The sequence below is a fragment of the Globicephala melas genome, chromosome 2 (genome assembly GCF_963455315.2).
Source record: "Globicephala melas chromosome 2, mGloMel1.2, whole genome shotgun sequence".
In the NCBI taxonomy this organism is placed as follows: Eukaryota; Metazoa; Chordata; class Mammalia; order Artiodactyla; family Delphinidae; genus Globicephala; species Globicephala melas.
This window is the reverse complement of record NC_083315.2, coordinates 117,735,827-117,879,587: the sequence shown is the minus strand read 5'-3', so window position 1 is coordinate 117,879,587 and position 143,761 is coordinate 117,735,827. Positions and strand designations below refer to the sequence as shown.

At 37.2% G+C, this 143,761-nt stretch overlaps 2 protein-coding genes across 4 annotated transcripts; one reads left to right on the top strand and one right to left on the bottom strand.

Annotated features, from left to right (window-relative positions):
- Nucleotides 1-639: 639 nt before the first annotated feature.
- GEMIN2 (gem nuclear organelle associated protein 2) lies at nt 640-16,331 on the bottom strand. Of its 3 annotated transcripts, none has more exons than XM_060294767.2 (10): nt 16,171-16,324; nt 15,673-15,757; nt 14,203-14,292; nt 13,874-13,933; nt 11,120-11,233; nt 9,400-9,444; nt 8,177-8,245; nt 4,999-5,109; nt 3,217-3,275; nt 640-674 (listed from the first exon to the last, which is right to left on the bottom strand). In XM_060294767.2, exons 1-10 carry the CDS (start codon nt 16,296-16,298, stop codon nt 671-673), a joined length of 765 nt encoding a protein of 254 aa, XP_060150750.1. In that variant the 5' UTR covers nt 16,299-16,324; the 3' UTR covers nt 640-670. The 3 variants fall into 3 exon arrangements, with proteins under 3 accessions (XP_060150750.1, XP_060150751.1, XP_060150749.1); XM_060294766.1 differs by having other exon boundaries at nt 652-674; nt 16,162-16,331; XM_060294768.2 differs by lacking the exons at nt 8,177-8,245; nt 9,400-9,444 and having other exon boundaries at nt 649-674; nt 16,162-16,324.
- A 10,235-nt stretch (nt 16,332-26,566) lies between these two features.
- SEC23A (SEC23 homolog A, COPII coat complex component) lies at nt 26,567-91,990 on the top strand. Its single transcript, XM_030854827.2, has 20 exons — nt 26,567-26,730; nt 31,599-31,840; nt 33,482-33,539; nt 33,743-33,829; nt 35,059-35,295; nt 38,850-38,929; nt 39,705-39,849; nt 44,059-44,217; nt 45,318-45,433; nt 49,135-49,258; nt 53,842-53,922; nt 54,941-55,030; nt 56,687-56,793; nt 66,581-66,734; nt 73,259-73,336; nt 75,779-75,940; nt 78,347-78,433; nt 79,592-79,747; nt 81,431-81,496; nt 90,505-91,990. The coding sequence occupies exons 2-20, from the start codon at nt 31,620-31,622 to the stop codon at nt 90,592-90,594; spliced, it is 2,298 nt and encodes a 765-aa protein (XP_030710687.1). The 5' UTR covers nt 26,567-26,730; nt 31,599-31,619; the 3' UTR covers nt 90,595-91,990.
- Nucleotides 91,991-143,761: the final 51,771 nt, after the last annotated feature.

Genomic DNA, 143,761 nt, shown 5'->3' with positions numbered 1-143,761 from the left:
GGTGCAGTGGTTCAGAGTCCGCCTGCCAACACTGAGAGGCCTGCGTACCGCAAAAAAAAAAAATCAAGTAGTCTTAACTTAGAACTGAAATATTAATTTGAACTCATGATTTTATTTTTCTCTTTCTAAAAACTACATAACTTCCTAGCTCTGTTCAGTGAAAAGGTCTAAATGCAATGACCAAACGAATAACAACTAGCTTCCCTAATGTCCAAATTGTGGACTCTAGACACCATTTTCTACTTTAAAACAGGAAACAGCACTCCCAGGAGAAAAGAAAAGACTGATTCCAGATCTGGAGCCAAGTGTCCAAGATACATCTGAGTCATTTTGGCATACTAGAAAGGAAGAAAGCCGTAAAATAAAAAAGACCACTAAGGTTATATAACAAAAAGCATAGGAATTGATCTGAGGGGCTCCCACTGTCCAAAGATGGAAAAATTTGAGCATCAAAAAGAATATTGACTGCAATATCCCTTTACCTGAATGCGATGGTCAACTTTATCACCACTAAAAGTGGGACAACTAGACATTATATGCTTCCTGATGTGACATGATAGCACACATACAGTCTTGTCAAACAAACAAACATACACATTACATATAATCAAGCCTCTAGACCTACCTACCAGTATGGAGGATAGATGAACCATTAAATACCATCATGAAGTTAGCTGTCAAAACGAAAATGTGGGAAATTTTACAAGTCAAAGGACCTGGTTTCTTCAACAAGAAAATGGCAAGAAAAACCCAAGAGGTTGATGGGGATACTTAAGAGACATATTAGACAAATGTAATGAGTGCATCGCACTTGGGTCCTGATTTGAACAATTCGAATGTAAAAAGACATTCCTGGGACAATTAGGGAACATGAAACATGAACTGGACATCAGACGATACTATGGAGTTATTCTGAAATTTATTAGTTATTCAATAAATTTGTGATACAAATACTACAGTCATGTGTTTTAAAAGCCCTTATCAGTTAGATACACTAAAACAGGAGAAATGACATGTCCGAGATTTGTTTAAAATACAATCACAAAACAGTTGAAGCTGGGTTATGGATTTATCTTGGGGGTTTATTCTACAACATTTTTATGGTTTAAACAACTCCATAATAAGAAGCTTTAAAAAATAATTACCATTGGTAAAACAATTAAGGCAGCTAACAGTTACTGGATCCTTTTTGAATGGGATCCCACTCATGTAACGAGGTATTTCTATGAATTAGCAGTTCTTGCCTTAAAGATACCCAAACAAACAAAACCAACAATAAAAAACCCTCTTGGGTTTTCTGTCATAACAATGACAGATACTTACATTGAAGCTGTTACTGCAAAGAGTCGAGGCCTATGTTATCTTTTCCAAGCTTGCTATAACCTTCTATAAGTTTTCCTAAGTGAAGTCTATAGAACTGTCCTAGAACTTTGTCCTAGAACTTTCCTGTCCTAGAACTTTTTTCCATTTTTACCTAACTTTCTGAGGGAAAAAAAAAAAAAATCATGACCCAATACACTTGGACATTTCTTCTCTCATAATTGCATATTATAAAATATCAGTCAGATGATATATTTAAGTTTCTGGTTCCATTAAGTACTAGCTTACTGAACCATCAATTATCAATACTTAATCTTTATGAACTGGTGTCCTCATCTGTAAAGGAAAAAAAACCCTGAGTTGTTTTAAGAATTAGAGATACAGTATATTTGCGCCTAGGGCAACACTGTATCCTCTCATTTAATCCTTACTAAATGAGAGTAAGTATTTACTAAGTATAATAGTAAATTATACCTACCTCAGGTGAGGTAGGTATTAATTTTGTTTGTGATCAGCATAGTTAAGGGCTTAGTTCTGGAGTTTGGATCTTAGCTCTGCCATTTACTAGTTCTGTGATGGTAAGAAAGTAATTTAACCTCCCTCTGTCATGGTTTCCTCATCTGTAAACTGATAATAGTACCTACCTTCTAAGGATTAAATGAGTTCCTATTTTGAAGCACTAAGAAAAATGCCTGGCACAAATTGCCAAGTAAGTGTTATTTATCATCATTAGCATAATTACTGTAGATAAAGAAATTACATGCTGAATGTGTGTACACTCTAAAAAAAGTATCTTGTCTGGGGCAGGGAAAAATGAACACAGGATTACTTACCCTCCCAATATTAAAAATACTATAAAGCTTTGAAAAGTTATTGGCATTGGAATAAAAACACTGACCAATGAAGAAAAATATAAAGTCCAGAAAGAGACCTAAAATAAATATGTGTGTGTATATATACACACACACACACAAGAATTTAGAATATGAAGACATTTTCAAATAAATTCCAGGTGAAATTTTAATGTAAGCAATAAAATCAAATGTATACTAAATAAAAACATGCCCTGACTGAAAATGAACAAAGGACAGTAGCAATTAAAAAAACTGCAATCAAACATATTCTACCCTTACTGATAATCATACAAAAGCAAATAAAAATAATTTGTATCTTTTTATCATCAGAATGGAAATATTTATATCAACTGAAAACGCCCAGTGCTGAATAGGAAACGGGCACTCTCATTGACACCTAGTGGGAACAGAGTGGTATGATCTTTCTGGAAGGCAAACTGGCAATAAATATATCAGTTTTAGAAGTACATGCAAGCCCTTGGGACTTCCCTGGTGGCACAGTGGTTAAAAATCTGCCTGCCAATGCAGGGCACACGGGTTCGAGCTCTGGTCTTGGAGGATCCCACATGCGGTGGAGCAACTAGGCCCATGTGCCACAACTACTGAGCCTGCGCTCTAGAGCCCGCAAGCGACAACAACTGAGCCCGTGTGCCACAACTACTGAAGCCCGTGCGCCTAGAGCCCACGCTCCACAACAAAGAGTAGCCCCCCCTTGCCGCAACTAGAGAAAGCCCTTGTGCAGCAATGACGACCCAACACAGCCAAAAATAAATAAATAAATAAAAATTAAAAAAAAAAAAAAAAGAAGTACATGCAAGCCCTTTAACTTATTTCTAGGAATTTATCCTTTGGAAAATATAGAGCTGTATGTACAAGGATCTTCAATGCAGCATTATTTATAGAAAAAAACTAGAAATAAAGGGAATTGTGATAACACAATACTGTTTCCTTATACCTCAACTTCCTCATTGTAAAATGGAAACAATACTCTCTACCACCATTAATAATGCTATCATAAAGCAAGAAGCCAAGGATTACTTACCTGCTAACCAAGCAGATTAACAAATTCAAAGCAGGAACCCTCTCATCATCTTTGCTGTCCTAAAAAAAAGAAAGAGAAAAAGTTTAAAATGTAGTCTGTTATCCCTTAATATTTTTGAAACAAGTTTCAAGATGGAAAACATGAGCATTTTATTACAGGATAGAAATAATCACAGGGAAATAGAAAATGTCAAAGAAAAAGGAGAAACTATAGAGTTAATGATTCCTTGGGAAACATCTAAGATCATCCTTTAAAGAAAGGTCCTGAATAGGTCCCGAAAAGAAATAAGAGTTGAGGTCTCTAAGGAGGATAACTTGGGAGAGATCTTCTTCCTGGTTCCAAGTAAAGGAGCAAAAAAACCCTGTGTCCTAACTGGGCACGAAGGGAAAAAAATTATATAAAAATACTTCAAAGAAAATATTCCAGATCAGAGTTCTCAATTACCATGGAAGTAGTTCGTGAACTATACATTTTATAAAGTTCACTTTAAATATCTGTTAAAATGACAGACCTAAGACACATGGAAGGTAGTCTTACAGAGTATGAAATTTATTTTTATACATTTCAAGGAATAGTCACAATAACTCACTGAGTAATGTTATAACAGAAATGTCATACATTATTCAAACTTGGGACACACTTCAATGATGTCAGCATATTCAATTCCTTTATGTGCCAAGAACTTAACAATATGAATAAGACATACTTCCTGCTGATAGCACAGAAGAGGAAATATCCATATCAGCTTTAATTAAAGGAAAAATGTGTTAAGTGTCATAAAAAAGATACAAAGCATACTGGAAAAACAGATCACTGAAGAGATTATTTTTAATTGTGAGGATTAGGGAAAGTATCACAGAAAGTGACAGGATATGAGCCAGACTGTGAAAAGTAAATGGTATATAGATGCAGATTAGAAGAGAGTGAAAAGGCACTTCTGGAGAGGGAATAAAGTCTAGGAACACGGCTTATGGAATATTTAATGAGTGACAAGTACATTTTGCTCAGAGTACAGGCTATATAAGTTAGTTTGTGCCATATCATGGATATTTAATGAAAATATTTTGGAGTAGTCAATGAAGAACAAGTATACATTTTGTGGAGGAGTAAAGAGGAATAAAAAAAATCAAAAGTGAACTTAGTCTGGCATCAAATTAGTTTATATTGTAATGCTGCAGGTATGAGTTAGAGGAAGGGTCTGATTGGAGAAATTCAAAACAATTATTATGCCAGACTGTTAGTTGACCACTCTGGCTTCTTGACTCCCCTTATTATTTAGCAAATGAATCTCATTTTTAGCTGGGCACACTGTCACCCAACTAAAGTAAACATTTCCCATAGTTCCTTATGGCCATGTGACTAAATTCTGGCCAATGAGCTATTTTGGCCAGATGTGTTTGTAGAACCTCTGGGAAGGCTCTTTGGAGGGGATGAACTTCTGCTCTTCTTTCCAGCTTCCTATAGTGAAATAAAATGGCTGAAGCTCCAGCAGCCATCCTGGATTATGAGGTGAGCTTGAGGATGGAAGCCACATGTGGCAGAACTCAAAGGCCTGGGTCGCTGCCACCTCAGATCTAACCTGCCTACCTTCAGACTCCCTTTGTCTGAGAAAAGCACTTACATTTTATTTAAGCTACTGTTATTTTGGACTCTTCTATTATGTAACTAAATCTAATCCTGACTAATCAAATATTCCATGTTTTCCTGTTTCATTGAAATCTTTCTTTACCACCACATAAATCGGTGAGTGCTTCTGATTTGAAATATTAAGTTTGAACTTACCACTAAAAGCCTCACTTCAGAGCACCTTCTTGCAAGCTGCCGAATCAGTGAATGAGCCTCCGGTAATAAAGGTTTTTCAAGACAAGCCAATAAAGCATAAAGCCATCTTCCCTATATAGAATTTTAAAAAGTAATAAGTAAGCAAACTGCACCATAAATTTAACTTATAATCACTGAATTGTACCTCAGAAAGGTCATATCAAATTATGTTTCCACCAGCAGTATATATGACTGAGTTTATTCTGAGCAACACATCACTTTAGGGGAAACCTGAAGAATATTAGAACAAAGTTTAAATAGCAATTTGTGTAACACACTAAGTTAGCTCCTCAAGCAACCCTAAATCAGTAAGACTTTTTCTTAAACAAAAAGATTCACATCTGGGGGTGGGTGGGATAAATTGGAAGATTGGGATTGATATATATATATATATATATATATACTATTGATACTATGTATAAAACAGATAATGAGAACCTACTGTATAGCACAGGGAACTCTACTCAATGCTCTGTGGTGACGTAAATGGGAAGGAAATCCAAAAAACTAACACAATATTGTAAAGCAACGATACTCCAATAAAAATTAATAATAAAAAAAAATAACATTAAAAAAAAAATTCACATCCAGGTTTCTTTTATAAAGAGTGAGTGGGACTCTCTTCTACACGAAAAAAGCTGGTATACATTTAAACTTGACTTAAACTTTCTGGGATAAATTTACAATATAAAGCTGGCATTCAGGTATTCAAATGGCCTCTACACTTAGAAGGTGCTTAAATCTCTACTGATTGTCTAAGATGTATCTATACTGAAAGATTCCTTTTCTCAAAGTCAGTGAGCACACTGTGACAATACTAAAAAATAAAAGCAAAACTAAATAGCTGAAAACCTTCTTTAATAACATCACACTTAGTTGGCAAAATAAGGTGGTATTTCTCAAAAAATATTAGACAAGTAATCCCAAGAAATAATTAAAAGGTCCCTTTTTCTTTTTGCTAGTTTATGATAAGCAAACTTCCTGTGACACAAGGTTTTTTTTTAAACATTGGTATTCTCAGTACTAGAGTTCTAATGGTATGGTTACTTAGAGGAATTGAACACTGTTGATTTAAAAGACAGGTTACTCAAAATAAAACTCAAAGGATTAATCAGGTTAAAATTTAGTATATCAGCTATCACTGGTTCAGAAACACTTTAATGGTTCCTTTGGCAAATATAGCCACACTGTTCGGTAATACATTTTCATTAAATCAACAGGAAAAGCCAAAATTATCACCTCTTGAGTGGGTAATCTTTAAAAGCTAAAAAAAAAGTTCCAAAAATCTTACAATAGAGTTAAAAAAATAAAGACTAAAGGAAGAGAAGGAAAATACGTCAGATAAATAATACTGCTAAAAGGTTGCCGCTATCAGACAGGAAGAACTGATATAGAATTTAAAGCTCAATATCTAGATTCCAATGAAAAAGTAGCCTAAGAATATGAACCAAGTTATCTATTGAAGATGTAGCTAATATATAAACCCATGGAAAAAGTTTTCCGTCACTGATAACGAAAGAAACATAAATTATATTTACTTTGAAGTACTACTATATATTTACTAAATTTGAAAAACCAAAACAAATTATAAAGTGATAGCTTGAACCATATGGAATTGTTGAAAATCAAATGTTTTTAACCTACAAAAAGGGCAATATCATAAGGTTCAACTTAAAGTAGGGTTGTAGGGAAGAGAAATTTAAGAATCCATTGCTGATGTCATTATATACGGGTTCAATTCTTCTGTAAAGCAAGCAGGATGTAACAAAAGCTTACAAAACCTTGATCCAATAATTCTATTCTAGAAATATCCTGAGAAATAATAAAAAAGAAAATCAGTACAAATGTTTATAATTTAGTCATGATTGTAAAATATAAGGAAGAATCCAAATGGTCAATAATGAGAATCAAAGTAAACCACGGACATTTAGACAACGGCAATTATGTGAATTACATTATCATATAGAAATATATATGTGAAATGTGAGCTAAAAAACCAGAATATATACATTAGTAACAACTATGTAAAAGACATGTCTGACCACTCAATCGAAACAGTGATTTAAGCATGGATTTTTTTCCCCTTCAAAATTACATGTTATATGGTAGAGATTTAAAAGAATGAAAATATAAAAATAAAAAATGAAAATCCAGTGATAAAGAATATAATCATTACACTTATGGAAGAGACTTATCTAAGCCACCTGGCTGAATAGCAGCCTGGGAAACTTATACACTGTACTGTAATGTTGCTTTATCTGTCTCTCCCAGCAGACTATAAGCTTCTAGAGGGCAAAGATTATATCATCTATTTTGACAGGAAGTTTTGGAGCCTCAGATACACTCTTTTGCAAATATCCTCAATTGTGAAAAATATTTGTTTTTTAAATTATAACTCCAAAGGATAATAAAATTTCTTATTAGAGGATTAAGTGGGTAATCCATTTATATAATGTCTACCAAATTTACCCAATTTTGAAGGTGAAAAGTAAGCTGTGAGTGTAAAGCAATAAAATAGAGGGGTAATACAGCACAGTTGTTGAGAGTATAGCCTGACTGCCAGGGCATGAGTCTCAGTTCTGCCAGTTATAATCGGTGTGACCTCAAGCAAGTTACTGAATTCCCATGTGCTCCAGTTTCCTCATCTGTAAAATGGAAATAACAGCTCATAGGTTATCAAAGGATTCAAGGAGTTATTATATATAAAATCCTTAGAACAATGCCTGGCACATATATTTGCCATTACTGGTATTTCTGATATGCTTTTGTGAACTGGATTTCAAAGCCATTTTAGAAAATGCATTTCAAAGTTCTTTAGGTCAGTGCTATTTGAAATGGGGTCTGCAGACTGGCCAGTCTGTTTGTTACTGATCTGTGACAAGATAAGCAGCTTCTCCCAGGATATAAATCAACTATTTAGTTGACTTTTTTTCCCCAATGCAAGACTATCTCAATGAATGAAGTAGTATGTTGATTTACATTCTAGTGTAATTTCCTTATTTTACTGCAAACAACCATTGCTTGCATTACACATATAGTTGTATATATATGACATATATATAAATAATGTAAAGCCATATCTTATATATAAGTATATAAATTTTGTCTGCATTATGAAAAGAAAAAGATGCAGTACTACCAATTCTGGAGTAAAGTCTCTTTCTCCAAACCAATTACTCAGATATTCCAAGACGCTAGTTACTGTTGCCTAAAAAGGAGGGCGGGGGGAAGAGATGAAAGAACAGCATTAGTAATACAACACTAACAAGTTCAACCTGAGTTTCATTAAGTTCAGTTAGAAAGCAACTCTTATGTTTAAAATGGCCTCATTCTTTAGGCTTCCAGAGAAACCTGTGACTCTATTTAGTAATTTGATTAGATGGCACACTCAGTGAGAAGAGGCTTTGTAGACAAATATTCTTATATACTTTCAATTATCAATACCTTGGTTTAAATCCTAGGATTTAGTTTGTAACTACTAATTTAGTTCGGAACTACTTAAAAAAAAAATTCCACATACTCTTAAAAAAAAACCTTTGCATAAATACCTTCAGCTTATTTTCATTAAAGCAGAGTACAACTCTAAAGACAAAGTTAGCTAGAGAAAGATCAGTTTTAAGCTATATAGATAGAATTATCAAACTGTTGAAAATATTCATGGGCTTATGCAAATATAGATGGACACTTACAAAAATCACTCTCAACAAATTTAGTATAACTACTACAGTACCTTAGTGTAAATGATCAAGTAAGTAAAACTGTCAGCCAGTATATGATTTACAACAGAGTATGACTTATCTTCCAAGGGTACCCAATGCTATGTGAATGCAAAACAATCAAAGTTTTTATTTGCTCTTTAAATGGATAACAGAGTTCCTAGTTCTGAAAGACTGAAGAACCAAAATCCATATTTCTCCCCTTTTGATCCAAGAAATTCAAATTTCATTCTTAATGAAGTGTGTAGGACATCTGCAACTAGAAATAGCAATCTAACCTTAGTATTTATTTCAAATCCCAGAATCTAAGACTTATAACTGAAATGTATACATGTGAATAGTTTAGCACCATGATCAAGAGCATGAGTTCTGAAATTAGATCAACCTGGGATTGAATTCTAGTGTTGCCATTAAAACTTGCTGAAAAACCAACTGCAAGTAACTTAATCTCCAATTTTGTTTCCTCCTCTATTTAAAAAAGGATATTAATAATAATTTCCCATATAGGGTTGTAGTGAGGATTAAATAAGAACTGTTAAAGAGTTTAGGACAGGGTCTTGCATACTGTATATATTCAGTAAATGTATTCAAATACCTTAACAAACATTGCAAACAAAAGAATGCATAAATTCTTATTAGATTTTACCTGATTCATTCTGCTAACAATACTAAGCAAGGGAGGAAAACCAATCTGAAAGAAAAATGAGACTGAAATTTACTAAATGGTATTATGGAGGCAGGGGGTACATTTTTTTCAAACTGGTGAATTTCTCAACACACTGTTTTTTAAAAACAAAAAATAGATAAAAGTAAATTCTTTCATTGTCCATTACAATAAAACATTCCATGAACTATTATGTTGGTAATGCCCAAGAAAATAATGTCTTGATATTTGAATATGTAAATTTTAAAATAATGATTTTAGTAATTAGGATGTTAAAGAATGAAATTGAAAAAATGATACTATGATATTAATATGTTGTACACACTTTTAAAATCTTTAGCTAAAGCTAACATTTTCAGGAATTAAGGGCACTTGAATGAGTTCTTTCAAACCTAATCTGCTTCAGTTAAAAAGTACTTTGGAGTTTAATGTTGGGAGCCTTGATTATGAAAACAGTACTGACCTGTGAGAAACTTAAGAGGACATGCATTAAACTCTTGTGTCCTTAAATGGTTCTTTCATGTGGTATATATTTCACTTGTATGTATTTTGTAATAACAAACTAAAGAAATATATATTAATTCTTTGTAAAATTGAAACATTTTGAAATGTAACATATGTTAAGGATATTATACAAAAGAACATATGTTGTATAAGAAATAGTGTTAAATTAGCTCCCTCAGAGATCTGAATCTGTTTACACTCCCACTACCATGTGTAAGAGGGCTCGTTTTCCCAGCCCTTGTTAACACAGTGTGTCAAACTTTCTTTACCAGTATGTTATCTGAAAAATGCCAGCTCAGTGGAGTTACAAGCAATATTTTTATTATAAGTGAGTTTGGGAATCTTCTCATATAAGAACAATTTGTATTTCCTTCTTGTGAGATGTCTCTTTATATCCATTGCCTTTTTTTTTTTTAACTGGGGTCTTGGTCTTTTTTAGTGATTTTTGGAGGTTTTACATTTGCAGGATAAACTAATTTTAAATGGGAAAAACACAATGTAGCACCACATAGAAAACAATAAATACCTACTCAACAGAACAGAACAACATAGTATAGGGAGTTACCAGTAATGCAGATGTGTGCAGTGGGTTCCATAAGAACATCTGCAAACTTGAGGGCAGGTGAATCCTGAAGGACAAGAAGCAGCTGGCCACATAATTTATGATTAAAATAAAGCCATGTGAAATTTAAATATACCCTCAGCATTTTACCTCCAGAATATGCAATTTACTAAGCATTTTAAAATACCTAATTGTGTCATATGTTTTCCTTTGTTTCCCTGACTACTCATAACTCATTGTTTGACCCACGTCTAATCATTAAAAAAAAAGAATCCTAACTCACAAAATTATTAAACAGCTAAAACATGCATTGTTTTAGAAACTAGGCTGCCAATTTTTAAGTCAAAAATACAATAAACTGAGAGAAAATACTGGCAAATATTTTCTGCAGAGAGCCAGAAAGTAAGTATTTTAGGCTTTGTAGGGTACACACTGTCTCAGTCACATATTATTTATTTATTTTTAACAACCTTTTAAAAACATAAAAACCATTATGTTTTTATGTTTAGCTCATGACTATACAAAAAAAATCTGCAGACTCGATTTGCCCCAGGTTGTAGTTTGCTGAGTCTTTATACTAAATCATGAACCAAAATTATGACCTTTTTCTGTTTGTTTAGCCACATTATCACCTACTTGTACATAATCGATTCCAGGACTTTCACTTGCAGCTGGTCCAACAGCCCCTTCAGCATATAACCTCTCACCCAGACAAAATTTTTTCCAGCCTTCTTCATCTTCAGATTTTGGCTAAAAGAAAAGAAAAAAGAACTTACTTACTCCTATGTATATATTTTTTATACTGAGTAGTGAAAAAAGAAGTGAGGATTCCTCCATATTCCCACCACCTCAACGCAAAGATATAGTGCCTGTTATGGAGTGAACCGTGTGCCCCCAAAATCTGTATGTTGAAGCCCTAACCTCCAGAATGGGATTATTAGGAGACTGGGCCTTTATAGCAGAGATTAAGTTAAAATGAGGTGGTTATGGTGGGTCCGAAGCCAATCTGGCCAGCATCCCTGTAAGAAGACGAAGTCTGGACACAGAGACATCAGGGATGGGCGTGCATACAGAAGACCACGTGAGGGCACAGCAAGGAGACAGCCACCTGCAAGCCAAAGAGAGAGGCCTTGAGAGAGACCCACTGACACCTTGATCTTAGACTTCTAGCCCACAAAGCAGTGAGAAAATAAATTACTGTTTGTTAAGCCACCCAGTCTGTGGTGTTTTGTTATGGCAGCCCTAGCAAACCAATAGAGCACCCAAGTGGTCACACCATAGATGGGACATGTTTAGTTTGGATCATACTTTAATGAACACTGACAAGCAAGAATGTGTTCAAAGGAGGGTGATAAAGATGGAAATTGGTATGGAAAAAAAAATACACTAAGAATGCTTATAAGAATGAAGGATGTTCATCCCATGGAAGGAGACATGATTACATACCCCACATACTGAAAGGGCTGTCCAGTTAAAGAAGGAGTAGATTTATTCTACATTGTCAGATGAAAAAAAGTAGGACCATTCAGTTCAATATGGCTATCTTAACAGAACAATTAAAAATTCTTTTTCCTAAAAAATTTATTTATTTATTTATTTAAGTATAGTTAATTTACAATATTGTGTTAGTGTCAGGTGTACAGCAAAGTGATTCAGTTAACAGAACAATAGGTTTATCTGGGCACATCACCTTGCAAATTATTTTACATATATGTGCAGTTTTTCCCCCACCCCGAGGATAAACCGCTTTCATTAGATTCTCAGAATGAATATGAGACCCCTAAAACATAAAAACCCATTGTCCTGGAACAATTCATCTTTTCCCATTACTCCACTGGTCAGAGACTGTTTCTGCTTCAGGTAGCATTGAAAATCCTAATTATTAAATGTTGTGGGTGCTTAATAAATGATTGGATCAATTGATCAATCAATGTTCATATTTACATAGTTGCTATCAGAGCATGCTTTAAAAATTCATTTTATTATTTACATAATGTTTACATCTGCCATGATGAACATATGTTATTGCTGTGTAATAGTCTACTGTTTTGATGGATGATCTTCATTTATTGAATCAATTATGTTCAGTCATTTCTTTCTTGACAAAATTATTTTGTCATAATGTTACTAATGAGCTTCTTTTTGCATTAGTAAGTATGTACCCAAAAGTCCTTAGACTGAGCAAGAAAAAATATTATCTACCTACCTACTGCCTTCTCTCTCTTCTTACTAGGAGGCCTCACAGCACAGTGAAAGGCTTTAGAGTCAGACAAAGTTCAGTCTGAATCTCAGTTATACCTTTTATGAGTTAAATGATCTTGGGCAAGTGATGTTAGTGTCTACCACACTTTTCCTAGAGCAGAGCTTCCAACTGGTATACAGAAGCATATAGAGAGGTTACACTGAATCTCTTAGCTTTCAGCTGGTAGTTTAGGCTATGGGAGCAGCCTCCTCCATTTATCCCAATGTGTCATCGCGTAAAAGATGTCAGGAAGCACTGCCTAGAAGAAGCTTCTAAAATCTGAAATCTATGAACCACCTGAAACTGTGAGCAAAATTGTATGCATAGGTACATTTTTTCCCTCTGAAAATAAATACCTTTCATTTGATTCTCAGGAAAACTATAAGACTCCCTAAAAGGTTAAAAGGACTGTCCTGGGGCTTCCCTGGTGGTGCAGTGGTTCAGAGTCCACCTGCCGATGCAGGGGACACGGGTTCGTGCCCCGGTCCGGGAAGATCCCACATGCCGCAGAGTGGCTGGGCCCGTGAGCCATGGCCGCTGGGCCTGCGCGTCTGGAGCCTGTGCTCCGCAACGGGAGAGGCCACAACAATGAGAGGCCCGCGTAACACACACACACACACACACACACAAAAGGATTGTCCTGGAACAATGTATCCACCTCTTCCCCAACACCCTTTTTTATCCAGTAGTCCACATATAGGATATTTACTAAAAAGCTTAAAATTATATCTAGGATGATAAAGTAAGAAATACTACTTTCCAGTAAGCATGACCAGCTTTACTAAAATGTCACTCACTGATACTGGCACCATTACCTCATGAGGAAAATCCAATAAGCCTTTATTCAATCTTTTTGTAAATACTGAAAATGCATTCAATTTCCTAAAAAGCAAATGTCTAGAAGAACCTTTAAAAACTTGTAAAGACCAATCCAAAGTCTCTCAAGATGCAGCTTAAAACTGTCATAAAAATAACTTGCATTACTGACTCTATCCTTTTCAGGCTATTAAGATAATGCAACTGTTACTATGATAGATGGGAGAGAATGAAAATAACATGGATTAAACAAGTGAATCTTTAAGAACTGGAAGTAAATATGGACTATATTAGTTATACACTGTACAATCTAAACAGAGAAACTTACATACCATGGTCACATTACTATCCAACTGCTGTGATTTCCAGTGACTTCTATGTCTGTTCACACTCTAAAGGAAGATAAGGTAGACAAATGATCTTCAAAGAATGGATAACTCAAAAGAAAGCAATTGCTGCACAACATTCTAACAATTCTAAAACTTGGAAAATATGTTCAACTGTATTATGTCTAATGATTATAATAATTTGGTAATTTATTCATGAATATTCTTATCTTTATACACTAGAAACCCCAATTTTTCCAACTACAGTCTAAGAACAGAAGTAAGTCCGAGGGAGGGAGGGGTTTAATTTGATTAAATGATTAAAGTACACCTACCTGCCGAACAGTTGAAAACTGTGCCACTTGCTGCTGTTGCCACTGAAGAGTGGGGGAATATCCTTCAGGAGCAGGTTGGCATCCTGAAAGCTAGAGATCAGTTCATAAATGTTAGAATCAATGTTAGTGTTATAACTAGAATCTCATACCTCTGCAAAGTAAAAGCAGAATCAAGATGAAAAGTGAATAATAAAGCAAATAAGACGATACAAGAAAGACAGTATTTTTTGCAGATGTAAAAAAGGAGGCAACTCACTTTACTATTTATGTCTGAGTTTAAAACATTAGGAAAAGACTCATATAGTCACTTTAGTAAAAGCAATCTGGAATGGTTTATAGTTGGAGTTTCTAAGAAATCCACATGACATGAGACTCGAAGATATAATCTAGTCCTACCTTTCTACTGAATATAATAGCAAAACAGTTTGAAACAAAGAGAGATATAAACCAAATAAAGAATTTTGGTATGAGCAGAAAGTACTCAAATAATTTCAGATGCTTGACTTTATAAGGGCTACTTCTACCTTCCAAAACAGCACAGAGGTCACAACTGATCACATACTGCCTTGAAATAAAACTTAATGTGGTCACTTTTTAAAAGCCAGGTATACAAGATATCATCTTCCATCAACTAAAAACTTCTGAAAAGGAATTATATGAAACGTTACAGTGTCTGAATTTAAATCTCCTGATTATAAACATCAGATAAAGGAATTACTTAGAACATAAAAGAAAAAGGAATTATCACAATTTAAAAACTGCTGCTCTCCTACCTTTGGTTAAATAGCACCTCCTAAAACAGACCTTCTGTGGCTACTCTATCTAAAGTAGTTCTCCCAGTTACTTATTGGTCATTATATGTTACTTTTTTTCACAACAATGGTCACAGTATGTAATTAATTTTTTTTTTTTTTTACTGTCTTCCTCAGGAGAATGTAAACTCTACAAGGGTAGGGACATTTTCTGTCTCATCCTCTGTTGTATACCTAGTGCCTGGCACAATATTGTTGTTTAGTAAAATATGTGTTGGATAAATAAATGAATGAAAAGGTTCACAGTGGGCAAGTAGGTAGAAAAGTGTGATATTTGGGTTTCTGTTTTTAAAAAACAAAACCCAGTCCAATCCAAAACATGCAAACTACACTAAAGATCAGCCTGATAATAATTATGAACTGGAAAAAGGTACCTTAAAAATAAAGGATAGCATAAGTAACCTATTGAAAGACTCCTTTAGGATTGGATCATGTTCCTGAAGTATTATGAGCAAATCTCCACGAATGCCAGGGTTACTAAAAGCCTCTGTGGAGGCAGTAAATGCCAGCTGTCCGTTTGGGGGGAAAAGTACAACTTAGTACGGAGTAGTCAAATCTTACCTACATCGTAACTGATACTGTCTGACACTGTAGGAGAGCCTTGGTCTTTTAATTTGTGGGAGGGAAAAAAAATCCTCTGACGGGTAATAAAACTCACAGAAACATTCACACTTTGCTTCCTTTTCAACTTCTTTGGGTCAATTTGAGCTACCACAACATCTGGACAGTGAGCTGCTTCGATCCTACAAATAAGAAATAAGTACAAAAACGTGATTACTATTGCTCATGTATAGTAAAGCAAGCGATCCACTTCTATGGTTCATTATAAAATCAGAAAAAAAGTTCAGAATTGCAATCGAGGTACTAAACAATGTATTTCTGAAATTATGTTGACTGAAAGCAAAATTTCTTATGTGGAAGAAATCTAAGAGCACCTATATTGTCACAAGTAATCAGGTTTAACAAAATTAAGCTCATAGAAACTCGCTCACGCAAAGATGTAATCAAGGAATGTTGTTCCGACAGTGGATGGGGGACGGGAACAGAGGTGGGGCTTTATCACACTTAAGGGTCGAGCGGGGCACTGGGCGCTGTGCCCAAGGGCGGAAGGACAACCAGCCCACCCGCACAGGGTCAAATCACTCACTGGACCCGCCTTAGGTATTCTTGGGGAGTTCTCGGAGGTACGTTGGGATCAAAACTGTCTGTCAAGTCGCAGGGCTCCACTGGCAACAGCCGGGGCATCAACTCTTCCACTGCAGACTCCGCCGGTACCCACGCCATAGTTTTCAATGCGGTCTGTCCCACCCAGCGCATGCGCCAGGTCTGGGTCACAGCGCAGGCGCACATGTTGTCACCTTTGGCGCGGAGTTGAGCAAGAGGCTGGGCTTGGGGGCGTAACTGCGCATGAGCGAACCTGCTGATTGTGGTAAGGTTAAGGCTCCGGTGGAGTAATGAAGACTGCGAGGCTGGTTCCTAGTAAAAGTAGTTCGGAAGTTTTTCTGGGTATTACGCTCTATACTCTTCTAAGACTGAGGGTTATTAACTTTTATGCATCCCTAGTAGTGAGGGAACTTTAAATGTTTTTTAAATTAACGACCAGGTTACTGTGATTATCATTTATTGAGCTCTAAATTCTTAAACCGCTGGTAGATGCATCACATGCATTTCCTCATTTAAGTTTTACAACCTTTTGACGTACGTGGTATTATCCAGGTTTTGTAGGGGAGGAAATCGGCCGAAAGAGGGGTTAAGTACTACAATCGTAACTTTCTCCGAAAAAGGAAAACCAATTCCAACCCAGATTTATCTGACGCCAAATGAATGTAAAATTAATTTCCCAGAGGAATTTCTTGTGCTTGGCTGCGCCAAAGATCACTTTATATTTATCTGAAGTGAATATTACTACTAGAGTAGCCATCACTTTTTCAGAAATATCTCTTTCTTTAGATAATGCAAAGAATAAAGTTAATGCCAACACCTAGAAGTTATCATTATTAATCTTAGGGCCAATCTTGTGAGGGGGTACTTTATTTCCATTTTGCAGGTGAGGAAACAAGGCAGAAATGGATTAAGTTAACTTGTGCTGGGTCACAAATTGCAAGAAACAATCAAAGTACTATATCTGTTTTTCTAAACAAGCTGTGAGTGAATACAATTGACTTGTTTTCTAAGGTTTGTTTGTTTTTCAGGCTTTTTTTCTTCTTTTTCTTAAAGCACTGTCTTTAGCTTGCAAGCAATTATTTCAAAACCAGAATGTAACTTTCTAAATTGGAGACAAACTAAGGACAGTCCTTAGGTTAAGAGCTAAAGAATTAGTGCTTATGAATGGTAACTAAACAATTGGGAGTCTTGGAAAGAAACTGTTTGGCTGCAGTCAAACTAGAAAATTATTTGGTTAAAAATTTTACTGATTTTGGGAGAAACAAACTTATAAGAAATATGGAGAAATGCTCCTGTCATCAAACGTTTTGGTAATGATCAAGAACAAATTAGAAAAAGTAAACAGTGTGTCATTTCTGGACTTTCCTACAAATATATATATATATATACAAATATACACATATATACAAATATATATATATATTTGAAACTAGCTTATTAGCAAGAAATATGGAGAAATACTGTCACCAAACGTTTTGGTAATGATTAAGAACAAATGGAACAAATTAGAAAAAGTAAACTGTGTCATTTCTGGATTTTCCTACAAATACATTTTTTTTTAAACTAGCTTATTAGCAATTTATCCCCACTTTTCTGGAGAAAAGAACCTAGTAGACCAACCACAAGGGAACAATTCTTAATACTGGACTCCATGTATAAGTGCGTGGCAGAACTACACAGGGATGAAGGGAACAAGGGGAGGAATAGCAGAATGGAACAAAGGTTGTCCTGGGAAATATTAAGAAAATTTTTTTTCAAAAGAAAATGTGAGTTATAAAGTACATCAGTGATTCTGAAATGGTGCTAAAAATTTAAATACACAGGAATAAATTCATTCAAGAGAGAGGAAAGTAAAAATTTATAAGGGTTACTTTCTACTCTTTAAAACTAATCTGACTTAAAAGAATTAAGGAATGAACATTGGAACACATTTTAAATATGGTTATAAATTGGAAATTGCACTAAGTATTTTTGAATGTTTCAGTGAGATATGGGACAGTTGAGAAGAAACTATTTGGTTGATGAAGTTATTCTGAAAAAAACTTAATTTTTAGAAAGCTGAACTTCTAAAACTATAATAACCATTTCATTTAGCCTCTTTCTAGGAAGAACTATTCCTAAGATACCAAACTACTTCCGGTGCCCTGTTTTCAAAGATTTCCAGTCACTTCTCAGTTTACAGTGGAAAGACTTTTCTGTTTCAGTGTTTCTCACATTGGTGGTTGGCTGTAGGAGTAGTATGAAGGTTATGAGAACAGAGCTCAATGGCTGTTTATTGACGATGATGGCATCTGCTAAGTCAAAATTACAGAGCTAAATGCAAAATTTGTCCCTGTATTTTATATCCCTTTAAGCAGCTCAGTTATTTTCAAATGTTAGTGTATATAAGAATTATCTGGAAGAAATTATTTAAAATACAGACTCCTGTGTCCTATAACTCTCTTTCTCCAGAGTTTGAGTCTGTTTATTGGTTGTAGGACTCTGAAACTGAGATTTTTAAGAAGAATTCCAAGTGAGAAACATAACTTAGCCCATCCATTTAATCTTTTCCCTCCCTATTCTTTAAGATTTACTACCCTAGAATTTCTCCTACATTACCATACTTTGTCAGTTCTTTTCTCCTTGGCTACAGTTTAAAATTTAACTTGCCTCTTTATGCCATTGAACTTTAATAAATTCAGTCATCCAATTAATGTTTATCAGTTTTCTATTATGTGTCAGGCACTGTGGTAAGCATTGGGCTTTATTAGGTGATCTGGGGACAGTGGAGCTTTGCTGTCAAGAAATGGGGATAATTCTGAGGAGTCCAGCTCCTGGTTAAAAACCTATGTGTGATTTTTTTTTTAGGCCTGACTATACGCCAGTTACAAAGCCTTTACCTGGCAGGCTCCACAGGGAAACCTGCCCTCTCCACACCAGACTTGATGCTCCCATTCAATGCATTGCAGTCTCTGAAGGGAATTGCAGTCAACAACAGCCCTCCCTAGCCAGGCATTCTAATGCACTGCTGCATTCCTAGCTCAGGTGTTTCCACTTGGCGGTCTCCTTCATGGGAAACTTCACCTCTCTGAGTCAGTACTCAGTAGTTTTCCACTCCTAAGGCTGCCCCCATCCCCACCCCCAGTTCCATAAATCTGCAGGAGTCTTTTGTTTGGGACCCCCTCAAGAGTGAGATGACCCTCAACCAGTCATGCCATTCCATGGGGGTAATGGAACTGGGGGAGTCTGTGCTTTCACCAGGTTTAGAGTCTTGCTTATGCAATCACAGTAAGTGATTACGGGCTTCACTTTTGCATTCATTTTGGCTCATTGTTGCTTTGATTGGCTTCTCTGACACCTGGGAGCTGAGTTCTCTCCTCAGCTCATCTGAACACTTGACAAATTCTGTGATTAGGTATTTTAATCACTCTTATCTAGAAAGTAGAAGAAAGAAGGGAAGCTAATGGTGTAATTGGTAAAGAAGCAGCAGTCACTCATATTAGCCAGGTTAGGGAGGTATTCGGTCATTTTGTGGTTTGGACAATCTTCTTGAATTTGTCAGACTTCAGAGACACGATTACAGAGTAGTCTTGTTTTGGTCATGATCCTTCAGGGTTCCTGAGTGTTCTTGTCTGATGTTGGTGTGCTGTGATATGGTTTAGATTCAACAAAAGAATAGTGTGGCCTGGCTGTGAGTGCCCGGGCAGCTCCTAACAACAGCTGGGGCCAACTGATAGAGGCAGGCCAATTTCAGGCTCTCAGAAGATGCTTTTTTCTTTCTTAGGGCTATATGGGGCCAAATGTTTTATATAGATTATCACATTCAATCCTCACAATGTGTTGTTATTCTAAGTGGTAAGTATGATTGTTATCTTTATTTTCAGATGAAGAAACTGGCTCAGAAAATGTTACATACCATGCCCAGGTCATACAAGTAGGAAGTAGATGGAGCTGAGATTCTATCTTGGGTGGTCAGACTTATGAACCATTGCTCTAAAACTTACTATGCTCCACAAGATACAGCTCAGCACAAATGAGAGGCTTTATGACCCACTGGTTGTAGATTAGAGAGAGGCAATTAAGTTAGACGCAAGGGGATCCTGGTCTTGGGTCACACCCTCTGGGCATGAGCAGAGTCAGTCTCTTTATCTCTGTCTGAGAATGCTGTTCTTAGGCTTTGGAGTCCAGATCCAACAAAGCTCACTGATGGCAGAAAATTAAGGTGAAGTCTAGTTTAGTTATGGAACACAAAACCCAAAACTTTACTCCTCTTTTAAAGTAAAAATACAAATCTAGCTTCTTTCTTTTATTTTTATTTATTTTTTTAATAGAAATCCATTTTTAAATTTATTTATTTTATTTATTTATTTTTTTGGCTGTGTTGGGTCTTCGTTGCTGCGCGTGGGCTTCCTCTAGTTGTGTCGAGCGGGTACTACTCTTCATTGCAGTGCGCGGGCACGGGCTCCAGGCACGTGGGCTCAGTCAGTAGTTGTGGCTCATGGGCTCTAGAGCGCAAGCTCAGTAGTTGTGGCACACAGACTTAGTTGCTCCACGGCATGTGGGATCTTCCCAGAGCAGGGCTTGAACCAGTGTCCCCTGCATTGGCAGGCGGATTCTTTTTTTAGGCTCAGCGGCCATGGTTCACGGGCCCAGCCGCTCCGCGGCATGTGGGATCTTCCCGGACCGGGGCACGAACCCGTGTCCCCTGCATTGGCAGGAGGACTCTCAACTACTGCGCCACAAGGGAAGCCCGGCAGGCGGATTCTTAACCACTGCACCACCAGGGAAGTCCCTTCTGCCCATTGTTTGATTGGGTTTTTTTTGTTGTTGTTGTTGTTGAATTTATGTGTAATTTATTAGTCTTATTTACTATTATTATACCTGATATGATTGTAGTCATTGTGTGTGCAGACTACACCACCAGACAGATATCATATATATGGACTTGACACTCTGCCGATGCTGAGTATTACTCTTTGTAGTGAGTAGCCCAAAAATAGTTGGCTAGTGTCTTATAATGTCACTATCTGAACAAATGGAAGAGAATCCATATTAGAAAAAACTGCAAATGCTTTATTTATTCCCTGGTGGTCTAGTGGTTAGGATTTGGCGCTTTCACTGTCATGGCAGGGGGTCAGTCCCTGGGCGGGGACAAAAACAAAAGCAAACAAACAAAAAATACCCAAACCAGACACTGGATTAAACCAAAAAGTAGAGGCAAAAGCTCCATCTGGTGTTGACCATATAAAATTCCAAGGAATTTGCATTATCATACTTCACCTGACTGTGTAATACTAGAACCTCCAGTTTAGAAACATCTGTGGATTGAAAAGTAGGAAGGAAAATACTGGCTGTTACACATTAACTAGTGATTAAGATGATTAATGACTGAAGAAAAAGTCATAGGTTGTTTAGAATACTTGCCCCCAGATAGTCCCTGAAAAAAAGTTCCAAGGTCAAATATCTTTGGGAAATGTACTCAAATGCCACTCTTAAATATTCACAATGAATATTAGCATATTAAAATTATTGACAAGTCAACAGTCCTATTTTACATAATTTAACTGGTATTTGAACACAGGACCTCTCCCTCTCTTTCTCTTTTTAATATTCTCTGGCATTTTCAAGAATACCAGTTTGAAAAAGTAATTATCTTAGGAGTATTTGCTTTAAAAAAAAAGACTTTTTCGGGGGGGAACTTTTGTCAGATTTTATAGTTTTACCATCCAAATACGTAAAAATGATGATGATAAAAACAATGTTTGGGGGCTTCCCTGGTGGCGCAGTGGTTGAGAGTCCGCCTGCCGATGCAGGGGACGTGGGTTTGTGCCCCGGTCCGGGAAGATCTCACATGCTGCAGAGCGGCTGGGCCCGTGAGCCATGGCCGCTGAGCCTGCGCGTCCGGAGCCTGTGCTCCGCAACGGGAGAGGCCACAACAGTGAGGCCCGCGTACCGCAAAAAACAAAACAAAACAAAACAAAAAAATACAAAAAACACACAATGTTTTATAATTGTTTAGGTTTTCATGCTCAATTCAAGAATACTTAGGGAACGATCATTTTGTGCCAGGACCTGCACAAGGTGGTGTAACTGACAGCAAACAATTATAATCAGTTGCATGTTGGCAAATGTTTAACAAGAATCCTTCAGGTTCACAGATTGATCTAAAATGCCTTGGTCCAGGGATGTCTATAATTTAGAAAGCCAGTAAAGGGACTTCCCTGGTGGTCCAACGGTTAAGACTCTGTGCTCCCAATTCAGGGGGCCTGGGTTTGATCCCTGGTCAAGGAACTAGATCCCACATGCTGCAACTAAAGATCCCACACAAGGCAACTAAGATCCTGTGTGCCTCAACTAAGACCAGGCACAGCCAAATAAATAAATAAATCAATATTTAAAAAATGAAAGCCAATAAATACTGTTTTTGGAGTTTCTTCCTTTTTCCAATTCATAGTCTGACTCCTTTCTCAGTAGCTCAATAAATTTTCCATTCTCTAAAATGGCCATACTACCTAAAGCAATCTACAGATTTAATGCAATACCTGTCAAATTACCAGTTACATTTTCCACAGAACTACAACAAATAATTCTAAAATTTATATGGAACCATAAAAGACCAGCAATCCTGGCAAAAGAACAAAGCTGCAGGCATAACCCTCTCAGACTTCAGACAATACTACAAAGCTATAGTAATCAAAACAGTGTGGTATTAGCACAAAAACAGACATGTGGATCAATGGTACAGAATAGAGAGCCCAGAAATAAACCCACACATCTATGGTTAATTGATCTTTGACAAAGGAGGCAAGACTATACAATGGGGAAAAGACAGTCTCTTAAGCAAGTGGTATTGGGAAGGCTGGACAGCAGCATGTAAATCAATGAAGTTAGAACACACCCTCACACCATACACAAAAATAAACTCAAAATGGCTTCAAGACTTAAATATAAGACAAGACACCATTAAAATCCTGGAAGAGAACATAGGCAAAATATTCTCTGACATAAATCTTACCAATTTTTTCTTAGGTCAGACTGACCTAATCAAAAGAATACATATACATATATATGGTATATATTGTATATATTATATATATATATGTGAATCACTTTGCTTGACAACAAACCAGAAACTAACATAACATTGTAAATCACCTATACTTCAGTTAAAAAAAAAAAGAAATTTTCCATTCTCTCTCTATTCTTCCTCAGATGAAACCTCTTAACTTTCAGTATATTTGAAAAACTAGTCTTTACCATTTACCATCTGGGTCCAATGGATCCTTTCTAATTTTTATATCTTTAAGTCATTTCATGAATAATTTATACACATTAGAGTAAAGGGATATTCAATAAAGCTGTTATAAAAAGAGAGTAAAGGGATCATGAAAAACAACTTTATTGGACATTTAAGTAAGTATCTAAACATAGAAAACCCTAGTTTTTATTCCATATTTTCCTGGTTTTGAAGATATATCCAAAATGGGCAATGTCCTCTAAATGCAACTACCTACACATTATCCATGATGCTGAGTCTGGAGCATACTCATCTTGTAAATAGTGACTGCAGATTCCAAATACATCACTACTGCATACTAGCTTATTGTTGCTTCTGATTCTTTTTGCAGTTGCATTATCAAAACACAAGACTTGTAGAATTTTTTGAAACATTTAAAGGCTCATCATTTTGTTGAAGAGAGGACAGCCATCTTCTTTGCTACTTAGCTGCAAAACATTTGTATTTTTAGTTTTATAAATGATCAACTCAAAGAATTTTTAATTTCTAGATTATCTATTTCCTTCTTATCATCTTTGTATACACAACTGCCACTAGCATTTGTGCACTTAAGAATCATATCAAGTAAATGTATCCATATAAACATCATAAAAGGTGAAAGAATACTATCATATGTACTCTTAGCAAAATGAGGTTATCCAGATGTTTGCTGCAAAATCTTGTGGAATGGAGTTATTCCTTTTGAATGAGTAAGTAGATGAGAATACCACGTTTTCTTTTTGTCCTTAGAAATATATTGTTTACTAATTAATTCTTGAGTTTGAAAAATTCAGTTAGGTGGTGGTCATCTAAAGATTCCTAGTTTAAGGTTATTAGGGTCTAGAGTGCTGTTCTCTATCTCTGCATTAATCTTCTGAATTCTGAATTCTCAACTATATTCAATGAGAGCTAAAGCATAGTACAAAGATCTAGAAAGATGATGCAGTACTTTGAGCATTGCAAAAGGAAAACTGAAGGATAATGCAATAGTGATGACTTACTTCACTATTCTATCATCTTAGGTAATTCTATCATTTTCCATTTTCTTATAATTTTAGTATATTTTGAAGCATGATTTGGAACAATTAATGATAATGATGAAATAGTTCCATGGATGATGAAGTAGGAGAATGTTGCAGGACATAGGAAAAATAAGATCAGTAAGATTCCATGATGTATCCTAGATTTACAAGAGTCCAAATGACCCATATGACCACTGCAAATAGAGAAAGTTTTATCCTATTTTTTTAAAAAATAAGTTTTCTCTTTGTTTTTTGGAAGACCTTTAAGAAAGAATAAAAGTCATGAAAAAAATCAATCCTTACAAATAGTACTCCCAAAAGAGGAAATCTCAGAAAACTAAAGTTTGGGTCTACTAGATCCTGATGATATGTACAAAGGTTAAATTCTTAAACTCATTCACCTTTAAGCACATAAAGGCAGATATGAATGAATTTGTTACCCATCATAACATTTATTTCATTGTAATAGGAAACAAAAGCCTTTTGTTCAGCTGAATACATAGGCATTATGACTTCTTAGACTTCATTGAGCTGGATGGCAAAGATCCCTTTCTGGGGACCATAAAATAATGAAATTACCGAAGGTGCTATACTTTGGTGTATTCCTCACTGAATTCCAGGATCCTGGTGGATCCTCTCATCTATGTGTTATTTACCCTACTCATTCCTAGATCTTGTTTCTTTTTGCGAATGTCCTTATTCCACCTTTATATCATTGTCTACAGCTATTTACTTGCTGTACTTTCAGCCAAGAATCCTTGTTAAGGTAGTATCCTGAGCCCACTTTATTTGCAGGCCTATACAGAATTTTGGCTTCTGATTCCCATTTCCTCTTCAGGATTGTATTAAAATTTGATAAGCAAACTAACACTCTTTTACCTTACAAAACAATCTTAGAGGAAGTAAAATATATGTTTGCTGCATATCTTATTTCTTGTGAATATAAGCTTGAAAGAACAAAAAATTGATCTTTTTCTCTATTCCATAAAATGCTTATAGGGCTAAGCTTTGCAGGATTTTAGGTGTTGACCTATCTGGAAATAATTCCGTGAGCAACCCCTCACTGAAGGTTGGGGTTGCCTGAGACCACCAAGCTCGAATGCCTTTCCAACCAGTTTCTGTCTGTCCCATTTTGCTGTTCTTTTCTTGGAAAGAGAAGCAGAAAATACATCAAGATTAATCAGCCAAAGATTGTAGTGTGTGTGTGTGTGTGTGTAGGGGGAGAGGTGGCAGAGGCAGTGTAGGAGGAAAGAGGTAAACCGACTAGGAATACATGAATAGTGTATAAATAGTATATAAATTCTTCCAGACCAGACATTTGGCTGTTTTGCCTACATCATATCACAGCATCGCTACTGTGCCTGGCACAAAGTAGATAGATGTTCAGTAAATGTTTGTTGCACTAAGTGAAAGAACGAACTTCTCACTTTGCTTTTTCAGGGGCGATGCAGCCTGTGTTTCTTGGAATCAACCCGGGCCCTAGAGGAGAGGATTTCCTAGAGCAGGGGTCCCCAAGCCCCCACCCTCACCTGTCTGCGGCCCGTTAGGAACCCGGCTGCACAGCAGGAGGTGAGCAGCGCGGAGTAATGGACGCTTAATCTGCCGCTCCCCATCGCTCACATTACCGCCTGAACCATTCCCCCTCCACCCCTGAAAAATTATCTTCCACAAAACCGGTCCCTGGTGCCAGAAAGTTTGGGGACCACTCTCCTAGAGGACACCTCCATTTCTCTCAGCAAGCTGAGGAGTCTGGCGACAGAAGGTCACATATCATGAGACCCGCGGGGAGTGGGAGCCGCCATGGCTCCGGGGAGAGGGGACCGGAGGGCCATGGCGCACCCCACCCTCGCGCTCCAGTTCCACCAGGTCCCGTTCCCTTCCCCGCCCCTCCTGAGTACCCCTGTTAAGTTTGGCATTGTCACCCCGCCCCTCCAGCTCTGGTCCCCTCCTCTTCCCCTCCCTTTTCCTCTCCCTATCCCCTCCCCCCGCCCCGCCCTGGTCCCGCACCCTCCCCTTCAGTTCCCTGGCCCGGTCGCCCCGCCCCCAGAACCGTCTCCTCCCCCTCACGCCCCTTCACGCCCCGCCCCGCCTCCCCCTTTGACGTGGCAGAAGCGGCACCAGCCATGTTAGTCCCGCAGAGTTCTGCGCCGAGGCAGGGGGCGGGGCGGCGCCGTCCCTGATTGCGGTGCCACGGCTTCTCTGGCTCGGCGGAGAGGGCGGATTTTGTAAGGCCGAGGCTGCGACAGGCGCGGATCTCGTACGTGGTGGCACTGTGGTAAGGATCCATTTCAGGGCTGCCACTTCTCGGCTCCCTTGGGGGTCCGCGGGCGCTCAGTGGGAAGCGGGGGAGGGGCGGCTGTGCGGCGGCGGGTCCGCGGGCAGGGGTCTCAAGGGTGGTGCCTGCTCTGCCGTCTTGGTGCCCCGGGGCAGGCGGGGTGCGCCGGGGCTGCGAGCCGGCCCGGCGGGGCTGCCTGGAACCCTGAACTTGTCACCCTCTCACCCACCACCCTCTGCTTAGTTCTCTCTGGGCCTGGGAACCTGGCCCCCTCACCCACCTGCCTGTATCAGGTGCGAAAGATGGGAGTCGGGTGAAAAACAGCAGTTTGGGCATCTCCCCCAGCACCCCACCCTCCGCTCCCGGCCGATCTGCCTTCCCCACCCCACCACCGCTTCTAGGTACTTTGACTTCTTGGTTCATTCCCTGCCTGAGCTGAAGAGCCCTAGACTTTGAACCGAGGTGACTTCGTCACCCGTAGTTCGGCCTTGGGAGTTAAAGGGGATAAGGAGAAAAGTGCCAGGTATAGCTAACACCTTGGGCCTTGATTACAAATAGACTTCAGTTATCAGATTAGACCAATTGTACCTACTTCATTTAGCCCTAAGTGTTTTCCCGTTCTGGTGGGAAGGGAAAAGTCATAGTTAAATCTGCATGTAATCACTGGATTGAATAAGTTGAATTCGTGTTTTCACGTGAACTTACTCAAGTTACACCACTCAAAGTCGTGGATAACTAGCCAAGTTAACTTGGTTAAAAGTTTTAGATTTAAATATAAATGCGTGTTAAGTCTTCCTTCTCTCCCTTCTCCAGTAGTCTAATGGACATCATTTTGGAATTCCAGTCATTTTTAATAGGCTCAGAATTTTAGATTTAGAAGGGGTCTTGTAGATTTCTAACCCAAACCCCTGATCTTACAGATGAGAAATTGAGGATCAGAGGGGTTAAGCTATTTTTCCAATATGATAAATCTAGTCATGGGAAGTAGTTGAAGACACTTCATTGAAGATTTTAGGACAGAAAAGTGGGAGAGGCACATATAATTGTTAACAAATATATCTGATTGGAAGGAACTCAAATTTTACTTGCAATTTACAATGTTTTGCACTTAGTTATCTATAAATGGGCTAAAATCGGAATATTTAAAAACTTTTAATTATTATTGAATAGGTAAAGCCTTTTAAAATACTGTGGGCACATATCTGATGTTCTAGGTTAAAGTGACTTAATGCTTCTTTCCTTTTAGTTATACCATGAGTAAGTTTAACTAAGGTAACTCCCAATGATTATAAGTTGTGCTGAAAAATGAGACATTTCTTTAGAATGGTCTTTTGTGTTTGTGCCACTTAAAAAAAATATAACACCTAGTATATTAAGTCTGCATCCTAATATAGTGTTTGAATCGTATTTATTTAGTTTTATGCTTTTAGACAAACATAATATCAGGGGAGAGAATGCTTATCAAATAATGCCATTTTATAAAAAGCTGGTTTGTAACAGGACTTTATTTCAGATATGCTATTGTTGACTATGGGACCAAACCTGGCAAAATTTGTACTAGAATGAGTGATTTTAAGATTGAGTAATTTCTCCCTTGGAAAGGTGAGGGAAGTTGGGGGGGTGTTTTGCATGCTTATGTAATTGGACCAGTTAAGAAGAAACAGGTGGGACTTTTTCAAACCACTGCTGGAAAGTGAGAAGGTAAGAAATAAGTGTGATTTAGTGAACAAATATAATCTTAGAGCAGAGAGACTGAGAGGAAAAAGAGTGAGGAAGAGGAGGGGAATTGTACTCAAATATCACTCAGGTGATATTTAGTATGTCTCAATAAAAAGTAAGGATGTGGAGTTACAATCCAGGTTTGTTACCTGTTGTAGAAACTTAAATCTGGCTATTGCCTGTGTGTCTTCATGCTAAGTCTTCATGCTAAGTTTCATAGAGCCTTTCTCTACTAGGCTCCCAGATTTTGAATTAAGCCCCAGAGTCCTAAGGAGGTGATTCTCAAGTCCTCATTATACTCTTTTTTTTTTTTTTAAAGAATGGATGCACTTATAAATTTATTTATTTATTTTTGGCTGTGTTGGGTCTTTGTTGCTGCGCAGGCTTTCTCTAGTTGCGGCGAGCGGGGGCTGCTCTTCGTTGCGGTGCACAGGCTTCTTATTGCAGTGGCTTCTCTTGTTGCAGAGCACGGGCTCTAAGCGCATGGGCTTCAGTAGTTGCAGCACGCGGGCTCAGTAATTGTGGCTCACGGACATGGCCTGTGGGACCTTCCTGGACCAGGGCTTGAACCCGTGTCCCCTGCATTGGCAGGAGGATTCTTAACCACTGTACCACCAGGGAAGTCCCAAGACCTCTTTATACTCTTAAGCATTATAAAGCATATAATACTTAAGAGTATTATAGGATGCAGAAAAAAAAGGAAAACTTGGCTTAATAGAAGACAGGTAGATTTTTATATCTACTGCTTTGCAGTCTATTGTAATATGTTGTTTTGGTTGAATTGTGTGAAGGAAGTCTGGCTTCACATAGGTACGTAGTTGGAAAAAGGAGAGATAATATTAATAGCTTTTTCGTATTAAAAAATATGCATATTCTTTGATACTGTACCCAAACTCGACAGTTTTAATTAAGAAATCAAGGGTTAATTGCAGTGTGGAGTCTGAAACCTTAAAAATGAACTTTCTGTACTTATTGCGTTATAACCCATTGGTCTGTCCTACACTTTGAATGGATCATTTACCCATGCATGATTTTGTAACATCATGAAAAGATCATTTGGGAGCTCTTGCTTCACTGAATAATGTGTATATTCCAAATGTTGGCATGTTTCATTATATAATATATAAAAAATCATATTATTATCACTACTGGTCTCATCAGCAAAATCTTTACATATTAGGAAGTTGTGAAGCTCATGGTATTAGATACAAGTTTTAAAAAATCTTAATGTTTTAATTTAAATTTGAGAAAGCTCAGATTTTATCATTGGCAACAAATACTGTGAATGGTTTTGCAGGTGACAGGCTCACTTCATCCATTTTTAAGGAAATATATGACAAATACCCAAGTACTAGTTATATACTATTCTTGGAGAATTGAGAAAATAGTCACTTAAAACATTTTTTGTGTCTTGTCGTTCAAATGAACAATGCTGATTGGTTGAGTATATTTTAATAGTCTTTTGATGCTTTTTGGTGATGCATTTTAGATGTATCTCAGATTATAGATGCAATTAAGTAATAAACAGAAAACTTCATTTGCTTTATGTTCTGTAGAAATAATGGGAGGGATTGCATACTCCTAGAATTTATATTCACATCTGTAGCATGGAAGCTGTTGCTAAAAACCATTTCTCTCCCAGAGGAGGTTGTTTCTCCTCTTATTGTTGCCTGTGTTAAAACTGAGGTTGGCATCTTCTAACTCCTCTCTGATTATCCCAGACCTTTGTTTTATCATTATCTTTCAACAGCCACTTTTTCTTGAAAGCTCATATTATCTTTCTCAAAGCTGTCTCCTGTATTTAGCTTTAAGATAATCTTTTCTAAACAAATCTAGATATCTTAGGATTTCTCCCTACCCTTTATCAATCTTTGAAAAATACACGATTGCTTTTGAATAGCATAAAATTCCTTAGCTGTCTCTGAAATTCTGATGGGAGGAAATACAGTGTTTAATTTTTATTTTATTATTATTTTAATTGAGATATATTTGGCATATAACATCTCTTTTAGAGAAGGGAAAGGTCTTAGCTGCTTAAGATACTTCAGATTTGTTAAGCTTCGCTTTCTGTAATTTGTATTACTAAAATATATTCGGACATTTTTCTAAAATTAAAATTGTTATTATATCTAATAATACCTTTTCTTCCCTTACTTACATTTTAAAATCAGCTCCTCATCCCATTGTTGTTCTTAGCTACTTCAGCATCCATGTTGCCTCTGTTGGCACCCTACCTTCATAATTCTTCGGTTCTTGATGCCATTCATCTCTCCCACAAGTCTTTTAGCCAGCCACATAGTACTTGAAATTCTATCTTCTCAGACCTTTAAATTTTACAGTTTCCTTCCACCACTAACCACTGTTGCATTTTGAGAGCATGAGATAGATAGAACTGCTTCCCAGGTAGGAGAGCTGGCATCCTAGTCAGGAAGCTAAAGAATAACAAGATGGAGATGTCTCTTGATACTGGGCACTAACCAGAGTGGCATCTCCCTCTTCCAGTGGTAAAGTTAAATGATTATATTGAAATTATATATCTCAAATTAGAGTTTAAAATGCTCTCTTAAGTTGGAATGTTAAAAGTATTCTGAATTAAGTGTCTGCAAGAGAGGTTAAATGATGCATGATAAAAAATTACCTGTCTAAAATAGAAGTACCTAGTTTTAGAAAAATATTTTTGTTTTGCACCCTTAAATATTCTCTTCTAGCAAGTTTAGTGGAAACTTACTACTTTCTGGGTAGAAAAGCATGTGAGTTTTAGAATTTAATGTTTTTGACAATCTATGTATTAGAATAATGTAACTCACAAGGCTGATACGGAAAACTTAGGATCTAGATTTTCCCCCATTTTTGCCTTAAATCAATAGGACATCTATTTTATTATTTATTATTTTTTGCCATAGTTTTTTTTGGGAGTGAATAAAAAACGATAAAATACCTCTCATTGGGCCTAATATGCATTGGGTTCTGTAGAGCCATTCATTATTTTGTTATAATTGTGGTCATTGTTGTTTGCTAATTTTTTTTTGAGATAAATATTTTCATTTGGTTATGATTTCTAATGGATTAATATTGCTGGAAGTGGGAAAAACATACTTATTTTGAATTTTCTTAAGAGGATTTAAAAATATCCGTTAATTTTTTTACAGAAATAAGAATCAAGCTCTACGATGACAACCTATTTGGAATTCATCCAACAAAATGAAGAACGAGATGGAGTCCGATTTAGTTGGAATGTTTGGCCATCAAGTCGACTGGAAGCTACAAGAATGGTCGTTCCAGTAGCAGCCTTATTTACACCACTGAAGGAGAGACCAGATTTGCCACCCATTCAATATGAACCTGTTCTGTGTAGTAGGACCACTTGCCGTGCAGTTTTGAATCCTTTATGGTAATTAAAGTATATGGAAAAAACTAATGTCACTATGATTTTAAAAAAATGTAGTTTCTTTCTTGCTCATTTATATAAGAATATCTTTGTTTTTGATTATAGTTATTTTTTCAAATTAAGGTAGTCAGATCCAAAGAGCTATAAAATCTTAGGATCATTCTAGTTGTAGAGAGTTGATAAGAAACCAAATGCAAAGTTGTCACTGTGTAAACTGTTAGATTCTATCAGTATTCTCTAGATACTGATGCTGGCAATCAACCCATCTTGTGTCATTTGAAAGGTCATAATTGAGGGGTATGGTGTTTGAAAAATGTTATGATTTCTTGTTACATAAGCCAGACTCTCAAGAATTAACTTTTATTCCTCTTTCTGCTCCCTCTCTCTCCACTCAGTCCACTAGCAAATCTGGTCAATTCCATCTCCAGAACAATCAGGATTCTGTCTCTTACTCTTTGCTAGAACATGGTACTTCAAAATATACCATCTTTTTCCTGGATGGTTTCATTATCCTCCTAACTGTCTTCCTGTTTCCGTTCTTGCTTTTCAGCAGTCTCTTCTCCACTCAGAAGCTAGAGTTTTACAAATGGATATCAGATTATTAAAATTGTTCAATAGATACTTATTACACTTGGAATGAAAAATCCATAGCCCTTATCAAGACCTATAAAACCCTATATGATCTATCCTTTGTGTATTTCTGCCTTCATCTTGTATCATCCATTTTCTTTATTTTCATCTGCATTATACCTTACCCTCTCTCTTATCCTTGGATATACCTAACTTACTTCTACCACAGACTTTGTGCAATAGCTATATGTGCTGCCTGGATTGCTTTGCCCCCACATTTTCCTGTGACTGGTTTCTTTTCATTCTGATTACATGTCAGTTGTTTATTTTTTTTGGCTGCGTTTGGGTCTTTGTTGCTGCACGAGGACTTTCTCTAGTTGCGGCGAGAGGGCTTTTCGTTGTGTTGCGTGGGCTTCTCATTATTGTGGCTTCTCTTGTTGTGGCACGCGGGCCCTGGGGCGTGCGGGCTTTAGTAGTTGTGGCTCACGGGCTCTAGAGCACAGGCTCAGTAGCTGTGGCGCACAGGCTTAGTTGCTCCGCAGCATATGGGATCTTCCTGGACCAGGGATCAAACCCGTGACCTCTGCATTGGCAGGCGGGTTCTTAACCACTGCGCCACCAGGGAAGTCCTTCAGTTGTTTATTAATGAAGGCTTTCCTTTAAAGTAGCCCTCCCAAATACATTCTCATGTCCTGCTTTGTTATCTTTAATCTTTATTATCACTATCTAAAAGTATCTTCTGTGTTTATGCGTTTACTTGTTTATTGTCTTTCTCTTCTACAATATAAACTCTGTGATAGCAGGGACCTATGATCTTGTTTACTTCTTTATCAGCACCTAGAATAATGGCATTCAGTAAATATATTTTTATTGAATAAATGCTTTCTAGATCTGAGTTTAGAAGTTACTGAGCCATTTGGAGAAAAAAAAACACCTAAAAATACATGGCTTTTAAAGATTGCTTTGATATCAGTTTGAATGTATTCATTTTCAGAAAGAAATTAATTTTATTGAAATTAGGATTATTGTACAATTTAACTGAACCATGAGCTATTGTATCTTTTCTTAAAACAGTCAAGTGGATTATCGAGCAAAACTCTGGGCTTGCAACTTTTGTTATCAAAGGAATCAGGTAAGAAAACCCCTGTTGCAGATGTTAATGCTATAATACTGCTCTAAATATGCAGAAAGATGCATATTTAAAAATAAAGATGAAATAACTTTATATATGATGAAACTATCTTTTTTAATAATTAAATGATCAGGAAATAATTATTTTCAGTTTAAAATTTCACACAAATAATTTATTAAAAAAATTTTTTTTTCTACCTGCAGTTTCCACCTACTTACGCTGGTATATCTGAACTGAATCAACCTGCTGAACTTTTACCTCAGTTTTCTAGCATTGAATATGTAGTTCTGGTAAGAACATAAGAGTAACTCTTTAAGAAATTTAAAATATCCAGTAATTTATACCAAAATAACTGTTCAATTGAGCTGACTTAAAAGGCATCATTTTTTTTTTTTAAGAAGATTTTGGGGGTAGGAGTTTAGTAATTAATTAATTTATTTTTGCTGTGTTGGGTCTTTATTTCTGTGCGAGGGCTTTCTCTGGTTGTGGCAAGCGGGGGCCACTCTTCATCGCGGTGCATGGGCCTCTCACTATTGCGGCCTCTCTTGTTGCGGAGCACAGGCTCCAGACGCGCAGGCTCAATAGTTGTGGCTCACAGGCCTAGTTGCTCCGCGGCATGTGGTATCCTCCCAGACCAGGGCTCGAACCCGTGTCCCCTGCATTAGCAGGCAGATTCTCAACCACTGCGCCACCAGGGAAGCCCAAAAGGCATCATTCTTGATTCTCACATTGAATTGATTGAGAATTTCAAAGGTAAGAACTGTCAAGGTCAGTTTGAGTAAGGTAATTTCTGTTGTAGTTATTTGAAAGGTGGCCAAGGTATTGGGTGGGGTGGTGTGGTTTGCTATACCAAATAGATCAATAAACAGTAAAGTATCAATTTTGCTTTGTAGTTGGAAGGTCAATTACGAATACTTGGTCAGTATGATGCTCGAGTCTAATGATGAAATTACTCTTGCATTGGCCCTTGTTAGGAAAATCATTTTTCTTCCCTTTCTGAACAGCTTTACATAGTTATTTACATATTTAAGTATTAAGGTAATATTTTTTATGAATGTTGTAGAGAAACCAGAATATGGTTCACTGAGCCAGTCAGTAATTTGTCCACTCTGGCTAGTTTCCAGTTCTCTTATAATCCAATTCAGGGTTAGATAATTATTTTATAAAAATAACCTAATTTTGCTTTTAAGCTTTATAGTTACTATTTTCTTATTTTAAAAGAAATAAGTGCTTATTATAAGAAATGAAACCTCATGCAGTTAAGTCAAATTGAAAGTGAAAATCTCCTTCATGTAATTATAAATAATGTTTTTAAACTGAATTTTTCACTTGATGATGTCTTGGATATTTCTCCATGCATATATAACCTGTTTCATTTCTGAAATGGCTTTATTAGGATTCCATTGTGTAAATGTATTGTAAATTATTTAATTAGTCCTCTATTGATTATCCTGTGTATTGTGCTGAAGTGTTAATACTTTTAAAACATTTTTTTTTTAATCGCAACATTTTTTAAAAGCGTGGTCCTCAGATGCCTTTGATATTCCTCTATGTGGTTGATACTTGCATGGAAGATGAAGACTTACAAGCCCTGAAAGAATCTATGCAGATGTCATTAAGTCTTTTACCACCTACAGCTTTGGTTGGCCTAATTACTTTTGGGAGAATGGTGCAGGTTCATGAACTTGGATGTGAGGGCATTTCAAAAAGCTATGTCTTCAGAGGAACAAAAGATCTGTCTGCCAAACAACTGCAGGTAAACAACAAGAATGGTAGTTTTAGCCTGTTTGTGCACATCACTCTGTATGTCTATAAATGCCTTCTAGATATACGTTTCTAGAAAATATTATGAATGACTAATATAATTGTATTATAACAAAGCCTTTAAATTTAGTGTTGGCCTCAGCGTTCTTTCATTTGCCTTAAATTGTTATCGTAGAGATTGAAGACCCTTCACTTTTGAAGTATCTTTAAAATTTAGAGTGAAACTGAAGCTATTTTACTAGAGATTTGAAAGGTTTATAGAAGAGTCATGCTGAAGACTGAGAGAAGGTAACCACAGAATTTTAGCTTTTGTTTCTTTACATCTCACTTAGGAAAAAAACACTTTTGGCAAGGGTACATATTTTAAGGCTTGAGAGTTAATAGGTGAACCACGAGTATATATATTTTTTCACACACTAGGACATTTTTATCTTTGGGGCAAATTGAAGCTTTGTCTTCCAAGGCAGGGAGTTATGTGTAACATACTAGAATCATCTTGGTGTATTTTTCAAAATCTTTTTCTGTCCAGAGATTTTGATAGATCATAAGAGAGTGAGTGAATATGTGCTTCAACTGGAAGATAGTTGAGAGGGTAGAGATTGTTTATGTAAGTGTTTTGAAAAACTTTCTAAGTGATTCTTTTTTTAAAATTAATTAATTTTTGGCCGCATTGGGTCTTCGTTGCTGCGCACAGACTTTCTCTAGTTGCAGCAAGTGGGGGCTACTCTTTGCTGCGGTGCGTGGGCTTCTCATTCAGTGGCTTCTCTTGCTGCCGAGCACGGGCTCTAGGCTCACGGGCTTCAGTAGTTGTGGCACGTGGGCTCAGTAGTTGTGGCTCGTGGGCTCTAGAGTGCAGGCTCAGTAGTTGTGGCGCACGGGCTTAGTTGTTCTGAGGCATGTGGGATCATCCCGGACCAGGGATCGAACCCATGTTCCCTGCATTGGCAGGCGGATTCTTTTTTTTAAATAAATTTATGTATTTATTTATGGCTGTGTTGAGTCTTCATTGCAGTGCGCAGGCTTCTCATTGCGTTGGCTTCTCTTGTTGTGGAGCATGGGCTCTAGGCCTGCGGGCTCAGCAGTTGTGGCTCGTGACTCTAGAGCACAGGCTCAGTAGTTGTGGCACACGGGTTTAGTTGCTCCATGGCATGTGGGATCTTCCCGGACCAGGGCTCAAACCTGTGTCCCCTGCATTGGCAGGTGGATTCTTAACCACTGTGCCACCAGGGAAGTCCCTCTAAGTGATTCTTATACAACCCCCAGTTGAGAAATTACCCTGATTGATAAGCCTGGTATAAAGTCGACAGATATGAAATCAGACTTTGGAGGCATCCAGGTAGCCCAAAATGAAAAAAAAAAGATTTTGAGGATGACTAATTTGAAGCTTAGCAGACTAGGATAGTGGTGCTGCAGTTAACCGAGACAGAAAATACTGGAGGAATATGCAGGTTTGGAGGGGGAGGATGAATGAACAGTGAATATGGTAGTGAATCATAGTAGTGACTAAGATTTGAGGAAGTGGGGAAAATTAGAGTCTGTGTTCTTTCAAGAGGTTTGTTGTTGAAGGTAGGGAAGGAGATAGTGTGAAAGTTTGAGAGAGAGAGGACCGAGTTAAAGAGGTTTACTTTAGGAGGGACACTTGAATGTGTTTATACACAAAAAGAAAGAGACTAAAGATGGTGAGTGAAAGGAAGATTGAGATGAGGAGAGTGAGGTTTCACAAAACATGACAGGGATTCCTTCAAGAGCATAAGAAGCAGAGTACCTTGAAGGGGAGGATCACTTGTTTACATGAGACAGAGAGTGGGCAAGTTTTAACCTCTATGTACCTTAGTTTTGTTTTTGTTTTTTTTTTACGGTACATGGGCCTCTCACTGTTGTGGCCTCTCCCATTGCGGAGCACAGGCTCCAGACACGCAGGCTCAGCGGCCATGGCTCACGGGCCCAGCCACTCCGTGGCACGTGGGATCTTCCCGGACCGGGGCACGAACCCGTGTCCCCTGCATCGGCAGGCGGACTCAACCACTGTGCCACCAGGGAAGCCCATACCTTAGTTTTTTCATGTGTAAAGGGAGATAATAATAGTATGTATCTTACAGGGCAGTCATGAAAATTAAATGGATTGTGCTTTTAGATGTTTGCTATTACTGTTATTTTTAAACTGTAAATTTATTTAAGGTAGTTTATTTCTAGTTCTGATTGTAGAATGCATTTTACTTAAATTATGTAATATATATGTAATACATAAAACATCTGCCTTTTTGAAACAATGAATGCATGCAAACTAAATTTTTTTCTCCATCAAAATGTTTTTATCTTCCTTCTCTACCCATCTTGTTGAAGAGAGCCTGGTCTTTGTTCCCCAAATAGTTCTGGATTCAAATCTTAAACTCTTCTAGTTGTGTGATCTTGGGCTGATCTCTTTGCTTGTTTTCTCCTCTTCTATGGAAAGGAATAAACAATACCTATTTTACCAGATTATTTTATTTTAATACTAAATGAAATAATGTAAGTGAGAACACTCAGTATAGTGTAAACTCTTTCAGGGCTTCATAGCAAAATCTAGATTAATACCTTGCTTTGCTACTTACTAGTTTTGTAACCTTAGGCAAGTTACTTAGCCCTTCTGAGTGTCAGTTTTCATTTGCAAGGCAGGAATTTAAAAATCTACTTCATTATATTTTGTGAGGAAATAGTATATACAAAGAGTTTAGCACAGAATCTGGCACGTAAGTCCTCAGTAAAAAGTTGCTGATCATTCTAGCAGTGTAGGAAATACTGCAGTATTGGTTCAATATTTTTTTTTTTTTGCAAATCTTTAGACTTTCTGATTTTCTGTTATATACTTTTATTCTATTACTTTATGATTAAGCATTTCTAGATTCAAGAAAATTTTAGTAAAATAACATTATTTTCATGTGTCTAGAGAGGAATTCTGCATACATCTAAAATTCAGAACAAAACTGGCAGTTTGGTTAGGCATTAAGTCAGAAAATTAAGAAGAATAGACGTACAAGGTGTGTGTACCTTATAAACCCCATTAATACAATTCCTTGTATCTCTCCTTTATATTTATTATAGTTGCAATTTTACACTTATTTAGCTAATGATTTAACTCTTGTCTGTTTCACCAGATATAAATTTCCATACGGTCAGGGACTATATATTTTTTTCAACATTAGATACCTGGCACATTGAGATATAGTTGCTGAAAGGAATGAATGAAGATAAGTTAAGAAATATAGACATTCAAGTTACACAGTAACTTATTTTTACTTAATTAGAAATAAAGTATTTCTGAGCTAGTATCCCTCTTTTTTGCTCACATAGCACCTTGTACTTTGCTGTCGTATGATGATCATTTCATTGTATTACTGTTTACCTGACAGTCTCCCCAACTAGAACTTTTGCTTTCTGAGGGAAGAGACTTTGTGTTCTTTATTTTTGTGTTCCTGATGCCTACAGAAGCACCTTGCATATCATAAATATTTGATACATCTTTGTAGGAGTAATTAAATGAATATCACAAAAATAATCTCTTTACAGGAAATGCTGGGACTCTCTAAAGTACCAGTTACTCAAGCAACACGTGGTCCTCAGGTACAGCAGCCACCTCCTTCCAATAGGTAATAAATACGGCAAAGAGAATTTTACAATTCATGTGGCTATTTTAAGCATCCTATATCCTTAACTTGAATGTAGGGATTCAGTGATACTATATTGTTAAACATTTTTAGGAATATAAATATTGCATTAGTATACTTTTTAAAGAGTTGAGGTAGAATCACATCGCTGAAAAGGTTGGTTTTTCATTATTACAGTGTAAGGAGTTTCTTTAGTTTTGATATATTCTTGATTTTCTAAGTTCAGAAAAACTTAATTTTTGTAGTTGAAGGCAGCCAAGCAAAAATAGTGCCCCACAAACTTTTCATTTTGCCTCCTTACCCTTGTAGTAGCTTTTTCCACTAAACTTACTAATCAGAGGTGGTCTTACTAAAACTGAGTTAATGTATCTTCTCATAATTAATTCAGTAACCTTAAAACTTACTAGATTGGTAAAAGGAAGATGCAGTCTCAAAGTAATACTTGGTTTGAGTGTTTTATTTATAGTAGTTGTACTCAGTGTGATTCTTCACCAGTGGGCAGCATCACCTGGGAACTTATTTGAAAGGCAAATTTTTGGTCACCACCCCAGACTTACTGAAGCAAAACTTTGGAACCAGCAATCTATGTTAAAACAAACCCTCCCACCAATTTTGATGTACACAAAAGTTTGCGAACCATTGTTCTAATGTGTATTCAAATTATTTTTCTCTATTTTTAAGAAAGTGGACAATTTGTTTCTTAAACCCTCACCCACAAACATTTATAAATGGATTTTTATTTAATTTTGTTTTGCAGGTTCTTACAGCCAGTACAGAAAATAGACATGAATCTCACAGATCTTCTGGGAGAACTGCAGCGAGACCCGTGGCCTGTACCACAGGGAAAGAGACCTTTGCGTTCCTCTGGGGTGGCACTTTCCATAGCTGTAGGACTACTTGAGGTAGTGACAATAGCTTTGTTTTGGAATGTAAATGTGTATGTGTGTGTATGGAATGATATGTACAAGATAATGTTGGGTGGAAAAATCAGGTCATAGGACAGCGCATATGTGATTTTATTTAAAGTTTGATCTGTGGTATATCCTTTTGTGTATAGAGAGGCTTCTGGAGGGATATTTACCCAATTGTTAACAGTGGTGAGTTAAGGAGAGTTTTACTTTTAAGTAGAATTTGAAAATTTTACACTTGACATATATTAGCTTTGTAATTAGAAGAGTTTTTTAAAAAATGTTTTTTAAAATTTGAAATGTTATTAAATTTATAGAAAAGCTGCAAAGGACTTTTTTTCTGAACTATTTGAGATTAAGTTGCTGAAGTGATGTTACCAACCCCTTGAATACTTTAGTTGTATTTCCTATAAACCAGGATATTCTCCTACATAACCATAATACAACTTTCAAAGTCAGGTTTTGAAATATATGATACGTACACTGATGTATTATACAATACATAACACTGATACACTACTACCATCTAATTCTCAAAACTCATTCAAGTTTCAGTGGTTATCTCAATAATTTCTTTTACTGAAAGGATTTAATTCAGAGGCATGTATGTAGTGGTTATGTCTGTTTAGTCTCCTTTAGTCTGGTATAGATCCTCAGCCTTTCCTTGACTTTCATGACCTTGGCACTTTGGAAGATTCAGGCCAGTATATAGAATGTCTCTCAAATTAGGTTTGTCTTGATGTAGCGTCACAATTAGATTGAGGTATTGCATCATTGGAAGGAATATCACAGAAGTAATGGTCTATTCTTACTGTATCCTCTCAGGTGGCACATGATTTTCATTTGCCCATTATTGATGATTATGACTTTGATCACTCATTAAGGTGTGTCTGCCAGGTTTCTCCACTGTAAAATTACTCTTATTTCCCCTCCTTTTGTAATTAATAAACATTAGATGGTGAGGATCTTTGAAACCATGCAAATATCCTATTCCTCATCAAACTTTCAATTTATTCATTTATTAGTATCACTGTGGATTCGTGGTTTCCTATTTTTTACGGTGAGTTATCTGTTACTATCAGTTTTTATTCTTTTAACTTTCTACTTTGACATAATTCCAAACATATGGAAAAGTTACAAGAATGGTTCAAAGAATTCCTTTAAACCTTTCACCCAGATTCCTCAGATGTTAACATTTTATTACATTTGCTTTATCCTTCTCTCCAGATATTTATATAGTGTGCTCTCTCTATAGATATAGATGTAGCTATATATAGGTATCTATTTATATGTTACACACATATAAATATTAAAAAACCATTTGAAAGTCAGTTACAAATGTGATGTCCCTTTACTTCTAAGTTCTTTAGTGTGCATTTCTTAATTACATAAGAACATTCCTTTGTATAACCACAGTTCATTTAACAATCATGAAATTAACATTGATATAACACTATTTTCTAATCTTTAAACTTTATTCAGATTTCACCAGTTATCCTAATAATACTGTATATTGTATTCACTTGTCATGTCTCTTTGGTGTCCTTTATTCTGGAACAGTTCCACAGTTTTTCTTTGTGTTTCATGAGGATACTTTTTAGGGGTATAGGCTAGTTATTTTGTAGAAGGACTCTCAATTTGGGTTTATCTGATCTTTAATCATGAGTAGATTGAACTTATGCAATTATGCCAGCCTAATTATCTTGCCCTTGTAAATTACTTGATCATTTGCTTGGAGTATTACTAGTATGTCCTGTGGGTTAATTTTCTCTAGTGCCTGGTGATCCTTTTCTATATGTGTATTCAAGTATTTTGTTTCTATAAAGTTTTCTTGTATCACAGTTTTAAGTGTTAGTTTTTTCATTGTTTTGTTTATCTTCTTTAAGAACTCCAATTATACATAAATTGGATCTTTGCTTGTTTTCTGTTTCAACCACTTTATCTCTGATTTTTTATTCTTATTTATTTCGTTTTCATGCTCTTGATTATTTTCTTGCTGTTCTTTAGTGCCCCTTAATAAGTTTTCATTTGAATCTGGCAGTTGTTCTATGCTGGCTGCTAGCTTCCTTCTTTCTTCCTTGTACTTTTCCCCAAACTGCCCTTGCTTGTGTGAAGGCTTGCATGGGAGATAGCTCACTGGGACTTAGTGTTTATTTATTTATTTTTTACTTATAAGTAACTTGAAGTTTGAATGCTTTTTGAGTTCTAGGTATGAAGGTGTGTGGTTTGTATACTTTAATTTGTTCTTGTTCTTTACTGATGTTTCAGCTTTACATGACTGCTGTTACCTCATCAGGATGATACCCAGTATGAAAACAGTATTTTTATTTGTTTATTAATCTAGTTTAAGAATGTTATAGAAGTAATAAGTATACCTAATAAAAACATTCAAATATGCAAGGATGTATAAAAATGAAAAGTAAAAGGCAGTTTTCCTTGCTCTTGCCTAGATTTGTTAATCATGAATTTTTAAAATTATCATCAAAATATATATCATTGACATTCTTTTCTGAAGCTATAATGTAGCTTGAAAATGCACTGTGTATTTTTGTTCAATAACTGCTTATAGAAATTAGAAATAAAAGCATTTCAAATATGATATATAAATATTGTTAATTGTGGAATAGAGTGGTTATACACATAGAGAAGGAGATGTAATTCTTTGTAATTGCAGTTTTGCTGCTTGCTGGGGAATCTTTCATGTATTAAAGTCTTAGGATACTTTTAAATTTTTTTTTTCTAGATTCCCTGTTTCTTTTGGATTGTACTCAGTTCTTTTGTTTATTATAAATTTTCTGAGTTCTTGCATGTCTAAAAATGTTTTTTAATTTTTCCCTCTCACTTCATTTGTACTTTGGGTCCCTGTCTTCAATAGGATCTTTGAGCCATTCCTCGCTAGTATTCTAACAGATAGTTTATTGGATAATTTGATGTAGTCTCATTCTTAGTCCTTTTCAGGAAACTTATTTTTCCCACTGAACATTTTTAGAATGTTCTCTTTAATTTTAGAGTTCTGAAATTTCATTAGGTTGTGTTTAGGTTTGATTATTTTTTCATTAATTATGTTTGGTTGTTGGTAGGTCCTTTCATTAAGACTTCTGTCATTCTTCAGCTTACTTTCTTTTTTTCTTTTTTATTCTATATTCATTAGATTGATGCTGGACTTCTGCATTTCTTCATATCTTTATTTTTTTTCCTCATGTTTTCCTTCTTTTCTCCTATTTCTTAGAGGTTTCTTCAAGTTTATTTTCCATATCTCTAACTTGGTCTTCAGACATGCTTTTTAGCCCATTCCTTGAGGTATTTTTACTTTTGCCATGATTTTAATTCTAGACTCTCTTGAGAGTTGTCATATTTGTTTTGATATTCATTGTAACATGTGTTCTGTATCTTTCAGCCCCCAATTTCTATGCTAAGAACCTTCTCTGGGAAGATTGCCTACTTTTCTCAGAGAGCTCTTCTTAGGAATTGCTAAAATCTGTTGTCATTAGCTGCTGTTTCTGGAGCTGACTGCACTTCTTTGGCCCATTGCTGCTTTTTGTGTTTTTTTGACTCTAAATGTAGAGTTTTTAAGATATTCCCTTGGGAAGATCTGGCTTACTTTTGGTATATATATATGTACATATATATATTTTAAATTATACATAATATATATAGTTAAAATTCTTTTGTCAATCCAGTACAATCTGTTGTTTGGATTCCTCAAAATTTCTAGTCTGCTGATAGTACTCTTTCTTATTTATTTTTTAAACAGTACCATTTATATCATTTCACTGGCATCTTGGGAAGAAGGGGGAGGTAGATTGAAGTACTCAATCCATCAGTTTGAATTAGAAATAAAAGTTGTGCATGTATCTTAAGCATAGAAAACAAAAATAACAACCAAACAGAAAAAGATACCCTCTTTTCTTCTTCTTTTCCTACTCTTCCCTATCTAGTACTAGTTAAGCAGGAGAAACATCCTTGCTTATAGGGATCAGGTTTATAGATTACTTTAAAATTAGGAAGGCATTGCTATTAGAATAGGATTTCAAAAGAAAGATATTCACACAAACATCTTGTTTTTAAATTTTGTTTTAAACATTTGATTATTCTTGGAAAATGTATGCTTTTCTAGAAAGAATATATAAAAATTCACTATCATAAATGTATATCCATATGTTTTCCTTTAAGCTCTTCTCATGAATTACTTTTTCCTGATAGTGTACTTTTCCCAACACTGGTGCTCGTATCATGATGTTCATTGGTGGTCCAGCCACTCAGGGGCCTGGAATGGTGGTTGGAGACGAATTGAAGACACCCATAAGATCATGGCATGACATTGAAAAAGACAATGCCAAATATGTTAAAAAGGGAACTAAGGTAATTTTGGTTTTTAAGTCTTTTTGCCTTATTAGAAAAATTCATTTGATGGAAGAGGAAGAATATAATTACTTTCTGATAAGTCTGATATTGTGATGATCCTGCAACTGCTCCTCAGAATTAGAGAAATAGTCTTTTTCTTCCTTGATAATTTGTTATATTTTTTCTGGTTTTAAATATTTAAAAACTTAATAAGGGGCACCAATAGGTGTCTCTTTAAAAACTACTCCTGAGAGAAAACCTGTGTGTCTTTTTTAATATTCATGTTAAAGAATGTCTTTCCCATCAGGAAGAATTTCTTGAATTTTCCAATTTTTCATTTCCAGGAGGCTGCCCTTTAGATATGTATATTGTTCATAGCTTGAATAGTCCATCATTTTCTCATAAGTTGTTCTCTGTTCATGTAACTTCAATTTTATCTGGGTTTGTGTCAGTACATTTTCACTACTGTTGATTCTTGATACCCTTGTATTGGTTCTGCTTGTTAATGTCCCATCCCTCCCCCCCTTTTTAAAAAAATTGTCTAGAGTTTACAATTTTAGTTTAGTTGTCCTGTATTATCTCATATTTCTTTTTGGTAGTCATTATTATATTTTTAGGGTGTAATTAATAACAGATAATTTTTGTCACTATTAATGGATGCTTTTTTTCCTGTCACCTAATTTCCCTTTTGAATTTGGAGTATTTCTTAGAGCTTCAAAAGAAGTTTTATATTTGTTTATCTTAATACTTTTGCTATTGTCTATTTTTCATGTTACTTGAGTATAGATTTATCCAGGAAAAAGAGTTCTGTGTTGTTCTTCCATCATGTATGTATGAAGAGCAACATGCCTTTCTTCAAGGTTAGCTTGAAATTTAGGAGTTCATTTAGAATGAATGGCATTTAAAGAAAAGAATGTGAGAGTGTCAGACTTATTAGAAGTTATCGTATCATTTTATGAGACGTTATAGAAAATTAAATTAGAACAAATCACACTTAAATTATTATGGATTATTCTTTTAGTATTTCTTAGATCATTTTGATTTATTAATGGCAAAAGATTTATAGGATGATTAAGTTTGTACATTACTTTGATTTGATCTTAAAAAATCTGTTGTAGCATTTTGAAGCATTGGCTAATCGCGCTGCTACGACTGGTCATGTTATTGATATCTATGCATGTGCATTAGATCAGACAGGTCTCCTGGAGATGAAATGCTGTCCTAACCTTACTGGGTATGTATATACGTTTTTACAAGTATTGCAGTTATAAACTAATAATGACACTTTACAAATATAAACCAATAATGGAAAAAAAAATAGTCATGATCCTGCCACTCCAGGGCAACAGCTATTAACAGTTTTTGATACTCCTTTCAGTAAAGCTTACTTTAAATTTTTTCTAAAATACAGTTAAAAAGGCACAAGTTCTGTTTGAAAAGATCATCTTCATACCCTTCAGTCATTGTTTTATATTATTATTTTGGTAGCTTTTTTGAGATATAATTCACATACTATAAAATTTACTCATTTAAAGCATGTAATTTAATGGTTTTTTTTTTTCTTTTAGTATATTCTACCCATCACCATGATTTTATTTTAGGACATTTACATTATCCCAGCAAGAAACTCTGTACCTATTAGCAGTCACTTCCCAATTCTCCTTCCTCCCCCTCCCCCTTTCAGCCTAGACAACCACTAAACTACTTTCTGTCCCTATAGATTTGCCTGTTCTTGATATTAGGGGGACACCATTTTATCCTTCACCATTAAGTATAATGTTAGCTGTGGATTTTTGTAGATGCCTTTATCAGGTTGAGTATGTTCCTATTCCTAGTTTGTTGGATTTTTCTTTGAGTGAGATGGGAAGTCATTAGAGAGTTTTCAGGAGAGGAGTGATATGATCTGACTTAATGCTTTAAAAGGATCATTTGACTTTAGTTGTCTTTAGTACGTAGAGGGACACAGGAATATCAAGTGGTGGCATCACAGCTGGTGAGAAGTGGTTGGATTTGGGGTATATTTAGAAGACAGAGAATTTGCTAGGAGGTTGGATCTGGGGTTTGAGAAAACCAAATAAGTCTAGAAGGATTGAGTTGTCCTTTATTGAAATGGGTAAGACTGGGAGGAAGAACATTTGGGGAGAAGATTAGGAGTTCAGTTTTGAACATGTTTGGTTTGAGATGCCAGTAGACATCCATGGGGAGAGGTTGAGTAGGCAGTTGGATATTAGAACCTACAAATGCAGAAGATAGGTCTGAATTTGTATCTAGAGATATAAATGCAGGAGTTGTCAGAATATTGCTGTGGTTTTTATTTTTTGGCTGCATTGGGTTGCTGTGCACAGGCTTTCTCTAGTTGCGGCAAGCAGGGGCTACTCTTCATTGCGGTGCGCGGGCTTCTCATTGCAGTGGCTTCTCTTGTTGCAAAGCATGGGCCCTAGAGTACATGGGCTTCAGTAGTTGTGGCACACGGGCTTAGTTGCTCCGCGGCATGTGGGATCTTCCCAGACCAGGGATTGAACGCGTGTCCCCTGCATTGGCAGGCGGATTCTTAAGCACTGCGCCTCCAGGGAAGTCCCTATTTTTGGTTTTTTAAAGCAATAAAAGTGGATGAGATTGTAAGATTGTGTAATTTAACACTACGAAGGTCATTGGTGACCTTCCTAAGAGCACTGAAAGTTGACTTAGAGTGAATAAGAAAAGGAACAGGAGGAGGGGATCGGAAGCAGCTGACATAGACCAGAGCTTCTCAGACTTTCATTTCACATGTACAAGTCAGTTGGATAGCTTGTTAAAATATAGATTCTGGATTTAGTATGCATAGGATGGGACTTGAAATTCTGCTTTTCAAACAAGACCCTTGGTGATGCTAATGTTGTTGGACCAAGGGCAACACTGAGTAGTAAAGGTATAGACAGCTCTTTCATAGAGGTTTGCTGTAAAAGGGAGTGGATAAGTAGGGTATGGTATACGTTGCCATTATTTTAGGATGTTTTACTAGGTTTAGTGATAACATAGATCGTTCTAGATGACATGTTTGCAAAAGTGGAAAATCTGAAAAAATCTACATGCAAACTATTAGAATTAGTATGTTAAGTTGTCAAGACTTCTAAATCAAGGTCAGTGTACAAAATTCAACTATATTTTTGTATAACAGTAACAAATAGAGTAGACCCTGGGACACCATGGGTTTGAACTGCACAGGTCCACTTATATGTGGATTTTTTTCAATATATACATACTATAGTACTACATGATCCTTGGTTGGTTGACTCCAAGGATGTGGAACCATGGATACGGAGGGCTGACTATAAAGTTTTACATAGATTTTTGACTGCACATAAGGGTCTGTGCCCTAAACTCCACATTGTTCAAGGGTCAACTATAAAAAGCAAACAAAATTTAACAGCATACAATCTATAATAGCATCAGAGATAACATAAATTAGGACTTTAGCAGTATCAAAAATAAAATTTCCATTGATTAATTATACCACATCAGTTTTTTTTCTTTTGCCTAATGTAATTTTTGATTGTTTTATTGTTATTTTAAAAACTACTTAAAATATTTTAAAAATATGATGAACAAATACATGTAAATGTTTGGACTCAGGTTGTATATGGATATATGTATCCGCCTTTTAATTTAAACAGTAGAAAGTTTTACATAGCTTCCCCTACTTTGCATTTTTTTACTGATATCTTGGAAATGGGTTTATAGTAGTACAGTTGACCCTTGAGCAATTTGAGGATTGGGGGAACTGACCCTTTGTATAGTGGAAAGTCTGAGTATAATTTTTAGTTGGCCCTCCATATCTGTGGTTCCTCTATATTTGCAGTTCTGCATCCTCAGATTCAACCATCAGTGGATAGTGTAGTTCTGTAATATTTACTACTGAAAAAAATCCGCTCATAAGTGGACTCACGCAGTTCAAAACCTGTGGTTTTCAAGGGTCAACTGTATATCACTCCATTGTGTGGTTGTACCATATTTTATTCAGCTAGTCTAATACATGGTCATCTGGATTGTTTCCAATCTTTTATTATTATAAATAGTACTTCAGTGAATAGACTTGTGCCTGTATTTTGCTTTTTGGTTTTTGTTTGCCCGATTATCTTTGGGATAGATTCCTAATAGTGGGGTGGCTGGATTACAGAGAAAATACATATGTAATTTTGTTAGATACTGTCAAGTTCCCTTGCATTGGGTTTGCACCATTTTCCATTCCCATAAGCAATTATGAGCATGCCCGTTTTTCCACAGCCTCATCAACAGAATATGTTGTCAGACTGATTTGCTGATTTATTAGGGTGGAAATGGCATCTCAGAATAGTTTTTATTTGACAGTGTTTTTTAAAACTTAAAAAAATTTATAAAGGTACATGGTTACTGAAAAAAATTTAACAGTACTTAAGTGCATAAAGTGAAAATGCTCCCAAAATATGCCTGTATTCTCATTCACTGGGTATAACACTGTTAAGTTCAGTGTGACACACAGAGACAATATATGCATATACACACACTACACATGGAGATATTTATTTTTAAGAATGACAATGAATGCTGTGAACTCTCAGATGTCTTCACCAGTAGGGAGAACTGGGTAACTGGGATGGGAGAGACACATATATTACTATGTACCCTTTTGTACTTTTTGAATTTTGTAATGTATAGATGTATTACCTATTTAAAAAAGAATTTTTAAAAATTACTGAGGACAGATACAAGTGTTAGGGGCACTCAGGTACCCTCAGAATTGAGATTATTTGTGGCGTGGGGATATTTTCATATAATTGAGTTTTTTAAATTAATGTTAATATCACACATCTTGGGAAATATCTTTAAAATTTTGTTGGTAGTGTTGAAAAATAATTTACTTTTCTGGTTTTACACATGGACTCTTGTGTCACATTGTTTTTTCCTCTTTCCATGCAGAGGATACATGGTAATGGGTGACTCTTTCAACACTTCCTTATTCAAGCAAACTTTTCAAAGAGTTTTTACCAAAGATATGCATGGACAGTTTAAAATGGGCTTTGGTGGTACATTAGAAATAAAGGTAAGAACCAAAACTTGACATGTATGGTATGTTACCAAGAGAGAAATTTGTAGGCTTGATCATAATTTTAAAACATCATCAATCAAATTCAAGATATGCTTTAAAAATAGTGGTTATTTTGTATTGAAACCTGGAGTTAGAGATTTGTTCACCAGAAAAATGTTCATCGTTAAATGTACAATGAAATTTTACTTGAGCATCTCTAAATAATTGTTAAAACAAGAGGAAATTATATAAGTAAAATTTCCTTTAACTCTATTTTTTGTTTATATAGGGTTTAACTTTTTAAGTATAGGCATACCTCATTTTATTGTGCTTCGCAGATACTGCATTTTTTTACAAATTGAAGGTTTGTGGCAACCCTGTGTGGAGCAAGTCTGCTGGCACCATTTTTTCAACAGCATTTGCTCACTTCATGTCTCTGTGTCACATTTTGGTAATTCTCACAATATTTCAAACTTTTTCATTATTATTATATTTGTTATGGTGATCTGTGGTCTGTGATCTTTGATGTTACTATTGTAATTGTTTTGGGGCACCATGAACCGTACCCATTTAAGACAGTGAACTTAATCAGTAAATGTGTGTGTTCTGATTGCTCCAGCTGCTGGCCGTTCCCTTGTCTCTCTCCCTTTTCTCAGGCCTCTCTATTCCCTGAGACACAGCAATATTGAAATTAGGCCAATTAATAACCCTACAATGGTCTCTAAGTGTTCAAGTGAAAGGAAGAGTCCCACATCTCTCACTTTAAATCAAAAGCTTTGTGAGGAAGACATGTCAAAAACCAAGACAGGCCAAAGCTAAGTCTCTTGGTTCCAAACAGTTGGTCAAGTTGTGAATGCAAAGGAGGAGATCTTAAAAGAAATTAAAAGTGCTACTCCAGTGAACACACAAAGGATAAGAAAGAAAAACAGCCTGACTGCTGATATGGAGAAAGTTTTAGTGGTCTGGATAGAGGATCAAACCTGCTACAATGTTCCCTTAAGCCAAAGCCTAATCCAGAGCAAGTCCTGTCCTCCCTTCAATTCTAGGAAGGCTGAGAGAGGTGAGGAAGCTGCAGAAGAAAAGTTTGAAGCTAGCAGAGTTGGTTCATGTGGTTTAAAGAAAGAAGCCAGCTTTGTAACATAAAAGTGCAAGGGGAAGCATCGAGTGCTGATGTAGAAGCTGCAGCAAGTTATCCAGAAGATCTAACTAAGATAATGAATAAAGGTGGTGGCTACATAAAACAACAGATTTTCAATATAGATGAAACAACCTTCTACTGGAAGAAGATGCCATTGAGAACTTTCATAGCTAGAGAGAAGTCAGTGGTGGGCTTCAAAGGACAGGCTGACTCTCTTCGTTAGGGACTAATGCGGTCGGTGAGTTTAAGTTGACCTAATACTCATTTACCATTTCTCGAGATCCTTGGGCCCTTAAGAATCTACTCTGCCTATGCTCTATTAATGAAACAACATAGCCTGGATGACAGCATATCTGTTTACCACATGGTTTACTGAATATTTTAAACCCACTGTTGAGACCTACCACTCAGAAAAAAAAGAATCTTTTCTAAATATTACTGCTCATTGACAATGCACCTGGTCACCTAAGAGCTCTGTTGGAGATGGACAATGAGATTCAAGTTGTTTCCATGCCTGCTAACACAACATCCATCATGCAGTCCATGGATCAAGGAGTAATTTCAACTTTCAAGTCTTATTTTTTAAGAAATACATTTCATAAGGCTATAGCTACCATAGACAGTGGTTCCTCTGATGAATCTTGGCAAAGTAGATTGAAAACCTTCTGGAAAGAATTCACCATTCAGATGCCATTAAGAACATTTGTGATTCGTGGGAAGAGATCAAAATATCAGTCTTAACAAGAGCTTGAAAGAAGTTGATTCCAGCCCTCATGGATGAATGTGAGGGGTTCAAGACTTCAGTGGAAGAAGTAACTGCAGATATAGTGGAAACAGCTAGAGAACTAGAATTGGAAGTAGAGCCTGAAGATGTGATTGAACTGCTGCAACCTCATGATAAAACTTGAATGGAGAGGAGTTGCTTCTTATGGATGAGCAAAGAAAGCGGTTTCTTGAAATGGAATCTACTGATGAAGATGCTGTACAGATTGTTGAAATGACAACAAAGGATTTAAAATATTACATAAACTTAGTTGATAAAGCAGTGACAGGGTTTGAGAGGACTGACTCCAATTTTGAAAGAAGTTCAACTGTGGGTAAAACGCTATCAAACAGCATTGCATGCTACAGAGAAACTGTGAAAGGAAGAGTCATTCAATGCAGCAAACTTCATTGTTGTCTTATTTTAAGAAATTGCCACATATATCCAGACAAAACTCTAATTCAAAAAGATACATACACCCCTATGTTCATAGCAGCACTATTCATGATAGCCAAGACATGGAAACAACCCAAATGTCCATCGACAGATGAATGGATAAAGAAGATGTGGTACATATACACAATGGAATACTACTCAACCATAAGAAAGAAAGAAAGAATGCCCTTTGCAGCAACATGGATGCAACTAGAGATTATCATACTAAGTGAAGTAAGTAAGAAAGAGAAAGACAAATACCATATGATATCACTTATATGTGGAATCTAAAATATGACACAAAGGAACCTATCTACAAAACAGAAACAGACTCACTGACATAGAGAACAGACTTGTGGTTGCCAAGGGGCAGGGGGCTGGGGGAGGAATGGAGTGGGAAGTTGGGATTAGGAGATGTAAGCTATTATATATGGAATGGGTAAACAACAAGGTCCTACTGTATAGCACAGAGAGCTGTATTCAATATCCTATGATAAACCATAATGGAAAAGAATATATAAAAAAGAATGTATATATTTGTGTAACTGAATCACTTTGCTGTACAGAAGAAATTAACACAACATTGTAAATCAACTATACTTCAAAAAAAAGAAACAGAAAAAAGAAATAGCCACAGTCACCCCAACCTTCAGCAACCACCATCACCCTGATCAGTCAGCAGCCATCAACATCGAGGCGAGACCCTCCACCAGCAAAAAGTTTATGACTCACTGAAGGCTCAGATGATAGCATTTCTTAGCAATAAAGCATTTAAAAATTAAGCTATGTATATTGTTTTTTAAGACATAATGCTATTGCACACTTAATAGACTACAGTGTAGTATAAATATAACTTTATGTAACATAAAGTTATATAACATAACTTTGTGAGAAATAAAAAAATTGGTTTGATTCTCTTTATTCTCAATAGTTGCTTTATTGTGGTGGTCTGGAACCAAAACCACAATATCTCCAAGGTATGCCTGTATGTTTTTTTTAGTGCTAAATTTGCTTATGTTAGTGCTAGATTCTTTAATTGCAGGAGTTGGTATCTAACTTAAGAGAAACATTTTCTGTTTTATTTGGATAATCAGTAATTGTTTTTGGTAAGTTGTTGATATTATTCAATTCTATCATTCATTTCAAATTTGGGATTCAAGAAACCCAAAGGCTTAGTGTTATTTTTAAGTGTCTTACAAGCACATTGATTTTGAGTTATTAAATATTTCTTGTTAATCTTCTTATTTCATTGAATGCTTGCTATATGTCCAGCATTAAGCTAGGAAATTGTAGAGATCTCAGGGAATATCTAAGACACAGGTATTCTTATAAAGAACTTATTCTTGATAGAAAGACAAGATTAACACATGTGATTGAATGAAACAATAGTAGATTATAAAAGAGCTGTAAAGGTTTAGGGAAGAAAAATGAATGTATGCAGGATACAATTTATCCTAGATGGTTTTACAGTGACTTAGAGTGGTTTTTGAAACATGGCAGAGTTTAACTTGGTTGAGGAGAATGATTTTAGTTGGGAGCCCAGTGTGAAGAGAGGCACAGAGGTGAGAATCAGCATGGTATGTTTGGGAAGACTGCCCAGTGAGAGTGGATGGTTTGTATTGGAATGTAAGTGAAATAGTTTTAATTGTGTGGTTTGGTTGTAGTTTGGAGATGCATGTGTAGGCAGAAGAAGCCCTTATAGGTTAATGAAGAACAGTGTTTGGGGTAAAATTTGTCTTGATAGTGGTATTCAGGATTTGTCAGGAAAAAGAATCTCATGTAAGAAAACTTGAGTTGGGCTTCCAAATTTTTAGATAGAAGATAACATTAGCTTAAATTTGGGGGTTAGTGGAGATTGGAAAGAAACCAGTCTTGGTGACAGATTTTCAATGGGAGTTAAAATAGAAGGTGGTACACCAAAGTGTACTAGAGTCATTCCTTGGTATCTGTAGGGGACTGGTTCCAGGACACCTCCCCCACACCACCACTGCAGATGCTCAAGTCCTCTATAAAATGGTGTAATATTCTTATGTAGCCTACACACATCCTCCCACATACTTTAAATCATCTCTAGATTAGTTATAATACCTAATAAAATGTAAATGCTATGTAAATAGTTGCCTGTGCACAGCAAATTCTAGTTTTGCTTTTTGGAGCTTTCTGAAAAACTTTTTTTCAAGTATTTTCAATCCGAGGTTGGTCGAACCTGCAGCTGTGGAACCCACTGATATGGAGGGCTGACAATATATTCTTATTTTGCAGACCTCAAGGGAAATAAAGATTTCAGGAGCTATTGGACCCTGTGTGTCTCTCAATTCTAAAGGACCCTGTGTGTCTGAAAATGTAAGTCATCTTTATTCTAAAAAGAAAATACAGTTAATTCTCAGGACAGATCCAAGAGAGACCTGGTGTGGCAGTCTATAGCATTCCTTTCAAAATTATTGTGTGGGCTGTTTTACAGTAGAATGTGGCTCAGCTTCCATTGGTATACCTCTGTTTGTTGTTGTTCTTTCCACATACCCCTTTTCCCATTCACCCCTAAATTAAAACTTTTGTACTGTCACCAGTCTTCTATTTTTTATGCCTAAGTTATTCCTTGCCCAGCGTGCCTGAAAAAACAACAACTATGATTTGGAAATTTGGAGACTCCTGAAAGTCAAAATTAATTCTGAAATTTTTTTCGTTAGTAGAATTTCCGTCAAAGTAGCCAGCAGATTTAAGCTTTTAAGCTTCAATTCCTTTCTTTTCTTTTATCACATCTAGTGGACATATAAGGCACTTTGAAATAGTAGAATCATGTAGCTGTGGAGAGGATGATGGGACAAATAACAAAGTGTGCAATCATCTTTACAATGACAGAGTTTAAAAATTAATTTTAAGCAGTTTGCATGGAAAAATTTATATCTAAGAAGTTTTCTTGGGAATTAGACTGCTTAAATTACACAGTTCTGATCCAGAGAACCTATATTCATATATGCGTATGTTATATGTTAAATCACTCTCTCTTTACACAGATTAAATAGTTGGATAGAAGGATAATGTTAGTTGTAATTACTTCATTAAATGGTGTATATTTTTAAAGTCTACAATATGAAGAACTTGTATCAATACTTTTGTAATTTACTTAGCAAGAATTTGAATTAATTATAATTTTATTTGTGTAAAAATTGCTTAAGTTTATTTCATAGTATATTTATATGATCTTAAAAAAATCTTAAACCTCTAACATTTATTGAATTAGTTAGAAACCTGAAATAGATTTTTTCTTACTGATATTTTTTTCCACTTTTTCACCTTAATATATATATAGTAATAAACTATATTCTCTGGTTTTCAAACATACTATGTTTTATTTTTATAGGAGATAGGAACAGGTGGCACTTGTCAATGGAAGATATGTGGACTCAGTCCCACTACAACCTTAGCCATATATTTTGAAGTTGTCAATCAGGTATGACTTTTTATATTTGAATATTGAAATGTATATTTGAAAAAATACTTAATTTAGGCCATGAATATTTCCAGAGCTTATGACCCAAAGATTATTCTGTTTTGGAGTTTTTGTTTGTCATTTTCTGTTTCTCAAGGCTACACTCCTTGGTGAGAGGACATACTATAATAGAGATGTCAGGGAAACCTGCAAATGCCCAACCTTGGGCAACCCAACTTTTAGTATTAGTTTTCTTTTGTTTTTAATAAAAAATTGAAGCATAAATAAAATCTTAAATTCTGTTCTAGTTATGCATTTTTGTAATTAGGTATCTAGTTCCTCCTAGGTGTCTCAAGGTATATAATATTTGAGTCCTCCTACGAGAAAGTTTAATATATCAAAACTTATAGAAAAAGATTGGAAGGTAAAGATGCCAATATTTGGAAAGATTTTTTTCTGCTGCTGCAGGAAAAAGTTATCATATTAAAGAATGATATAATGGATAAATTATTGACTTATATACCAATAGTTATTAGGCATAAAATGAACCACAAAGTATTAGTAGTCAGCCTTCCTAAGACAAGTGCAGGAATTTTTTTTTTACAGTTAAAATTTGTGAAAAATATAGTGGCTCTTATTGACAAACAGTTACAACAACAACAAAGCAAGAATGTTGTCAAAGGGCATGAAGAAAGTTTCCCTATTGACCACCCCACTTTTTCTTTCTGAGGATCATTATCATATATTACTATTGGTCTCTTCTCATTAATGATTTTCTGTTAGTCATCTGTTCATCATGTGATTATCTTCCTCAAAGTTGTGTTTTCATCTTATGTACCTAGGGGAGGAGAACTTAGCTCAATTTCTTTTTCTTTTTTTTAATTGAATTGTAGTTTATTTACAATGTTGTGTTAGTTTCAGGTGTGCAACAAAGTGATTCAGTTATACATGTATATTTTTCTATTCTTTTTTCAGATTCTTTTCCCTTATAGGTTATTATAAAATATTGAGTATAGTTCCCTGTGCTATACAGTAGGTCCTTGTTGGTTATCTGTTTTATATATAGTAGTGTGTATCTGTTAATCCCAAAGTCCTAATTTATCCCCTGCCCTTTCCCCTTTGGTAACCATAAGTTTGTTTTCTATGTCTGTGGGTCTATTTCTGTTTTGTATATAAGTTCATTTGTATCATTGTTTTTTTAGATTCCACATATAAACCATGTCATATGATATATGTCTTTCTCTGTCTGGCTTACTTCACTTAGTGTGATTATCTAGGTCCATCCATGTTGCTGCAGAAGACATTATTTCATTATTTTTTATGTTAGCTCAATGTCTTTTTATCCAGTTACTATTAGGCAAAATTGCCTCACTTATGCCTTTTCTTATCTGTTAATTTCTTTACACTTCTCCCTTCATTTTGTTTTTTCATGTTTCTCTGAATTATATATTACTTGAAATTGATTTCCTAGCTTGACTCACTCCATAATTTTTCTCCTCTCCCAAATCCGTTTCTTTTTCACGTGGCAAATCACCACTGTTTTGTATGCACTGGAAATAAGCATCCTTCTGATAGATTTTAGAATGAATTTTGTTAGTGCTAGGATATGCAGTCCATGACTATATAACAACAATGTAATAGATCTTGCTTAGATTCTACTCTTTTATATTTATACAGCATAATGCTCCAATTCCTCAAGGAGGACGTGGTGCAATCCAGTTTGTGACTCAGTATCAGCATTCAAGTGGGCAGAGACGTATCCGAGTGACCACCATTGCTAGGAAGTAAGTTGTATTTGTTAGAGATTTGATTTACATATCAAAACTATTCTGGATCATGCTCCCAAACTGGCTTCCTATTTTGAGTGACGTTTTGGAATGAAGTTAGTCTGGAAAGGATTCTTAGATGAGGTGAGTCTAGAATTGAACAGGCTTTTGGTCTTTTTCTGTTTGTTTTGGATTTGATTGTCTGGGTAGGAAAAGTGTTGGTCAGTATAAACTTAACCTGATTTAGGCATAGCCTAGAAAATGGACACTGAAGGCATCGTAACTCTCATTTTATTGAACTGTATTTAAACTCTAGCTTCATTTCTGAAAACCATGAGACTATTCTGGTGAGTGACGGACATGGCCTAATGAAACAGTGTTGTGTTGGATGGTCTGTTACTTAGCAGAGGGTAGTATGTAGAGAGATTTATTGTCCTGCTGTAACTTTGCTTTGACTTAAAATCCTAGATGAATGTTAAGGGAATACATTATTCCTTTGAAGAAAAAGTGCCCCCTGAGCTTTTCTTTACATCTGTTCATTTGCACATCATGAACTTGGAAGTATTGATTCTTGGCAAACATGTCAATTTATTTATGGCCCCTCAGCACACACCCCCAACCCCATATGCACGTATAACTTAACTTGGAATTCAAAATATTTACTTAAGGAAACAACTGGACATAACAATTTGAGGGATATTTTATAGAGCCACTGGCTTAGACTCTTCAAAAATGTCTTAGAAGGCAAAGAAAGTGTTAGTAACCAGTTAAGATTAAAGGAGACTAAAGAGAATTACATCTAAAGCCAATATATGATCCTGGATAAAATCCCGTCAGGAAAATTTTTGCTATAGAGGACCTTGTTGAGACAACTGGGGAAATTTGAATATGGTCTACATATAGGATAATAGTATTTTATCAATGTTTAATTTCATTAATTTAGTAATTCATTGGGGCTATATAAGAGAACTTTTTTGTTCTTAGGATACACACTGAAGAATTTAGGGGAAAGGGTGATGTATCTGTAACTTACTCTCAAAAAGTTTGGCAAAAGAAACAGTGTGTGTGTATGAAGGAAAAGAGATCGATAAAGCAGAATGTTACAGTGCTGACAATTGATAAATCTAGGTGATGGATATATAGATTATTCTACTTATAGCTTTATGTTTGAAATATTCTTAAAATGAAAAGTTCTAAAAAGAGTTAAGTTAATCATTCAAGAGAAAGGGAACTTTTGTCATGAGAAATTTTTCATGGGTTTATATATTTTCAGTTTCTTACACAGAATTTATGAGGCTATTTGTAGAGAGATACTATGTGTGTTATGGTGCCATTTATATCATTGTGTCTCACCAAAGCACCCACTCTTTCAAATTAACTTATCCTGACCATTTTCAATAATCAAGGATTATTTTTTTCTTTATTAATTAGAAATATGACTTTAGGGGCCTAGGCAAGTGCATTTGTTAAGTGAATAAGCCATATGAAAATAAAGGACTCAAGTTCCTGAGATACAGTCAAAAGTTATCCTAGGGCTTCCCTGGTGGCGCAGTGGTTGAGAGTCCGCCTGCCGATGCAGGGGACACGGGTTCGTGCCCCGGTCTGGGAAGATCCCACATGCTGTGGAGCGGCTGGGCCTGTGAGCCATGGCCGCTGAGCCTGTGCGTCCGGAGCCTGTGCTCTGCAACGGGAGAGGCCACAACAGTGAGAGGCCCGTATACCACAATAAATAAATAAATAAATAAATAAAAATAAAAAAAAGTTATCCTATATTTATAGAGAAAATAACTTTGATCTGGAAAGTTTGGTTTGAAACTAGTTGTAAGAATCACAGTGAAGAGGTACTGAAAATACAAAAGACAGATTTTACAATGTGAACAAACCCTTTAAACTTTAAGAGCAAAATTTTAAATTTATGGCTAAAGAACTTTTAAGTAGTAAATTTTTATGTGCTTATTTGCTAATTTATTTTCACTACTGAACCATTATATTGATATTTTCAGAAGAAAAATGTCACCTGTATGTTTCAGTTTGAAGCAAGTGAACACCATGGTCATACAAGTTGGGAAAATACCAATTTAAAACAATTTTGTTTTGGGGAATTCCCTGGTGGTCCAGTGGTTAGGCCTCAGCACTTTCACTGCCATGGGCCCGGGTTCAATCCCTGGTTGGGGAACTAAGATCCCAAAAGCCGTGCAGCGTGACCAAAATAAACAAACAAAACCCAGCTTTATTTTTAGCTCTGTGATATTTTTAAATTAAAAAATAGGGACTTCCCTGGTGGTCCAGTGATAAAGAATCTGCCTTCCAATGCAGGGGACGCAGGTTCAATCCCTGGTTAGGGAACTAAGGTCCCACATGCCTCTGGGCAACTAAGCCCACGTGCCACAACTACTGAGCTCGTGCGCCTCAATTAGAGAGCCCGTGTGCTGCAAACTACAGAGCCCACGTGCTCTGAAGCCTGCACGCCACAACTAGAGAGAGAAAACCCGTACGGCACAACTAGAGAGAAGCCCGTGCACCACAATGAACAGCCTGTGTGCGGCAACGGAAGATGCTGCATGCCTCAACGAAGAGCCCATGTGCCACACCTAAGACCCGATGCAGCCAAAAAAAATTGAAAAAAATAAAAAGATAAACTAAACTATTAGTATAATCACTAAGTGTTCAAATTGCACTAAAAATAACTTTTGAAACTACCAGCTTTTGGGACTTCCATGGTGGTCCAGTGGTTAAGAATCCACCTTCCAATGCAGGGGATGCTAGTTCAACCCCTGGTCGGGGAACCAAGATCCCACATGCTGTGGGGCAACTAAGCTCATGCACTGCAACTACTGAGCTCGCATGCCTCAACTAGAGAGCCCGCATGTGCAAACTACAGAGCCTATGTGTTCTGGAGCCCATGTGCCACAACTAGAGAAGCCTGCGTGCCGCAATGCAGACCCAGTGCAGCCAAAAAAAAAAAAAAATATATATATATATATAGTGCTTTGCATGGTGTATCTTTTAAAAAAATAATTAGCAGCTTTTATTCCTTTATTTATTCTCATTCTTTTCTGCCTCTTGGTATTTCGTTAGACTGAGATAATTCGTGGGTATCAGTCAGCTGGAAAATATTTTAAAATTTTTCGTCTATTTGAAAAAAATTAAAAATAGAGGAAGAAAGGAGAAGAATTTTGAACGTTGCTGCCAGGATTTTCTTGGGATCACGTCTTACATCTTTGAGTCATGTAAAAGGGGTTCAGCTTTTCACAAAGTCTGTAACTATTGCCAGAATTGCTTAAAGTGAGGTACTTCAGAACTAAGATCAGCTGAAGTATTACAAAACTCTGTGAAATGTTAAACAAACAAACAAAAGTTATTGCTGGGTCTACCCAGGATCAGTTTGGATTAGATTTATAGAACATGTAAATTTAATAAATTACTGTTATTTCATACGTAATTTCAAATTTATCCCTTAGACTAAAATTTTTATTCATTAATTTTTGATTGGTTTTAGTGTGTTAATGTGGAGAGAAAAGAATACATAATAATTTTAATTATGGGCGGAAGAGTAAGACATGGAGATCACCTTCCTCCCCACAGATGCATCAGAAATACATCTACACGGGGAACAACTCCTACAGAACATGTACTGAACGCTGGCAGAAGACCTCTGATGTCCCAAAAGATGAAAGGCTCTTTGTGCTGCAGCCGGGAGTCAGTGCTGTGCCTCTGAGGTGGGAGAGCCAACTTCAGAACACTGGTCCACAAGAGACCTCCCAGCTCCACGTAATATCAAACGGCGAAAATCTCCCAGAGATCTCCATCTCAACACCAACACCCAGCTTCACTCAACGACCAGCAAGCTACGGTGGTGGACACCCTATGCCAAACAACTAGCAAGACAGGAACACAACCCCACCCATTAGCAGAGAGGCGGTCTAAAGTCACAGACACCCCAAAACACACCACCAGACGTGGACCTGCCCACCAAAAAGACAAGATCCAGCCTTATCCACCAGAACACAGGCACTAGTCCCCTCCACCAGGAAGCCTACACAACCCACTGAAACAACTTTAGCCACTGGGAACAGACACCAAAAACAATGGGAACTATGAACGTGCAGCTTGCAAAAAGGAGACCCCAAACACAGTAAGATAAGCAAAATGAGAAGACAGAAAAACACACAGCAGATGAAGGAGCAAGATAAAAACCTACCAGACCTAACAAATGAAGAGGAAATAGGCAGTCTACCTGAAAAAGAATTCAGAATAATGATAGTAAACATGATCCAAAATCTTGGAAATAGAATAGAGAAAATGCAAGAAACATTTAACAAGGACCTAGAAGAGCTAAAGATGAAACAAGCAATGATGAACAATACAATAAATGAAATTAAAAATACTCTAGAAGGGATCAATAGCAGAATAACTGAGGCAGAAGAACAGATAAGTGACCTGGAAGATAAAATAGTGGAAATAACTACTGCAGAGCAGAATAAAGAATAAAGAATGAAAAGAACTGAGGACAGTCTCAGAGACCTCTGGGACAACATTAAATGCACCAACATTCGAATTATCAGGGTTCCAGAAGAAGAAGAGAAAAAGAAAGGGACTGAGAAAATATTTGAAGAGATTATAGTTGAAAACTTCCCTAATATGGGAAACGAACTAGTTAATCAAGTCCAGGAAGCACAGAGAGTCCCATACAGGATAAATCCAAGGAGAAACACGCCAAGACACATATTAATCAAACGGTCAAAAATTGAATACAAAGAAAACATATTAAAAGCAGCAACGGAAAAACAACAAATAACACACAAGGGAATCCCCATAAGGTTAACAGCTGATCTTTCAGCAGAAACCCTGCAAGCCAGAAGGGACTCGCAGGACATATTTAAAGTGATGAAGGAGAAAAACCTGCAACCAAGATTACTCTACCCAGCAAGGATCTCATTCGGATTTGATGGAGAAATTAAAACTTTTACAGACAAGCAAAAGCTGAGAGAGTTCAGCACCACCAAACCAGCTTTACAACAAATGCTAAAGGAACTTCTTTCGGCAAGAAACACAAGAGAAGGAAAAGACCTACAATAACAAACCCAAAACAATTAAGAAAATGGGAATAGAAACATACATATCAATAATTACCCTAAATGTAAATGGACTAAATGCTCCCACCAAAAGACACAGATTGGTTGAATGGATACAAAAGCAAGACCCACATATTTGCTGTCTACAAGAGACCTTTTCAGACCTAGAGACACATACAGACTGAAAGTGAGGGGATGGAAAAAGATATTCCATGCAAATGGAAACCAAAAGAAAGCTGGAGTAGCAATTCTCCTATCAGACAAAATAGACTTTAAAATAAAGACTATTAGAAGAGACAAAGAAGGACACTACATAATGATCAAGGGATCGATCCAAGAAGAAGATATAACAATTGTAAATATTTATGCACTCAACATAGGAGCACCTCAATACATAAGGCAAATACTAACAGCCATAAAAGGGGAAATCGACAGTAACACAGTCATAGTAGGGGACTTTAACACCCCACTTTCACTAATGGACAGATCATACAATATGAAAATAAATAAGGAAACACAAGCTTTAAATGATACATTAAACCAGATGGACTTAATTGATATTTATAGGACATTACATCCAAAAACAACAGAATACACATTTTTCTCAAGTGCTCATGGAACATTCTCCAGGATAGATCATATCTTGGGTCACAAATCAAGCCTTGGTAAATTTAAGAAAATTGAGATTGTATCAAGTATCTTTTCCGACCACAACGCTATGAGACTAGATATTAATTACAGGAAAAGATCTGTAAAAAATACAAACACATGGAGGCTAAACAATACACTACTTAATAACGAACTGATCACTGAAGAAATCAAAGAGGAAATCAAAAAATACCTAGAAACAAATGACAATGGAGACACGACGACCCAAAACCTATGGGATGCAGCAAAAGCAGTTCTAAGAGGGAACTTTATAGCAATACAATCCTACCTTAAGAAATAGGAAACATCTCAAATAAACAACCTAACCTTGCACCTAAAGCAATTAGAGAAAGAAGAACCAAAAAAACCCAAAGTTAGCAGAAGGAAAGGAATCATAAAAATCAGATCAGAAATAAATGAAAAAGAAATGAAGGAAACGATAGTAAAGATCAATAAAACTAAAAGCTGGTTCTTTGAGAAGATAAACAAAATTGATAAACCATTAGGCAGACTCATCAAGAAAAAAAGGGAGAAGACTCAAATCAATAGAATTAGAAATGAAAAAGGAAGAGTAACAACTGACACTGCCGAAATACAAAAGATCATGAGAGATTACTACAAGCAACTCTATGCCAATAATATGGACAATCTGGAAGAAATGGACAAATTCTAAGAAATGCACAACCTGCCAAGACTGAATCAGGAAGAAATAGAAAATATGAACAGACCAATCACAAGCACTGAAATTGAAACTGTGATTAAAACTCTTCCAACAAACAAAAGCCCAGGACCAGATGGCTTCACAGGGGAATTCTATCAAACATTTAGAGAAGAGCTAACACCTCTCCTTCTCAAACTCTTCCAAAATATAGCAGAGGGAGGAACACTCCCAAACTCATTCTACGAGGCCACCATCACCCTGATACCAAAACCAGACAAGGATGTCACAAAGAAAGAAAACTACAGGACAATATCACTGATGAACATAGATGCAAAAATCCTCAACAAAATACTAGCAAACAGAATCCAACAGCACATTAAAAGGATCATACACCATGATCAAGTGGGGTTTATGCCAGGAATGCAAGGATTCTTCAATATACGCAAATCAATCAACGTGATACACCATATTAATAAATTGAAGGAGAAAAACCATATGGTCATCTCAATAGATGGAGAGAAAGCTTTTGACAAAATTCAACACCCATTTATGATAAAAACCCTGCAGAAAGTAGGCATAGAGAGAACTTTCCTCAACATAATAAAGGCCATATATGACAAAGCCACAGCAAACATCATCCTCAATGGTGAAAAACTGAAAGCATTTCCACTATGATCAGGAACAAGACAAGGTTGCCCACTCTCACCACTCTTATTCAACATAGTTTTGGAAGTTTTAGCCACAGCAATCAGAGGAGAAAAGGAAATAAAAGGAATCCAAATTGGAAAAGAAGAAATAAAGCTGCCTCTGTTTGCAGATGACATGATACTATAGATAGAGAATCCTAAACATGCTACCAGAAAACTACTAGAGCTAATCAATGAATTTGGTAAAGTAGCAGGATACAAAATTAATGCACAGAAATCTCTGGCATTCCTATACACTAACGATGAAAAATCTGAAAGTGAAATCAAGAAAACATTCCCATTTACCATTGCAACAAAAACAATAAAATATCTAGGAATAAACCTACCTAAGGAGACAAAAGACCTGTATGCAGAAAATTATAAGACACTGATGAAAGAAATTAAAGATGATACAAATAGATGGAGAGATATACCATGTTCTTGGATTGGAAGAAACAACATTGTGAAAATGACTCTACTACCCAAAGCAATCTACAGATTCAATGCAATCCCTATCAAACTACCACTGACATTTTTCACAGAACTAGAACAAAAAATTTCACAATTTGTATGGAAACGCAAAAGATCCTGAATAGCCAAAGCAATCTTGAGAACGAAAAACGGAGCTGGAGGAATCAGGCTGCGTGACTTTAGACTATACTACAAAGGTACAGTAATCGAGACAGTGTGGTAATGGCACAAAAACAGAAAGATAGATCAATGGAACAGGATAGAAAGCCCAGAGATAAACCCACGCACATATGGTCACCTTATCTTTGATAAGGGAGGCAGGAATGTACAGTGGAGAAAGGACAGCCTCTTCAATAAGTGGTGCTGGGAAAACTGGACAGCTACATGTAAAAGTTTGAGATTAGAACACTCCCTAACACCATACACAAAAATAAGCTCAAAATGCATTAAAGACCTAAATGTAAGGCCAGAAACTATCAAACTCTTAGAGGAAAACATAGGCAGAACATCTATGACATAAATCACAGCAAGATCCTTTTCGACCCATCTCCTAGAGAAATGGAAATAAAAGCAAAAATAAACAAATGGGACCTAATGAAGCTTAAAAGCTTTTGCACACCAAAGGAAACCATAAACAAGACCAAAAGACAACCCTCAGAATGGGAGAAAATATTTGCAAATGAAGCAACTGACAAAGGAATAATCTCCAAAATTTACAAGCAGCTCATGCAGCTCAATAACAAAAAAACAAACAACCCAATCCAAAAATGGGCAGAAGACCTAAATAGACATTTCTCCAAAGAAGATATACAGACTGCCAACAAACACATGAAAGAATGCTCAACATCATTAATCATTAGAGAAATGCAAATCAAAACTACAATGAGCTATCATCTCATACTGGTCAGAATGGCCATCATCAAAAAATGTAGAAACAATAAATGCTGGAGAGGGTGTGGAGAAAAGGGAACACTCTTGCACTGCTGGTGGGAATGTGAATTGGTACAGCCACTATGGAGAACAGTATGGAGGTTCCTTCAAAAACTACAAATAGAACTACCATATGACCCAGCAATCCCACTACTGGGCATATAACCTGAGAAAACCATAATGCAAAAAGGATCATGTACCAAAATGTTCATTGCAGCTCTATTTACAGTTGCCAGGAGATGGAAACAACCTAATTGTCCATCATCAGATGAATGGATAAAGAAGATGTGGCACATATATACAATGGAATATTACTCAGCCATAAAAAGAAACGAAATGGAGTTATTTGTAGTGAGGTGGATGGACCTAGAGTCTGTCATACACAGTGAAGTAAGTCAGAAAGAGAAAGAAAAATATCGTATGCTAACACATGTATGTGGAATCTAAAAAAAAAAAATGTCATGAAGAACCTAGAGTAAGACAGGAATAAAGACACAGACCTACTAGAGAATGGACTTGAGGATGTGGGGAGGGGGAAGGGTAAGCTGTGACAAAGTGAGAGAGTGGCATGGACATATATACACTACCAAACTTAAAATAGATAGCTAGTGGGAACCAGCTGCATAGCACAGGGAGATCAGCTCGGTGCTTTGTGACCACCTAGAGGGGTGGGATAGGGAGGGTGGAAGGTAGGGAGACACAAGAGGGAAGAGATATGGGGATATATGTATATGTATAACTGATTCACTTTGTTATAAAGCAGAAACTAACACACCATTGTAAAGCAATTATACTCCAATGAAGATGTAAAAATAATAATATTAATTATTTAATTTTTATCACTAATAATTGAACTAAAGACCAATGAGAAAATATTCTGATAGTTTATTCATTTTCCAGTTTAGTAAATGACAATTACTTAGTCTGGGAGAAAACTTTATTTTTCTATTTCCATATTTTTGCTTTTATAAAATTGAAGAAGTGAATTTTTAAAGTCTGATATACCAACTTGTATATCTATGTGCATATGCACACACATTTTTACATGTAAAAATCTTAATGTTTTAATGAATATGTTTGGAAATCGACCTTTACAGTTATTTTAGAGAATTTTATTAGGTTTGGATATATTTTTCTGAAAAACAGTGAGTACTATACTGAAACTACTACTAGTGATTTTTTTTTAAAGCTAATTTTTCTAGGTAATGTTGGAATTTTGAAATATTGAAGTAATTTTCTGTATGTTTTAAATTTAAATCTGTGTGACAGCCAACTATGATATCATGAATATAATAATTTAGCAGCACTTCTTGCTTTCTTCTTCTTGTCTTTAGCTGGGCAGATGCTCAAACTCAAATCCAAAACATTGCTGCATCTTTTGACCAGGAGGCAGCTGCCATTCTTATGGCTCGACTGGCAATATATAGAGCAGAAACAGAAGAAGGTCCAGATGTGCTTAGATGGCTAGACAGACAGCTCATTCGACTGGTAAGAAGTAAACATCATACTGTTCTAAATCTGTACGCATTTATTTGTAGTCAATTATTTTCTTTCATGGTACTTGACAGTGTAACTGAAAGTCTGTATGAGGGACTCCTAATAAAATTGCTGAGAAAGGCATATTAATGAATAGCAGAGTTAATTTATCTCTTCCAGTAAATGAAAATGCCTTTTTTCCTTAAAATAAAAGAGTGACAATTATGTAACCTATTATTGTTATTATTTTGGGGGGCTGATATGAAATTAATTCCCAATTTAATCCTAAATTACTATATCTGTTTTTACTCCTTTTTTGCATATTTTCCTTCATTGCTGTGGTTTAAATTTTCTATTTTCATTTTAATGGAAATTTTAAGAGAAATTAATTAGGGTATAAAAATTATACACATTAACATATAAAAATATAGGCAAGTCTTTTTTATCTAGATCTAGATTACCAAAGTGTATGATAATAAAGTTATTGATACTGATGATTTACTTGAGCTTTTAACATGTCAGGAGCCCATTACTTTCACTATGACCTAGAATGCTTAGTTCTGTTCTTTCTTTTTTTTTTTTTTAAATATTTATTTATTTGGTTGCACCAGGTCTTAGTTGCAGCACGCGGGCTTCTTAGTTGTGGCATGCATGTGGGATCTCATTTCCTGACCAGGGATTGAACCCAGGCCCCCTGCATTGGGAGCTCAGAGTCTTATGCACTGTGCCACCAGGGAAGTCCCAAGTTCTGTTCTTAATGCTTCATTTTCACTCAGCAAATTCTGGCCTATAATTTCCTTGAAAGTACCTCTTCAGTTCACCCTTCAGCTCAAACAGCCTGTTGAGAACTCTCTCTGTTAAGCTATCAAATTTCTGTTTGTAGCAGGAGGTTTTTGTGCCCTTTGTCTAGATTTTCACACAGTTTTTAAAACATTATCGAGGGAACTAGTCTTTGTTTAATAAAGTTAGTCATTTTTTGTAGCATCATCCAGAGCTTTTATTCTTTCATTTCTGAGGGTGTTTTTACACTAGCACCTCTTTGTGAATAAAGCAGTCTTATGACGACATCAGCCTGTCTTTTTTTAACAAATAGGCATAAAATCTCTCTTGGAGTCAACCACTGATTGGACACCGTCAGTACAAATGTCAACATAGTTCCTCCAAGGTGGACTTTTGTTTCCATATAAGAGGATCAAAACATTAAATATATTTTTGACCTTTGCTTATTTAGGGCAGCAGAAAAGTTCTCTTGAATTTCACTATTATTTAGCAACTTGACATGACATTGGTGAAATCCGTTGACTCATCAACCTGAATAGAGAAGCTGTTATTTTTCAGCTAATTTACACAAAACTCTTCAGCATCATGTAACATGTCATGAATGCATCCACTTGTTATATTGTTTTAAGATGGAACCTTTTCAGTTTCTCAGACTTCATCTTGTCCTAGCATTTTACTTACTGTAATTTTACATGTCATTGTTAGCACTCATCAACTATATGACTTTTCCTTTTCTAGATAATAAATTTTGCTCTGAAGTATCTTGCTTCCTGAGCCTTTTCACTGATTGTGACTTTGTTTTAACAAACGCTTTATTGTTTTGAGAGTCTAAAAGCTGTTTGAAGTGATCAGCACCTTTATTTGTCAAATGGTTATGATTTGTAGTAAAGTACTTTTTCCATTTTGCTGGAGCTAGTACTACATTTGTAGGTTATGACATGACACAAAATTGGATAGTACAACTTGGCTTATCAGCCCCACATAAAACCCACTGGTAAGTAGCTTTCAGTGTGAAGATGGACTTTTTCTGTGTTCTGTTGTATGGGTTTAGTGAAATGACTCAGAAGATTGTAATTCTTCGGAATTCTCTGTAGGCTTCTGTCTAGAATCTTTCTCTTCTCACACCTCAGCTTCAAAAATTGCCATATTGTTTGACATGCCTGTAAAACACAAATGCTAATAAAATATAACATAGACTTGGTCTTGTAAATAACTGAATGAGACAGTTGCAAAAAGTACAAAATGATAAAAATCTCACAATATAATTCAATTCTAAGCTACATATCCTGCAGTTTGCACCGTTTACAACAGCAGCAAGTTGAGGGTAGAGGACAGGCGAGTCATGACATAATGAAAATTATACTCTGCTCGTCTGTCACAGCAGTATAGCTTGTCTGTTCCATGAGTCAGCTGGCAACTGTGTGTAAGAGGGGATTGGTGGAGGTAGTTTCAGAGGGAAAGGCTGATATCATCAGACTATTGCTGTGCTTTCTTTGCAAAACAGGTTTCATCAATTATCCATGATCCGCCCCTTGTCTTGTGTCAAAAACTGAGAATGGAGTTATCCAAATGAATATAGTCCTACTGCCACGTGAGACTAAAAGATCTCACGTGGCAGTTATCCTGTTAGCAATGAAACTGCTAACAGGATAACCTGGAAACTGCATCACTGTGGCTGGCATCATATGGTGTGCAAAGTTCAAAAAATAATTTTTAAAAAGATCACAGTTTCTTATAGAAACCCTAGTGACTAATATATGGTAAAAGTGGTGGGAATATGGTTTTTACATTCTTTTCTTTAATTGGTTGAATCAAATTAGTGTACAATTGAAGTGAAGTTTCAGGTGATGACAGATGAACCTTAGTTATAGAAGCTATTCTAAGTAGCTAACATAATGTAGCCTCATTTTTTAATTTTTTAAAATTTTATTTATTTTTGGCTGTGTTGGATCTTTGTTGCTGGGCGTGGGCTTTCTCTAGTTGCGGAGAGCAGGGGCTACTCTTCGTGGTGGGGCGCAAGCTTCTCATTGTGGTGGCTTCTCTCATTGCGTAGCATGGGCTCTAGAGTGCGTGGGCTTCAGTAGTTGCAGCTCGTGGGCTCAGTAGTTGTGGCCTCTCGGGCTCTAGAGCGCAGGCTCAGTAGTTGTGCACAGGCTTAGTTGCTCCGTGGCATGTGGGAACTTCCCAGACCAGAGATCGAACCCATGTCCCCTGCATTGGCAGGCAGATTCCTAACCACTGTGCCACTAGGGAAATCCCTAACCTCATTTTTTGTACTGATTCCCTATTGCTGAATTTTCAACTATAACAATGATAGCAACACGAACAGAGAAAGGATTAATAACTCTTAGGTACTACACTTTTCTAATTTTTTTCCTAATGAAAAACCTGTGAAATTATGCTAACAAACTTCTTGCCTCAATTTGGTATAGTGAATATAACTGTTTTCTTTTTTTCTTGATGACTAAGAGTCATTTTAATTAAAAATAAGCTAGTGGGAACCTGCTGTATAGCGCAGGGAGCTCAGCTCGGTGCTCTGTGGTGACCTAGATGGGTGGGATGGCAGCAGCGTGGGAGGGAGATCTAAAAGGGAGGGGATATATGTATACATATAGCTGATTCACTTTGTTGTACAGCAGAAACTAACACAACATTGTAAAGCTACTATACCTCAATTAAAATAGATAAGATAAAATAGAAGGAAAAAAACCAGAAATAAACATCTTTTTAAAAACTATTTTGTAGCTAATGAGCATCATATGGCCAGATTGGTGCTGGTACCACATTTGCTTCTGACAGCTTTAATATAAGCTTTCATTCTCCTTGGTCAGAATCACTTAAGATATCGGTATAACACATGATATATGCTGCTTCCATTCTCAGACTCTTGTTTGGGTCCATCTTGTGTCTGGCTTCATGGATCTGTTCCTTCCTTACCTTTTTGGCTTCTGACCTTTTCTACTGAATGACATCTTCGTATAACTTAAAATTACTATTTGATTTTTTTCATCTTTGACCTTTGGTTTACCCACTAACTACTCCCTTCAGCTGTGCTGCTAGCTACGATGGATAAACAGTTCATCTCTCAGGAAATCATTTCTCAGGAAATTTCATTCGTAGGAAATCTCTCTTGTTTAAGACTCTTGGGGCTTTCCTTGCAAATTTTATCACAGCTAGGTTTTCTTCTTGCTATACCAGTGGGACCAGGCACTTCAGTTGTGCTGTTTTTAAGGAGGACCACTTTTGTCATTACCATTTTCTTTTTTTTTTTTTTTGCGGTATGAGGGCCTCTCACTGTTGCGGCCTCTCCCATTGCGGAGCACAGGCTCCAGACGTGCAGGCTCAGTGGCCATGGCTCACGGGCCTAGCCACTCGCGGCATGTGGGGTCTTCCCGGACCGGGGCACGAACCCGTGTCCGCTGCATCAGCAGGCAGACTCTCAACCACTGCGCCACCAGGGAAGCCCTACCATTTTCTTATAGAGGTTATGCTGTGACCCTTTGGGCCCATTTATGTGGATGGCTTTATGCATAACTAATTGCTGAATTGAAGACATGACTAAACTTCTTGCAAGTGTTGTTATTTTCCTCAAGAAAATTGTATTACTGATGCTTTATCTGCCCAGTCTTATTACTTCTAAATAACTCAAACGGTGGATCTTTGATATACCTCCTTTATGCTTCAATCTTTTTGCTCATTTTTATTAGTGTTTTGTTTGGGTTGTAAATAAGGACTACTCCTCATGATTCCAGTAACTAATGCTGGGGCATTTGATAAGTGTTCAAAAAAATTTTAAGAAGTAACCCAAAGATTAGAAATTTATGTATGTGTATATTATACAAAATTTATATTGTTGTCTTTGGTAGAGTATAGATGATATTTATCAAAAAATAGGTTAATATGTGTTTAGCCTCTGGATGCAGAAGGATTTTATACATGAAAGGTAAAATCAGGAACCATTAAATAAAAATATTAAAAGATTTTATTGCATTAAAATGAGACAAAAGTCTGTGTGGTAAAAATACTATTAGCAGAATTTCATGCCAACATTTGTCATATGTATGACAGAATGTGAAAATTTTCATGTACAAGAGCTGTTACAAATCAGTAGTATTTGGGCAAAAGATGAGCAAAGGTGATGAGCAAGGAATTAGCAAAAGAAGGAATGCAAGTGACGAATAAACATGAAAAAGTTACCAATCTTATTTATAATCAAATCAGATAATGTGTGACATGTTGGCTTTTCCACAAAATCTTTTCAATGTGTTTGATATTCTAGATCTCAAGTGTATTTTTATATTCTAGATCAGCACTGTCCAAGAGAACTTTCTACAGTGGTGGAAATGTTCTGTGTTCGGCACTGTCCATTATGGAACTACTACCCACATGTGGCTCTTGAGCACTTGAAATATGGCTAGTGCAACTGAGGAACTGGATTTTAATACAATTTAATTAATTTAAATTGGATCATAGCTAGTGGCTTTCATACTGGACAGTGAAGATTATTATCCAACTCTGTAAGTTTCGTCAGTGAAGTGTTATTAGGGGGCTTTGAAGACAGAAACATTCTTATTCCCACATACCAAGATCTATTTTCTGAGGATTAGTGCTACAACTATAGCTTTTCTATCCTTTGGATAACTGTGGTTCTGAAATGATTTTTCCTGGAAGCCAAAAAATGTGATCAAACCAATTAGGCCTTCGTATGTGCTCTTTAAGGCACAGATAACTACATAAATTATTTAGTTGAACATTTTAGGCTGTAAAAGTCCTGTACTACTTGCAACAGTGAACCTTTTGTTATTTTTTGCTTATTGTTTTTGCCCTTGATCATATTCAAGTACCAATAAACGTTGCCAGGAAGTAGACCAGTTACATAAGTACTATAAAAACTTTTCAGGTCAGAGACTTTGCTCAAGAACGAGAGGAAGCTAACATTTATTGAGTGCTTAGTGTCAGTCATTGTGCTAAGCACTTTCTCATGTGGATTATCTCAGTTATTTAGATGCCTTTTGTCACATTATCATAGAGGGTTTACTTCTCTGTTGCTAGAGTATGTGTCTCCTTGATTTCCTTCCACTTTCTGCCTTTGCATTTCTTCTTTACCGGTTTACCTGTTGATCTTGATTTTCTTCAACAGTTCTTTCTTTTTGGTCTTTTTTCTAGTATACCCAATTTTATACCATCAATTTGCCTTTGGAGCCACTATGGTATTTTGATAGTGCATCTTTCTGTCAGTAGACTATTGTCTTTTTTAAGTAGAGTCTTAGGGGGTGCCTGTTGAGCTCTTCTGGCCATCATCCAAGAGCTCTTTATTTGCTATCAGAGACACTTAGTTAAAAAAATTCAAACATTTTAAGATGAGTTGTTTTGCATTGGAGCAATGTATTATTTGTTTCCAAAATTCAAGTTTATGTCTTTGGTTGTAATCATTCTCTTGGTAAGTCTATAAGTAAATATTCCAGTTTTATCCTATATCAAGTATCTTGCCTCCTAAAGAGTAATAACTTTAAAAATAGAGTATGCAGCTGATGGGACATATTTGCTCTCTTTAATTTGTGTCCCAAGCAATTTTGTGTGTTATCATACAGAACAGATTTGGAAATTCTTTTTTTAAACAGAATTGTTTATGTTTGTTCATAGTTCCTGAATTAAAAGTGACAAACATTCAAAAAAATAGAGTATGAAAAAAAAAATAGACAAAGTTTTAGCTCTGTGCCAGGGAATATATTACTAACATGTTTTATTTTATTTAGTGTCAGAAATTTGGAGAGTATCACAAAGATGATCCAAGTTCCTTCAGATTTTCAGAAACTTTCTCCCTTTATCCACAGGTAAGTAGATAAAAGGTCCGTGTTCTTAGTGTTGACAGGAGCATTGGGTTTCACTTTTCCTGTTGTCTTTTATTACTCATTTTATAGGGTCATTCTTTTGGCTAGGTTTTAAGTTTTGAGATAGTTAAGAAATTAGTATTATGCTTGAATAGCTAGTGAAAAGTATGTAGTATTTTTATGATGGCCTTGCAGATAGCATTTATTTGTGTTGAGTAGAAATTTACACTGGAACCCTACTGTGGAGTAGAATTAGGTGTGAAGCAGATTAGCTTTCCATCTGATATAAGGGATCTAACTAATTACAGTAGTACCAAAAGGAAGTAATTTTACAAATCAGCTAGTCTTATAGCATGGTCTCATTGCCTGAGAACAACTTTATGGGGACATCCCAGATAAATAGAAAAGAAGCTAATTTGATTTATCTTACAGAACCTTTTCCACTTGGGTAGTGGAGTCTATGTGTTATTTCGATAGATATTTTTAAAAGTCTAGGTTGTTTATATGATGAGTAATAGAGATAATATTTATTCAACTGAGTATATACTATGTGCAAGGAATTTAGGAGAATAGAGATGGCTGACATGGATCCCACTTTCAAGGAGCTTTCATTCTGAAGGGTGAGATATGAAATATACATAAATAACACAGAAAAGAAAGTGAGAAATACTATGAGAGATATATAACATTTAAAGAAAACTTTAAAGAATCCTTCCAAATGGATGATTTGATATATCTTTGTTTTTTTTTTGGCGGTACGCGGGCTTCTCACTGTTGTGGCCTCTCCTGTTGCGGAGCACAGGCTCCGGACGTGCAGGCTCACGGGCCCAGCCGCTCCGCAGCATGTGGGATCTTCCCGGACCGGGGCACGAACCCGTGTCCACTGCATCGGCAGGCGGACTCTCAATCACTGCTTCACCAGGGAAGCCCTGATATATCTTTATAGAAGAGGTAGTGTTTTGTTTTAGCTCAGTCTGGAAGGATGATTAATATTGAGATGTGGAAATTCAAATTTTTGCTCACAAAAAATTTGTTCAAAGCTTCAACTTTATTAAGTTGAAGTATAAGAGCTATACTTATTTTTTGAAAATCTTTTAGTAATCTGTAATCTAGAAGCTCCATGTTTATAGGGGGAGACTTTCCTAAATCTCTGGTTGAGGTTTTGGGGAGCTAGGAAAAGGCAGGGTCTATTTGTCTTAAGGGAGGCAACCCTTTGTGTTTTGGGAATTCTCAGGCCTCATCTTCATAGAGAAACTAATAGGAAAGGGAATTGAGGGCATTAGTCTAACTATTTGACTAAATTCTCCACACTTTCCTTACTTTCTCTTCTCTCCCTCTCCAAGCCTTCTCTTTGGGCTTTTGGATCTTCCAAGAGATCTGGGCATCCCATCTTTTCCTCTCATTGAAAGTAGAGAGCCAGAGGACCCAGAAGTGCTTTTTTCTTTGGGTTTTCAAAGCCTTATGATCTTCTAAAAGGTGACATAAACTAAATCTAAGGGAGGTCTTCATTTATAAAATATTTACCCCCAGATTTACCAATTATACATTTTTGTAAGTAAACAAGAATGATTGAAGTGGTAAGGGATGAGAGAGCCTCTCCATGAATTATGGATCACTGAAAAAAGGAACAGGAATAAGAATTTCAATGAGTGGCATGTGTTGGGAGAGAGCTGTGGAATGAGTCCCAGGCAGGGCAGCATGTAGGCACTTGAGACCTGAGGGCTGAAGGAAGTTGAGAGAAGTAACTAAAAGACAAATGGGAGTATTTTGGAGCTGATCCTATTGATTATATCAAAGACCCCTGGTGTCAAAGGACAGTGTAGCTGTCCTTCATTCAGGCCTAATTCACCCCCTTTTTGATGTCTTTCACATGAGGAGTAGGTAGAAGGGGAGAAAATGAAAGGAGAAAGAAATTATGAAACAAAGTCTAGAGAATGTTTCTTAAGGATAAAGGAGACCTTAAATATTAAGAAATAAGTGGGTATATATGTCCTTTTTTTTTAAACTGGTGCAGTTTTGGGGATCTATCTGTTAATCTATTTTTATGTTCTCTTAGAGTCTTTTGGTGGTGGTAATGAATAGAAATAAAAAGACTCAGAGATGTGGACAGAGAGATGAAGAATAAAAACAAAGGTTGCTGCTAATGCATCACCTAGCATCAGTCTCTAATAACTTAGATCTGAGTGAGGGGTTTTTGTCCCTATTCTTGTTTTCCTTTTGAGTCATCTTTTTTTCTTTAATGTTTAAGTTGTTGTTGAATTATATTTTTAAGTAACTGATAAATATCATGAGTAAGATTCTTTCTGAGAAATACAATTTAGAATGTTCTTATTGTAAGGTGTTGTTTTATTGTGTTAATGGTTGTAATCAAATGCTTTTGTAGTAGTAAACTTCTGTTGTAATATTAAAATCAGTAAAAGCTATCTCACATGTTTTATCTTATAGTTTATGTTTCATTTAAGAAGATCTCCTTTCTTGCAAGTGTTTAACAATAGTCCTGACGAGAGTTCATATTATCGTCACCATTTTATGCGTCAAGATTTGACCCAGTCTCTAATCATGATTCAGCCTATTCTGTATGCATATTCTTTTAGTGGACCACCAGAGGTAAGAGGGACAGAAAAAGAAATTGGTTTTGTTACTGTGATGTGTGCTATTAAAAAAATAAAACAACTAGGTTTTTCTTTAAATATAGTTATTAAATACAAGAATTTAATTCAAGTGTAGTTATCTTAAGTTATTCATATATTCACTTAAAAATATTTATGAGTGCTTACTATATGCTATATACAATGCTAGGCTATATTAGGAAATCATTAAAAAATAAAACAACAATGAGGTAGAAGAGACTTTTTAAAGATCATTTTGTCTAGTCGTTTAGTTGATTAAATCCTATAGGGCTCATGATTATTCTTATGTCTTTAACAATGTCTAGAGGTAGTGATGATTCTAGAAACTGTATTCCAGAGTTTAGTGTCTGACAATTAGTGCATTCTGTCTAAACAGAACTTCTTGTTTTAATATAGTTTCATTCTCCTATAGTCTTTTTGGAACAAAAGATACAGTTGATTATAAAGATATACTTAAAAAAGTGATAAAATCATACATTTTGCCTTCTTAGAAAACTGTCACACTTATTTTAACCTATTATTAAATAAAGAGTTTTTCCGTTCTAAGGTTAAAATTATCTGTTACACTACTTAAAAGTATGAAAATAATACTTTAGGAAAGGTTATTATAAAGAGAATATTTATAATATCTACTGATTAATGATCTCTAATGATGCCTTTATTCACTGTTTTGTAAAAAAATAGTGGGTAAAATGTTGTATTTTTTTAAATTAATTAATTAATTTTTTATTTATTTGTTTTTGGCTGCGTTGGGTCTTTGTTGCTGCACCCAGGCTTTCTCTAGTTGTGGCGAGTGGGGGCTACTTTTCGTTGTGGTGCACGGGCTTCTCATTGCGGTGGCTTCTCTTGTTGCCGAGCACGGGCTCTAGGCGCCTGAGCTTCAATAGTTGTGGCACACAAACTTAGTAGTTGTGGCTCATGGGCTCTAGAGCACAGGCTCAGTAGTTGTGGCGCATGGGCTTAGTTGTTCCAGGGCATGTGGGATCTTCCCGGACCAGGGCTTGAGCCTATGTCCCCTGCATTGGCAGGTGGATTCTTAACCACTGCGCCACCAGGGAAGTCCCTTAAAATGTTGTATTTTGTTACTATAATTTTTAAAGTAATTTGTCATAGTTTCTACTTTTCTAGAAAATGCATTTTTAATATGTTGGTCTATGTTTGGTTTTGTAGTTCTTTGAATCAGGAAAAAAGTTTTAGAAGTAACTTGTTTTCTTATCATCATAGTAATATATGTAAGTTGTAGACATCTGGAAAATGTAGAAAACTGTTTAGAAGAAAGTTGGAATCCCACTGCCTACTCCTATCAAATTTCAAACTCTCTGTTTAATCCGTGAATCCCATTAGCTTCCTTTCTTAAGACTTTGCTTTTGAAGTTATCCTCTTTCTCTTCTGCATCATCACTTTCTCTCATCAGGATCATTCTCATTAACATAGAAACCTTAATAGCGCTTGTGTTAAACAAAAAGCCCCTGGACTTCACATTTTCTCTAATTGCCACCACATTTCTCTGGTCCCAGTCACAGCTAAATGCAGAAAGTTACTTGTCTATATGTTCCCATGTCACATTCTCTTCTCAACCTATATTAGTCAGAGTCTTGTCCCTAATTTTTTAATTTTTTTTATTTGGCCGCGCCGTGCAGCTTGCGGTATCTCAGTTTCCTGACCAGGGATTGAACCCAGGCCACAGCAGTGAAAGTTCAGGATGCTAACCACTAGGCCACCAGGGAACTCCTCTTGTCCCAAAATTATACTGAAACAACTCTTATGAAGGTCACCAAAGCCTTCATCTTGCCGGAACTCTCAACAATATTTACCTTGAGGATTTTCCTTGAAAACCTTTTGCTCTAGGCTTCTCTGACACCTACAACACCTACTGGTTTTCCTCCTCCTCACTGCCTGTTCCTTCTCAGTCTCTCCCTGCTGGTTTCTCCCTTTCCGACCTCTAAGTTTTGGCGTGCTCCGGGCTCAATCTCTGACTTCTTCTCTAGCTTCCCTTTCTCTAAGTGGTGCAGTCTCACCATATAGCTTTAATTACCATCTTTGTGCATGTGATACCCAAGTTCAGGCCACTTCCTTCTATTTCATATTCAGTACTATTTTTCCATCTCCAAATTTGTTCTTTCCCAAGCCTTTCCCCTCTCACTCAGTGGTGCCACCATCAGTTAGACTCTTTCCTCTTGACTGGACTCTATTTTTCAATTGTTACTTCAGTTTAGAGATTCCTCAGAAAGTTAAATTGAAATATACTTTGAGAATTCATAATACTAAGAGGTTTTATGTAATAAGGTAATAAATTAAAAAATTTAAAATATCCTAGAAAGATCAGTTTTATGTTTTTAATTATGTTTTCCTGTTTCCTCTTTCGTTGTTTTCTTTGTGTCAGCCGGTTCTTCTTGATAGCAGCAGCATTCTTGCAGATCGTATTCTCCTCATGGACACATTTTTCCAGATTTTGATTTATCATGGTGAGGTAAGAGTCCATAGCATTTAAAGCGAAGCACGTAGGTTCAATAAAGTCTTTTTATTCATAGAAGCTTTCCCCCTTTACTATATGATTAGTGTTTCCTCTATGATAAGCTTTATTTCCACTTTTATAAGATATGTGTAAATCTAGATTCTTTGAGAGATACAGATCTCTTTTTTTTCACAAACCTACACTCAAGCTTATAGTCTAGTATTCTAGTAACTTCAGCAGATATATTTTTCCAGTGTTTTAATTGTAAATGATTTTAGATTTGCACTGTAATGGTGAAGACCTTATTCAAAATATTACTTTAAGTGATATTATCCAGGACTTTTAAAGACCTATTGATTATTATTTTTAATTGATACCAGTTACTAGTGCTGTTTACCTTTTAAGAGTAATGTCTATGATATGACAGAGCTAGGTTTTTTGCTTATATCTTTTGTCTTTTTGTACTTTTGTTTCTTCAATAGCTCATTAATGTGCTTAAATGAGAAATCAGAAATGCAGATGACTGTTCCTCTGTTAAATATGGAGATATAAAGCAATATAGAGTATACATTGATTGATTCAGTTAATTGATTCAGTTAACTTAGAAATCAAGCCAGGTTTAAAGTTGTGGATGATTTAATTACATGGTTTTTGGAGTCATTTTCCTTAATAAAAGAATTGATTCAGATGCTCTTTTACAGGTGTATTATTTTTATAATATTATTGCTATTATTATTATTAAAGTTTTTATGTTTATGTATCTTGGGAGAATGTAACTTCATTGGTACAGACTTCATAATAGTAGGTCATTAATTTTGAAGTCTCTAGGAAATCTTCTGTAGTGAAAATCCCCCTTATTTATCATAAACTTAGGTAGATAGCTTTTAGCTAACATTAATATGATAAATATAGCGTTTTACAATTGTTCTGGCTGAATTATTATTTCTTTTTACTTTTAAAGGAGAAGAAATATCCTAATTTTGCATCTGTTTACTCAAGAATACTGAAATTAGGATTTGTAACTTAAAAAAATTTGTAACTCAAAAAAAATAAATAGGATAATGTTCTGTAATTTTCTTATTTTCTGAAGATTGCTTCATTTGAAAAAAATCTCTTAAAGTTTTTGGTTAGGCAAGAAAAAAAGTCATAATTTTTTAACTGTTGTAAAATTAGACCATAGCTCAGTGGCGTAAGTCGGGATACCAGGACATGCCAGAATATGAAAATTTCCGCCACCTTCTGCAAGCCCCAGTGGACGATGCACAGGAGATCCTTCACTCCAGATTTCCGATGCCGAGATACATTGACACTGAACATGGGGGCAGTCAGGTAAGTACTGTTAATTTGTTTGTGTGTTTGTTTGTTGCTGGTTTTACGAGTTGATCCTACTTGCCTTCTGACGTTAATTTGAATAGACTGCTTCACCAGGCACATAAAAAAGGAAGGAGATGGGCAGATGGTTTCCAGGGGAAGGTATGCTTGCTTTTTGCTTTAGCTTTGAGAGCAGAGCAGTGAGATTATTGACTAGCTGTCTAAAGCTGGTGGTTTATCCCATCTTCTTCCTCTAGCCCAGCTCTAGTAAGGAGCCAGGATGGCATTATGGTGGTATGCAAGCTTTAGTTGAGCAAGAAGATATAAACAACTTGGAAATAATTTAGTGTACTTTTCTTAAATCTGTTTACTTACTGGTAAAGTCTATGAATACGAGGTTTGTGGTAACATAATGTTCTTCTGTTTTCCTCATTCTATCATTTCAATTTTCTAGGAAATATAATAGGAAAGCATTATGGCATTGTAAAAAGGTGTGTAATTTTTAGAATTATGAGGATTAAATAAGATACATGTACATATACACATAGCCCTTTTGGGCCTTACAGAAGACTCAGGACCCCTTAACATACACTCTTAAAACACTTTTACTGCTCCCTTGTAATTCTTATTAGAGTTATATAAATTAATTATAGATTATTATAAGTTTGTTTCACTTGTTCCTTAAAAGCACAGATGTTGCTTTGTTTATTAATGTATCCCTAGTGCCTAGCACAGTATTACATAGTAGGTAATAAATATCAGTAACTATTATTCAGAAATGATAGCAATTATTATTAGGGTTTTACTATAATAGAAGCTACCCTGTATTGAGAATTTGCAAAGATGATAGTTAGCACTTTACATACCTTCTCTCATTTGATTCTCATAGCAGTCCTATTGTTACCTCCATTTTACAGATAATAAAACTGAGACTTAGGATACTTGTGGCCAAGGAAACATAGTAATTGGAGGAACTGGGATTTGAATCCAGACGTTCTGACTCGTGAGCCAGTGCTCTTGTGTTTCTACTTTGAGAGTAGAAAAAGATTTTATACGGTACTAAATTTCAAAAGGCAGGACTGTCCTTGTTCTTCCAACATGTAATAATAATTTATGACTGGTTCTCTCATTGATGTTTCACCACATGTAGTGCTGTCTTCCTCTTTTATTCTGGTTATTATTTAATGATGATAAGGCATAGTGGATAGATGGGTAAAACGTTGGGTAAGTGCTCTCATGGAATAGCCTACAGTTTAAAAAAGTTTGAGAGTCATTGTTTAAAGTAAAAGAACATGTATAGGTTTTCATGGCTTTTATTTTTATCATTTTTGGGGACTTCCAACCTCTGATGACACTTCAGACTAGGTATTTGGTAAATGTCACAGTAACCTTATCATAATTGTTGCAGACATAATCTTTATATGCTGAGTTTTGGACTCAACAATTTGTATTTGTTACTATGAATGTTATTATGTATGTATGATTTGGCGAGAAGAGGTTACATTTATTATTTATGTGTAACATATAGTGGCCTATATATTTCAAACTTTAGTTCATTTTTTTAAAGTTGCATTTTAATAAAGTTAATTTGACCAAAACATATTAAATAAAATTGAGTTTAGATAGTATAATACATTTGTTTAGCCTATATTGACCAAATCTATTTTTGATGGATAATGTTATTTCTTCTTTGCTTTTAAGGCGCGTTTCCTGCTTTCGAAAGTCAACCCTTCACAGACTCATAATAATATGTATGCCTGGGGACAGGTAAGTGTAAATAGCAGATGTTGGAAATTATTTCTTTGTGTTATTATAGTTTGTTATTTTAGTGAATGCTACATTTTTTCCTATGTATTTGGTAATGTCTGTTGGAAAAGTAATAAAAAAATAAGAGTCGAAAATAGAATTAGCATTTGGTGGCACCACAGAAAATAAAAAAGTGATTATATCAAATAGATAGAACCCCTTCATATTTCAAGCTTAACAATTTACCCTTGAGACAAAAAGCAATAAAGTGTATATAATATGAGATAGGAGGTGATGATTCAAGCTTAATGCTAGACTATGAACTATAAAAGGCCACAGTAAGCTGGGAGTGGTCAGGGATTGTGGTTGAGCAGGAGAGGCTGGAAGCCTGGAAATCATTATTAATATATTTTAATTTGGTGGAAGTCCTACCTCTTGATACAATATATCAACATTTATCAGTGTTCCAATCTTCATGACTCTGTATTGGTACTTTAAGATCCACAGTGATCACCGCTGCCTTTGAAGAGCTTGTAGTCTAATATTAGAAATAAAATACATACCTAAGTAGTTAAAGTACAAGGCCGAGTGGGCTATGTGCTTTTAGGAAGATTTAAAGTATTACAGGGCGATAGACGAGGAGGAGTGGAAGAGGTCACATGGTGGCAGCAGGAGAGGGTGTCAGAATAGAGCTCAGAAAAAGAGACATTTCCTTTTAGAGTGGTTATTAATCCAGTAAGTAGAAATTGTATGAGGAAGGGAATTCTAGGGAGAAGACAGTATGGAGTAAGGTAAAGGGTACACGTAGGGATGAATAGTAGAACTATAAATTGGCAATGTATTGTGCAGCCAAATTGTGGAGGCTCTTGAATGCCAGGCTGAGGACTGAGGAGCTGAGTCTTTATTTGGTAAGTAATGGAATGTTACTGAAGGTTTTTGGACAGAGGGGCAAATTTGAGTCTTAGATAATACAGTCGAATCTTAAGATTAGTTGGGAGCAGTGTGTAGGTTGAAACTGTATCTATCGAAGTAATCCAAGTGGAAGGGAAGGAAGACGAGATGGTGAAAAAGAGTAGATCTGAGCGATATTTCAAAAGTAGACTCGGTGAGATTTGATTAGAAGTTGCAGGAAAGGAAAACTTACTCCAGGGCAAGACAGCTGTATGCAAAATGTGAATTCTGACTGAATTCTGGATTAGAGAGAGAGAACAGCTTATAAAGAACATAATTGGGATGATTTGTGATATTTGAATGTGGACTATATGTCAGATACTAGTATAATATTATTAAATTTCTTGAGTGTGATAATGGTGTTGTGGTTATGTAGGAGATTGTCCTCGATCTTGAGAGATATATCCTGAAGTGTTTGGGGGTAAAATATCATGATGTCTTCAACTTGCAGAAGTTATTTAACAAGAAGAAAAAGAAAAGGAAAAATATATAGAAACATAAAGAAAATGTGGCAAATGTTAATCGGTGATTTTATGTTTAGAGTATGTGGGTGTTTGTTCATTGTACTTTTCTCTAGGTTTGAATTTCTGAAAAATAAATTGTTGAGGGAGAACAAGGTAATATGGGGTTTTGAGCCTGGGTAACTGGGGAGAACATGTGCCAGTAAGTGGGAGGGTGGAAAGAAAATGTTTGATTTTATTTATTTTTTATTTTTTGTTTTATTTTATTTTTTTGCCACATTGTTTGTGGGATCTTAGTTCCCTGACCAAGGATTGAATCCTGTCCCTTGGCAGTGAGAGCGCAGAGTGCTAACCACTGGACCACCAGGGAATTCCTGAAAATGTTTGGGTTTAGACTTTGAGTTTGAGATACCATCTAGATGCCCAAATTGAGCAGATTGTTGAGAATTTGGGTTTGGTGATCAGGGCAAGGATTCATAGACAAGTGATACTTAGAGTCATCACAGTGGATTCTTGTCCAAGGAGAGAATAGAGATGCAAAGCAAGGATGAGATAAAACCTTGAGGAAGTACAAGTGGTAGGAATATTTTATAAATAATCAGAGAAGTGGAAGGAAAATTAGAAGAATACCACATCCTAAATGATGAGGGAGGACGTTATAGAAGGAAGAAGAAGGGAGTAGCAAATATTGAGGTGCTGCAGACACTTGCTTTGATGATTAGGAGGTTATTTTTGGCCCTTGGTAAGCAGCTTTAATATAGTGGTTGAGTAGCAGATAGATTGTAAGGAATTAGTAGGTGGTAAAGAAGTGGAGGTCATAAGTGTAAATGATTCTGTGTGTGTGTGTGTGTGTGTGTGTGTGTAAATGATTCTTTTGCAAATTTAGCCTGAGTGAAGAGTAGGATGATTGTTACTACAGTAAGGGCACAGAATTTATTTGTGGACCAAGTGTAAGGAGCTAATGTAGGGGAGACACAAAAGAACAGTGTATAGATGTTTAAGATCCTCAAAAGGAGACAGTGTGATCACACGCATTGTGTGGTGGTTAAGCCTTGGTAAGGAGGCAGGACATTTCTTTCTGCAAAAGCAAAGGGTGAGAAGAAGGGTGAAGACAGAGAAAGATTTTGAGGTGGAGAGAAAACTCACATTGGATAAGCCTGTTTCTTTTCAGTAAAAGATTATTTGCTAAGAGAGAGAAATGCTGGGGTTAAGAACTAGAAAATAGAAAAGATTAAAAACAGCTATAGGGAATATAAGAAAGCAACAGAAGATGAATAAAAGACTTTTACAGCATGGTGAGGGTCCATTTTATTTTACTAACAGTTTCTTGAGCATGCTTCTGTAATGTTCTCTAGCCGTGCTTTGTAATTCAGACATTGCATTGGGGCTAATTTAGGACTGGAGGTAAGAAAGATGGACACAGCAAAGGGAGTAGAATAATTGAGAACGATGTTAGATAACTGACTGTGGAGTCCAGGCTGGTTAGAAGAGCAACAAAGCAGTAATTGGGATTAAGGTCCTTTTCCTTTGAATATAGAGGTGCCTCAAAAGTTTGCCTTGGGCTTCCCTCGTGGCGCAGTGGTTGAGAGTCGGCCTGCCGATGCAGGGGACACGGGTTCGTGCCCCGGTCTGGGAAGATCCCACATGCCGTGGAGCGGCTGGGCCCGTGAGCCATGGCTACTGAGCCTGCGCGTCCGGAGCCTGTGCTCCGCAATGGGAGAGGCCACAACAGTGAGAGAGGCCCGCGTACCGCAAAAAAAAAAAAAAAGTTTGCCTTGAATTCTGTACATTCACTGTTTCTCTGGGTGATTGTATCCACTCCTATGGCTTCATCTTTCATCTGAGGCTAACTTGTAAATCTCCATCTTTGGTTTGGCTTCACAGTGACCTATAGACTGGAATTTCTATAACTGCCTGCTGCACAGCACTAGAGTTTTCTGTAGACGTTTCATAAGCAGCATGCCCCAACTTGAACTCTTTCACACTATCTTGTACTGACTGACTTTCCTATTTTTATAGAGGGCCCCACTGTTCTCTCAATTCCCAAGGCTTGGAACTTTAGTCATTTACATCTTCTCCTTTCTGCCCCTAATTACTGACTTATTTTCCCTGTCCATTCCCTCCTTTCCTTGTCACTAATCGAAGTCAGGCCCTTGTTACTATTCACATAGACTGTTGGAATTACCTGCTCTTGGGGCTTCAGCCTTTTCCTCCATTTTGGCACTGGCCAGAGTGGTCCCCCTAAAGCCGTTCTAAGTCAAAGCACTGCCTAGAAATCTTTAATAACCCTCTACTAAGTTACATAGAAGTTCTATATTGCTATTGAGGGTCCTTTGTGGTATGCTCCAAATAGCTTTGTCCACTTTTAGCTACTCTTTAGTCTTTTTAGCCAAACTGGACTTCTTACTCCACTCTGAATACACTGAGCATGTGACTTGTCCCTATCACCACTTGTAACACATCATAGCCATCCCTCAAGGCTCAGTGCAAAGTTTACTGACTCCATGAAACCTTTTCTGTGATTGCATGACTGGATATTGTGTAATATCCCTGGCGCTTCATCCCCATCCCCTTTTTTCATCTATTTCTGATGACACTTGTTTCTCCTGTTAGATTATAAATTACTTAAGGGTGATAACTGTGTCATTTTCATCTTTGACTTTCCACAGTACCTTAAACATAGCATATATTGACTATAATAGATCTGGACAGGAGAACAGAGAGATGCTTTAGGAGTTAAGAAGCTTTCGTGATATAGATAAATAAATTGAATTCACGATCTAAAAGTCCTGAAAGGTGAGGAGTTTTTTACAGCAAAGAAAGGAACTTACTCTTGGAAGGCGTTCAAAGGGTACACATAGCACATGTGAGAAAAATTTGTGCCCATATAATACATATACGTATAGACTCTCAATATCACCCCTCACCCTCTTCCAGTTGCTGGGGGAACAAAAAGCCAAATATTACTGTGCTGTGGAAGTTTGGAGTACAGGATGTACCATGAATCAGACTTTCCATTATACTTAACTCTAGTTAACTGAGTATTGGTTTTGGTTCTGGATCCCACAACTTAAGAAGAACTTATTTAAGAAAAAAAAATCACAAGAATATAGAAAAGTAGCACCAGTAAATAAAGTTAATAGAGTTAATGGAAATGGTGAATAATCAATATGAAGGGGAGGTTAAAGGATTGCAGGATACTTTAAAATAGTACTTGTCAGGGGTCACATATTCACATGCCCCTAGGGACCAGGTGAACAAATGAGTGAACCTGGCTGCATATAAGAAAACTTGACTCTCAGTGTCAAAAAGCAATACCTGGAGGCAGCGGGATATGGCAGACTAGGGTTTGTGGGGAGGGTACACAAATCCTTTTCTAAAGGGGGTAGTGTTCCTCCCCTCCAGATGATTGTTGTCATACACATAATTCAATTAGCAAAATGTTGTGAGCTCACATTATGAAGACCAAATAAAACCTATCTCTTTGTGGCTGAATTTCTGCATTAAAAAAACATGGTTTAGTTCATGGAAATAATGGCTTGTTCCTTGTTTGGGGAGGTTTAAATTACAGCATGGAGATGTAGATGGAAGGCATATAAAGTAAAGAACTTGTTGAGCTGTTAAACATGGAGAGGCATCATTCTGGGCTGGTAGTTGAAAACTCTGCAGGTTACTAAACTTCCTATGCCTTCTCTTCCTTGTCTGTTATAGAGTTTGATGACACATACTTGATATGCCCAGTAATACTCAGTAAATATTAGTTATTAGTTTTCCTTTTTATCACTGGAAAAAAAGTCTCTCTAAAGATATTTAAGATAGGAAAGAAAACCTATTTTTAAACTGAAGTTTAATTATTACTGCCTGGAAGTAGGGGCATTAGAGACATGAACAAGAGCCCTAACACTTAAGCCAGACCCTGAAAGATGGAGATTATTTCATTGGATGAATATGATGGAGAAGGAAATCCCAGGCAAAGGAATAAACATGCATCTTGTTTATCTGATTCACTCATTTGTTTATCCATCCACCCATTCATCTATTCAGTACTCAGTTTTGAAAGCCATCACCTTTGGAGAAACTTAAGTGTACTTGTTATTAAGTGAATTCTTTTTATTGATTTGATAAAAAGTTGTTTAAATATTTATAGTCATTAAGTTAAATTATGTCCTTATACTATATGGTGGTTTTAATTACATTGTTATCAGGTCTGCCTCTCCTTAGATTTTTTATAAAGTGTTTTCCTCAAAGAGGCAGTTGAAGACAGTTTGGGTTTCTTCTCATTATTGCATTTTAGAAAATATAATCATCTTTTCCAGGAATACACTTTAAAAATTTTTGTAATTTTTTGGCCACTCCACACCGCACATCATGTGGGGTCTTAGTTCCCCAAGCAGGGATTGAACCTGCTCCCCCTGCATTGGAAGTGCGAAGTCTTAACCATTGGACCGCCAGGGAAAGCCCCCAGAAATGCATTTGATTTAGCAAAATTTAGGAATTAGTTACAGTTACACCTTTGGGGGAAGCTGACATTTGATCCTATCTTTTATGAATAGATTCTTACAAAAACAAAACAAAAAAATTTCTATAGGATTTTACTTAGACCATTTCTTTTTTTAAGATTGGTTCCAAACTACTTGAAAAATCTTTCATTTGTATTAAACTTTTTCATGTGTCTAAAAACAATGAAATTTTGGTCTGACATATTTAAATCAGTGTTTCTCAGTCTTTATATTTTGTTAAATTTGAAAACATCCCTTTCCTGTAATGCTGTTTGAAATGTCAAAATTAAATAAATATGTTAATTAGAAGTAAGAAAGAAACCAAGAGCCCTAAGGTCTTTTTTGACCTATGATTTTTGTAAGAGAAATTATGTTAATATTTTTATAGATAATAATAGCTAATAAGCTGAGTCTGTACTGTGTTTTAGTCATTATGCTAAGATTTTCATACACTTCTATTTGTTAAAACACTCCTGTGAGGTGAGTACTATTAATCCTATTTTTCAGAAGAGGAAATTGAGGCTTATATAGGTTAAGTTAACTTACCTCAAATCACACAGCTAAACTGTGACAGGGTCTGGATTTGAACCTAGGTCATTCTAACCCCAGAATCAGAATTTTTAACCATTAAGCTAAATTGATGATTGAAATTTAGGGCGTTAACATGGTAGCCAAGCATTTTACTAAAAATTATGGAATTTAATACCTTAGTTTTCTTTTCGTCAGAAATCAAGTACCCAGTGTAAGTATTATCCACGGATGGCCTGAAGAGGGCACCACTGCAACACTGCTTCTGTGACAGGGTGCTGGAGGTCTCTGTTGCTATAGTGCTTCATATACTAAATGATATAAAGCTTGGAACTTTTTGCTTAATCCTGAATATATTTTAAAGAGAAAAAGAGTGCAGTTGTAAAGTTGAGATCAATCAACTGCAAATTTTTGATAAGATTGAGTTGAGCATTCGTATTAATCACTTCAAATAAGATCACAGTATATGAATTAGAAAATCCATGTATATTTTGTCTTGACTAGGAGAAATAGATCTGGGATTGGGTGAATTGAGGTGGAAAATGTGTAAAATGCAAAAAATTCAGGTATAATAATAATAATGTTATATGCCTACTGTGTGTGTCAGGTATTGTTGTGTTTGCTTTACAAAGTTTAACTCATTTAATCATTATAACAACCACGTGAAATAGGTTCTGTTATTATCTGTATTTTACAAATGAGGAAACTAAGATTCAGAGAGGTTAAGTAAGTGGCAGAGCCAGGATGTGAGCTCGGCAGTCAGGCTCCAAACTCGGAGCTCTTAATTCCAGTGCTGTTGTCTCCCTTCATTATCAAGTTTTTCAAGTTCTTATAAATTCACATATGAAAACACATAATAAAATTGATTTTCCAGTATTCAGGAGAGGTTATGACATATCTGTGGCTATGCCAGGCTAGAACCACAAGACCTATAAAGTCAGAGCTCATATTTGCCACTAACTTGCTGGTATCCTCTGAAAATTACTTAATTTCCTTGTTTTAGGTATTTTATATATACTGATAAATAAGAAACTGGATATCAGGTGAAAACTTTAAAAATCCAGATATAGAAGGCTTCCCTGGTGGCGCGGTGGTTGAGAGTCCGCCTGCCGATGCAGGGGACACGGGTTCGCGCCTCGGTCCGGGAAGATCCCACATGCCGTGGAGCGGCTAGGCCCGTGAGCCATGGCCGCTGAGCCTGCGCGTCCAGAGCCTGTGCTCCGCAACGGGAGAGGCCACAATAGTGAGAGGCCCGCATACCGCAAAAAAAAAAAAAAAAAAAAAAAAAAATCCAGATATAAAATATTCTAGAAAAACTTTCTTGCTACAATAAAATTTCATTATTAGTGGATTGGATTACTAAGGTAATCAACACAGTTTTTATTAAAATAGAAGTTAGGAATTTTCCCTAACCCTTGTTAATTACTTAGAACCCACAGAAATCAATTAAAATTACTTGAATGAAAATATATAAGTATAGTTTATTTTAAAAATGATATAAATTCTCTTCCTTCCATCTGGCGGTTCTGCTAAAATGTGTGAGTGGAATTTTATTTTAGTAAACAGGCAGCAATAAGGGAGACTTATTTCTTAGTAGTGATAAAAACACCAATACATTCAAGACAAATGAACACTTTACTACTTTAAAGATTAAGTTGGGTATGGAGCTAATGTAAGGCCAATTGGTAAACTGCGGTACAAATCTGACTCTGACCACATGGGGTTAGTGCAGACTCCAAAAGTTAAAGGACATGGTCCACGAGACTGCCCCGACTTCAGATGCCAGCCGAAAGTCGAATCCCAGGTTACCCACACTTCTGACCAACTGGCTACAAATCCGTGTGTGTGGGGGGTGGTGAGAAAGGGAGGGTGCTGGGGTGGGCAGTGGGTGGGTAGAGTGGGTGGGGGGTGGGTTCCCATAACCCCCCTCCCCAGGTTTGGTAATTCCCTAGAACAACTCACAGAACTCAGGAAAGCACTATATTTATGATTACAGTTTTAGTATAAAAGTTACAAGTTAGGTCCAGCTAAAGGAAGAGACAGCAAGGTCTGGGAGGGTCCCAGATACAGAGTTTCTGTGCCCTTTTCCCATGGAATCAGGGTGCGTCACCCTTGCAGCACATTGATGTATTCCTCAAACAGGAAGCTCCGCTGGGCTTTGGTATCCAGTGGTTTTATTGTTTTTGCTTTTGTTTCTCTTAGGCATGATTGATTGAATCTCTAGCCCTGCATCTCTTCCTCCCTGGAGGTCAGGCTCTCTTAAAGCCCAGGCATCTAATTACATGGTTGATCTTTCTGGTGACTGGTCCCTATCCTGAGTCATCTCATCTCATAGCATAAACTCAGGTGTGATCTGAGGGGCTCATGAATAACAGATACTACTTTCAGGAAATTCTAAGGATGTAGTTCCCCTCTCAGGAGTCTGGGAACAGGAATCTGGGACAAAGGCCAGCAGATTCTTTATTATTACAACAGGGAGCATAGACATTCTGCTTAAAATGATTTCCTTGTCTGTTTTTTTACACATTTGTTTATATAAGGTATCATCTCCTGTGTTTTAATCATAGAAAATATCTTTCTTTTCCTCTAGGAGTCTGGAGCACCTATTCTCACAGATGATGTTAGTTTACAAGTGTTTATGGATCACTTAAAGAAACTTGCTGTGTCAAGTGCTGCTTGATGTGCTAAACATATTAAGAACACTTAAGAAGATGAAATAATATTTCAGTTTCTTTTTTTCCCCCTTTTTTCAGTTAATCTGTGGAAACTAACAGAGAGATCTCTCTAGACTCTTTTTGTATTAGTATGGTTTGAGACAACAAATGGAAAAATGTTCATGTTTATAGATTAAGCTAGAATATAAGAGCAATAAGAACAAATTTGTTTTGCTTGTCACAGTATTATAACTGGTTTTAGAAATTTGAGGTCTTTATAACTTATGTTAAAAAGTAAAAATAGAGTCTGCCTTGTACTACAGAGATATAACTCATTTGTATGTTGCAGACAAATTCAAAGTGGCACTGAATGTTTTGACATTTTGAAAACTTGTTTAATTTTAACCAAAAAGTAAAGCAAATCATCAACAGTAATGATAAATGTGAGAATTTTTGCCTATTCATTGAATATTTTTCTGTGATTTTCAGCACTTATGTATACACTATTTCTGTATTTACTCTGTTAAGGCAGATTTATTTTTATGATGATTTGTTTAGGAATTATTTGACTTTATGTATGGTAATTTTTATGAAGATAATTTAATGTTTTGGTCATTTGAAAAAATAGTTTAGAGATGAAAGTTTTTGGGTAACAATTCCACAGTTGGCAACATATGTGAAATTCCCACAAAGTATTCAACTATGTGATTAAAAGTGATAATTTTTTTATAAAGGGAGATAGAAAATAAACAGTTTGGCACAGTACATTTTAGAAAGGCTTTGCAGTAAAAGGACTTCTGTAACTTCTAAACCAAATTTGGTATTCACTGCATGGTTTTGTTGTTTCCCTTTGTTTTTCTGAGGTAAATTTTACATTATATCCTCCAGTATTTTAAACTATTTTGGGAGTTTACACACTACTTTTGGTTTTTGCTTCCATTTTGTGAACTTTATTAAGTTGTAGTTCTTATTGAAACAGTATTATCTAATATTCTGTTGAATTTTATCATGTGACGCTCAGTTCTATTTTGATTTATTCATTAGTATCATTCACTTTTACCTCTTAAAGTTTACTTGTAGCAAATGTTTACATTGCTAAAGCAAGATATGTTTGACAATGAAATTTATATCAAGTACTGCAAATAAAAGGTGGTGCTATGATATGGGCCCGGAAGGACAGTGTCATGATTGTACTTGCATGAACACTATCATCTGATGGTAAAATAGACAGAAACTTAAAAAAATTGTTTATATGTTATATTCAATTAGAGTAAATAAGTTGCTCTGTTCCATTTTATTTGATTTGAACTGTGCTAGGTCTAAATACCAATAAAATACACTTTTTCTCTGTTTTCCTGCTTATTTTGAAACCTAGTAAGCCTGAAAAGCCTAATGTAAAATTAAAGCATTTATAAAACCTGATATTAGTGGATTAAAAAGTTACTCATTTTAAAAAATAACAGCTTTATTGAGGTTTAATTCACATATTACACAATTCACCCATTTGAAGTGTAAAGCTCAATGGTTTTTAGAATATTCATGGAGTTGTGTAGCCATAACCACAATCAATTTTAGAGCATTTTCATCTCCCAAATAGTTATTTGTTTTTGCTGTAAGGAACTGAGGAAAATCCCTGTGATGATGATACATGTTTAGCTTGCCTGGCCCCTTAACTTATATCCTTTAAGAATGCATTGTTTTTTCTTCTCTTGAGTGATGAGCCGCTACTTACTCCTAAACTCTCCTCTACTTCTAAAGCAGTTACAGCCGAAGGTACTAAAGTATCTCTGTATTTAAGGGATAAGGATGAACAAATATATCATCATACCCTTTTAGCTTACCATTTGAAAGAAGTCACCCTGGATAATTTTTGTATATAATTTAGCTATTACTAAATTGCTAGCTATTTAAATAGACTTGAAGGAAGAAATGTTTAACCCTTTTAATGAACTTAGAGTGGATAACGAATATTTGCTAAATCACTAGCAGCACTGAGAAGCTTTGGTGTGTCCAGAACTATTAGGGAATTCATTCTTGAACCTACTTACCCCTAGTGGCTTTATCTCTAAAAATGACTTTAGATCTCATCTATGCACACTTACATTTTGTTGTAACAGAATAAATTTATGCTTTTATTGGCTGATTCCAAAAATGATCTGATACTTCCTCTATCCAGTTCTCCACTTGGTAAACTTCCCTCTCATATTCCCTAGCCCAGACTGCATCTAAGGAATGTGCTTGTTTTCCAGTCCAGACCAGAAACTAAGGAATCATTTTCAACTCTTACTCTCCTCAACATCTTTAGTAACCAAATTATACCAATTCTATCTCTGTAATATCTCCCTAATCTGTTTACTGTTCTCCATCTTACTGCTATTCTACCTTCATCATATCTCACCTGGTTTGTTGAAATAGCCTTCTAACCAGTCTGCTTTCCCCAGTCTCTTTTTCTCCATCTTTCTCTTCAATTCACTGAAACGTGGATATGATTACGTCATTCCCTCTGCCCTCGTAATGAAATCCAAACACTTTGACCTGGTAACATTGTATACTACACATCAAATCCATAGCTCTCTCCTAGAAATAGTACAAAGGATGCAATTGGAAAGGTAGTGCTGGAGAGTGGTCTCTAGTTCTACCTAAGCATTAGTCTTAGGTGTGATGTTTGGGGTCAATATAGTGACAAGAGCAAATGCATTCTTTATTGGCTGTTACAAACTAAATGCTGTGGCTCATTGCACTTGGCTTTTAAAAAGATGAATATATTTTTTCAGTTATTTTTCAAACAATACTGACAAATTAGGATTATTTGTTTTCTAATGTCTAGCTTTACATTTTAATTTATATTTTTCCTGTTTCCGATGTACATGCATACATCTTGTACTTTGATGTGCTCAATTTGTATTCATTTTGAGCATTTTATCAAGTAATTCTAGAGATATTTTTGTTTCTTGTTTGCTTTTTAGTAGTTTACTTTATGAAATTAATACATTCTCCTTGTGTTCATTCTTTGTTTAATATATTGAAACAAAATCTGGTCTAAGTTTAATGTATTATCTGGTGACTATAATAATAGGTATGCAATACCAAGTATGTAATAGTGAAGTTACATTACTAAATCAGATTTTTTTTCTCTCCCATCCCTATCTATGGCTTATACTGAAATAAAGCCCAATTATTTGGGTTGCAGATGTGATCCTGGAATATTAAGGATTTTTTTAACTTAAGTAAACATAGAAAAATATATATAGTAATGCATCTAAAGCATTTGGAAGGTGGATAGAAATATTAACTTTAGGCTTTTTTAGATCAACATAGAATTAGCTATGTATTTTTAAAAGTTAAGGGTAACAAAGATAAAACCAGGATACATACTTTTTACACCAGAATGTGTAACTTCCAAACAGTAGGGGAAAAGAAGCAATAAAAATAATTTGATCAATCAAGAGAAGGCAAGAAAGATTAAGAAGGCAGCATGACAGGGAGATCAGCTCGGTGCTTTGTGACCACCTAGAGGGGTGGGATAGGGAGGGTGGGAGGGAGGGAGATGCAAGAGGGAAGAGATATGGGGGTATATGTATATGTATAACTGATTCACTTTGTTACAAAGCAGAAACTAACACACCATTGTAAAGCAATTATACTCTAATAAAGATGTTTAAAAAAAAGGCAGCATGGCAAATGGGAAAGCATGGTAAATAAGAAACACAAAAAGGAAGAAATAATGGATTAATATTTTTTAGTGAATTTTGTGAAAATGGAAAAATACTTATTGGTCTTTCACTGTAATAAACAATATTACATGTACTATTTTTGAACCTTCTGCAAATGTGTCTTAAGACTTTATAAAAATTGTTCTTTTCATGTACCCATGCTCTACAGAGTATAGCCAGGTTGGTCATTCTTTGCTCATAGTTGATTGAAGAACACTTTTTATTAATTTCAAAAGTTTTTTTTTTTTCATGTAAAGCAACAGATACACAAATAGGAAAACAAAGATAAGTTTAATAGAGATTCATAAAAATTCCATTTCACAATAAATTCCTAAATTCTTAAAACTGTTTTTTTAGGATTTATTTTAGTGGCTTTCAAAAAGCTTCTTGGTCTAAAAAATTCCACTAAAATATATAAACCAGAAAATTCAAGATAAATTCCTATTACATTTGGTAAAACCCTCCAAAATTTTTCTTTTGCAAAAAGGAGAGCAAATGGCTCAGTGCTGGTGAACATTGACATTATTTGATCCATTGATTTAGAACAAATGTCCATTTATGGTGAAAATGATCAAGGCATTTGAACATTGCTCTTTTAGTTTCTTCTGACCATTTAAGACCAACATCTTTTTGTTGCTTTCCTGGCATTCTTTGAATTTGATTCTTCAGTGTAAATGCCTATCTTACATTTTGTCATTGCAAAGCTAATGACAAATAGTCTTCTAATACAATTAGAAGTCTTCTCTACAATTGCTGTGTGCTGCTCTTCGAGGAACAACTTAAAAACTTTTAATGTTTTACTGTACATTGTTCAATTCTGTTTAGGCTGCAACCGTTTTGATTTCTGATCAACCTCATCTAAAACTTCACACCAAGAAAAATTTCTAAATTATGCCACTAATGTACTGATTTATTTTCTTGGTTAGTACTTTAGTCACTGTTATGGCCTCTCCCATTGCGGAGCACAGGCTCCGGATGTGCAGGCTCAGCGGCCATGGCTCACGGGCCCAGCCGCTCCGCGGCATGTGGGATCTTCCCGGACCGGGGCACGAACCGGCGTCCCCTGCATCGGCAGGCGGACTCAACCACTGCGCCACCAGGGAAGCCCAGTACTTTAGTTTTAAAGCAATAGTTTAAAAAGACAATTTTAATTGTAAAGATACTAAGATTCAGTAAAAGTTTCCATATACACACTAAAATTTGCGCTTACGAAAAAGATTACACCTCAGAGTTCACAGTGTTTCACTGTTTCAAAATTTAATCACAAACAAAAACTCCAAGTGGTCATATATAGATTGAGAGAATTGTTTTTTCATCTTTGTAATTACTGTGCTGGTATTATTTGAACCTACTGTTTAAACACCAGGATATTTAGAACCATGGGTATTGAAGACACAAAATCTTCCCAAGGGAGCTGTAATGATTTTAAAAAATGTTACTAACTTAACCTTCCAAATGCAAGGGTGTCTGTGTATGTTGGGACTGGATTGTATGGGAGTTCTCTGAATCAAGTTCCATGTAGAACACAATGTTTATGAAAGGATAGGTAGTAACAATGTACTAATCAGAAGGTTACACACATATTATTAAAACTCAGCAGTAGCCATAGCAATTGTATAGATTGTAGACCAATAAAAATTGTTTCATGTTGGAGTATTTTATCACTGACATTATTTGGAATTGCTGGCACATGGTGATAAAACTCAAACCTAGTGTTCTGTCCTTGTTACACTATTGTCCTCAGACACTAAACAGTCAGGTTTGATTTACTCATAATTATATAAGAAATTTCAATGAAAATTACAACATATTTAGAATTGAACAATAAAAGTACTCTATCAAAACCTGTGGTATGAGAAAAAGGATTATATATCAAGGGATATATATTGTTTTAAATGCAACTGGAGAAGAAGGATTGAAAATAAATGAACTTTGTATTCAATTCAAGAAAATGAAAAGCAACAACAAATCTAAGGAAAGAAGGGCAAAGGAAATAATAATGATAAAATAAGAATTTTAATGGGATAGAAAACAAACAAAATAAATGGAGGAGATGTTTCATAAAACCAAAAAGATAATAGCTTTGAAAGTCTTAAACCCATTTCTAAAGCTAGGAAGAAAATTGGGTATCAGCTTATCTTCTGAATAATCTTTTACTGGAAATCTTAAATGAATAATTATTCAATTTTTTTTTATCCAGGCCAATTAAGAAGCATCATTGTTTAGTTGTTTAATTATTTAGTTGTTTAATTAAAATTTATCCTTTAATGAATTTCAGGGAAAACTTGATGTTAAAATCATATTTACTACTTATGAATGTAGAAGTAGTTATGAAGTTGAGAAATTATGGAATTTTGTAGTTAAAAGAGTCCATTGAGGTCATTAAGTCCTATCTCCTTACCCAGTTCAAGAATTCCCTCACAGTGTCCCTGATGGTTGATCATCCGACCTCTGTAGGACACGTTCAGTGACAAGACAAGAGAGCTGTAAATTGCTGAGTGCTACAAGTGACTTACACTTTTAGAGAAAAGATAGTGAATTGGGAGGGATTAATATGTGACATACCAAAATAAGCCTGGACCAGAATTTGATGGTGAACATTTAAATCTGTTTTACACAACACATTCTGAGGACTGTAACCATTGATCCACAAAGCCATCTGGCACTCTGATACTGTCATTAAAAGAGAGCGGGGCAGCCCATAATGCAGGAAGTGTGTGCCAGTTTAGAAATATGCTTTCCAAGCAGGGCATCAGGCACCCACTTTCCAACAGAGCCCTATGTGTTTCCCAACTTCAGTAACCGGAGTACATATTTAGGTGAGAAAAGGGCATTAAGAGGCTGGTGGTGCGAATCTGTTTCCTAGGGGAAATGTGGCCTGATCTACTGGGGAAAATTCTATTTTCTGATCTTGTCAAGATCTTGCTTAGCTGCCTTAATGGGGTGAAGCAGCCACAGAATGATCCTATGTATACATTTAACCTGTTCTAAGGACTGCACCGTTTGTTTACAAATAACTTAATCCTCAGAGGTTTAAAAATTAATCTTCATAAAATCCTTGTGAGATGCTGATAGGTCAAGTATTTTGCATGTTTGAAAACATTTGTGAAGAAAAATTCAACAGAGATGAGAGAATCATAGCACAGTGCTTCTCAAACTTGACCAGGTATAGGAATCACCTGGTAATGATAAAATGCAGATTTGGAAGCAGGTTTGAAATTGAGTCTGAGATTTTTGCATTTCTAACAAGCTCCCAGGTGACAGATACCATTGCTGCTTTCTGGACCACAATTTAAATAGCAAGTTCAGCTGGAAGCAACATTTTCACCATGGTTTGGAACTTCCATAAGGAGAAGTCCAGCAGTCAGTTGGAGATGTGCATTCTGGAGTCAGGAGACTCAGGTTTGGGAACTGTAAGCATAAAACTGATAACTGAAGCTGCGGGTTTGATGAGGTTTCTCTTATTTAATTTTTGACTAAGTGCTAACAAGGTAGGTAGGGAGAACAGAGTCAGACACAGTCCTCCTCCGTTGAGCACAGATTATTCCATCATGTATGGTCTCTTGAAATGTTTAATTCTAAAATTCTTCTTTTAATGAGAACATTAAGCCAACTGATTTATCAAATGCATCATTTTCAGCAAGGAAGTATTTCTATTAAAAAGGCTATCGGCACTTCCCTGGTGGCCCAGCGGTTAAGCATCCGCCTGCCAATGCAGGGGACCCGGGTTTGAGCCCTGGTCCGGGAAGATCCCACATGCCAAGGAGCAACTAAGCCCGTGTACCACAACTACCGAGCCTGTGCTCTAGAGCCCGTGAGCCACAACTACTGAGCCCACGTGCCACAACTCCTGAAGCCTGCACGCCTAGAGCCCATGCTCTGCAACGAGAAGCCACCGCAATGAGAAGCCCGCGCACTGCAACGAAGAGTAGCCCCCACTCACCACAACTAGAGAAAGCCCGCGTGCAGCAATGAAGACACAACACAGCCAAAAATAAATTAAAATTAAATAAATTTATAAAAAAAGCTATCAGGTTACTGAAATATTAATGGGAGTACAATATCATATAACTGAAGAGAATGTTTTCATTGAATCCTGGGTTTTGATAATACCCAGAATGAGCTTCTATATTTTAATAGGGGTGTTGAGAAAATGAGATTCTGAGTAATAAACTGTGGAATGGCTTAGTTAATAACTGCCTTTAAGTATCTTAGGGAAGATGCATCCCATTTTTTAGGACTGTGAAAGCCAAGGCATGCTATGAAATGTTCTTAATTAGGTATGTTTATTAGTTACTTAGATAACCATTATGGGTTAGATAGACATGGATATTCCTGGAGTTAGAAAAATAAATTTGACAGTCTGAGCAGTCTTTAGACCAACAGACTACTGTTCTGTGTTTGTTGTGTCTTCTCATCTTCTTATATATTTATTTACAGTAGGCCTTTTCAATTATGTTCACTTATTGAGTATCATACACATTTTGACATGGCTTGTTGTTAATGACTCTATGATCAGTTTCCATTTGGAGTCTAAAGTCCAGCAGGGTTTCAGGGAGCTAATGTTTTATTATTGTAGGTTCTCTGGCAAGAACATTCACGGTGCCCGTTGTGCTTGCTCAGCCTTATGGGCGACAGCTGCATCTGCTTCTCCATCTGCACCTTTCAGTATTAAGTCGATATCTTTAGCTGTCCGACTATCTAATGAAGGAAACTAACTGGCTTGAAAAAAACTCCACCTTTCTGCAAGACTTCCACAAAAAAATAGTTTTGTGAAATGATGTGAGGATTTCTCATGATTAAATAGATCATGAAACTGTGATGGTCGAAAAGATATGTTTAAACATGACCGGAACTTACTTTTATTATTAAAAATATGAACACAAAATGTGTTTAATAATGATGTAGCTATGCTATATGGTATATATAGCTCTGTTCCTGTTATTGATAAAACCCATTCATAAGTGAAATCTAAAGTTGCCACTACAGGGCAAGAAAACCAAATCTTTAACATAGTATACTAGAGACGTCAATCATCGCGCCCGTTGCACTCAGCAAGTCTCTGCTTGTAGCTCCTCTGCTGAGCTAAGCAGCCAGCACCAGTCTCTTCCTTAGACAAAGGCACAGGATCAAGTTTCCTAAAGGCACCTAATCCACAGACTGGCTGCTGAAATGACTTGGCATGAAAAAGTTTTCCCAGTAAGGGACTATTTATACTTCCCTCCTCTAAAAGTTGAATAGGAAAACCCAGAGAGCAGCAGCCATTCTGTAATGAGAGAAAAAAATGAGAAGAAACAAGGAGTGGAAGAGGCACGTTGATGGTGGAACAAGAGGGTTAAGGTTCATGAGCTCCAGCTGGAGGAGTGTTCCTAGATGGCTTTGAATTTTGAAGCATGGCTATTTATGGAATCCTTTCACCCTTACTGCCAAATGTGCCCTTACATCAAATCCCCATTATTGAAGAAGAGTTAAACTTATTGGTGAAACAAAGATCACAGTGACCATGATGATATTACCTTTTCACCTGGCTATTGCTAAGAATAGGGATTCGGTATTAAGAAAACTAATCAGAGAAAGTGAGATATGTGACACATTTGGAGAGTCCCAGAAGATACACTGTTTTGTCTTAACCTGTTCACTTGAAACAGATAAGTTTCACCTGGATTGGGTGTCTTTCTAACACTATCCAGGAGAATTCCTCACTTTCAGCTTTCTGAAGACAACAAAAAGCCTTAATATCAATGAGTAATAGGAGTTATATATAATTCGCTTCACATCTTTGTAATTAGTGCATTGAATGAGTAGGGATCATGAGCTGTAATTATGTATTTTTATCTCTGTCCCTTTAAACGTGTTCAGTGTGTGTAGTTTTCCACCTGTCAACTACTTGAGGAAGACCCTAGCAGGCTGATAATTTTGGGGTCACTTTTACCAAATAGATCCCTCTAAGTCATAGACATAGTCCCACTTAACAATAGCCATGTCCTGTGCTAGGTGGGATACATGTATCATCTCATTTACATTTCTGAATGGTGGTCTGTCTTATGGCTCACGTTGTAATCTGCTATCTGTGTTATCTTAGTCTAAGTCACTTGTTTCACATTCATCCACAAGAATAGTATAAATTACACATACGTGGAGCATCCCATTGTCAGTCTCTGGCTCTTCTCTCAGGGATACTTTTTTTTTTTTTGCAGTACGCGGGCCTCTCACTGCTGTGGCTTCTCCCGCCACGAAGCACAGGCTCCGGACGCGCACGCTCAGTGGCCACGGCCCACGGGCCCAGCCGCTCTGCGGCATGTGGGATCCTCCCGGACCGGGGCACGAACCCGTGTCCCTCGCATCGGCAGGCGGACTCTCAACCACTGCGCCACCAAGGAAGCCCTCAGGGATACTTCTTAATCAGCATGTCTTGGGAATAGTGCTGTTCTCCATATATGCTTTTCCCAGGACCTGGAGATTTTCTCCTGGGTCCCACCCATTCACCTCTTCCTCCACAGTATTTGCTCTGTGATATATAGTTCTTACTTTAGGACCTTTACTCTGAGTCACAGGATTTGCTTATAAACAGCTCAGAGTAAACCTGAAGAGACAAATCTTCAACGACGAATTCTAATGAAAGGCTACGTGTGCCTCTCAAATGCTAGACAAGGCCATCTGTCTGCTTTTCTTTTTCTTGAAAACGGTGATCTGATGCAGCAGCTTTGTGCAGAATGTGGTTGTGTTCTCCTCTGCCTGCTGGGTCCGTTCTGCTGGTGGGGATTCTTTGTGGGCTGTAGCCATGGGAAGGGTGTTTTGGTGATGAGAGTCCCTCCCTGCTAGGAGTCTGGGCTGAAAATGGACACTACTTTGCATAAATCTACGATGCCTGTGTAACATCGGTGTTTCTTGGCAGTTGTTGATAAAAAATATCTCAGAGATACTATAATTCAATCACTTCATATGCAATAGTATGTAGGTTACATAAGTGCTGATACACTAGAGATAAAAATGATTTATAGGGAAGTGCCTTGTGCTAAAAATATCAGTTGCTGATAATTCTAGAAAGTTAGAAATAGAACTAACCTACCAGTCAGATATCTGCAGGGAGGGAGGCATGAGGTATTTAATCATTTACCCTCCCTGGAAAGAAAATTATAATTTCATTTCAAATAATCAATGAAAGATTCTCTATGTGTTAGGTGATTCATACATTAGAGTATATTTTTCCTTTATTTCTGACTCTGTGATTTAACAAAATTAATATTACAATATTATTTCTAGCCAAGTCTTCTTTACTATTAGATTTTAGAAGGATTGAAAAACAAAACTTGCCAAGAGACAAAAATTATTCTGTGCTCTTTTTCTCTGTTTATAGATGTGTCATTACATTTCTCTGTATTATTTTCACTTTCGGATTTTTTGTAAGAATTGCTGAACTAGCTCTTGAATTGAGTGAATATTTTAATTCACTCTGTTTTTTTTATATTATTAAGCCATCAATAAACAAAAGAGTGACTAAAGGAAGAAAATAACGATATAATAAAAATAACAAGGAAATCATTTCAGAGAAACATGTTAGAAAATGTTGAAGAAATTTCAATCAAGAGGTGAAAATAGCTTGAAGGCACTAACACTTTTTCACCTCAGGGTGGCAGCAGCTATTACAAAACTGGAAAGAAGTAATTTTGGTATCTTTCTCCTCCACTTTAAATTCTGAACTTCTCTATTTTTTGTGTGTGATTTTTTTATATCAATGCCCATTCCTTAGTGTTTGATTTTTGAAAGCTAATCTTTACTATCTAAAATAGTTGGACCCCCAAAGTGAAAAAATAGTTTGTTGAAAGTGTACAAAATTGGAAAGTATGACTTTAGCTCTACATCATGCATGGAAAGCTTTCAAAATCTGAGTTCCCAGTAGAAAATTACAAATACATGAAATTAAAAATTTTCTCTGTAAATTAATTCTTTTAAAAGTAGCAATTGTGGACTCTATAGCACAATTGAGAGAGGCTGGGTAGGGATTTTGAGGTCACATTTCATCCTAGAACCTCCAGATGTGACCACATTTTTGACTTATAATTTCTTGCAGAATATTTAATATTTTAGTCATATTTCCATTTGGTTACAATCTAAATATAGATTTAAAGTATGATGTTCTTTTTTTAAGCAAAAGCACAATAACCATTACCAGGGGAATTACACAAAGTTATATTTAGTGGTAGATTCTAAAATGTTACAAATTCTCTCACTCTTCAGTTTCCTTGCTTGAGTGAATTATCATATGAGTGGAGATCTGTGGAGATAAACAGCTTTGGTAAATGTGGGATATAGCAGGTGTTTCAGCTATTTTTAAGCATCAAGGTTTGAGTATTTGCTATTTCCAGTAGGGGTAATCCAACAGAGTTTAGATTCAGAGGTGTTTTCTTTTCTTTTCTTTTTTTTTAGTATAATCAGATGTATTTTAATCTAGTAAATAGAGGAAAACAGATATAGTCCATATCTTTTAAGAAGAAGAATCCACCGGTGTTGATATTAAGAACAAATGCAGAGGCCAGAGGGTGGCAGAGTGAGTTGTTTAGGGGCACGACTGCATGGGTTCAAGTCCCAGCTTTGCCGCTGCCCAGCTGAATCACTTTGGGCACGTTTTCTAACCTCTCTGGACTTACTTCCTCAGCTATAAGATGGGGACAATCACAGTACCTACCTTATAGGGTTGTGTGAGGATTAAATGATTAAGTGCCTGTAGTATGCTTAGAACATTGCCTGGAGCTAACTAAATGCCCTGTAAGTGTTGGCTGTCATCATTGTCATGGGAGGCCTTACTTCTTTCTCTCTGATTCTTCCTTGTCTATTAGGCACCCCACGTTATTATCTGCCTTTTACAGATGAAGAAATGAAGACTTAAAGACCTTATAAAAGCTTGTACAACCAGTAAGTAGTAAAGTCCATGGATTATACTGTACCGATTGTATAAAAATGCATCATAAACTGCAAATGAATAATATACTTAGTAGTAATTAATAACATGAATCGAGCACTCACTTTGTGCCAGGCACTGTTATATGTACTAAGGATAACCTCTGAGATAAGCACTATTATTATTTCCATTTTGCCAATGAGGAAACCAAGGCGCAGAGTGGTTAAGTAACTCACTCAAGATCACATAACTACTTAGTGGTAGACTTGAGATATAAGTCCAGGTAGTTTGATCCAGACTACATGACCTATTTTTATTCTTTTCCCTGAGGGTGATTTAAATTCCTATGGAGCTTGTATGGGGTCCTGAGATCAGGGAAGGATGTTGGAGGAGGTCACTGAACAGCTGTGCCCACTGGTTGAGTGGAGAACTGGACCCGGGCAATTGGATGCTCCTCACCCCCAACCCCATCCTCAGAATGATGTTCTGCTTTCAAAGACACAGCCTTAAGAGGATAGGTATTGAGGGACTTCCCTGGTGGTGCAGTGGTTAAGAATCCACCTGCCAATGCAGGGGACAGGGGTTCGAGCCCTGGTCCGGGAAGATCCCACATGCCACAGAGCAACTAAGCCCGTGTGCCACAACTACTGAGCCTGTGCTCTAGAGCCTGCAAGCCACAACTACTGAGCCTGCGTGCCACAACTACTGAAGTCCACGTGCCTAGAGCCCATGCTCTACAACAAAAGAAGCCACTGCGATGCGAAGCCCGTGCACCACAACGAAGAGTAGCCCCCACTCGCTGCAACTAGAGAAAGCCCGCGCACAGCAACGAAGACCCAATGCAGCCAAGAATAAAATAAAATAAATTAAAAAAAAAGAGAGAATAGGTATTGATGAGGCCATCTGAACTGAAAATGTGACAGAACCCAATTAAGCCCTCTCTATAAACTTTTAAAGTTCTGGCGGGTGAGTGCAGAGATCTACTTATCTAGTGGCCACCCAAGACGAGCCTTGCATGTAAGTTCCCTTGCTTATTAAAATTGTCACCCAGTAATCTGGAGTGGTCTGACTCTTTCCTCAGTTTTTGCTCTCAGTCTATGGGGGTCAGTTGAACCAACATGGGGTCATTTGGTCATTAGTGGCTTCTGGATGGAAGGCTATTCTATTTGATCTTCAGTCATCAGCCTTTCCCTCACTGCCTGTTGCTCCTGTAACTTGTGGGCTGTTTCTCTTGGTGATGCTTCAGGAGAGCCCAGCCACGAGGCCCTGCTGACAAGCTCCCACATCTGCTCACATGGGTCCTGCTGACATTCCCAAACTCAGCCGGTCCACAAGTTGGCCACTGGCTGTGGGCTTTCATCACTGCCCCATGCTGGGGTGACCTCTTGCTTGGTGTACTGATTTGTGATTTTCAAGTAACTTCTGCATCCTTTGTTAAAGGTTTTGAAAACTTTTGTTGCTCTCTCTAGCTCCCTGCCTGCAGGTATACCTGAGTAGGGGTAAGGGCACTGTTCTCATAAGCCTTCTCCACACTGATATCTACTTTATTATAATTGCCTGTTAGAACAGAACTCCAGGCAGGAATAAAGACTCATACTCCTATTGATTGGGGATTTACACTTACCTGAAATCTCTACTACTATCTCCTCCACCACACATTTTGATGTTGAGTTGAGGTACACGGCCCTATACTCATGTCCTAAATATCCCTCCTTTACTACTACCCATTTCCTACATTCCTCTCCCTCTCTACCCAGACTCCTGATTTCTTTAGTTTTAATGGAGATATAATCTATTTCCAGCACTATCATTACCACCAGCATTGTCACCATCACTGAGAATATATAGCATATTCCCAGGCCCTGGTATTATATTAGGCGTGTGTTGCAAAGAGACAGCTGGTACCTGCAAGAAAATCTAACTTTACAAGAGTTTAGGGGGGTCACTTCAATTGGGTAATATCTGCTTCTCCCAATTAATACACTGGGAAAATAGAGTAGATGAAACTGGTGAGATAAACAAGAGTCATATCTTGAGGGGCCATGTAAGCCAGGTTAAAGAGTTTAGATTTTATCTTGAAGGCACTGAGGATCCCATGGCAGATTTTAAGCAGGACAATGTATGATCAGAGTGGAAAACCGGAAGGTTGGTAAGGCTGGATGGAATCAATAAAGAGGGCAGCTGGGAAGAGTACCTGTGGACATCTAGGCAAGAGGGATGATGCTGGGAGGAGGGTAGTGGGAGTGACAGGACCTGGAGATTGGTTGTAGGAGGGAAAAGAGACAGGCTCCCTCTGCTTGGAGTTATCTCATTTCAGCTAGAAAATTCATACTTATTTTTTAACAACTTTATTGAGATATCTGTGACATATACAAATTGTATATATTTAAAGTGTGCAACTTGATGTTTTGATATATGTATATATTGTGAAAATATCACCACAATCAAGCTAAGTAACTTAACCATCACCCCTACTTGGTTATGATTTTGTGTATGTGTAGAGAAGTTTTAAATTAAGGTATATCTTCTTAGCAACTTACAGGTATACAATATAGTATTGTTGAAAATGTGAAATATACGTGTATATGTGTACACACACTCACAGAGGAATATTATTCAGCCTTAAAAAAAAAAAGGAAAATCCTGCCATTTGAAACCACATGGATGAACCTTGAGGGCATTATGCTAAGTGAAATATGCCGGAGAAAGACAAATACCACATATGTGTTCTTTTTTTAAAAAAATATATTTAATCAATTAATTTTCTTTCTTTCTTTCTTTCTTTCTTTCTTTCTTTCTTCTATTTTATTTTTTGGCTGTGTTGGGTCTTAGTTGTGGTACGCAGGATCTTTTGCTGCGGTGCATGGGCTTCTAATTGTGGTGTGCAGGTTTTCTCTTTCTAGTGTGGCATGTAGGCTCCAGGGCACATGGGCTCTGTAGTTTGTGGCAATCGGGCTCTCTCGTTGTGGTGCATGAGCTCAGTAGCTGTGGTGCGTGGGCTTAGTTGCCCCGCGCCATGTGGGATCTTAGTTCCCCGGCCAGGGATCGAACCAACGTCCCCTACATTGGAAGGCGCATTCTTTACCACTGGACCACCTGGGAAATCCCTGCATATTTGTTATTAAAGAGCTTACCAGTGAAGCCTTCCCTGACTTCCCATAGCTTGCTTCCATAGCAACCTGTACACATTTGATATGATAAATTTTTTTACTCTTTCTCACTAGAATGTGCTGTCCCTAATGAGGGCAGTTATTTTTCCCCAAAGTTTTTGTATCCTCAGGGTTTATTCCATTGCTTGGTACATAAAAGTCTGTTAAATATTTGTTTAATGAATGAATGGATGAATAAACAAATGAACAGACCTATCAGAGTAGGAGGTGTTACTCTGTGGAAAGTTATGGCCAAGCCTTGGCACACAAATCCCCTGACTGGACATCAGTGGGAAACACCTGGATCCTGCAGAGCAGACAAAGGTATTGGCCCAGAACTGGCAGAGCAGGAATGTCAAGGCGTGCGATCTGAACATTAGGCACAGGCGGGGCAACCTGACTTCTTATGCAGCAGAACTCATGTCTGGATTTTAATGTATCTGGGTATAAAAAATCAGGGATCCCTCCATTCTATACTTCTCTGAGCTGGTGGACTGAAATTCTAGTGTGCCACCATGAAAAGCAAGGGTAGTAAAAGGGAGCCACATCCACCTACCTGCATCTCAGATAGATATCCTTTGCACTATTTGCTGTGCAAAGCAGACCAAAGAGAAAGCAACTTTGAACTACTTTATGTCTCCAGTCTTGCCTGCCCTCCAAACCAAAGCAGCTCTCGGTGCATCTACCACACATGTGCAACACTTGTTATTGTTAGATTTTTATGATTTTTGTTAGACTAACTGGTGTGAAGCTGTATTCCATTGTTTGTTCCAGATTTTCCAAACTTTTAATCTTTTATTTTAAAAAAGTTATCATATCTGGATTCCTGATCCTCTACAAGTACTTTCTGTCTTTGCTTCCTGATGAGATTCAACAGAAATTTGTCCATTTTATTGGTTCTTTCAAAGAACCATCTTAGGGGTTATCATTCTAATATTTTTCTGTTTTCCTATTCATTATTTTCTTCTCCTATTAATTCCTTTGTGCTTACCCTTGACTTGCTTTATTGCTTTTTTATAAGTGCTCAGCTCATTAAAATTTTTATTTTATTTTTAAAAATATTTGTTTATTTATTTTCGCTGTGCTGGGTCTCAGCCACAGCACGCAGGATACTGAGTTCTGGCATGCGGGATCTAGTTCCCCGACCAGGGATCGAACTTAGGGCCCCTGCACTGGGAGCATGGAGTCTTACCCACAGACCCAGGGAAGTCTCTCAGCTCATTTACTATGATGCTTTCTTACTTAATATTTAAAGTGTTTATGAATGTTTTACTCTGAGTACCTTGTTGGTGATACTATAGTCTTTTATATGTAGTGTTCTCATTTTGGTTATTTCTAAATTGATCCTAATGATGGCTTTGAGGTTTTTCTTTTACTTAGGACATTTTTAGGAGGTGGTGTTTGGTTTGTGGTATACATAATTTTTATTTTTTTGTGGTATGCATAATTTGATCTACATATCCAGTAAGTTGATCTCATTATGTACTTCTTGAAACATCATCCTTTTTTTTTTTTGCCCACTTGATTTGCCAAGATGCAGATGGTGTCAAAGTTCCCTACTACTACTGTGTTGCTGAAAAAGTATCCTTGTATTTCTAAGGACATATTTCCTGTGTGTTTTCAATACAACCCTAGTCGGCATATGAAGATTTGACTGTTATACTGATACTAAGGACTGTATCACTTATTAATATAAAATGATCTTATTTGCTCTATGTAATGCTTTTGGCCTTATAGTCCTCTTAATTTATTAGTATTTTCATCACTGCTTCTATTTTGTTTGCCTTTGTTTTTCATACATTTTCCTTTCCTTTAACTTTTTTTCTTTTTATGTCACTTGATGTTAGATGGGGCTCGTAAACACAGCAGTTTGGGACTCAGTCTGCAACGCTTTGACTTCAATAGATTTGATGTTACTTGTCATCTTGTTTCATGTTTTGTTTGCCCATTTATGTGCGTTTCCATCGTTTTGAAATATGGATCTAATTTTCTTTGCTTTTATCTTCCTTTGGAGATAGTCACACACACATTTAAATTCTGCTAGTGGTAGTTAGCTTTCAAAGTTTTTCAAAAGCATTCTTAAATTTACATTTCTCTAACCCCCAGAGTAAAACCATATTTTTGATTACCATTCAGAGCAGTTTAACCTACCCTCCACCTTCTCCTTGCTCATTGCCCCTCACCCATCAAGTTCTTCTTAATGAAATCTGGGTTTTATTTTTATTTATTTTTAGAAATATTTATTTATTTACATGGCTGCACCAGGTCTTAGTTGCAGTACGTGGGATCTTCGCTGCGGCATGTGGGTACTTTAGTTGCGGCATGCAGGCTCTTAGTTGGGGCATGCTGGATATAGCTCTCTGACCAGGGATCCACCCTGGGCCCCCTGCATTGGGAATGCAGAGCCTTTAAGGGAAGACTTAAAGACTTCCCTTAAAGGGAAGTCCCGAAATCTGGGTTTTAAAATTTAGATTATAAAAATTTTAAAAATACTGCATCTTTCAAAAATGTTTTGCTATTGCTTTAGTTTTTATTTTTAAACTATTCCTAGATGATTAAATCTATATTGGTTTCAGTCATTTTTGGAGCTCTGGAACATGCCTATGCTATTACTCCCTCATGTTTACCTCCTTCTAGGCTGCTTCTTTTGGTCAATTGAAATTTGTTTTCAAATGCATGTTTTTTAAAAGGCTTTAAAAATATGAGTGGGTATACTTTCTAAAATACCTGAATTTGTTTTATTGCTTTCACAAGTGTGAGACAACTTGGCTGTATGGTTGAGAAACGTTGCCTGCCATATCAGTAAACAAAGGATGCTGTGGCCATCAAGCCAGAGGCCACTGTAGCCACACCCAACTGTGCACCCCGAAGGGATTCAGGATGTAGAAAAGCAGGATACTGGCCCTAGATAGCTAAGGTGCATATCAAAGGAATAATTTCAATGAGCCCAGCCTCTTGCATCTTCCCATACACAGAAAAGCACTAAATTAATTAACTTGAGACGTCTGGTTTTCTTTAATTAACAGCAATCTTTCGATGTTCCAACTACCTGGTTTCTGTTGCAAAGCTTGTATAAACCCTGGCTCCTCTCTTACCTCTTCCGGAGCAGCCCCTCAGAGGTATCTGAGAGCCTTTCAGGCTTAAGTCCTCAGGAAGTCCACCGAATAAAACATAATTCTCAACTTTCAGGTTGTGCTTTTTTTTCCCCAGTCAACAGCTGTGTATAAAATTCTTGGGTCAAAATAAGTTTCCCCTCAGCTGTAGCAGAGTGGGGACAAGGTGCTTCTAAGAGCAGGCCCCAGACACCTCCACAGATTTGCACACTTGATGGTTGCTCCTCAGCGTGGCCTGGTCCTTGGCCAGGCCTCACAGGTGGCCAGGAGGCTGGTGGCCACCTGTTTTTGCCTTTTCCCTGGCACACACCTCCCCACTGGGCCTTGTCCTTGAAGCTCGGGCACTGAAGGTGAGGAGTGAGCAGAGAGGGTTTGCAGAGGGCTGGGCCCCTGATTAAGGCTCGTCTGGGATGGGGGGTGGGGCGACCGGAGAGGGCGCGGCCCTGGTAGAGTCCCTGTGGCCCCGCGTCACGAGAGCCGGGTAGGCAGCCGACTCCTTAATGTCCTCCGCGTGCTTCACAAAGAAGCCGTGGACGACCTGTGTGTTGGTGACGGCCTGCAGCAGCGTCCTCTGCGGAAAGTTGAGGCCGTACACCCTGCCGGGCTCCACCACTGGGCGACCCCGGCGCCCCAGGCCGCAGCGCTGGCCCCGGAACTCCTGCGGGCGGAAGCGGCAATGCGTGCTGCAGCACGCAGGTTATCCCGCCGCCGCACGCAGGTTATGCCGCCGCCGACGCTCTCCGATGTAGTCCGGGCCCACTTCCGCACCGGCCTCGCTGCTGCTGCGTCTCCGGGCCTGGCATCCTGCGCCGCCACACAAAGTCCCCAAGTGCAGCTGGTGCAGCAGGTGGGCCACGTGCGGCCCCGTGGCTCGCGAGCCCCTCGGGCCTGTGCCCGGTCGGCATGACGAACACGGGCAGCAGCGCCGGGGGCTCCAGGCCCGGCCCAAACGGTGAGCGTTTTGTACTAAATATGGGATGGTTTTGGTTGTGCATTATTTCATAACCTAGTTATATCACGTAGAGATAAATGATTTGCTTTGAAAAGTTTTTCACAAATGAGAGTTTAAAAAAAGTATGGTTTAAAAATACATAAAGGGGTCATACATTCTGAGCAAAATGACTAAAATAGCATAATATTTAAGGGTCATTGTCATTGGTTGTTTTGTAATTTATTCTGTAGAAAGAGGGCAGAGAACCTAGGAATTACTAGTGTTTCTCAGCAGAGCATATAAGTGCTACTCCCAGTTAGTACTGAGGTAAACTTGGCTTTCTTTAGAGAACGTTGTTTTTTTACCCCCTCAAGTATGACTTTTATTTAAAGTTTTTATCAATTTTGGACTCTGTAGTAAATATTGAATACATCTGGTTTTGTGGTAGATGACTCATAGTTGTTGTTTCAGGAAAATCTGTATTTTTAATTCTATTTGGTCTGAATAAATGAGTTTTGTAATAAGTGCTTATGGTTAGAAATGGATTAAATGAACTCTGGAAAAAACAAACAAAGAAACCAACCCAAAAAACCCCTCAGAACAAACGAAAAATGAGTTTCCCCTTAAATCTTTTAAAAGATTTTTTTCCCTGTCCTTTGGCCTTGAATGTTGCAGTACATTTTATTTTAATCCAGGGCAGGAAAAAATAGGGGCATTATGGTATCGTGGTTCAGAGGACTCACTTTAGTACCTCACAGACAGGGGTTTCAGGCTTCTATTTGTCACTTACCTGCTTACCACTTACCAAAGTCATAAGATTTTGGGAAGGTTAAGCCTCAGTTTTCCCACTAGCATGAGGAGGGAACCCAATGATGGTATTTAACCTCACAGAGTTATTGTAAACATTCAGAGTTAATTTGTATACAGTATTTAGCCCAGTACCTGTTATGTTACTCAATTATTATTTATTTGATTTCCCCTTCTGTCTGTTAGGACTTTTTTCAGGAGATGTCAGTTGTCTGAATTTCAGTCTTTCCTTTTCTTTTTCCTTTGTGGTCATCATCTTACCTCTTATTGTTTTCTTACAAGTTTATTCTCATTTTTTCTTTTATCAAACCTCCCTTTTCTCTCAGCCTAGATTTTAACTCTGCTAATGTGTTTCCAAAACTTTTTAAAGTCGTGAAATATAATATACATACAGAAAAATGTATATATCCTAAATGTACACGTTGAGGAATTTCTAAGAGAATAAACCATGTGTACCAATTAAGGTTAAGAAACAGAACGTGGCAGCATCCCATAGGCTCCCCACATGCCTCATCCCACGGACAAACTCTTTGTTCCTCTCAAAGGTAACAGCCTTCTGACTTTGATGGTAATCACTGCCTCGTTTTTTCTTTTTTAATCATTCGACAACCTAAGTATGCATCCCTAAATATTGCAGTTTAGCTTTTAAACTTTATGTATAAGAAAACAGCCAATATGAATTTTTTGTCTCGCTTCTCCACAGGTCACTGTATTTATGACTCTTTTTTGTGTTGTGCTGAGTAGCTGTATGCTGCTCATTTTCATTTCTGTATGGTATCTCGTTGTGTACATCACCATACTACCCGTCTAGAGGTGGACAGTTGGGTTGTCTATGGTTTTTGGCTACTAAAAAATGCTGCTATAATATTCTTTAAAAAATTTAAAAAATACAAATTATATGTATTTAAGATATACAACATGATGATTTGATGTACATATACATAGTGAACTGATTACCAGTCAAGCTAATTAACACACCTTCTCCTCATATAATTTAATTTTTTGTGATTAGAGCACCTGAAATCTGTTCTTAGCAAATTTCCAGTAGCCAACACAGTATTATTAATTTGAAATTTGTATTTTGGTGCACCCTGTGATATTTCTTAGGGTAAGTATCCACTGGAGGGTTTGTTGGCTAATAGAGCATACATATAATCAAGTCTACTACATATTGTGAGAACATTCACCAAGCAATGCTGTGTGCTTTTAATTTCTTTAAAAACATTCATTTTACCCTCTCATTTCACCCTGCGCCTTCCTTGTCCAGCTTCTCTTTTTTAGATCCTGTGTCTTTTCAAAAAAATTATTTATTTATTTATTTATTTATGGCTGTGTTGGGTCTTTGTTGCTACGTGTGGGCTTTCTCTAGTTGTGGCGAGCGGGGGCTACTCTTCATTGTGGTGCGCGGGCTTCTCATTGTGGTGGCTTCTCTTGTTGTGGAGCACAGGCTCTAGGTGCGCAGGCTTCAGTAGTTGTGGCTCGCCGGCTCGAGCAGCCTCAGTAGTTGTGGCACACGGGCTTAGTTGCTCCGCGGCATGTGGGATCTTCCTGGACCAGGGCTCGAACCCATGTCCCCTGCATTGGCAGGTGGATTCTTAACCACTGCGCCACCAGGGAAGTCTCCTGTGTCTTTTTATATTGTTTTTGAAGACTAATCAGAGTTTGGAAATTTTCTTCTGGAATATAAAAAGAGTTATTTTCAGATGTTAACTCTTTTTTCCTGGTCTCTGATTTGTTGTTTTTTTTTTCTTTATCCTGTATTTTTTCCCCATAGACTCGTGTTGGTTTTTTCTTCTTTTGTTTCCTTGAACAAGGTGAGATGAGTCCAGACTCCTGTCATCAGACAGGGTGAGTAGACTTTTTCTTACCCCCCTCACCCATAACTTCCACAAACTGTATTGATGTGGTTCAGAGATGTTTTGGTATGATCTATTTTTCGCAGGACATGTGAAGGGCATGCCGGTTGATGCTTTTGCACTTTCAACCCAGTTTCCCATTTCTAAGTAGGCATTTGTTCAACTGACATACTGTCTATCTGTGATGCTTGATTCTGTGATATGTGAACCAATATAATGCACAAAGGCTACAATCCCTAGTATTCAGTGTTCATAGCGAGGACACAGATGTCACCAGTCCCTCCCTGCATCCCCTGCCACCTCTGTATACATACTTATTGTCCCACTACTTTCTGGTATTTGCAGTCTCTGCCTGGATGTAGAGATTTGGAGGAGTGAGGTAGGAAAGGGGAGTCTTGTGTGGTATTGTGTTTGACCTGTAGAAAAGCACCCAAGGAGCACAGAGAGCAGCTGCCTTTGTCTCTGGTTGCGCCATTCTTTTGGACTCTGAGTCAGGGTACTGAAAGTGGGGGAATAGAAATACCTTTTATGAATTTTAAATCAAGCTACAAACCCTGGTCTGGGGGTTAGTGGTTGGCAGGAGCCTGAGGGCACCCTCTGGGCAGCTCGTAATAATCTGTTGATCTGGGTGCTGATTACACAGATGAGTTTGGTTTGTGAAAATTCAATGAGCTACACACCTATGATGCATGAACTTTTCTATATCTATATTTTACTTCAATAAAAAGTTTTTTTTTAAAGGTTAAAAATAATTTTTGTTTGTATATTTTTTTCCCTAAGTGGCTTCTTTTTCATGAGGCAAACCAGGGTATGTGGTGTGATGAACAACAATTAGGTTTTTCTCAGTGTATTTTCAAATGCCTTGGGCTTTGTGTTGATTCCACTAAGATTGTGGCATGAGGTTATTGATCATTTAGTTGTGTGTGTGGTGGGTTTAGTCTTAAATTTTCATGGATTATTTAGTGTGAACATAGGAGCATCTTTATGGGAGGATGTTAACCACATTCCACTTTGACCTGGAAATTATAACACATTACATTTAATTATCAAAGTAGAGAAACATGAGGGCAAGGTGTGTGTGTGTATATATATATATACTTTTTTTTTTAAAGATTTTTTTTTGATGTGGACCATTTTTAAAGTCTTTATTGGAACTTCCCTGGTGGCGCAGTGGTTAAGGATCAGCCTGCCAATGCAGGAGACACAGGTTTGAGGCCTGGTCTGGGAAGATCCCACATGCCGCGGAGCAACTAAGCCTGTGGGCCACAACTACTGAGCTCGTGTGCCTAGAGCCCGTGCTCCGCAAGAAGTGAAGTGATAAGGAACTGTCTTTGAAGAAGGAGTTGCTGGAATTTTGTAAGCATTTTAGGAGTTGGGATGGATTTTAGGGAAGAAAGGGCAGTGTCAGCCTAGTAGTATCATGCTTAGGAAGCTGAAACTTTAGTGTATAGAATATGGAAGAAGTATAGTGAATAGTGTATGGAAGAAGCTTAAAATCCCATGGAAAATCAGTGGTGAAGCTGGGGCATGGTTATACCCCACTGACTACAAGTGTCTGTGAGGACAGTATGATGGAGTGGAAACAGCACGAGCATTGTATGTAAGCTTAAAGATTTGTGCATTTGACCCTTGAACAACATGGGTTTGAACTGCGTGAGTCCATTTATATGTGGATTTTTTTTCTGTAGTAAATACTATGGTAATAGAGATGCAGAACCAGGCATATGGAAGAACCAGGAATACAGAGGAACCATATGTACAGAGGGCTAGCTATAAATTGTACACAGATTTTTCAGCTGCACAGAGGGTTGGTGACCCTAACCCCTGAGTTGTATTTGGGTCAGTTGCATTTGAATCCAGGTTTTTACTCTTTATAATTGCTTGACCTTGACCAAATTAATTTACTTGTCAGAGCATCAGTTTTCTCATCAATTAAAAAATGCAGGAAAATAATACTACCTCATTGGGTTGTTGCTGAGAGAATGAAATGTGAATGTGAAAACGACTTGGTATAGTGCCTGGGACATAGAAGGTTATCAGTAAATGTTATATTCTCTTTTTTCATGCATTCTCCTTTTTCTCAATCCACTCTTTATGAGTTTTTAAGAAATTTACTTTATTGAAGTATAATTGATTTACAATGTTGTGTTAATTTCTGCTGTAAGCGAAGTGATTCAGTAATATATATATGTGTGTATACATATATGTGTATGTGTATACACACATATATATACATTCTTTTTCATATTATTTTCCACTATGGTTTATCACAGGATATTGAATAAAGTTCCCTGTGCTCTACAGTAGGACCTTGTTGTTTATCCATTCTATATATAATAGTTTGCATCTGCTAATCCCAAACTCCCAACCCATCCTCATTATAAATTTTTTTTTTTTTTTTTTTTTTGCGGTACGCGGGCCTCTCACTGTTGTGGCCTCTCCCGTTGCGGAGCACAGGCTCCGAACGCGCAGGCTCAGCGGCCATGGCTCACGGGAACAGTCGCTCCGTGGCATGTGGGATCTTCCTGGACAGGGGCATGAACCCGTGTCCCCGGCATCGGCAGGCGGACTGTCATCCACTGCGCCACGAGGGAAGCCCCTCTTTATGCATTTTTAATGTCACATTTGTTGCCATGGCAGTTTTGTAGCGAAAGCAATAAAAAAATCAAGAATTTCATTCATTCATTAATTTATTCAGTCAACATATTTTTTCCAAGTACCTTTCCCCAGTTATCTTTTATTGTATAATAAGTCCCCAAACTTAGTGGCTTAAAACAATAAAACTTTATTTTCATATAGTTCTGCAATATGGGCTCAGCTGGAGAGTTCTTCTGCTGATCTTGCTGATGGTCAGTCCGGTGGCTTATTCAACTTGTGGGTCAGGTCGCGGCTGGATTAAACTGGGACACTGGGTTGACGGGGCCTCTCTCCAGCAGAGTTGCCCAGTTTCCCACGGGCTCCCATGGGCTCAAAAGCAGAAGTTCGAGGTCTTTTCAAGGCTTAGACTGGGAACTGGCACAGGGTCATTGCTACTGCATTTTATGATTAAAGCTAGTCACACGGTGTACCCTAGTTATGCGGAGGGAAGCACATGAGTGTGGGTCACTGGGAGCCTCTGATATAATAGACTATAACAGTGACTACTGCTACGGTAGATATTAACAAAGGGGTGGGGATATAAGGAAGTGAAACTGATGTTGAAAGGTTACATTCTAGTTGGAGATATGGTGAATATACAGGTATTGTTAAATAACACTGAATTAAAACTGTGATGCCTTATACATAGCATCTGGTGTCAGAATCCCTCTTTTCTTTTTGGGATCCTCCCTTACCCCTTCTCAGTGCATGAATTTTGGGTAGAACTGATCTTGATCCCTGTTCCAGAGGTGAGCATGTAACTCAGAGCTGGGCCTCCTACTAAGAGCCCTAGGACTTCTGCTATGATTTTGGAAAAGAGGGTCCTTTTCTTCTGGGATTTCCAACCGTTAGGATTATATAAGCCACCTTGTAGGGAAAGCTTGCTTTAGAGAGAAAATGCACAGAGGCAAAGCAGAGCCAAAGACATGGAGAAAGAGGCAGAGAGTCCAATGACATTGATTGAACTTCTGCACACAGCTAGCTGGGCCTTAATTCCTTTTATTTTCTGCCGTGGGAACCAGTGCAGTTCATTTATTAGATTTCTTGCCAGTGAAAGAGAAGACAATGTGGGCTTGAGTGCCAAGATGAGTTTTATAAACAGAGAGAGGCAGGAAATCAGAGATCAAGATCAGAGGGAGCTGACGCAACCGGGGAAGTTGCTGTTGAAGAGGTGGACTTCACTGGGCTGGGAAGAGGGGGGAAATAAGGGCAGAGGAGAAGTGTGTGGAAAGAAAAATTTCTATTATTGAAATGCAAACAATAAAATGTGATAAAGAGTAGGTGAAAGCAAACTCACCAAGTCAAGTCTGGCAAAAGTGGAAGTTAAGTAGACTTCTTATCGCAGATCTTCATGCCTTCAGACAGTTCTTTTTCTTAGTAAAGGCAGAGCACATTTCTCTTAGAACAGTATTTGGAAAGAAAAATGAAATGCAAAGGGAGAGAGACAGTAGTTATTAACTAATTCTTCCAAACAGTAGTTTGGATGATAACAACAACAACAACAGAAATGCTTTGCATTCATTTGGGTTGAACAGGGCACCTCTTCCATTTTTAGTCCAGTGAGTCTCACAGAGACAATAACATCAGATAAAATAATGTCAGATCTGGCCTTTAGCATTTGAAAGGGGAATGTGACCTTTAAGTTTTAAAGGAAATGAGAAAGGGATTACATAATTAAAAATCTGTTTCTGTCTCTTAAAAGCAATTCAATTTAGGTCAGGAGCCAACAGTCGCCCTTTCCTTCTAATTGTTTTGTCTTGGCTCCTGGTATCCTGTTCTTGTTTCTCCTGTGAATAGTTCGTTAGTGTTGGGCCGATGTCCCCACTGGGTGTACCATGTTAATGGGGGAACAATAGAAGCAGTATTGTCATCCAGGAGAAGTTAATACTGGATCCAAAATAGAATGATAAATGAGAACATGTGCCTCTTACACACCTTTTAGTAGCAAACCCTCAGCTGGGGTTTGTTTTTTATTTGACCTTTTTGATAAACCTGCTAGTAGGGAGCATGGATGAAAATATTCAGTCCCATTCAATTGCTAAGGTGCTGAGGCTGTCCCCTTCTACCCAGGCCATCTTACGTTTAACATTTAAAAAGAGATCAAGTAGAAATATTTTAAAAAATCATGCAGATGTATATTTGAATATAATTAATATTAAAATCAAGACTAAACCACTAAACCAATCACTTAGTTATAATTCTGAGGATACATGATAAAAAGATAAGTCATTGAAAAGTACAAAAGACTAATTAAAATTTTAATTTTTGACTAGGTAATGAATTCACAAGTTTCAAACATCAAAAAATATAAAGAGGTTTATCTCTGTCCCCCTTCTACTCAGTGGCTATTCCTCACAGGTAAACACTGTTAAAAGTTTCTTATTTAACCCTTCCAGATAATTTTTATGCACATAGAAGCCAATCTGATATATGTTCTTTATTTTCCTTTCTTTTGTGAACAATTGGCTGCATACTTTACACATTTCCTGCATCTTCATTTTGCTTTTTCACTTAATAATACATGTTGGAGATGAGAAGACTGATGATTTTAAAAGAGCACTAGATGTGGACTCTAGAGATTTGTGTACAAAGCTTATCACTATATCTGTAGCATAATGTTGCCTCCTTTTAAAAAGAGGTATAGTAGAAAAAAAGCAAATGCTGGGTAACTACTTGGATGATAATCTTCAGCCACAGCTACTCAGTTTTCTTTATGGCAGCCTTCTTTACTTTTTACATATGTAAGTCATATTTCTTGTAGAAAATAGGACATAGAAATAAGCAAAAGAAAGAAATCATTCATAATTTTTGCCTCTCAAAAATATCCGTTTTCATCTTGGTGTTTATTGAGAATCTTTCCTTCCTCCCTCTGTCTCCTTGTAGTTTTCTCCCTCTTTCTCTGTGTACACATATACACTTATTCACAGATACACGCAAACATACATATTTTAAAAAGATCCCATTATACATATAGTTCTGCAACATGATTTTCTCACTTAAATCAATGAAAATAGGTGTATACAATAGCTTTATTATTTTTTTAATTCACTCTTTTTAAAAAAATATTTTAGTTTTGGCTGTGTTGGGTCTATTTTTGGTTGCAGTGCGCAGGCTTCTCATTGCAGTGGCTTCTCTTGTGGAGCACGGGCTCTAGGCATGCGGGCTTCAGTAGTTGTGGCACGCAGGCTCAGTAGTTGTGACTTGCAGGCTAAGTAGTTGTGGCGCACGGGCTCCGCGGCATGTGGGATCTTCCTGGACCAGGGCTTGAACCCGCGTCCCCTGCATTGGCAGGCAGATGCTTAACCACTGCGCCACCAGGGAAGCCCTATACAATAGCTTTAAATCACAGCCAATTATTCTACTGCATGGATAATACATAAATTATTTTACCAATCTCCTTTGGTTGAACATTTCAGCAACTTCAAGTATTTACTGTCATAAACAACTTCACATTCTGCTACATTCTTAAGTACTTAATGTCTTATTGACAGGAGATTTTCAGATACTTTGCCAAAAGGCATTTATTTCCCCTTTATTCTGATTTTTTCTCCCCTCCCCTCCCTAGCTCCCCTGTGTCTTTCTTTTTTTAGAAACACTTTCATTAGTAATGTATTTCATTCTTTCCTGGTAAGATAAGGAGCCTGAATCAGGGTGGGCACCTGGCAAGGAGGCTAAGAGGAGGCTTAACAGCTGGTGGTGAAGAGGAAGAGAGGTTTCTGCCTCTGTAAACTCCCCATGGTCATTAAGGCAGCGTACAGCCCTGCCTTTACACATGCCTCCCAAGCTCATGTATGTCATCCTTCTCTGATGATGCTTCTTTTCTCTTTTTTGTTTGTTTTGACATAGTATTTTAATGAGAGCTCACTGGTATAAAAATGTAGCCCATGTGGCCTAAATGTATAGTGTCCCAAGTTGGTTACTTAGAAAGACAAGACTTATTTGGAGACATAAGTTCTGACATGTTTATTCGAAACAAGAAGCCTCACTATCTTGTGGTACTGTTAGGCATTTCACCGGAGTAGAGTCCGTAGGCTGCAAGGGTTGGGAGTTAAGAGTAGGATGCTGGAAATTAAAATAAGGGCCACTTACCTGAGCCTGTTGGAGAAGAAAAATACATTTGAATAGGGTGAGAGCATCCATAATTGTATTATGTCTTAATTTGCATCTCATCTTCCAGGCAGGTCATGCTGGGTAGCAGAAACAATTAGCATTTCATAATGTAGTAATCCTGTATTCTAGAAAAACAACCCATATGTGAAAGCCAAATTAATTCACAGAATGATGACACTGAACTCACCGGCGCCTTCTTTGGTTCAGTCCATGCGTGGTTTGTACTTTCTGAGGCAGGGGAAGCAGAGGAAATTTTGGAGATAAGGGCTTCTCTCCTTTGAGGAAGATACACGCTGTTGTAGTAATTTTCCTTCTGCTCTTTCAGTGTGGTGTTGTGTATTTGTGTGTGTTCTCATCTGAGCTTCTGGGCTCAATTCTCCATTCTTTCTCAATTAATTCACAGTTTCTGTGAGCACTACATCACAGAGGCATGAGCCTTTGTTACTGACAATGAGAGACTAGGGTGTGTTTATTTATCCCTTTGTGATAACTGACTCATCTTCATCTGCCAAATCGCCTGGCCTCAAGGTTGGAAAATTGGGATGTTATTTTCAAGCTGTAGTTGTTAAAGTAAATAATCTTTCTCCCTTCAATTGCAACTAATCGATGTCTTTCTTGGTAAGTGGTTCAAATTCCTCCATATTTCTTTAAAAAAAAGAAGTACTAGGTGTATGAGTAAGAATCATTGACACTCAAGACCCCATCTTTCTAACCATTTTAATGTAGCATAACATTTCCTAAACTGCATCTGAGCACAAGAATTTTCTGGAGTCTAATTTTAAAGGTTTTCAGGTCTTCTGGCTAGACAGCCTGTGTTTGCCCCTCTGGACCTGCTTTCAACTCTTCTCCGTCTGCTCCACGTCCCAGCAGTGTGACCTCTAGAAGTACTTCAGTGTGCTCGTCTGACTTTTGACTTCTGGTTTGGTTCAGCCTTGGCAGGAGGTTGGAGGGAAAGAAGTTGGGGTGTTCACCTCCCCAGCTCTTTCCCTGCAGGCCACAGTGTTATAAATCATGATGAAACAACCAAATGCCTACTTTAGATTAGGACCTACTCACCCCTAGTTCCCAAAGATAAAGAAAAATCAGAGCCTTTTTGTTGTTTCTTTTAATGTTTTTGTTGTTAATTACTATGGAGAGTGACAAAAGTAAATGACATTATGAAAGTTTAAGAAATCTTATCTAGGTCTTATAATTATTGTCTCTGGGCTATAGTTCCTGACTCCTTTTTTAAGTCATAACAAAGTCTTTGTGTTTACTTCATATTGAAAAAAATTATGAAGAATAATAATTCATTTCAAAGGTGGCTTCTATATATTTAACCCCAGTAATGGTACCACTCAGAATGGCCCAGCCAACATGGAAAATATGAATGGACATACATGGCATGGTTGGAATATTCAGTCTGGCCTTTTAACCACTAGTTTGAGGCTCCATAAAATCGATTCAGTGGAGACAGATATTGATCATGAAGACAGCTAATGCAAAGAGATCAACTCTGCCCATTTCTCCTCATTTTCCCAGCAGCTGCTCAAGGTCAGGGAACATGTCTGCTTCATTCTGTAGATCTTTATTAGGCCTAGGACAGGACTGTCCACAAAGGGAGCCCTTCCAGTTGCCCTTGAAAGAAGAGAAGATATTCAAGGATTCAGTGAGTTATTTTGACTAAAAGTAAACACAGCATCTTGAAATAGTAAATAGATAAACCGGACAGAAAAACATGCATGTGAGAAAGTGGGAGAGATGAGATTGCAGTTGTGGGTTGGGAACAGCCTGAGGAAGGCCTGGAAAACCAGGTCAGAGAGCTGGAACTCTGTAGAAAATGAAAAGGCATTAAAGGGAATTTCTGATGCATTTCTCTTCCTTATGCTGGAAGGAAGCTACAGGGAGCTTGAGAGGGAAGAGAGACAATATAGGAAAACTATCTTTTCTCAGTTCTCATCTGTCTCATGTAAATTTTGTAAGGGCAGGGAAGGTATGTTTTGTTCCCTGCTGCATCCCCAGAGCCCATTGCAGTGCCTGCATAAGGTGGGTCTTCTGGAAATGCCTGTCTTCCCTTCTCCTTTTCAGTTGTTTTTAGAAAACTATAGTAGGAAGAGCTAAACTATGAATGTATTTTTGATTTTATCCGAAATCAGGTGGCATTCTTTATTTTTCCACAGGGGTGCTCATAATCTTGATAGCACCTTCATCTGGTTATTATATTTTTCTGTTTTATTTACTCTTAAGGGAATGCATTTGAGGTAGTTTTGAATTTTTTATATTTAAGTTTGATATTAAATATTGTACTCATAATGCTATTTTGTGGCATAATGTAAAAACTCATTTTAAAAAAGGAAATAAATTTACTTTGTTTAAAGCTTAAGATATCACATATTTGTATTAATACATTTTGTATATATAGATATATTAATGTCTTGAGGTAGACTCCCAGGGGATTATTTCTGAAGTAAAACCCTCAGGGACATTTTGTGTGTTAAAAAATATAATTATAGTGCTAAACTATAAGCAAATGTTTTCTTTTCCAGTCTAACCAAGTATGGACCTCAGCTTATATATATATATATATATATATATATATATTTTTTTTTTTTTTTTTTTTTTTTTTTTTTGCGTTACACGGGCCTCTCACTGTTGTGGCCTCTCCCGTTGCAGAGCACAGGCTCCGGACGCGCAGGCTCAGCGGCTGTGGCTCATGGGCCTAGCCGCTCCACGGCATGTGGGATCTTCCTGGACCGGGGCACAAACCCGTGTCCCCTGCATTGGCAGGTGGACTCTCAACCACTGCGCCACCAGGGAAGCCCTATATTTTTCATTTTGTTTCAAGAAGTATTAGTTCAGTAAAAAACTCAAGGAATTAAGATACACAAAAACAGATTTTTTATTTTGTTACTAAAGCATCATTAAGACCAAAAATGACATGTATCTTAGTGATGATAATTTATCTATTCAAGCATTTTAGTCAGAGTATTAGTTTCTGAAGAACTTCAAAATTATATAAAGTATAATTCATCTTAAAAACCATATTGAGAGCACTGTTTTTACCTGTCGTTTGCACTTTACTTGCCTGTCACTTACACTATTAACCCCACTGAGGCATATATGCAAAAATGCATTTTCCGTATGACCATCTGGTACTATCACACTGACAATCACTTACCTGGTTACTACCATACTATGTGGTTGTCCCTTTTTTTCTTGAAAATTAGCTTGACGGGTTAATTTTCAAGGGTTAGCAATAACGGGCTGAATTACAAGTTACCACTAAAATAATAAGTCCTTATATGATGGAATCTCTTTTTCTTGCTGCAGAGTCTCTTTTTAATGGGTATCTTCTGCCTAGAATGCCTGTCCCCTTCTTTGTCTAGTTCAGTCCTGCTTTTCTATGTTGCCTGACACCCAGCAGGCATCAAAATATTTGTTCATCGAATGAGTACATTCAATAATTAGTGAGAGAGGAGGTTTTTAAGCCTGAGGATAGCAACAAAAAATAAGTTGGTATAAGTGTGTCCACTAATATTACACACCAGTTACATTCAGATAGGATAAAGTTGTCTGGAGGCTAAAGGGAGCTGGCATTGTTTATTTTCTCCAGGCTAAGGAAGATAGAATCCAGTAACTGCCAGGGACATGGTGGGGGGAAAAAAAAACATAGCGGAGTAGAAGAGATATTGTGAAAAGATCAAAAGGATGTTTCTTTTACCTCTTCTTCCTGCTCCTGCTTATTGTGTTGACCACTGAAACTGGGCCCATGCATGGGATCTTGATAGAGGTGTCTGAGATGTTGTCTCATAGCCTAGTGGGAGTTTGTTGTTATTGATTTTGTGAATTTGCCTAATCAGATATCATTTATTCTGTAGTATATTTGCATAGGTGGTTGTTGAGAAATAATAAATGATTTATCTTTTGTTTAAAAATGATCTGGATCTTTTTAATCTTATTTTTCTTATTTATATATCTTATTTATATATGAATTCTGATCGTATATTCTGGAGGTTATCAGGCTTGTCACTGCAAATAACAGCAGTAATCTGGGACTGCAGAAAATATTCTTCGTGAGGATCTTAGTATTAAACCCAAAAATCTTAAAAAGAAGATAAATGACCCCTAGGATATTAGAAGAGACCCTCAGGTCCCCAGTGGGTGAGACATAACATGGCATCTGCTGTTTGGCTCTACACATAGTAGTTGCTTAAGAAATGGCGCTGTTTTTGTATTTCCAAGGGCTGAATTTTGGGCTATATAATTACAGCCTCAAAAATAATGTGGTGAATATTTGTAGATTTTTAAAAGAATGTTAACATTTCTATTTTTTATTTAAGGGAAGGAAATAAAAACAAACCCTATTACTTAATGTTTATTCTCCCCCAAAGCTAGGTTACTCTTTGGTTACACTGGACACTTTGGGGCTCTTTGTTAAATTACTACTTGGGCTCTTGGTTGGCAGAACAGCAGAGGGCTGTAATGCATCATTTTGAAAGAAACCAGAGCAACTCTTGACCTTGGGTTGTCAACAATTTTTTACTCTGTTTTTACTTGGCCACTGATGTCATTAGAAGCACATACTATCTTCTGAGTAAAAAGACAGTAATATTCATCTTGTTATATATTAATTTGTCCAGAAGATGTTAATTTATATTATAACCCAGATATTGAGAGAAGAGGATAAATCTGTGGAAATAAAAGTAGTATTTGAAATAAAATTTCTTAAATTCACTGATCCAGTTTGTCATTCTTATTTGAAATGATAAAAAGATACCTTAGGGAAGAATGCAGATTCTGACTAATGATTAAATCTGAAGGCATCATGGGACAAGGGAGTTTGAAACTCATATCATTTTATTATTGTCAATAGCAGTCACACAGACCGACAGGAACACCTAATAGATACCTCCTTCAATAAATTTATGAGCTAATCTGAATTAATCTTTATAAAATCCTGTGAGCCATCTATACCTGGACACTACACCAAGCAATCCATGAGAGGCCACATGGCTTTATCATAATTAGAAAAGAGAGTTGGAGCCTGATGTATTCTATGCAGTCATAAAAAAAGCCTCAATTGACTCTGCTGTGATTAAAACTCCGAGATATACAGAGAAAGAACAAAAAGCTCTATATTAGAATTCTCTGGCATGTTTAAGAATGAATTGAGTAGCTCAGACCTAAAGCTATCATATGGAACAGTGATTAGTCAAAACACAAATGTGAACAGGCCCCAGGCTGTTGTTAAAAAGAATAGGATAGTACCAACCCTGTGCTGAGGGGGTATGGGCACCTTGACTAAATTATGAGGCAGGCAAAATGTGAGACTCAGTTTCCTTGTCTCCAGAATAAGGCTTTTGGATTTAGATGATCTGATAAGTATCTTTTAGGTTTAAAATGTCATGAGGCTATAATTCTGAAATTTAGGGATTCTCCGTTTTCTTGGGCTCTAAGCTGTCTTTGGGGCCCCCCTTCATCTATGAGAGGTCAGCCTTTTCTCCCCATCTCACACCTTACTAAGGGGCTTCACCCAGATCTGTCTCTCACCCAGTTCTGGATGTTTTCATCTCCTTTGTACTCTCTCCTCATGGATTCTTCTTCAGGACCTCCTAGGCCAGCAACCTGATTTGTTCAAAGGATGATTTTAATATGTTACCTCTTCCATAAGATATCTGCACTTACAGAGGGATATATGCATAGTTCCCTTTCTTATTTCCTTTAGCCCTTTCAGCATTAAAATTAGGCAGTGAGGTTGAATCCTGTAGTCCCAGGGAAGGAAGGATACGAAAAAGCACAGAGAGAGAGAAAGACTTCATTGAGTTTCTGTCAAGATTTTTTTTTTTAACATCTTTATTGGAGTATAATTGCTTTACAATGGTGTGTTAGTTTCTGCTTTATAACAAAGTGAATCAGTTATACATATGTTCCCATATCTCTTCTCTCTTGCGTCTCCCTCCCTCCCACCCTCCCTATCCCACCCTTCTAGGTGGTCACAAAGCACCAAGCTGATCTCCCTGTGCTATGCGGCTGCTTCCCACTAGCTATCTATTTTAAGTTTGGTAGTGTATATATGTCCATGCCACTCTCTCATTTTGTCCCAGCTTACCCTTCCCCCTCCCCATATCCTCAAGTTCATTCTCTAGTAGGTCTGTGTCTTTATTCCCATCTTGCCCCTAGGTTCTTCATGACTCTGTCAAGATTTAAAACAACAACAATAACACCAGAGGCAATAGATACAAAATTCCTGGATTTTAATAGTAGGTGCTAGGTTCTGCTTCTGGTAATGGCTTAGAAGCTCCTGTCAGAATAACCCTTCCACAAATAACTATAAACACTGCATAAAATGGAAAACACAACCGTCTGAAGGCATTAAAGAGCAAACCAAAGTAGGCATATTTGTATGTATTTTATATGGACATTTAGAGTAAGGGAGCAGCACTGGGTGGGTTTCCAGTTTCTTATAGATTTTAGCCTGGCGGTAAGTCCCAGCTGGCACACTAGGAAACCAAACCATAGAGAGTAAAACCTATACTGAGTATAGGATTTGAGGTGACCATAGCAGCTGAAAAGTAAGGGAGGAATGCAGGAAAAGAGAGAGCCACAGAGAGGGAGCCCCAAATTCTTTGTACAATTGCCCAAATATCTAGATGGGCCCTGAATGACACATATGCATGATGACTCTAAGCTTCCCAGCAAAGGCTAAATAAGAGAGCTGAGCTGAGATTTCAGAGTTTCGAGTTTGAGTTCAGCCTAGGTAACTTTTTGCCAAAACAAACAAAAATAAATCTCTCTGGAGAAACATAACAGAATCCAGAGTCTCTATAATTTATCATTTATCATGTCCAGGTGAATTCAAAATTACTAGACATGAAGAAACAAGAAAATGTGACCCATACAGAACTGACCCCAAGGTAGCTAGATGTTGGATTTAGCAAACAAATATTTTAAAGTAGTGATTATAACCTTGAAAAGGATATAAAGGAAGATACTTCTATAGTAAATAAGGATAGCTCAGCAAATAAATTGAAATTACAAAAAAGAACAGGATATAAATTTTAGAACTCACAAATATAATACCTGAAATAAAAATTCACTGAATGGGCTTAATAGTTGATTAAAAATGACAGAAGTAAAAGTCAATGAACTTTAGGATAGAGCAATAGAAATGATCTAATCTGAAGGACAGAGAGAAAAAGATTAAAAAAAAAGGAGCAGAGACTCACAGATCTGTAGGGTAATATTAAATTAGGTTGAAAATAAATGAATGGAAAAAGATATACCATGTGAACTATAACCATAAGAAAGCTGAGTAAACTGTTTTAATATCAGATAAATTAGGCTTTGAGACAAAGGTTATTATAAGAGATAAAGGGGATTCCATAGTGTTAAAAAGGTTAATACATGAGAAAAATGTAACAGTCATAAATAAGTGTGTACCTAATAGCAGAACTTCAAAGTACATGAAGCAAAACTGGACAGAATTAAAGGTAATAGGAAACACCAGGGATTTGAGAGTTTTCTAGAAAATAGGGGGGATGCAAGATGTGGATATTTATAGGGAGATGCCCAGAACATGAAGATTTGTGCCTTATTTCTGAAAGCACGGTGCAGGAAGATGGAAAGCAAAGGATGAAGAAGTGGGTAAGCCTGGGGCAGCCTCACTTAGTCCTTATGTTCAGATTTTCTGAACCTGCAGGGCCATGCAAAAGTGCTGAGAGGACTGGTAGGCTAAAAGAGGGCCTGGGTCTGAATGAGGAAAATTCAGAATGTGCTGCCTTTGAGACTGGATTGGAGTTGAGGCAGGAATTGAACACATTATTTATCAGACGCCAGTGCGTGATGCCCTGTGACCAGGTGGGGTGAGCTGTACCATAGATGCTAGTGGACCAGATGTCTTTCTTCAGCTGCCAAGATTTCTTGTAACCCCCTTGGGAAATTATGTTGTCATCAGAGGAGAAGGAAGATGGAGGGGAGTGGGAGAATCTTGAATTGATGTAATATTTACCCAGTGAGACAGTTATAAATCAAAAGTGGCAAGACTAAGGGATTAAAAACGTTTTTTAATTTTGAAATTGAACAGTGTATAAAAGTGCATAAAATATATATGTACAGATTACCAAATCATCCAGATTAAGAAATAGGACATTGCTGGTACTTGAGAATCTTTTAGTATGTTCATTCATGGTCACAGCCCCTTCCTTCTTCTTAATGGTAACCACTACGTTGATGATTGGTTGTTGTTTCTTTTTTTTTTTTGAATAATTTTACTACCTACCATAAGAGCAATCGTGCCATAATTATTCTTGTACAGGGGCCACGGTTACATATGCACACATTTCTTTAGGACAGATAACTAGGAATGGCATTGCTGGATCACAGGATATGAATACCTTTGCCTTTACTGAATATTATCACACTCTTTTCCAAATGGTTCTACCAGTTTTCATGCCCTGTAGTGTATGCAGATTTCTGTTGTTTCACATCATTGACAACTCCTTCTTTTTGGTATGTCAGACTTCAGTGTTTTTTTTGCCAACAATGCTTACAGTATTTTGCAGTCTTCATTCTCAGATGGTGACTTTCCTTTCCATTTCTCCGAGAAAATACAATAACCAGAATAGATATGCCACATTCCCATCACTACTTCTACCTGCCTACCTGCGTCAGTGCCCCTGTAGTCTGCCTTTCCTCCCATTATTATGGAGGAACTGTCTGTAATATTAGCTGTGGCAATCATCCCACTTGTGCCCTAGATCCCATCTTTTATATCTACTCAAGGACATTGCTCCACTGTTTCTGTCCTCTTTCTTCTGCATCATCATTTCCCTTTCCGCTACTGGATTGTTTGCATTAGTGTACAGACCAGCAACTGTTTCTCCCAACTTAAAACAACAACAACAATAAAATAATGGTAGTTAATACCACTGCCAGCAACTGCTCCATTATTTGTGCTTTCCTTTACAGAACTTCTAAAGAGTTGTTTCTTCTTTCTGTCTCCAATTCCTCACTTCCCATTCTCCCTTAAACTCAATCAGATCAAGCTTTCTCCCTTAATATTCCCCAGAACTGCTCTTGTCAGTCACCAGTGACTGCCATATTGCTAACTTCAGTGGTCACTTCTCAGTCCTTATCTTACTTGATCAGTCAGCAGTATTTGACATCACTCTTTCTTTAATTTTCCGGGATACTTCATTATTCTTTCTTGGTCATCTTTGCTGGTTCCTCTTCATCATTCTGATCTCTTAACACTGGATACTCTATACCTCAGTCCTTAGATCTCTCCTTTATGTTTTCCTGCTCCATTGATAAACTTATCCAGTCTCATGGTTTTAAGTAGTATAATTAAGCTTGCAGCTCCTAAATTATATTTCCTTTCTGGACCTGTGCGGGGAACTCCAGATTTGTGTATTCAATTGCTTACTTGACAGATTTACTTGGATGTCTAATAAATACCTTAACATGCCTGAAACCAAACTCTTGATTTTTCCTAGGGCTGCTATACATTTGTTTTATGCAGATTAGAAAAAAGACTTATCTTTCTCTAGACAGAAGCTCCCTGTGTAGGGTGCACAGCTTTGGCTTCCCTTTTTTTTTTTTTTGGTTTCAACTTTCCTTAACTTCCTATAGTCTTCTTTTCAGTTAATAGCAGCTCCATCTTTCTTGTTGTTTTAGTCAAATATTTTTGAGTTATCCTTGACTTTGTTCTTCTTTCCAACCATGCCCAATTAACCAGTAAGCCCTGGTGGATATACTAAGTTGGATAAGAGGGAAGAGAATCCTAGCTAAGGTATAGCAGAAAGACAGGGAGGCCAAAGAGCTTGAAACACATTTGAGGTAGCTCTCCAGCCTTGCTAACACTTCAGCTTTGCCACTGGAAATGTCTTCCTTTCTACCTTTCATAGCGCAGCTCATCTTTTGCAGCTCAGCTCAAATAGGATCTACTTTGCAGAAATTTCTTTAACACTGTTTTTAACACCAAACTATTCTTTTTACTACTTAGCATTGTTTGTGTCAGTTTTGTTTTGCCTTGGTTTCCTTATCTGTGTGTAGAATGCAGATATTAATATTACCCAACTCATAGAGTTTTATGAGATTAAATTAATAGTTGTAAAGTGCATTGAACAGTGCCTGGCACACAGTTAATACAAAAAAAAGTTGGCTCTTTTGATAAGGCTGATGATGTCACTGTCTTCCTAGTAGATTGTGTGTCTCTGAGGGGTCAGTGGAGTTATCTGAGTCATCTTTGTTTTTTTTTTTTTTTTTTAACATCCTTATTGGAGTATAATTGCTTTACAATGGTGTTTGCTTTATAACAAAGTGAATCCGTTATACATATACATATATCCCCATAAGTCTTCCCTCTTGCATCTCCCTCCCTCCCACCCTCCTTATTCCACCCCTCTAGGTGGTCACAAAACACCTAGCTGATCTCCCTGTGCTATGTGGCTGCTTCCCACTAGCTATCTATTTTACATTTGGTAGTGTATATATGTCCATGCCACTCTCTCACTTTGTCCCAACTTACCCGTCCCCCTCCTTGTATCCTCAAGTACGTTCTCTAGTAGGTCTGCGTCTTTATTCCCATCTTGCCTCTAGGTTCTTCATGACCATTTCATTTTTGTTTTTTAGATTCCATATATATGTGTTACTGTACGGTATTTGTTTTTCTCTTTCTGACTTACTTCACTCTGTATGACAGATTCTAGGTCCATCCACCTCACTACAGATAACTCAATTTCATTTCTTTTTATGGCTGAGGAATATTCCATTGTATATAGGTGCCACATCTTCTTTATCCATTCATCTGTTGATGGACACCTAGGTTGCTTCCATGTTATTGTAAATAGAGCTGCAATGAACATTGTGGTGCATGACTCTTTTTGAATTATGGTTTTCTCAGGGTATATGCCCAGTAGTGGGATTGCTAGGTGGTATGGGAGTTTTATTTTTAGTTTTTCAAGGAACCTCCATACTGTTCTCCATAGTGGCTGTTATCAATTTACAGTCCCACCAACAGTGCAAGAGGGTTCCCTTTTCTCCACACCCTCTCCAGCATTTGTTGTTTGTAGATTTTCTGATGATGGCCATTTTGACTGGTGTGAGATGATATCTCATTGTAGTTTTGATTGGCATTTCTCTAATAATTAATGATGTTGAGCATCCTTTCATGTGTTTGTTGGCAGTCTGTATATCTTCTTTGGAGAAATGTCTGTTCAGGTCTTCTGCCAAGTTTTGGATTGGGTTGTTTGTGTTTTTGATATTGAGCTGCATGAGCTGCTTATATATTCTGGAGATTAATCCTTTGTCAGTTGCTTCATTTGCAAATATTTTCTCCCATTCTGAGGGTTGTCTTTTAGTCTTGTTTATGGTTTCCTTTGCTGTGCAAAAGCGTTTAAGTTTCATTAGGTCCTGTTTGTTTATTTTTGTTTTTATTTCCATTTTTCTAAGAGGTGGGTCAAAAAGGATCTTGCTGTTGTTTATGTCATAGAGTGTTCTGCCTACATTTTCCACTAACAGTTTGATAGTGTCTGGCCTTACATTTAGGTCTTTAATCCATTTTGAGTTTATTTCTGTGTATGGTGTTAGGGAGTGTTCTAATTTCATTCCTTTACATGTAGCTGTCCAGTTTTCCCAGCACCACTTATTGAAGAGGATGTCTTTTCTCCACTGTATATTCTTGCCTCCATTATCAAAGACAAGGTGACCGTATGTGCGTGGGTTTATCGCTGGGCTTTCTATCCTGTTCCATTGATCTATATTTCTGTTTTTGTGTCAGTACCATACTGTCTTGATTACTGTAGCTTTGTAGTATAGTCTGAAGTCAGGGAGCCTGATTCCTCCAGCTCCGTTTTTCTTTCACAAGATTGCTTTGCCTATTCGGGGTCTTTTGTGTTTCCATACAAATTGTGAAATTTTTTGTTCTAGTTCTGTAAAAAATGCCGTTGTTAGTTTGATAGGATTGTATTGAATCTGTAGGTTGCTTTGGGTAGTATAGTCATTTTCACAATGTAGATTCTTCCAATCGAAGAACATGGTATATCTCTCCATCCATTTGTATCATCTTTAATTTCTTTCATCAGTGTCTTATAGTTTTCTGCATACAGGTCTTTTGTCTCCTTAGGTAGGTTATTCCTAGGTATTTTATTCTTCTTGTTGCAGTGGTAAATATGAGTGTTTGCTTATTTTCACTCTCAGATTTTTCATCATTAGTGAATAGGAATGCAAGAGATTTCTGTGCATAAATTTTGTATCGTGCTACTTTACCAAATTCATTGATTAGCTCTAATAGTTTTCTGGTAGCATCTTTAGGATTCTGTAACTATAGTGTCATGTCATCTGCAAACAGTGACAGCTTTACTTCTTCTTTTTCGATTTGGATTCCTTTTATTTCTTTTTCTTCTCTGATTGCTGTGGCTAAAACTTCCAAAACTATGTTGAATAATAGTGGTGAGAGTGGGCAACCTTGTCTTGTTCCTGATCTTAGTGGAAATGGTTTCAGTTTTTCATCATTGAGGACGATGTTGGCTGTGGGTTTGTCATATATGGCCTTTATTATGTTGAGGAAAGTTCCCTCTATGCCTACTTTCTGGAGGGTTTTTATCATAAATGGGTGTTGAATTTTGTTGAAAGCTGTCTCTGCATCTATTGAGATGACCATATGGTTTTTTTCCAATTTGTTAATATGGTGTATCATATTGATTGATTTGCATATACTAAGAATCCTTGCATTCCTGGAATAAACCCCACTGGATCATGGTGTATGATACTTTTAATATGCTGTTGGATTCTGTTTGCTAGTATTTTGTTCAGGATTTTTGCATCTGTGTTCATCAGTGATATTGGCCTGTAGTTTTCTTTCTTTGTGAACATCTTTGGTTTTGGTATCAGGGTGATGGTGGCCTCATAGAATGAGTTTGGGAGTGTTCCTTCCTCTGCTGTAGTTTGGAAAAGTTTGAGAAGGATAGGTGTTAGCTCTTCTCTAAATGTTTGATAGAATTCGCCTTTGAAGCCATCAGGTCCTGGGCTTTTGTTTGTTGGAAGATTTTTAATCACAGTTTCAATTTCAGTACTTTTGATTGGTCTGTTCATATTTTCAATTTTTCCTGGTTCAGTCTTGGCAGGTTGTGCATTTCTAAGAATTTGTCCAGTCCTTCCAGGTTGTCCATTTTATTGGCATATAGCTGCTTGTAGTAATCTCTCATGATCCTTTGTATCTCGGCAGTTGTTACTTCTCCTTTTTCATTTCTAATTCTATTGATTTTAGTCTTCTCCCTTTTTTTCTTGATGAGTCTGCCTAGTGGTTTATCAATTTTGTTTGTCTTCTCAAAGAACCAGCTTATAGTTTTATTCATCTTTGCTATCATTTCCTTCATTCCTTTTTCATTTATTTCTGATCTTTATGATGTCTTTCCTTCTGCTAACTTTGGGGGTTTTTTGTTCTTCTTTCTCTATTTGCTTTAGGTGTAAGGTTATGTTGTTTATTTGAGATGTTTCTTGTTTCTTGAGGTAAGATTGTATTGCTATAAAATTCCCTCTTAGAACTCTTTTGCTGCATCCCATAGCTTTTGTGTCCTCGTGTTGTCATCGTCATTTGTATCTAGGTATTTGATTTTCTCTTTGATTTCTTCAGTGATTTCTTGGTTATTTAGTAGTGTATTGTTTAGCCTCCATGTATTTGTATTTTTTTACAGATTTTTTCTTGTAATTGATATCTATTCTTACAGCATTGTGGTCAGAAAAGGTACTTGATATGATTTCAGTTTTCTTAAATTTACCGAGGCTTGATTTGTGACCCAGGATATGATCTATCCTGGAAAATGTTCCATGAGCACTTGAGAAGAAAATGTATTCTGTTATTTTTGGATGGAATGTCCTATAAATATCAATTAAGTCCATCTTGTTTAATGTATCATTTAAAGCTTGTGTTTCCTTGTTTGTTTTCATTTTGGATGATCTGTCCATTGGTGAAAGTGGGGTGTTAAAGTCCCCTACTATGATTGTGTTACTGTCGATTTCCCCTTTTATGGCTGTTAGCAGTTGCCTTATGTATTGAGGTGCTCCTATGTTGGGTGCATAAATATTTACAATTGTTGTATCTTCTTCTTGGATTGATCCCTTGATCATTATGTAGTGTCCTTCTTTGTCTCTTCTAATAATCTTTATTTTAAAGTCTATTTTGTCTGATATGAGAATTGCTACTCCAGCTTTCTTTTGATTTCCATTTGCATGGAATATCTTTTTCCATCTGCTCACTTTCAGTCTCTATGTGTCCCTAGGTCTGAAGTGGGCCTCCTGTAGACAGCATATGTATGGGTCTTGTTTTTGTATCCATTCAGCCAGTCTGTGTCTTTTGGTTGCAGTATTTAATCCATTTACATTTAAGGTAATTATCAATTTGTATGTTCCCATTACCATTTTCTTAATTGTTTTGGGTTTGTTATTGTAGTACTTTTCCTTCTCTTGTGTTTCCTGCCTAGAGAAGTTCCTTTAGCATTTGTTGTACAGCTGGTTTGGTGGTCCTGAATTCTCTTAGCTTTTGCTTGTCTGTAAAGGTTTTACTTTCTCCGTCAAATCTGAATGAGTTCCTTGCTGGGTAGAGTAATCCTGGTTGTAAGTTTTTCCCCTTCATCACTTTAAATATGTCCTTCCACTCCCTTCTGGCTTGCAGAGTTTCTGCTGAAAGATCAGCTGTTAACCTTATGGGGATTCCCTTGTGTGTTATTTGTTGCTTTTCCCTTGCTGCCTTTAATATTTTTTCTTTGTATTTAATTTTTGATAGTTTTATTAATATGTGTCTTGGCGTGTTTCTCCTTGGATTTATCCTGTATGGGACTCTCTGTGGTTCCTGGACTTGATTAACTATTACCTTTCCTATGTTAGGGAAGTTTTCACCTATAATCTGTTCAAATATTTCCTCAGTCCCTTTCTTTTTCTCTTCTTCTTCTGGAACCCCTATAATTCAAATGTTGGTGCGTTTAATGTTGTCCCAGAGATCTCTGAGACTGTCCTCAATTATTTTCATTCTTTTGTCTTTATTCTGCTCTGCAGTAGTTATTTCCACTATTTTATCTTCCAGGTCACTTATCTGTTCTTCTGCCTCAGTTATTCTGCTATTGATCCCTTGTAGAGAATTTTTAATTCAATTTATTGTGTTGTCCATCTCTGTTTTCTTGGTCTTTAGTGCTTCTAGGTCCTTGTTAAGCATTTCTTGTATTTTCTCCATCCTATTTCCAAGATTTTGGATCATCTTTACTATCATTATTCTGAATTCTTTTTTAGGTAGACTGCCTATTTCCTCTTCATTTGTTAGGTCTTGTGTGTTTTTACCTTGCTCCTTCATCTGCTGTGTGTTTCTCTGTCTTCTCATTTTGCTTAACTTACTGTGTTTGGGGTCTCCTTTTTGCAGGCTGCAGGTTCATAATTCCTGTTGTTTTTGGTGTCTGCCCCCAGTGGCTAAGGTTGGTTCAGTGGGTTGTGTAGGCTTCCTGGTGGAGGGGACTAGTGCCTGTGTTCTGGTGGATGAGGCCGGATCTTGTCTTTCTGGTGGGTAGGTCCACGTCTGGTGGTGTGTTTTGGGGTGTCTGTGGCCTTATTATGATTTTAGGCAGCCTCTCTGCTAATGGGTGGGGTTGTGTTTCTGTCTTGCTTGTTGTTTGGCATAGGGTAGGGTGTCCAGCACTGTAGCTTACTTGTCGTTGAGTGGAGGTGGGTCTTGGCGTTGAGATGGAGATCTCTGGTTGATTTTCACCGTTTGATATTACATAGAGCTGGGAGGTCTCCTGTGAACCAATGCCCTGATCTTGGCTCTCCCACCTTGGAGGCACAGCCCTGATGCCTGGCTGGAGCACCAAAAGCCTGTCATCCACATGGCTTGGAATAAAAGTGAGAAAAAAAGAAAAAGAAAGAAGGTAAAATATAATAAAATAAAATAAGATTATAATAAAAAATAAAAAAAATTATTAAAAATATTTTAAAAAGTAATTTAAAAAAAAGAAAGCAGAGAGCAACCAAACCAAAAACCAAATCCACCAATGATAACAAGCGCTAAAAACTATACTAAAAAAAAAACAGCAAGAAAAACGAACAAAAAAAATGGACAGACAAATGGTAAAAAATGGACAGACAAATGGTAAAAGCAAAGCTATACAGACAGAATCACACACAGAAGCATACACATACACACTCACAAAAAGAGAAAAATGGAAAAAGAAATACATATCGTTTCTCCCAAAGTCTGCCTCCTCAATTTGGGATGATTCGTTGTCTTTTCAGGTGTTCCACAGATGCAGGGTACATCAAGTTGATTGTGGAGATTTAATCCACTGCTCCTGAGGCTGCTGGGAGGGATTTCCCTTCTGTTCTTGTTCACACAGCTCCTGGGGTTCACCTTTGAATTTGGCCCCCGCCTCTGTGTGGGCGTCTGTTCTTTGCTCAGACAGGACGGGGTTTAAGGAGCCGCTGCTTCAGGGACTCTGGCTCACTCAGACTGGAGGGGTATGGATGGGGGGCGAGCCTGCATCGGCAGAGGCCGGTGTGACGTTGCACCAGCCTGAGGTGTCGTGTGTTCTCCCGAGGAAGTTGTCCCTGGATCCCGGGACCCTGGCAGTGGCGGGCTGCACAGGCTCCCGGGAGGGGAGGTGTGGAGAGTGACCTGTGCTCGCACACAGGCTTCTTGGTGGCAGCAGCAGCAGCCTTAGCGTCTCATGCCCGTCTCTGGGGTCTGCGCTGATAGCCGCGGCTCGCGCCCGTCTCTGGAGCTCCTTTAAGCAGCGGTCTTAATCCCTTCTCCTCAGGCACCAGGAAACAACAGAGGCAAGGAAAAGTCTCTTGTCTCTTCGGCAGCTCCAACCTTTTCCCGGACTCCCTCCCGGCTAGCCATGGCGCAGTAGCCCCCTTCAGGCTATGTTCACGCAGCCAACCCCAGTCCTCTCCCTGGGATCCGACCGAATCCCGAGCCTCAGCTCCCAGCCCTCGCCCTCCCCTGCGGGTGAGCAGACAAGCTTCTCGGGCTGGTGAGTGCCAGTTGGCACCGATCCTCTGTGCGGGAATCTCTCTGCTTTGCCCTCTGCACCCTGTTGCTGTGCTCTCCTCCTCGACTCCGAAGCTTCCACCCTCCGCCACCTGCAGTTTCCGCCCGCGAAGGATCTTCCTAGTGTGTGGAAACCTTTCCTCCTTCACGGCTCCCTCCCAGAGGAGCAGGTCCTGTCCCTATTCTTTGGTCTCTGTTTTTCCTTTTTTCTTTTGCCCTACCCAGGTACGTGGGGAGTTTCTTGACTTTTGGGAAGTCTGAGGTCTTATGCCAGCGTTCAGTAGGTCTTCTGTAGGAGTTGTTCCACATGTAGATGTATTTCTGATGTATTTGTGGGGAGGAAGGTGATCTCCACGTCTTACTCTTCCGCCATCTTGAAGCTCCCCTCTCTGAGTCATCTTTGGATGCCCAGAACTTTTCGGCTTGAATTTATTAATTTTATGTAAAAATCTTATAAATGCCCATGTTTATACATGTTGGGAAAAACCCTTTTTCAGACTACCCTAGACAGATTACATTCTGTAATACACTTTTTAGCATGAAGAAAAGTACCCAATATTTTGAGTCCAAGTGCCTAAAAAGTTACATAATATTTTCTCTGATGAGGTAGTGCTTCGCAGTTAGCCTGGAGAACAGCTGTGGTCCTTGTTTATGGGACTCATCATTACAGTTTCCTAGTATCTGTGGGGAACTGGTTCCAAGCCCCCTGTGGATACTGAAATCTGAGGATGCTCCATTATGTGAAATGGCATACTACAGTCAGCCCTCCAGATCTGCGGATTCTGAACCTAGGGATTCAACCAACCAGAATTCCATCTGTGGTTGGTTGAATCTGCGGATGTGAATATCCAGCATTTAACATAGTGCTAAGCACAGAGTAGATGATCGGTAAGTGTTTATTGAAGAGCTGGATTCATAGTATTGGGCATGCAGGTGTTGTTGGATAGACATATATATATATGGAGGCAGCAGTGGTGCATTGGAAAAAGGGCTGCAATTAGATTTTATGGCAAAGCTCTGGCCCAGACTACACCAACTGCATGACCTTGGGCAAGCGACTTAACCTTCTGAACTTTAGTTTCTTCAGCTGAAATTAGAGATAATATATCTCAGGGTAACGTTTTAAGGACCACTTGAGATAATGTATATGAAAGTACTTGGTAATCTATAGCTCATGATGCAAATTAAGTTTGTTTGGTATTGAGGTTTGTAATTCAAAGTATACCTAGTGTAATTACAAAGCAGTGAGAGTTACTGTAAATTGTATAAGAAAATCAGTCCTGTCATTTAAAACTTACCTTTGTTATATAATATATATGGATCTCTTTACTCTTTGTGTGGAAAGGTGACGCATGGCTTACAAGTACTTTTCACACATATAATGGAGGCTGTGAGAACGTTTCCACACTCTGCTCCCAGAAGGTTAGTTTCTGGCTTGCTTGAGTAGTCATAACTGAAGTCTGTTGTTCTTTGCAACATGGCTTCTTAGTTTTCTTCTACCTTAGAGAATCAATTTGTGAAAGATTACGTAGGCTGAGCACAATCAGACGTTATTTTGAAAGTCATTTGTAGATTAAAATTAAAAAAATCCAATTATTAATCAGTGAGAATATAGATTTTTTTCAAAATAAATTGCTAGGTGAACAAATCCACACAAAATCCTTGACACTTGAATAGCTTTCTCTTAGGTGCGTTTTTATCAGGCAGTTTATGTACAGTGATGAGTGGTCAGCTTGAAATCTTAGTCAGATAGAACCCATATCCCCCACATTCCTCACTGCTGTGGGCTGGTCTGCCTGCACTGGTGTTTTTCAGCAAATCTCAACTCTTAGGTATAGTGCAGTCCTTGAGCCAAGAGGGGCTGCTCAGACAAACTTTGTTCTTGCTCGTGCAGCTGTGTCTTATCCCATTTGTTAAGGGTTTCTTCCATGTCTCCCCACAAAGGTAAATAAAGAACTGTTTTAGTATTCTGCTGTTACCCTTTAAACCTGGCCACTTTGAAACATAATAAGCCTAGTGTCTATGTTGTAGTATTGATTACATTTCAGGCCCTGGGTATTGGTAATCTGTCTCATCATTTAGTGCTTATAAACATTGATGAAACTGCTCGAGGAGCCATGTGCGTCATCAGTGGCAGTTGCAGATCTCACAATCGTACTGAAGCTTATATGTTATTGGTTTTTTCTGAAGGATGTGACCCAAACATGACTACCTTGCAACTATTTAAGATATTTTATTGCTTTTAAACTTATTTTGAGACTAACTGTAGTTATGGCAGTTTCAAGAACATTTTAGTGGTGTTAGAGTGACTCTCAGTTGAGATTCATTCATTTGTTTCACCCAGAAAGAGTTATATAGAAGAGTCTCTGCTTATTCTATGTAAGTAGGAAAATGATATCTGATATGATCGAATATGAAGTTTTGTATTTTAAAAATTTAGCCCAAGTTCTCATACACTCTGGATAATTCAAATTTGTGATTGGAAAAAACATGATATCCAATTTCTATTTATAAAGTCAGGTGACTCTTTAGTTTCTGTTGTGTGTGTGTGTGTGTGTGTGTGTGTGTGTGTGTGTGTTTACATTCCTTTTCTTGGGGCAGTGAAGACCACTGACTCAGAAGAGGAAAGTCAGGAGTCAGCAAGGAAAACCCTTAGCTTATCTTTCCAAATTTTATCCCAACACAAGTGGGAGGTATTGCTTGCAGTGCCATTGGCTACAAAGGATATCCTGTAAGTCTTCCTGTAGGAAGTGGCAATTTAACTTAAGTTTTGAAAGATGAGTGAGAATTAACTGGATCCAGAAGGTGGAGGGTGATACTGCTGGCTGGGGGGGTAGTGTATATAGAAACATGGCATGAAATATCACATGTAATTGGGGAGTTGTTTTTGGACTGGTGGGATCAAAAAGAAAATATAGGGGAGTGGTGGGAATGAGCCTAGACCCACATTGGGCAAAATAATTAAGTTGTTGCTGAAGTAATTGTCATCATGATCATCATTAACATCAGTCATCATCACCACCACCACCACCGCCTTACTCTCACACCCACCATTGTTGTTATCATCATCCTGGCAAGTAGCATACCAGGCTCAATTAAGGAAGTGGCAGAAAGGGAAATGTTGAGGCAGTCTAATCTGTAGGATTTGGAGACTGATTTGATGTGGGGTGACTTATGCGTAGATGGGTTGTTGTACTTGGGCTGCATGTGGGACAGCCAGTAGAGGTGTCAAGCAGGGATATGGGCATGCAGGACTGAAACTCAGCAGAGAGGTCTGGGATGCAGGCAGACTTTGGGAATCATATCTGAAGCCTTTCTTCTTGTATTTCTTTTTTTGCAAAGCATACAGGAGAGGAAATCAGGGAAGAGAGAGCAAACTATACTTTTAGGGGGCTTGAAAAAATGTTAATGTTGTGGAAAGGAAAAAGGGAAAGAAGAGAGTTCAGAAAGAGGACAAAAAGGACTAAAGGGGAATTGGGGAAAGTGTGAGTAGCAGAAAGAAAAAGAAAGTTCATTTATTCCTTTATTGAGTGCCTATTGTGTATAGTCACGTGCTAGATACTACAGAAACAGAAAGAGTGAATGACTGTGACACAGAAGGCTGTGCTGGGTGTTATGGGCAATGTACAATGAGTCTGAAAGAGTCCTTGTTTCCAAGGAATTCATAGTATATTAGTGAAGAGAGGCATATAAGCTACTAACAAATAATATGAGGGAAAATGAAATGGCATCATGGTAATAAATTATTCCTGAACGGAATTGGAGAAGGTTTCTTGGAGATGATAACATTTAGGCAGAATCTGGAGGCTTGAGTGGAATGTCTCTCAGGGAGAAAGAGAGGAAAGAACTTTCTGGGTTGGTGGTAGCACATGAGTGTTATCCACTAAATTGTGTTCCCACCAAATTCATATGTTGAAGCCCTAACCCCCGACGTGACTATATTTGAATATAGGGCCTTTAAGGAAGTAATTAAGGTCAACTGAGGTCAGAGGGTGGGACTTTTATAGGACAGGTGTCTTTATAAGAAATGAAAGAGACACTGGAGCTCTCTTTCTGTCCGTGTGCTCACAGAATAAATTCATTTGAGGGCACAGCAAGAAGGCAGTCATCTGCAAGCTGGGAAGAGAGCTCTCACAAGAATCTGAATTTTCTGACACCTTGATTTTGGACTTTTTGCCTCCAGAAAGTGAGAAAGTAAATTTCTGTTCTTTAAGCCACCCAGCCTATGGCATTTTGTTGTGGTGGCCTGAGTAGATTAATACAATGAGCAGCTCACAGAGTCACACAGTGTGTTTAAGGGAAGATGAGCAGCTATGTGAGTCTGGAGACAAGGCCATAGGAGGGGGTGTGGTGGGAGATGAGAGAGCTAAGTGCATTCTTTGAGTAACTGGATAACCTTGAAGGAAAATGTCCACTTGGCTTAATACTTCTTGGGTTATAAATACTGATCATGGAGTTCTGTGAGCAAAAGGAGCAGACATGGGAAAATTTGGGAGCTCCTTAAGAAGGTCAGAGCTAATAGTCAAAATAGATATACGTCACAAAGGCAGTTAGGGTAAAATTAAGAAGTAAAACATGAAGCATTTCCCACATTTCCTAATAGACAAAGTCTGTTGCTATATAGACATTAGATATGATATGTTTCATTTTGTGATTTTTGGCTCCTTGATTAGCAGTATTTGAAAATCAGCTTGAGGGTAACGGACACACCATCCAGGTGACTATATTCATTGATCTTGTTACTGTCAGTGAATGGAATGCTCACACAGGCAGCCTCACTGAACCCTTGTGAAAATGTTCCTTTTCCATCTTGTTGAACCTGTGAGTTTCAGTGTTGATACATTGGCTGATTAATGCTAGTCTGGGCCAAGTCAAAGTCATGTACAATGCAGCCAGCATTCCCTTGAATAATCAACTCTCATTTAGAAGGAAACGGAAAGTTGTTACAAATTAAACACTAAAGGGAAAGGGGGATGACATGTTTAATTGCTTGCTTTCTTGTCCCTTCTTAATGTGTGAGATGCCCTTATGAGAAGGGCTAGAGTAGACAGATTACGTGGAAACAGCCATTTCACTATCCTCTGTCTCATCCTTATGATAATATTCATTCCTCATTTTATTTTTAATGTATTCCCTGTTTGTTACAGTTTTTCAGCATCTGATTATACACAAGGAGTAACTGCCCCCCATATACCTGTCATTGGTTGGAAAGACAATTTTGAGTGAATTTTAATATGATTTAAAAAAAATTTATTTATTTATTTTTGGCTGCATTGGGTCTTCGTTGCTGCACGTGGGCTTTCTTTAGTTGCAGCGCGCAGGGGATACTCTTTGTTGCAGTGCTTGGGCTTTTCATTGCAGTGGCTTCTTTTGTTGTGGAGCACGGGCACTAGGCACGCAGGTCAGTAGTTGTGGCTCGCAGGCTCTAGAGCACAGTCTCAGTAGTTGTGGCGCACGGACTTAGTTGCTCTGTGGCATGTGGGATCTTCCTGGGCCAGGGCTCAAACCTGTGTCCCCTGCATTGGCAGGTGGATGCTTAACCACTGTGTCACCAGGGAAGCCCTGCATAATTTTTTGAGAGAATAAATTTTGTTGTGTCACAGACTCAGAGAGTCCTTGATGACATGTTGACAGGTATTGGAAATGATGGGATTGGAGAGCTGATAGGTGACTCATGCATATGCATGTCTTCTGTGATTATACATAGTAATCTATCTGGGGTTATTTATGGTAGCATTGTCATAGCGACCAGTGAGCAGTAAACAAGGCTCTCAAAGCCACAGGGAGAGTTTTTACAGCCTCTGTGACCAACTATTTTTTATTCTTTTCTAAATTTTTATGAAGTATAAAAACTAGGAACTGTAAATCATTGCCTATTTTCTTATAAAATATATGGATTACACCTTTTTATTTGTGTGCTTAATAAAATTTCTGAACATAAAGATTATATGATTACCTTAAAGATTTAAAAAATAATCATAACTTTTAATGCAAATTAGAATAAACCTTTTAAATTGATGGAAGATTGTATGCAAGGATACTGAAAGCTTAAGGAAAGAAAGTTTCATTCTCTATAGATGTAGATTAACAGCACTGACATTGACCATCCATTCATTTATTTATTCATTCATAGGTATCACGTGCTTGCTGTGGAAATCTCTGTGCTGTATGCTGGGGGTTATAGTAATGAATGAAACAGTCTCTGCTGTTACAGAGATTATATTGAAATGGGAAGGAGAGAAGCAGTAAACAATTGAAAAACAAGTGCTATTGAGAGAACAGTTGAGTGCTGGATAGAGGATAATGTGGATTGGGGTTGAGAAGAAGGGAAACCCATGTTGATAGAGAACTCAGAGAAAAGTTGGCAGCAGTGGTGGGGTAGTTTTTTAAACTCCCTGAATTTCCCCCATAAAAACAGAGCAATTAGGATAGCAAAACCAAAAACTCATTGGCAACATCTACCAAAAAATGAAGTAACGAAGTATCTCCACAAACCTCAGAAATAAAAAAGGATAAGGCCAAACCACAGACAGCAGCAAGACCAGAGTAGCATCAGCAGTTGTGTGTAATGAAGCAGAGGAGAGGTAATGGAACTTCAGGAAACAAATTACCAGTAGGTGTTCATCTCAAATAGAGGAGTCCCCAGTGACTATGGAAAGCCAAACTGAGAAACAGCAATGAAAACTGAGAGGAGGCTTTACTAGTTCCCAGTTCACACATGAGTATAAGGTGACCGTGTAAAATTGGACGGTGCTGGAATGGTCTGGGCCTGATGAACTCATAATACCAATCAACTAAATCTCTTCTAGGACAGAGCTCTCCCTCACCCCCACCCCACAGAGATAGCTGCTGGGAGTAGAATCTAAATTGAGAGGACAAGAATACTAGGGCAGAGGAGAGAAATGTCAGATAGAAAAGGGAGGAGGGAGCAGGGGTGGCATATCTCAGAAGATACACAGCCGTAGTT

Bases quoted from the DNA above. Each gene is read 5' to 3' on its own strand.
- GEMIN2 (XM_060294766.1), bottom strand. From the start codon at position 16,331: ATGCGCTGGGTGGGACAGACCGCATTGAAAACTATGGCGTGGGTACCG. The intron at 14,293-15,672 runs GTGAGTTTTATT...ACTGATCTCTAG, and splicing joins AGCAAAGTGTGAATGTTTCT to CTTTCAGGATGCCAACCTGC. The intron at 5,110-8,176 runs GTAGTACTGCAT...AATTCTATATAG, and splicing joins GAGACTTTACTCCAGAATTG to GGAAGATGGCTTTATGCTTT.
- SEC23A (XM_030854827.2), top strand. From the start codon at position 31,620: ATGACAACCTATTTGGAATTCATCCAACAAAATGAAGAACGAGATGGA. The intron at 45,434-49,134 runs GTATGTATATAC...CTTTCCATGCAG, and splicing joins TGCTGTCCTAACCTTACTGG to AGGATACATGGTAATGGGTG. The intron at 75,941-78,346 runs GTAAGAGGGACA...TCTTTGTGTCAG, and splicing joins CTTTTAGTGGACCACCAGAG to CCGGTTCTTCTTGATAGCAG.